Consider the following 144,179-nt stretch of genomic DNA (forward strand, 5'->3'; position numbering starts at 1 on the left):
AGAGGAGGGGACAATGTGTGGTTCCTGAGAGCAGAGGCCTGGGACCATACTGTGTCACCAGTGAGATTCCACTTGGAAGAAATGACCGTGTTGGGTGCTGTGCAGTCGGAACTTTAGACAGCGTTGTAAGTGACAAAACTGCCATATTTGGGGAAGAGAGTGGCAGGATGAGGGTACCACAGACGCAGCAGAGAGCTGTGCACACAGGGCCAGTGGGCCAGGCGTAGGACAGCTGGTGTTGATCGATGATGGAGAACCAAAGGGCCACCCCTCCCCTAATTGATAACTGCTTGCTTTGTCTTCCTCCAACCAAGAAAAATGGGTTGTAAAGCAGAGCATTGTTACAGAAAATGAGGAAAGTGCTATTTCTTGCACATTTGATGTTTTTTTTTAACTGAAGCATACTTAATATAGGGAGAGAATATTAAATGTGTCCTCAGAAGGCACACGTGTTGATCCTTGGTTGTTCTGTCCCAAATTCCTAGACAATTTATCTAATTTCCCTATGTCTGTTTCTTCATCTATAAAATAGGGGTTAAAAGTGATTGAGGGGAGGAGAAAAAGATTTTTTAAAGTGTAAGTTAAAACTCAGTGAAAGAGAACAAACACAATAAGCTAATTTTGTAGAACTCCTGTTTCATGTGCACTTAATTTTGACTTACATAAATTTTTTTTGGTGAATAACATACTGTAAACTTTTCACAGATTGATATTCATATACTTTTTCATTTCTTATGCTTACAATTAACGGATGTAAACACATTTTTCCTAGTTTAAAGCATTTCAGACAGGAACTATTACCTGTTGATAGGTTGCTGTTACTGCCTGTGAGTGTGATTGTCCGGAAGCTAAAAGCCAGGCTGTCATCAAAATGTTTCATGGACAATCTGTAGGTCCAATAATGCACAGGTAGGTATTTCGCTGGGTCTTTTCACTGAGCTGTCCCAAAATTGTAGCTGGAATTAGCTGGAGTGGGAAAAAAAATTCTAAAACAATTAGGCATTTGTTACTAATCTGTATAAGGATGATCAACAAGGTGTGTTAGAATCTTGCTCTCCAGGTTTGCTTTAAACCATATGGCTCTTCCAAGAAAAGGAATGTAAATGAAATATACTCGCAGCAATAAGAACTTTAGAAGTCCTTGTAAAAATGTGATTGGTGGGGAAATAAAAATTGGGATCATTTCATTCAGCAAAGATACATTAGTGCCTATGATGTGCCTGGCATTCCTTTCCATAATGAGGGTACCGCAGTAAACTCAACTACGAAACGCCTGCTCTTTTGGAGCTCACATTCTGCTGGAGGAGGGTGAAAACCAACCGAGAAAATACACTATGTTGTCAGACACAGTAAATGAAGAAACACCCCACAGGTGAAGGATGGGACTGTTGGAGGAGGGGGCCGGTGAGGATGTGGTCAGCCAAGCGTTCTCCAAGGAGACATAATGAATTGAGGAAGCCAGCCATGTACAGATCTGAAAAGAAGGCTTACTTGTGTTCACTTTCTCTCATTCTCTGGGAGCCTATGGTGTAAGGCTTTAAACACAGATGGTGAGCTTGTGGCAATAGGCACACATCAGCCCCCGGAACTTTGATTTTACCAACTGAATGCAAATCTGTTAGGTTATTTACACACAGAGATCCTATAAAATGCCAAGAAGAACCAGAATTCTTCACAGGATTAGACTGTTTGGCAGGCATAGTTCATCTAAGAAATGAAGGAAGAGACTTAGGTGGAAGTAAGTCGTTTCGTCTCTCATTGGCTTGTGACTGTCACTTACTCATCATATAAACCCAAGATGCCATCCCTGATGAGAGCATAGAAGATACTAGAGACTCCACGGAGACAGAGCCCAAGTAAGTGGTAAGATTGAACTCTACAAAGATAGGAAATGAGATCGTGTTCTTTCTTCATCTCAGTGTTTATTTTTATTACTGTGATATTCTGACTGAGCAAATGATACCTATTTTCACCGTGTTATTCATTCCGCTCTCATTCAGAGCCTCTCTGTTAGAGGTCAGGTCAAACAGTAGTTTCTTTTTTCTTTCTTCTTTTTGTTTTGTTTTGTTTTGTTTTTCTTTTTTGAGGGTAGGTGGAGGGGCAGAGGGAGAGGGAGACAGAGAATCTTAAGCAGGCTCCCTGCTGGGCCCAGTATAGGGCTCAGTCTCACAACCCTGAGATCATGACCTGAGCTGAAACCAAGAGTTGGACAATTAATTGACTGAGCCACCCAGGTGCCCCAAAATCAAACACTAGTTTCTTTCTTTCTTTCTTTCTTTCTTTCTTTCTTTCTTTCTTTCTTTCTTTCTTTCTTTCTTTCTTTCTTTTAATATTTTATTTAATTGTTTGACAGACAGAGATCACAAGGAGGCAGAGAGGCAGTCAGAGAGAGAGGAGGAAGCAGGCTCCCCGCTGAGCAGGGAGCCTGATGCGGGGCTTGATCCCAGGACCCTGAGATCATGACCTGAGCCGAAGGCAGCGGCTTAACCCACTGAGCCACCCAGGCGCCCCCTTCCTAGGTATTTTCTTTATAATATTTTCTATCACTTTAAGGCTCATTTTGTTGAAGTATCCATGTTTTGCCAAGAATGGCATTCTGTCATCATTTGATTTTATAGGTAATTTAAGGCATTTACCCCAGACTAGGAATTTGAGCTCTCAGCTCCCAAAGGATATTTCAGTTATCCCTCTTGCTTTGGCTTTAATGTGAGACAATCATTTAAAATGATATTTAGTTGGTCTTTGGTGAGAAAAGAAAAATCCTGGCTTGCCAATGCAAAATCACACATTCAGGATTTGACTGAAATCAATATTTTACTCAGTTAACAAAAATGTTTATATTTCTTCATTGTCCTACAATTTAACTCCAACCTGGCAAATTTTCCAGAATCAAACTAGACAGACTCAGGGACCCTGTGAAGGAGGGAAATCAACATTCTTTACCACCAACTGTTAGTGGGAAATGCAGAGCTGTTGTTTAACGTCATAATGTGCAAGAAGTTCTTATGTAGACAACAGTAGCTCATGTGATTGCTCTCTAAATCCACTTTTTGTATTTCAAAACACTACAGTCCATATGATGGGCTCACAGACATGGCACTCTATGCCAGTACCTTTTGAATGGGTTTAAATATGGGTCAGGTTGAGATCTAGCAAAGAACTGTTATCAAATTCACAAATAATCTTTGTTTTTATACTTCAGACTCGTAGGTTATTGGATTACTACTAGGCATATATAAAACCGTATCTGGAATTCTTGAATATGTTTGATGTTCCTTTTATTTAAGAGTAAGAGCTCATACAGATCAACACTTTGATAAGTAAAATAAAGATAAGTAGTATTTAGGTTTTTTTAAAATTTTTATTTATTTATTTGACAGACAGAGATTACAAGTAGGCAGAGAGGCACGCAGAGAGAGAGGGGGAAGCAGGCTCCCTGCTGAGCAGAGTGCCCAATGTGGGACTCCATCTCAGGACCCTAAGATCATGACCTGAGCTGAAGGCAGAGGCATAACCCACTGAGCCGCCCAGTATTTAGGTTTTGAAGTGACTTGTTAAACGGTTAATACTTAATTACTTATTTGTAAGTTTTTCTATCCATCAAAACTACCCCCAAAATTCAATTCCTTTTTTCGGTTGCTTGCTGAACTCTTGAAGGTATGTACCATAGTAAGTGAATATTGGCCTTCTTTGCCAGAGCTGATTTTGGATGCTTATCTCTTTTCTGGCACAGATATTAGCATTTTTTGATACTGTTTTACTGTGCGCCTGCAGCAACATACAGATTAGAACATCAGCTCAGTTAAAATGAAATGGTTTTATTAATACCTTGCATTTTATCAATGACTGTATTCAAATTGCCTCTGGGATTGAATGTTCCTGTGTTTTGTGGTTGTTAATCAGTTGAAATGTGCCAGTGTTACATTAAGGAAAAAGAACCACAAACCAGGAGAAAGAAAGGAGCTCCCCAAGATAGAATTTTCCAAAAAACCACTATTACTTTCCATGTAAATATTAATACTCAATTAAACAATTTGATTATTTATTAATTTATTAATAGTGAAGTAATTTAATTATTTAACTGGCTGTTTAACTAACATTAAATATTAACTATTAAAAACTAAATCTTTTTGCCTTTAGTGGCTCCATCTGTCTGAGTTCACAGGTGAAAATGTCTATGCAGGGGTTTTATGAGTCATCATTCATATCTTCCTTGAGAAACTGTATCTTATTTTCAAACACAATTCTAAGTGGGTTTTTAATTTATCTGATGAATCAGGAACTTTATTTTAAAGATTTTTATTTTATTTTATTTTATTTGAGGGAAAGAGAAAGGGCAAGAGCAGAAGGAGGGGCAGAGGGAGAGGGAGAAGCAGATTCTCCTGTTGAGCAGGGAGCCCAATGTGGGGCTCTAACCCAGGACTCCGAGACCAAAATCCGAGCCAAAGGCATTCGCTTGACTGACTAAGCCACCCAGGCCCCTTGAACCGGGAACTTTAAATGACTTTCTTCAGAGTGGAAAGAAGCCAGTGGTTAGTTTTAGTTGTAAAGGAAAGCATTAACCACAATCAGCTTACCTTTTTACTTCTTGTCCTATATCATTTCAGGAAACATTTTGCAGCATTCCCTACATGGGATTCTTAGCACAGAGTGACAGCGGAAGGGCTCAGAAATGAATTTCACAGTGACAGAATGACACTGGAATTTACCTCGGCCAGGCAAAGCATACTCCCCGGTCTGTCGTGCAGCCCGGAGTTAGTTCTATGTATTATGGGAAGCTGGGATCTAGTTCTGTATAGTTTTCTTCTTTGCCTCAGTCTGGTCCTGTTACATCCCCACCGAAATGGCATGTCCGTGGTATATCTGTGGTTCTGTTTCCTGTGGTTCATCTACACACCTCTAGATGTCTGGTCCTGGACGAAGATCCCATCACCCTCATCACAGGGTTTTTAATAGAAGTCTTGCCGTCTGGCAGGTCAAGTCCTCTCTTCCTCTTCTCTTAATTTGCCTTGGCTATTTTGGTCCCTAGCATTTCCATTTGAAATTTAGGCTCAGGGTTAGCCACATACTCTCTTGAATTTTAAATACAAATACAAACAATTTTAAATACAGACACAGACTTTGATTACAAATAAGGGCAGTTTCCATTTCATTTCTTACATATGTTGTTTATTGTTGTCTTAACTGAGTTAGCTGGGCCACCCAGGACTGTGTTGAACAGTAAGGCTAATACTGGGGTTCTCTTATTCCTGACGTTAAACAAAATACTTCTATTGGCTCCCCATGATGTGTGATGTTTGCTCTAGGTTTTTTTTTTGTAGAGGCTATTTTTGGGGGGGGCCTGGTGTCTTTCATGAATGTAACTACCTACCAATTCAGTTTCTTTGCTGGTTAGTGTTAAATGCAGGCCTTCAGGTTTTTTGTTTTGTTTTTAATTTGACTGTGTTCGTTTACATATTTCTCAAAATTTTTTCATTTTAAGTGTTCCGATTCAGGGACATAAAGTTATTTGCCAGTTAGCTTATGATTTTGAATGATCCATTTCATCTGTTGTTATGACTTCTTTTGTGTATAATATTTAATTTTTGTGACTTTTTGCATTTTCTTTATCAGTTTTACTAGAGGTTTATAATATGACCTTTTAAAGGTTGTATATAAAAGGGGGCAGGCCCTAGATTCAAGCAGTGCATCTCTACACAGTCTCCCACTTGTGAGGGGATTTTATTCTCCTTTTTTCTGAAGGAGCTACCCTCATGGATACCACTGCCTTTTCAGAATTCAGGGTGCTGTTTTACCCCTTTATAGGTGAGGAAACTAAAGCTAGGGACAGGTGACTTGCCCAAGGCCATTCAGATAGTGGCACAAGTGACACCAAAATCACACCTTCCCTTTGCCATCGACCTGCTCTGCCCTTGAGCCTGTTCCTCACAGCCTCTCTCGGTGGGAGCAGGATATGTCTTCCCTTCATCCTTTTAACCCATCATCCTCACAGAAAAAAAGGCTTTAACAAAGTGAAATTACTGTAACAGAAATATACTGCTGAATGCAGTAAGAGGGAAAGTGTTTTTAGACACTGTCCTCTTCAGTGATCATTAGCTGACATTGTAAATTTCCTTACCAATTTTCACCATACAAACATTTACGTGGAATTTCTTCTGCTAGTTTTTTATTTTAAGATTTGTGTTTATTTATTTGCGGGAGAGAGTGCTAGTGAGAGAGCTCAAGCAGGGGGAGAAGCAGACTTCCCACTGAGCAGGGAGCCTGATGTAGAGCTTGATCCTAGGACCCTGAGATCATGACCTGAGCTGAAGGCAGATGCTTAACTGACTGAGCCACCCAGGCTCCCCTCTTCTGCTAGTTTTTATGCAAAGGGTTTATAAAATGTAAGAAGGATTTGAAGAATCCATAACTGTTTCCATTGCATTTACATTTACTAATTTTTTATGTTATAAAAATGTGCACATTTACCCTAAAAAACAAAGAAACAAAAAGAACCCTAAAACGAAAAGTTCAGGGGCACCTGGTGGGTTGGGCCTCTGCCTTCAGCTTGGATCATGATCTCAGGGTCCTGGGATCGAGCCCTGAATGGGGCTCTCTGCTCAGCGGGGAGCCTGCTTCCCCCCTCTCTCTGCCCGTCTCTCTGCTTACTTGTGACGGCTTCCTCTGTGTCAAATAAATAAATAATCTAAAAAAAGTTTGTAGCTATATAAATCAAGAAACCAGATTTGAGCTCAGTAGAAAATATAATTATGCAAATAACTACAGGAATGTGTTGTGCAAGCACAGCTTCATTAATGAGTTATGTCTGTTGAAAGGATGTTCTGGAAGGAAAGATAAGCATTCATCAGATGGTCACGGACCTGTGCCAAATCTTAGATTTAAAGATATATTTGCAGAGAACTATAGATAGCTGCCAACTTACGCTAAGGATTTTTTAATGTCTTCTTTACTTGAGTGAAACACAATATAAAATAGCACATTTTTGCAAATGAACAACAACAAACAATCCCTGTGTTTTTTTTTTTTTTTTAAGATTTCATTTATTTATTTGACATAGAGAAATCACAAGCAGATGGAGAGGCAGGCAGAGAGAGAGCGAGGCAGGCTCCCTGCTGAGCAGAGAGGCAGCGGCTTAACCCACTGAGCCACCCAGGCACCCAATCCCTGTGTTTTCATGCAGAATTAGGAGGCCGACACATTCACATAGCATTTGACCAAATGAGAAAAAGTTATGTTTAATTTTTAATATTGATCATAATGGAGATAAATAAATCTATACATTCATATAATGTTTGTAAGGAAAATACATATCATTTCTTTGTTGCTGAGGAAAAATTGACCTATAACAGCAAAAATCAGTAAAGAAAGGCTTTGTAGAGTGCCAGGGTGGTTCAGTCATTGAGTGTCTGCCTTCGGCTCAGGACCTGATCCCAGAGTCCTGGGATTGAGCCTGGCATCTGGGGAGCCTGCTTCTTCCACTCATATTCCCCCTGCTGTGTTCCTCTCCCCATCAAATAAATAAATAAAATCTTAAAAAAAAAAAAAAAAAGAAAAGTTGTGTAAAATATTCTTCAAATAAAAACTGCAGGGGCGCCTGGGTGGCTCAGTGGGTTAAGCCTCTGCCTTCAGCTCAGATCATGATCCCAGGGAGCCTGCTTCCTCCTCTCTCTCTGCCTGCCTATCTGCCTACTTGAGATCTCTGTCTGTGAAGTAAATAAATAAAATCTTAAAAAAAAAAAAATAAAAACTGCAACCAAGAATGATACTTTTTCCACTGTGAAGGCCTTTTTTTGTTCTTTTGAGATTTATAACAGGTTGATCATGGAATTGTAACCACTATGCTCTTTATTTCCAAGATAAGAATGTTCCCTTAATTTGATTACATAAATATTTCCTTTTTTTTCTTTCAGAAGGAGCTTACTGCTTTACATTTTTTATTGGCTATTTTTGTACGCTCCTATTTTTCCCACTATTTCTAAGCTTTATTTGGTCCTAACCTCAAATTTGAACTCCTTCTGTGCATATTTCTCCCCCAAAGAGTTGGGGCTGTAAATCTTGGAATTTTTGTTAGCTCACTCCCGTGAATTCTTCCTTCTACAGAGAGCACTCCCTCACATAGTGATGTGGGTGGCAGGTGGCACGGGTCACTTGGGTGCAGACAGAGTGGCTAACAGGAGTGGGACGGGGCATGGGAAATTCAGAGTGACTCTGTTTCTAGCAAGGGGCACTACTTCTACCCACAACACCTAGACAGGGAAAACCAAGGCCCAGAGAAGTGTATTCCTCTGCAATCACCATCATCATTTCTTGGATCTTAAGGGTCTAGAGAGGCAACAAGACAGATCTTTGCAGTTATCCTACCGTAGATGAACACCGTGAATGCGCAAACTTGGCAATCTAGGTTTTTATGGTTTGTGTTTGACTTCTTATGTGATGTGCTTTCAAGTGTATTTTTTAAAGATTTTATTTAATAAGGGGCACCTGGGTGGCTCAGTGGGTTAAAGCCTCTGCCTTTGGCTCAGGTCATGATTCCAGGGTCCTGGGATCCAGTCCCGCATCCAGCTCTCTGCTTAGCCGGAAGCCTGCTTCCTCCTCTTTCTCTCTCTGCCTGCCTCTCTGCCTACTTGTGATCTTTGTTGTCAAATAAATTAAAAAAAAAAAGATTTTTATTTATTTATGTGAGAGAGAAAGTGAGAGTGCTCCAGCCAGGGGGTAGGAAGAGAAGCAGACTCCCTGCTGAGCAGGGAGCCTGATGGGGGGCTCGATCCCACGACCCTGGGATCATGACCTGAGCTGAAGGCAGAAGTTTAACTGACTGAGCCACCCAGGAATCCCTGTGATGTGCTTTCAGATAGAATTTTGAAATTTGAAATTTTGAAATTTCAGCTCAACTTTTCTTTCTAATCTTCCTTTCATATCTTTGAAAGACTTCCTTAGCAGAGAATGAACTATTTATACTTAACCACTTAAAAATAATGCCATAGGGGCGCCTGGGTGGCTCAGTGGGTTAAGCCACTGCCTTCAGCTCAGGTCATGATCTCAGGGTCCTGGGATCGAGTCCCGCATCGGGCTCTCTGCTCAGTGGGGAGCCTGCTTCCCTCTTTCTCTCTCTGCCTGCCTCTCTGCCTACTTGTGATCTCTCTCTGTCAAATAAATAAATTAAATCTTTAAAAAAAAATTATGCCGTATGACTTCTATTCATGTAATTACTACAATTATTTTTATTTGTGGTGTACTGTATTCACAGTGTTTATTCTTGGCCATAAAATGAATCCAAAGTTATTATTACCGATAGCTAATAATTATTAAGTGCTTAGCATTGTGTTAAATGCTTTACGTGTATTACCTCATTAAGTCTCCAAATCCATATTAGTATCTCTATTTACAAGAAGTGGACTTTGAAATTCAGAGAGATTTTGTTCATTAGCCCAATGATACATAGCAACTAAGTGGAAGAGCTCAATTTCAAATGAAAATGTTTCTTTCTCAGTTGCCGGATCATTATAAAATTACAATACATGCTACTACTATTGCTTAAAATCTTTAAGTGTTTATAAACTAGGAACATGAGATGAAACAAATCACAGAAAATTCAAAAGATTATAAACGACCTACAGCTGCCCAATGTAACCACTATTAGCAAACTCTTTGAAATTTAAGCGAAGTTGCTTTCTGTCTTCCTTGCTCCCCTACAGAAGAAATAGAGACATAGGCTCACCATTGCCCCTCCCAGCAAAGGTCACCCAGATGGGCTATGTTTGTATGGTGCTAGCAACCTGATAGAACCCAGCAGCATGGAGGCAGAGAGAGAGAGAGTAAGAGCAATGTTTCCCTAAGTCTTTGATTCCCAGAGGGAAATGCCAGGGATGAGAGAAGAGAGGCGACAGCCAGCTCGGGTTGGCAAAGCTGGCTCACATTCCCCTTGCACATACCCTGTTCTTGAAATCTTCATCCAGCTGTCCTCACAAACTCAGCTGTGTCACCAAAGCAAATAATAAGCCAAATGCCAAATTACAAGTGAGCAAAGGCAGGACAAAAACAGCTTAAAATGAAAGTTTTGGATGCTATCCTCTGACGGTTGGTGTATAGATAACCGCCCACTATGAATTCTTTCATAAGTAAAATTTGAGTATGGTTATTTCACTGGAATGTTCCAGATAGTTCTTTTTTTTTTTTTTTTTAAGATTTTATTAATTTATTTGAGAGAGAGAAAGAGCAGGACCTATGGAGGGAAGGCGCAGAGGGAGAAGCAGACTCCCCATTGAACAGGGAGCCTGATGTAGGACTTGACCCAGGACTCCAAGATCAAGACCTGAGCCAAAGGCAGACACAGATTGAGCCACCCAGGTACCCCATTCAGCTAGTTCTTAAAGAGAGAGTCATGATCTTATTTCTGTCAAGTTTTTCCCATATGTTATTAGGATTCAGGTCTTGAAATATTCTCTAATATTTCCAGTTACCTCAAAAGACGGCATGAATGGGGCACTTGAGTGTTTCAGTCAGTTAAGTGTCTGCCTTTGGCTCAGGTCATGATGCCAGGGTCCTGGGATTGAGCTCCTCATCAGGCTCCCTGGGAGCCTGGTTCTCCCTCTGCCTGCCGCTCCCCCTGCTTGTGCTCTTACTCTTTCTGTCAAATAAACAAAATCTTAAAAGAAAAAAAATATGCCATGAAGTTTTGAAAAAGTCCCCAAAGGAAAATGTTGATGAAACATCTCTAGAGGTCTGTTAAAATAATCTTCCAATTTTTCCTTTTCCAGAATCACACCATGCCAAACTACAAACTCATTTATTTTAATATGAGGGGGAGAGCGGAAATTATCCGTTACATATTTGCTTATTTGGACATAAAATATGAAGACCACAGAATAGAACAAGCTGATTGGCCGGAAGTCAAATCAAGTAAGTGTCACAAGTAACAGTTTATGAAAATGTAGGGAAAATATCTCTCCAAAACTTTCTGTTTTTCCTCAGGGAAATGAAAAAAATAGAGGTTTTAAATCTCATGTTGCTTTACATTGAGAAGCAGCAGTTCAGAAAAGTTAAATAAATGCTATGTGCCCCAAATTTTCCTGTTCAAGGTGAAAACACAAACCTCACAGAAGAAATATAGAGAGATAAACAATAAGTTTTGTCATAAGAGCTGAAAGAGAGAATACTGAAGTGAGTATTCTTTTTTTTAAACATCTTTTTTAGTTTTTATTTATTTATTTATTTGACAGACAGAGATCACAAGTAGGCAGAGAGGCAGGCAGAGAGAGAGGAAGGGAAGGAGGCTCCCCCTTGAGCAGAGAGCCCGATATGGGCCTCGATCCCAGGACCCTGGGATCATGACCTGAGCCGAAAGCAGAGGCTTTAACCCACTGAGCCACCCAGGTGCCCTGAAGTGAGTATTCTTGACAATTCAAACGAATGGGCTTATTACAGATATCTCCAGCCTTCTGACAAGGGATCAGATATGCTGTTCTAACAAGGGATCAGATATGCTGTTCTAACAGAAAACCAAACTCAAAGTGGCTTAAATAACAAGAAAATTGTATCACTTAACCGAAAATCCAGAAATAGAACAGATTTCAAGAGATGACTTTATTCATTTTTCCTCCTCTTTGTGTTGGCAGCATCATGAGACTAGTAGCAATAAGTTTGCAGCAATTTCTGCCCAACAGCCTTGAATAGTAACATCAAGAAGTATGTGAGAAAGAGAGAAAGAGCACTGTTTCCTTAAGTGTTCCCAGAAGAATGAAACAAACAAACAAACAAACAAACTCCCAGAAGACCTTGGCAAACTTGTCATGATTCACTGACTCAGACTGGGTCACATGTCCATTTCTGAACCAGTCACTGACCAAGCAAATAGGAAGAACCTTGAACCATCTAGTCTACCTCAGAAGTTGGGTTTGGAATCACTTTTCATAAAGGATATGACTGTTCAAAAGAAGGGTGAATATGTGAACAAAACTGGGATGTTTGATCCAATGGAAATATGCTAGTTAGCACTCAGGACAGAGGGGAAGGATCAGAAATATTATTATGTTAGAAAGCGTGTGGCTCTCAGTAAGTTGTAAGTCATCCTCCAGGTGTTAGTTTTTTTATCTTTTTTAGAATGAAGAAAGGATAGATGAGCTAATTCTTTGTCCATCATGTCTGCCTAGAAATACTAACTAAATATTAATTATTTGTCTAAAAGTCACATATTTGTGTTGGGATTATTACAGATTTGCATAAGATAAAGCTGAAGAAAACAACTTGAGTCTTTGAAGACCTTTGAACCCCTGGTGGGTTTCGTTTAATTTCTTCAGTACGGCTTCATGAATATATTATTTTATCTATTTTATAGTTGGATTAACTATAGCACACAGAATTTGTGTAATTTTTCCAGGCTTACAGTCCTAGCAAGGTAGAAATATTTTTCAAACACAGGTCAATTTCATACAGTTACCCACGTTATTTATACTAGATAATGCCAATAACACCATGATAAGTGGCATATTAACAATACATATGGCCACATGCCTTTTAGAAGAATGAGTTCCTTAAAAATCCACTCTTTTGCTTATTAGAAAACTCTTCCCTGGTGGGCTAGAATATCTTATTTCCTGTTCTCATGAAACTTTCTCTTTAATATCCAAACTTTCCAAACCCTGCTATCAGAATTTGTACATAGGATTTTAAATCCTGTCTGTATAAAGTAGGTCAAATTTAATTTTATCCATTAATTAAGATGGATAACAAGCTGCAAAGATGGTACATATAACAAATTCCACCTTCTCGTTTTCAGATATAAATTCTTGGAGTGCCTCATACCCTATTCTATCTTGACTTTTCATTATGTTATTGAAAATGAAATTACTGTATTTTCATAGATTCTTAGATCTTAAAGTTCACAATGGTTAGAAGATATATATAGAGAGAGAGATAAACAGTCACCCAACGTAAGTGGAATTTATGAAACAAAATGGACATTTGGGAGGGGATAAAAAAGAAAGAGAGGGAAACAAACCGTGAGAGCCTCTTAATGACAGAGAAGATTTGAGGGTTGATGGAGGGACGTGGGTGGGGGATGGGCTAGATGGGTAATGAGGGATTAAGGAGGCGCTTGTGATGATGAGCACTGGGTGCTGTATGTAAATGATGAACCATTGAACGCTACTCCTGAACCAATACTGAACTGTAGGTCAACTAACTAGAATTTAAATTAAAAACAAAACGAAACAAAAACCAAAACCAGACACCCAACACAAAAATGAACTAAAGAGGATAGAAATTTATTTCTTTTGCATATAATCGCAAGCCGATGTGGAAGTTCTGCTTCACGGGGTTGTCAAAGATTAGATTCCTTCTTTTCTGTTGATCCGACCCCCCGAGTTGGTTCTTATTTACATAGTGTAAGATGGTCCCGTCTCCTTCCACATTCCAGCTCACAGGAAGTGTGAGAGGGAAAGAGGCACATCTCTTTCTTGCAACCGCATGACCAGAGAGTTTTATACCTCACTTCTACTAGTCCCTTGGTAGGAATGTCTTCACACACTACTGCAAGGGAAGCGAGGAAGTGCTGACTTTATTGCTTTGAGAAAAAAGGAAAAAATAAATGTTAAAAACAGTTTATTACAAATTTTAGCTGGCCTCATCTCTTATCTGATTTAGGAGTGCTCTCTGGTATTTGAAACCCTCCATGACTTCCCCTCTGTGATAACCTAGAGTATCACTGGATATTTCTATTAAAAATTCTTCTAGGTTGGGGGACCTGGGTGGCTCAGTCTGTTAAGTATCTGCCTGTGGCTCAGGTCATGATCCCAGGGTTCTGGGATTGAGCCTCTCATCCCCTTGCTCAGCAGGGAGCCTGCTTCTCCCTCTCCCTCTGCCCCTCCCCCTGCTTGAGCATGCACATGCTTTCTCTCTCTCTGTCTCTCTCTCTCAAATAAATAAATAAAATCTTTTTTAAAAAAAGTTCTTCCAGGTCAAACCTGGTGGAATGTGCACAGGTATTAACATTTTTTTCTCTTTTCAAATAACATTAAAGTACTTCTTCTCAAAAAAAAAAAAAAAAAAAAAAATGGCAAAGCTCTACAAGGACAAAGACCTCAAGCTTGAATAAGCCCCAAATCCTCAAAGCTGGAAAACAGGTCCAAGAATGGTAAGGTGACGAAGTAGGCCAATGATGCCCAAATATAAACCTGGTAGAGTAGAAGTCAAGCTGAGTCACTCCAGGGAGTACCGACCAAGGCTCAGGAATTGGTAGTGACATTGAACTCTAAAAGCCAAACCCACAGAGGGCTGTTACCATGTGAAGCAGCAGCATGACTGCCCTGGGAGAAGTATGGAGATTACTCTCAACAAAGGATGGACCAGAGGACTGTAGGACAGCAGGCATTTCTGAGCACACGGTACTGTCTGTGGGACTCAGTGGAAGGCTGCAAACTAAAGCGTGAGACCCAGAGCCCTTATCCTCTGCTCCACAATCAGAATGCTACAACCAGACAAGTATCCCCTGCGCAGAAGGGTTCTCTCAGGGGAAGCTGATCAGTCCCAGAGGAATGTCTAACAGACACTAACCGGGAGGGAGTCTCTATGACATGGCCCAGGACACTGAGATTCCAATTAGCCTCTATTCCTTTTGCTTATTTAAAACAGGAAGGGTAAACCAAAAATTAATAGATATTTATGAGAAGGCCTCTAATGTGAAACAGACATAAACAAAGAAGCAGAGGGAGAAAAAAAACTCATCTGAGGGCAACAGGGTGATGTAGGAAGAAAAAAACTTCAAAAATATAAGACCCGCAGAGAGAAAAATTCTATACATTCTGAACTAGTATGCTGTAAAAAAAGAATGTTTAGAGACAAAAAGGTTTTGAAAATTAACAATTTGATACAGACAAAACAAATGAAATAAAAAAATGATAAAAAATAAGGCTCTCCTCCACAAAGTACAATAAGAAAAAGAAATAAAAAATAAGAGAAAAGGGATTAGAAAAATTGAGACTCAGTAAGCTTAGGATGTCCAATGTCTCAGCAAAATTCTGGGAAGAAAGGAAGAAAACTTTCAAAAGACTCTTCCTTACATAAAATTGAAATTTATCTCTTCAGTGACTTTCATATACTAGTCTTGGACATATCACTTTAATCCATAGGAAACAGATTATTCCTTCTTTCCATCCAATGCTTTGAAGCAATTTAGTATCTTTAAGACATAGAGAAAAAGCCACCGCTGTGTAGACAGTTCAATGATAATACCCTGTGGGAAGATAAAGGTCATGGGCTAAATACAGAACTGAGTCCCTATTAACTCATGCATTCATCCCTCTGGCTATCTGCTTGTTTCTCTGATGATCGTTGTGATTATCAACCCAAACTTCCCAGTCCTGGCTCTACTTCTTGATTTAGATACTGTTTCTCATGGACTATATCCGATCTGCAAGGTAGGTCCAAGGGACGACTCTCTTCTCTTCCTCGAGTGATCCATTTATATCCCTTGGTTTGGATTTCCTCATCATCCAAGAAGGACAAGCTCCTGTTCCACTTATGCCTGCCATGTAATGTGTGGTGTCAGGGGAATCGCAATGTTCCAGGCCTGGGAACAACGCAGGGCATGGTGGGAATACCACTCCTAGCACTGGTCCAGATACCATCCAAAGCCGTTTCACCAAGGTCACCGTGGTTATTTTGGCAGTTGCATCGCACAGCCTTACATTCGGCCTCACTAAATTCCTTAAAGCTGTTTGACAGAGGTTACATTTCCAACAACCCCAAAGTTACGTTTTCTGGAACAAAATGAAGGATTGGCATTTGTGTTCTTCAATTTCTTCTTGTTAGATGCCTAGTATTCCAGCTGTTGGCAATTATCCCAAGCTTGGTTTCAAATGCTGCCAGTAGCTGAAAGCTTACCATCTCAGAGAAAACACATTCTTGTCATTAATGGTTCCAACATTAAAAACTTATTCTTCATCTTGAGTTAATATCTGCCCCCTTTAAAGTATCTTTTAGTTATTGTTCTGCACTTTAGAGATAGTCAGAATAAGTCAAATTTTTCATCCATTTGACAGCTGTACCATATTTGAAGATGGGTATTACATTTGTTTTGTCTTTGTTTGTTTTGCCTCCCCCAGGAAAGAATGCCAAATTCTTCAGCCAATGCTTATAAAATGTGGTTTTCAGACCCTTCTCTAACTTGGATACTATCCTCTGGGTTTGCTCTATTTTTTTTTTTTAAGATTTTATTTATTCATTTGACAGAGACAGATCACAAGTAGGCAGAGAGGCAGGCAGAGAGAGAGGAGGAAGCAGGCTCCCTGCCGAGCAGAGAGCCCGATGCGGGACTTGATCCCAGGACCCTGAGAGCATGACCTGAGCCGAAGGCAGAGGCTTAACCTACTGAGCCACTCAGGCACCCTGCTCTGATTTTTAATGTATTTTTAAAACATGACTCTTAGATCTATCAAAACAGCTGAGCAAAATTTCCAACTGAACTCAGTTTGAGTCTAACCTCTACCAGGGATGTGACCTGGACTAGTTATGTAACCTCTCTTCACCTCACTTTCTCGTTTGTAAAATAAGATAAGGGTTGATGCCTACATCATAGAGTTGTTGTAAGTACTAGAAAACCTAATGGGTACTTTAAATATTTAGTACACTGCCTAGCATAAAGGAGGCCTCCCTCAAAATGTTAAATGTTAATTTCTAATCATGAGGCATCACAATTTGTGTCAGCTGTCTTTGGAGTTCTGTTTGCTCACTGCAATGTAGACTAGTACTCGGCATGCTGATTAGGTAAGTACTCAGAGATGGTTTTTTTCCTGATGTGAACTGTAGTTCATCTTGTACTTAGTTAACGTACATACGAAAGACACTTGGAGGTTGATTCTGGTAGTTGCTCTAGAGTAATAGGACTATGTAGTGGCACTTTGTTCTTTTCTCTCTTCCCAAAATAATTATATTTCCCAAAGTAAAGCACTGGTTGGAAAATTGTGATCAATACATATAACAAAATATAATGTAGTCATTAAAAAGGTGATACTTCACTGATTTGGAAAGATTTCAAAAAGATGTTATCAGATAAAAAAATGGTTTACAAATACTTCAGGATGCTGTTTTTAAATATATATGAGAAATCAATTAAAATATTCACATGGTTGTAATTATGTGGTAGAATTATTTTTATTTATCTTCAAGTTAGAATTTTTCTATAAAAACATATATTACCTTCTGACAAAAATGTGATAGGTTTAGATAAGAAAACAAAGTAGGGTCTATAGACAAAATATTATTACATCTGCAGCGAGGCTGCCCTGTATTGTACAAATTGCTTGCTGTCTTACTATATACTTCACATGGTCCCTCATCAAAATAACAATTTGGCTAAATTCCTTACCGTAGCTCAATATATAAATCAAACTCTCCATTTTCTCATTTTTTAAAAAATTGACATATAATGTATTATTTGCCCCAGGGTACAGGTCTGTTAGTCATCAGTCTTATATAATTCACAGCATTCATCATAGCACATATGCTCCCAATGTCCATAAACTAATCACCCCCTCTCTACTCCCCCCAACCCCCCAGCAACCCTCAGTTTGTTTTGTGAGATTATCTCTTATGGTTTGTCTCCCTCCCAATACCATCTTGTTTCATTTTTTTCCTTCCCTACCTCCCATGACCCCTTGCCCTGTCTCTCAAATTCCTCATATCAAGGAGATCATATGATAATTGTCTTTTTCTTTTTTTTTTTTTTTTTTTTTTTTTTTTATTTGTCAGAGAGAGAGCAAGCAAGAGGGAGCACAGGCAGACAGAATGGCAGGCAGAGTCAGAGGGAGAAGCAGGCTCCCTGCGGAGCAAGGAGCCCGATGTGGGACTCGATCCCAGGACGCTGGGATCATGACCTGAGCCGAAGGCAGCTGCTTAACCAACTGAGCCACCCAGGCGTCCCGATAATTGTCTTTTTCTGATTGACTTATTTCTCTCAGCATAATACCCTCTAGTTCCATCCATGTCATTGCAAATGGCAAGGTTTCATGTTTTGATGGCTGCATAGTATTCTATTGTATATTTACACCACATCTTCTTTATCCATTCATCTGTTGATGGACATCTAGGTTCTTTCCATAGTTGGCTATTGTGTCCATTTCTTCATCTTTAAAAAATTTATTTATTTTATTTCTTTTTTAATTTTTAATTTATTTTTAAGTTTTTTTATTATTAAAATTATTTATTTATTTGAGAGAGAGAGAGCGAGAGCGCGTGCACAAGTAGGGGGGAGGAGCAGAGAGTGAGGGAGAAGCAGGCTCCCTGTTGAGCAGGACTCAATCCCAGGACCCTGGGATCATGACCTGAGCTGAAGGCAGACGTTTAGCCCACTGAGCAACTCAGGCACCCTGGCCTATGGTTTTAAAGAACAATCAATGTTATAGTTGATTGAGACCACAAAAATTAATGAAGCTTTTAAAAAAAAGCTTTATTTAAAAGGTTAGTAGTGAGTATATGTAAGTCTATGAGGTAATACAATATGCAGTACAATATGCAGTATCATTAACAAACCCTTTTAGATGAACTCTGTACAAGGTCTTCTAACAACCCTTCTTCTAAAAGACCTCTAAAGATTCCAGTAGAGGGTGTCTATTGTCCGTTTTAGAACAAATATTCAGGAATACCATAACTTTAAAATCATGCTTTATTTCCATAATTATCAGTAAAAATGGGAAATAGTATTACTTGATTTTGTTATGGAAGTTGATTTTTTGCTTATTTTATTTTAAGCTCTTCCATTTGGTAAAATCCCCATTTTGGAAGTCGACGGATTTAACCTTCACCAGAGTCTAGCCATAGCACGATACTTGGCCAAAAACACAGGTAATGTGTTTATTGTGTTGAAGAGTTTTGATAACTGAGAAGAATACATAACTCACATTCACTATTTATTAAATAACTTTATTATTGAACAATATAGTATAAAGAATGAAACAAAAGATGCGAAAGAAACAAACCTAATCACCTGAGGCTAGCTAAACGGATTGTGGCGCTTCTTCTTACAGGAGTCCCATGTAGCTGAAAAAAGAGCAGAGATGCCCTTAACAAACTTGTAGGGAAAGATCTGTAGGATATATGGGGGATGCGTATATGGAATGGGAAATATAGCTTTATTTTCATAAAGAAATAATGGAAGACTACGAAAAAACTCTAATAGAGCGGTTACCGACATGGTAGGTAGATTAAGGAGCCCAATGAGACTGGTTGGGCAGGGATGGAAGTTGGTCTTCACTGGATACAGTTTTATATTCTTCTGAATTTTTGAACCGTAAGAATATATTGTCTTTTAAGAAGTAAACATTTTAATATAGTAAATTAAATCCAGTGTATGGGCATAAAATGGTCTCTATTTTATAGATCTGGCTGGAAAAACAGAATTGGAACAATGTCAAGTTGATGCAATTGTGGACACATTGGACGATTTCATGTCACGTTTTCCTTGGGCAGAGAAAAAACAAGATATCAAAGTAATGTAATCAGTTTGTTATTACTACTATTAATCATATCTACTTGTGGGGTGTTTTAAAGTTTCTTTTTATCGGGCGTCTGGGTGGCTCAGTCAGTTGAGCATCGGCCTTCAGCCCAGGGACCCAGCCCTGTGTTGGGCTCCCTGTTCACTGGGGAGTCTGCTTCTCCCTCTTTCTCTGTCCCTCCTCCCGTTTGTGTTTGCTTGCTCTCTCCAATAAAAAAAAATCTTTTACAGAAAAGGTTTCTTTTTACCAAAGTAAGACATACCTATAGTTTTAAAATATCCAATTATATTTAAAAATTTAGAAAAAAATAAGGTGATTCCCTGCTCTACCTCTTCACATTAACCCCTCCTCAGACACTTTTTAATACTTTTTTATTAACACTTTAAACTATTTCTTTAGGACATGTAAAACTGGTTTTCTTTGATTCACTAATTTTAGTTTCTCTGGACTTATTATTATAGTAATAAGAATTTTTCTCTTATATAGTCATTGTCTCTGCTCCCCTTCTCCCAAACTCTTAATATAATGATATGAAAAAGTTTTGGCCAAATTGATATAATGTTAGCTTAGTATGCTAGGCAAATATCATACAGAACTGTCAGTAGTAGTATACTTTGATTTCATTTCCTTGCTCACTCTATCTCCTCAAAATTAGTAATGGCCTTTCCTTCATTTGCTTGTTTTTACGTTTATTGCTGAACCCTCCCACACCATCCAGTAGACAGACGGCCAATACAGCTTTCCACAAGGTCAATGGTATCAGATTACCCATTACGTCCACTGTTTTCTTGGAGAGATCTGGCCAAGATCTCCTCTTTTTTGCAGAGCTGTCTGGGTTTTCTACGCTTGAAGGCGGCTGCCCAATGACTGAGCCACTCAGGTGCCTCTCATAGTTTTCCTCTTTGGTTTGGTCTCCGTCTTTCTCCAGCAGTAAAACCATCCTTTAGAATCCATGATAAAGAATAGGAAAATTAAGAAGCTTGCCCAAAGCTCTCAGCAGATGGACAGGGTATGTTGATTTTGAGCAGTGCTAGGCCATTTGTGGAGTGTTTTCCCATATCACTATCTTTACTAGACTCTTTACTAGAAAGAGTATCTAGAGAAGACTTCCAGCCTTTTGCCTGGAAAGAACGATGTGTCTGCCAGTGTACTGGGAAACGATCAGCAAAGAGAGAGCTACAAGTCTCAGAACTTAGTGCTCAGTATGCATATATTCATTTCATCCCCTATTTTGAAAACATTATGAATATCAGCTCCCAACACACAGACCACCAATTTCCCCTCTCCAGCCTCCTGGATGGGGAAGAGGCATGTGTCAAGCAGTGAAAAACGAAGAGAGAACTCTTATGCTAAAACGACCTCTTCCGCAGCCTTCCGCCAGTCCTCACGTTATCCTCTCCCTTACCTCCTTACTCCCAATTCGATCCATCCTGCCTTTTCCTGAAACATTTGAGGGTTTTATGGGGTAGACAGTGTTGGTTTTCAGCTTTCCCTTTGCAGATACCAGTCATCCATTTGCTTTATAACTTTGAATTTTGTTTTCTCTTGTCTCCTCTCCTGTTTTCCACCTCTTTGTGGGTTCTGTCTTTTCAAAAATATATATTTACTGTGGTTTGGGGATGAACAAATCACACATGTGTGCCAAATCCATCATCTTTATCCAGAATTCTAAATAGACCTTGTAGGTTATGCTCCATTACCACCCCCTAGTGGTGTCCTGGGGGCATGCATCACAATCTGTATTTTAAAATCCATTTACTTCTCCAGGAGAACCGTGTCGTGAGGGTAGTAATTATATCTGTACTGCTCACTCATGTCCCCACACCCACCCCTGTGCCTTTCACACCGCAGACACTACATACTTGTTGAACGACAGGCAGCAAGAGCTGATTTCTCCAACAGCATCTACAGATGCTGCTCTGGCCCCTTTACACCCGTGGCCTCAGCCAGTCCTCCCAATCCCTTCACTAGATACGCGCTTTCTATCATCATGCTTACTTTGCAGATGAAGAAACTGAGACTCAGAGTGGTTATGAAGTTGCCCAGACCCATGGCCTCATCACCTCTGCATACTTCCTTTTAAATTAGTGACTAATAACCAGAGCATGCCTTAAGGAGAAACTATTACCTTCCTTTTCCCAGATAAGGAAATTGAGGTTCATGTAGTAGAAGAAACCTGTCGAAGGTTATTTAGCTAGGAAGTGGTGCACAAGGAATCTGGATCTGAGCCACTCTGACTCAGTCTCCATGCTCTCAACCACTGGTTGTAAGGCCACAGTGCCAACAGCTGGTGAATACATATGTATGTGGTGTAGCTTAAGGCCGACAGCCGAAAGTTACAGCACAGAATGAATGGCAGTCTTATCAATTTGCTAAAATATATTTATGCTAAATACTAGTCATTTAATTAGGAACCTCTGATTTTAATAGAGATACTTGGAACAGAAAAGTAAGGTGTGTCACACACACACACACACACACACACACACACAAATATATGACTAACCAGAGCGAAGTCTAAGATAAAAGCTCAGCTTTGATATGGCAATATATTCGGGCTCTGGAGTCACACTGCCAAGCTTGAATTCTGATTCCCTTCTTACTAGTTGTCACATAACTACCCATCAATAGTTCAGATCCTTTGACTGTAAAGTAGAGATACCATAGAATCTACTTTGAAGTATGCTGGGAGGATTAAATGTTAGCATGAGTACCTATGACTAGGTTGAAAGTGTTCAACAAATATTAGATACTATAATTATATTGTCCAATATGTTAATAACTATTCATATATATAATTAATAGTGATTATATAGTTCACTGCTCATTGTTTTTCCTTTTGTCAGACATGGCATTTATTTTACACATCCTTATAAATGCAGAAACAAGTAGAGACATAATGTCCAATTTAGAAAACCGGATCTAAAGCTTTTTGTTTCACATGCTAAATGGCATGCTAAATGCCACCGATTGGCAGTCTATCAACTTATGGGATTGCGTTTTGCTATTTTGTACCCTTCTGTGGGTAAGCCTCCTATAATAGAGGCTACCTCCCAGAGGAAAATACTCTTTGAATGCTTATGATACCAGTAACACTCTACTTTTGTATTAGAGTAACACTGCTTTTACATGCCCATCTCGGAAAAAACAAAAACAACAACAACAAAAAAACAACACAGGACATAATCCAAGCTTATAAAAAAATCATATGAAGGGAGAACACGTTGCAGAAATAGTGCAGTTGGCTATATACTATCTGATTAATAAGGAGGACCTAGCTAGTATACAACTAGTAAACCCTCAATGGTTTTAGTACCTTTCTTCACCCAGCCTCCCTGTAGTGGGTCGCGTTGCTGCCACCTTGTGGTCAGATCAAATTTTTAAAAGCAGGATATTGGTAACAGTGAAGATGGATGGTGAACATACTCCTCTTATTATACGTGCCCTAAAAATCTATCACATACACATAATTATAAATTTTTCAGTATCGGTTGCTAGAAATTCCATTTCCAATTTAAAAAAATTAAAATTAATTTAGAGGCAAAAAAAAGAAGGCAAAATATGTTTGTGGACACGGGTCACCCTGATAATCCTTGAATTTACCACTAGCGTTTCTCTGGTTATTCAACCTCTCTGTTTCAGTTTCCCCATCTAAAGACTGGAGCAGGGAGGATGATGGATAAGCAGGACCAAAGAAACACCAGTGACACATTTTCAATACTAAACGATTTTGGTAGTATGAATTTTAAAATGGTGCTTTGGAGAAACAATTTCTCTGAAAGTCATTTGGTAGGATACTGTAGCAATGACTTCTCAGGTTGAAAAACCTCCTGACTTACAGCTCTCCGGAGGAAGAGGAAGGAAATTTCTGAGTCTACCGAGTGTAAGAGTGGCTAGCTAAGATTTATCAAGAAATGCAGGTTTTAAAAGTACATATCTGGAAAAAAGGATGTATAATCAAGTTTCATCTTCTTTATGTTATTTTGGTGAGTACTCTTTAATACTAATAATTACATAAATACTAATAATTACATTGGTTAGTAATTCATATATCATTAGATGAGATGAATCATTGGGATGATTCATCAAACATATAGAGAACCTGGGCTACAGAAGTCAATACAGAGAAAAGATTTTTATTTGGCATTGGGTATGCACAAGCATCTGTGTACGTGTACCTTAGGTGGTGGAAATGCACATTAGAAGAAGTAATAAAATATACAGGTGAGCACACAAATGTTTTGGGAATCTGTCTAGCAGCTACATCCTGTGCCATTCAACTCCATTCCATTTCTAGCTTGTCTAGGAGAGCCAAACTGGCCTTCACCTTCCCACCTGAGGCCGAGCTGAGCTGGGCTGTGGGAAGTACCACATGGATCCGGGCCCACTGCCTCTTTGCTCCCAAATGACGTGTAAGAACTCACACTGTTTTGTTTTAAACTATGAACATATTAAACATAGAAAAAGAACCTTATGAATGTAGGTTGTATAGAACAGTGGAAAGAATATAAATCAAAATAATAACAAGCTTCCCAAGTCTCAGTGTGTAAAATCAGGCAAATGTATGTAAATATGTAATGATTTTTTTGGTAAACTCTGTTCTATAAACCAGGCATTATGTGGCAGTAATCTCTATTACCTAGCTAGGATATAGTAATAACAGAAAGTAAATCAGCATATTGGTGAGGCAACTATCCACTACCCGACTTGCCTTAATAAAGGCTGGATTTTATTATAGGTCATTTCTCATTATTAATAAATAATATATATTCACATATTTTACAATATTTTTGAGTTTGGCTTACATTTCATATCCAAGACACACACCAGCCAGAATTTTCATATATAAATGACAGTTCTTACAAAGAAAGAGGTCATGAATAAATTGTCTTCCAGAGATTTGAGGAAGAACACAATTTTTAAAAATGGATATATCTATTAATTTTTCCCTTCTAAGGATATTTGGTTTATGTTACCTTATATAATATATCAAAAGAGGGCACCTAGTTGATGGTTTTTGTAGATGATACTCAAGGCAGACAAACCTCATATTAAGGCACAATGTCAAGCCAACAAGAAAAGATCCATAAAGCCTGAGAGCACAAGGAGTCATTACAGAGATGATTTCTGTTACGTGCGGTGGTGCGGTAAAAGACTGCCAAACTGAAGGAGCCTACCCTTACAAAGTAAAATTAATTTCTTTACCCTCAGTTATATTATTTCAATTCAAAGAGACTGAGGATAATTTTGGAAGTGTAAAAACATAATGGAATCATTTTTTCTTAATAAACATTAAGATAGAAATCATGAAAACACTTTGTGGGTGAAATATTTGGCCATTATATACAAAGAAACTGTAAGCAGTGGTCACAAAAGTATTTTTTAATCCATGAGCAACACACAGGTGACTAAGTATAAAGAATCAGACCTCATTCTCCATAATAACATACATTTGGGGAAAAAAAACAACCAACAGCCAAGAACACATAGCTACTTCTCTTTCTTTCTGAATTCATGTAGGAGAATAAAGATGGAAAAATCTACTGCCTTTTCGTTCATTTTTTTTTTAGTGAGAATTCTATTTTTTTTTTATTTTATTTATTTATTTGTCAGACAGAGAGAGAGCACAAGCAGGGACAGCAGCAGGTACAGGGAGAGGCAGGCTCCTGGTTTAGCAGGGAGCCGGATGTGGGGCTCAATCCCAGGACCTTGAAATCATGACCTGAACAGAAGGCAGACGCTTAGCCAACTGAGCCACACAGGCCTCCCTCTACTTCCTTTTCAAATCATCGTGTTATTTTTTTCCCCTAGTATCCTTAAAGTGATCTTTCTTCTTCCTCTCCTAGAATCAGATGTTTAATGAGCTACTTACATATGATGGACCTCATCTGCTGCAAGATTTGGATGCATACTTAGGGGAAAAGGAGTGGCTTGTTGGTAACTCTGTGAGTATGTTTTACAGTCTTAAAAAAATACAAGTATAGACACATACACATACATATAACCAAAAACTTAGAAAGACTCATGGAGGAAAAAAAAGTTACCCATAAGGAAGGATTAGATAGCAGGGATAAAATCTAAACCTCTTTGAATAAACCTGTTTTGGTGGACTTAATTTTGGAACTATGAACTAAAATAGTTTATATAATTACATAAAAGCAACAACAGAAGTATTTTGAAAAGCTAACACTGCAAAGTGAAGCAAATGAACCTATGCTAAAATTGATGCACGGAGTGTGTAGAGAAGTACCTATTACTCAATTAGTGAGGGGAACCGTTTCAAGAAAATCATCTTAAAACACAGTAATTTCACTATACATCTTATATTCTCTCAGAACCAAAAATATAGAAAACGTATACCATTTTTAGTAGAGGCATACATCGGAAAGAGATTATGGGTTCTGTTTCAGACCACACATGAAATGGATTTTTTTCTCAGTATATATAAAAGTTATGTTTACATGACACTGTGATCTGTTAAGTGTGCAATGGCACTATGTGTAAACAAATGTACATATCTTAATATAAAAATACTTTATTGCTAAAAAATGTTATCATCATCTGAGCTTTCAGAGTTGTAATCACTGATTACAGATTACCATAATGAAAGTTTGAAATATTCCAAGAATTGCAAAAATGTGACACAGAGACACAAAGTGAGCAAATGCGGTTGGAAAAATAGAGCCGACAGATTTGCTTAACACAGGGTGCCACAAGCATTTGTAAAAGATGCAGCATCAGCGACGTGCAATAAAGCAAAGTGGAATAAACAGGGTATTCTGGGAATTCTATTCTTGGTGGTACTAGGTACAGTCATATTGCTTTATTAGTATTTCTGATATTGGTATAATAGGGTAAATCAGTAAGAAAATATGTAGATGTCACTGAGAAGTAGGATCTTCAGAATGAGAGAAAGAATATAGATGTAAGGTCAGTGAGGTTAAGTAAACATCCTATTCCTGAACATGAACTCTCTCTCTCTCTATATATATATATAATTAAGGTCATGATGTACTGACTGTATCTTAAGATAAAGAAAAAAGCAACTTGTATCTCTTTTTCTTGAAACAATGACCAACCCTGTTGTCCTGGGCACCCCTAGGACTCAAAATCTGGCCTCTATTAAAAGGAACTGGGGCTTCTTGGAGAAATGTCTTGTTCTCAATTTGGGACAGGAAATCTAGGAGATGAGCTGGAAGTACCTTCTATCAAAGCAAATAAATTATCAAAGACAACTGAACTGGGGACTCAAAAGTTAACTTGAAGAGGCTTCCACTGGTTTAATATGGGACAATTCAAGTTTCGCTAAGAATACTAACAGCAGGGACGCCTGGGTGGCTCAGTTGGTTAAGCAGCTGCCTTTGGCTCAGGTCATGATCCCAGCGTCCTGGGATTGAGTCCCACATCGGGCTCCTTGCTCCGCAGGGAGCCTGCTTCTCCCTCTGACTCTGCCTTCCACTCTGTCTGCCTGTGCTCGCTTTCACTCGCTCTCTCTCTGATAAATAAATAAAATCTTAAAAAAAAAAAAAAAAAAAGAAAAGAAAAGAATACTAACAGCAGTGGATCGAGACAAATCAAAATGAATGAATCCATGAGTTGATGGTGTCCCCTCCTATCACCACAACCAAACACAAACACTTACATGCAAAACCCCAAACGAAACAGAACTTCATTGCTTACTTTTGGAAGATGACATGGAGCAACTTATTACTCTGAAAACTGTTTTTTAGAAAGTTGCGAGGTTGGAATGAAGAATTTATCTTGCCTTTCTGATTTATGCCCATTGTATCTCAAGATACAAACTGAAGGGCAAAGTTCCTCTTCATATAAGTATTCCAGTTAGTAAGTAAAAAGGGGACATTTAAATCAACTATCACCATTTTCCAATCCCTGATGGTTGGAACAGACTGAGGTATTGATTAATAATTGTTAATATCACAAAAAAAAAAACCAAAAAAAACAAACAAAAGAAAAAACAAGACAACCAGCTATTACAGCCCTGGTGCTGAGAGAGAGGAGCACACTTCCACCTATGGAGTCCTGACAAATACTCACATCTGAACATGACTCAGATGCTGTGGTAGGCTGGCGTCTGTGCCTTCAAGGACCTGCATTCTTGGGAGACAAGACACAGACTGCTTTGGGCAGCACTCTTGTGACTTATTCTCTTCATGGTCTGTTGAGTCCTTCTGGGTGACACAGATGCTTACTTATCACATCTCTATTCTCAACTTTCAATCTAATCACATGCCTCTTCATTTCCTCCCATTGATTCCCCAAAATAGACTTTCCTAAAAGGTTCCTCTCCCTTCCCTATTGAGTGGACAATTTCTAAGGACTTAAAAATTTCCCCCTTATTTTCCATAAAGATTCTTTTGTAAACTACCTCCTGACCCCATCTCTTAGCACTCTCTCCCTTCCTCAGTGTTTCACACACACTGGTGTTTTGTTTGTTCCTCCGACACACATCTTGCTCCCACTAAAGCGCCTTTTTACTCAATGTTCCCTCTGCCTAGGCGGCTTCATCTGCAGACCACTGCCTGTCTGGATCCTGTTCTCATTTAAGCCTTGGTTTAAATGTCACATGTTAGAGGTCTTCCCTCTATGACCACCTGAGTCCTTCCGATTACTTCACTTTTTTTTCATCATCCCTATCAGTTTACAAATGTTTGTCTCCTGCTTCTAAAACAAAGGTGCACCCAGCAAAGGGCCCGTGTCCCTTCTTGCTCTCCAGTCCAGCCCAGCACATAGACCTGCATATTGCACACTGCAGGTACACCCTAAATTTGTGCTGACTGTACTCTGAATCCTCGAACCCATAAATTCTGGTTGACAGGTGTTTAGTTGGCAGGTTCATAAATCACTAGCAATTAGCATTATTAAGTTCCATAAAATTACGGATAGCCCACATTTAAACTCCACACTTTGATGGGTATTCATCATCTGGAGTCAAAGTAATGTCAGCCAGATTAGTTTCTAGTCACAAAGGAAGAAAACAAGTGTACAAAGAAAAGCGTACAAGGGTAGGACCAGGCTGTCATCACACTGGGGATCCAAGAATGCTCAGACCCCATGTCTTCCGAGGTGATGCAATATAATGTGTTAGTCAAGAATATTTAACTTACAACTATCAACTCTCCCAGGATAACTTGCACTCTATCCCTTTATACTCTGCAAAAGAAAGGAACAAGGTAAATAATATGAAATACAAAAATCCTGAAGACAGGGCGTTCTTCAGGACTAGTGTGAGGTCTTTAGTAAAAGGGAGTTAAAAGGTGTAACCAGACAAAATGCATGTTCTGGAATGGATTCTGCTTTGTTCTCTAAAAGACATTTTTGGAACAGATGAAAAAGTATTGGCTAGGTATTAGATAACAATGTATTGTCATGGAGAGGCAGAGATTGAGTCAAGTTACATGAGTATGTAAGATCTCATTTTAGCATGCACGCACATGCGCGCACACACACGCGCACAGACATAAACACAATACCATTATACATAGGTGTTAATGTAGCAACCTCCAGGTATTGGGAGCATGGTGTGATCTGTAGTTTTCTATCATATATGCATTCCACTTTCGTATTATTGGGTAATTTTGAATTAAAAAGCAAGTATCCTTGATTTTAAAATTATGCTAGACTTTTATGTTCAAATGGTAATTTTTGTTTCCTTTCAACTAGGTAACTTGGGCAGATTTCTACTGGGAAATTTGCAGTACCACACTTTTGGTCTTTAAACCTGACTTGCTGGACATCCATCCCAGGTTGGTAACATTACGGAAGAAAGTTCAAGCCATTCCTGCCATTGCTGACTGGATACAACGAAGGCCGCAAACCAAACTCTAGGTGATCCGAGCTACCTCTAAGCTTTATTGTTCTTCGCAGCATGGCTTCCATCAGATGAGAAGCTACCTCAGCCTGCCATGTAATCTACACTCTCCCCTCCCCGGACTCACCAAGTCTCTCAATTTTGCCATATTCTGCTTTAAAAAAAAAAAAAAAAAGGAAAAAGAGGGGGGTGAAGGGCATTTACTTTCAAGCATCCTATTTTTCCCCTTTCCCTTAGAATAATTTCACATCATTTACAACTGAGGAAAAAGTTTACAATACAGGCAGGGCTCACATTTCATGGGCTTTGACATGCATGGATTTCAGTCACAATTGTTAAGGAACATACACATTTTCCCCCCCGAAATGGTTTGGACTTAAGCTAGAATTGCATGAAGTATTAACTTTGCTGCTAGCTCCGTGGTCCACAAGTCACTGTATAAATAATAGATGCCCGTCATGACCAGTGACCATCACATCACCTCTTTGAAAGTCTGTTAAGGATTGGTCACCACACACCTGTCACTCAGCAGCAGCAGTGTGTAGCTGCCTTGCCTGCTTGCTTCTCAGTGATAAACCCACTCAGAATTTTTTATAAAGTGGATCACTGAAAAAGGGAACTCATCAACAAAGAGGAAAGTACAATAAAGAAGTGAAAAGTGACCATGCTGGAGCCAAATTCAAACCACACAAAAATGGCAAGAGTGGACAGCTGCAGGTCAAGGGGCTCCAGAGATGCAGTGGAAGAACTTGGCAAGCTTATTGACAGAAATGAGGAAAATGGCTGTGACAGAAGTGATGTTCCAGAAGAAGTGAGACTGCCACAGAGTTTCATGTTAAGAGAACAGAGATCAAAAGAATGAGAAGCCAAGCCACAGAAAATATTTGCAAAGACGTATCTGATACAGGACTATACCCCAAATAGACAAAGAATCCAAAATGAACCCAGTTACAAAACAGACCAAGGATCTGAACAGACACCTCATTGAAGATATACACATGGTAAATAAGCATGAAAAGATGCTCAACATCGTGTTACCAGGGAAATGCAAATAAAAGTGAGTTACCATTACATACCTATAAAGAATAGCAAAATTTCAAAACACGGACACCACCAAATGCTGGTAAGGATGTGAAACAAAATGAACTTTTATTCACTGCTGACAGCAAAGACGCCTTGGAGAGTTTGGTAGCTTCTTATAAAACTAAACCCACTCTTGCGATATGATCCAGCAATTACGCTCTTTAGTACTTACCCAAAGGAGGTGAGAACTTAAAGCCACACAAAAATCTGCACATGGATGTTTGTGGCAACTTTATTGATAACTGCCAAAACTAAGAAGTAAGCAAGATGTCCTTCTACAGTGAGTTGGTTAAGCAAACTGTGGTGTTCCAAATAAGGAAATATTATTTAGCACTTAAAATAAATGAGCTATCAAGCCATGAAAAGACAGAGGAAACGCAAGTGCAGATTACTAAATGAAAGAAGTCAATCTGAAAAAGCTACAAACCGTGATTTCAGCTACAGAACACTCTGGAAAAGGCAAAACTATGGAAACAGTAAGACCAGAGGTTGTGAGGGGTGAATTGGGAAGGAGGGTTGAACAGGTTGAGTATAGATAATTTTTAGGCAGTATAACTATTTTGCATACTGTAATAGATTTGTTAAACCCACAGAATGTACAAGACAAATAGCAAACCCTAATGCAAACTATAGACTTTGGGTGATTATTACGTGTCAGTGCAGATTCACTGACTTTAACAAATGTACCATTCTGGAATGCAGTTGTTGATAGTGAGTGAGGATGAACTTGTGTGGTGGCAGGGACATATGGGAATTCACTTTCTGCTCAATTTTGCTGTGAACCCAAAACAACTCTAAAAAATAAAGCCTATTAAAAAAGAAAAAAGCAGGGATACTTCATGACACTGGAAATGCAACAAAGTGCTGGAAGGTGATCCAAGCTTAGAATGATGATGATTTGCCAAGGTATAAAAAGAATGCTCACTTGCAATCATACATGAAGGTATTATTAAAACCATTCTTAATACATTCTTTACCAAAGTAATACACATTATCAGTTTCTTTTACTAAAATTAGTTTTACTACTTTTTTCATTTACAACGAACAATGTTTTTAATGTGTTGAGAAAATAATTTAAACGTCATAGAACATCTTCTCCAATGATTAGGATTATTTTGCACAATTTCAACCTGCAGTCATTATTATGGTCCCACACTACCATGGAAAGCTAGAACTGCCCATATAAACAAACCATTTAAATAGAAATCTTCCAAGTAACTACAGATTATCCCTCAACCCGTTTTAAACCATAATTGTAGCACTGGAATATATTTTAGTTCAATGTGCATGTTAATATTAATACTGGATTGTCTAATCTTAGTAGGTCATGTTATATACAGAAACAGAAAAATGCAGTAGATGACATATACATGAAATGCAGGACAGAGGAAGGAGAACATGGTTAAGAAGCCAGAAATGGGGAGAGGGTATAGGGGAAGAAAGGAAAAAAAAAAAAAAAAGGAAAGCTGGACTAAGTATGATTTTGTTTAAGGTGCTTCTTTCATCTCACCGATGTTCTATGAAATAGGAGAAAAGATGATTATACATAAAAACATACTATAGGGACGCCGGTGGCTCAGTTGCTTCACCTGCTGCCTTCCGCTCAGTTCTTGATCCCAGCATCCTGGGATCGAGTCCCACATCAGGCTCTTTGATCAGCAGGGAGCCTGCTTCTCCCTCTGCCTCTGCCTGCCACTCTGCCTGCTTGTGCTCTCTCTCTCTCCCTCTCTCTGACAAATAAATAAATAAAATCTTTTAAAAAACAAACTATAGTTCCCAAATGACTTACTTCCTTGGATCACATTTTTGTATCGCTAGTGGAGGTTAATAAATGATAACAGGTTATAAGTGAATCTCACTGCAAAATACTGTATCATGTTATCAAGGCAATTTAAAGAAAAAAATTATCTTTCACAAAAGAAATTCAAATAATATTCCAGGTAATGTTCATTTTCTGCCATAAAATTACATTCTGACAAGTTTTAATGAAAATGGAATTTAGAGAAAGTGAGAACTACCATGCTTATCTAACATGAAAATTCACAACATCAGTCCTGGTTGTTTACACAAATCGTAATTCAAATATAAAATGCAATCACACAGCAGGTTTCCTAAGGAAGTATTTCATTTCAATCATAGCATCATCATCAACCTTTAGGTCATCTTTTTTTACTGAAGGGACAACACATTCCATTATCCCATCCTGTACCCCAAATAAACGGCTCCTTGCTGAGAGAGAACATGCATGAATCAGAGTTGCAGACTGTAATCAGAAAACACACAATCTGGGAAGAAAGAGTTAAAAGAATTGCTTAATTTTATGGACATTTAAGTGTCTTGCTTAGGGCCACACAAATGCAAACCAAATCCAATACTCCTATCTAACCCCTATACATTAACACCAACAGTCAGAAACAAGAGTAGTTAAAGTTGCAATATAAGTATCTACTGGTATAAAGCTACAAGTCTATGAGGTCAGAAATATAGTTATTTAATACATAAGGCAAATGTCTTCTACCTCTTTGTAAGTTATATTAAAAAATAGAAGTTGCTTCAGTTGGTCAAGATGAAATTCCAACTATGGCTTCACATGCTCTTTACCACTGGTAATGGATTATGATGTTCAACGAACATGAGTCCAGTGAAAAGACTAATGGGAATATTTCCTAAGTAATAAATTCCAGTTTATTGAGAAACAGACAATATTAAGCACAAACAATCTCATTTGAACTCAATATTGTGTTTAGGAGAGTTAGAAACTATTAAAAAGGGTGTGAAAATACAACTTATGATCACAAATATTTTTATTAAGCCCAAGACATAATAGAACATTACAGGGAGAACACAACCACATCTCAGTAAAGATAATATGGACTTAATAACATCAAAAGAACAGCCTATCCCTAAAGACACATTATTACAGAAAAGTTACGAGATTTTGAAAGGTAGTATATCCAAGAATCCAAAAGATTTGGGTCCTGCGATGTAGGAGGAGGTAGTAATATTTGTAGATTCCTTCTAGCCCCATTATACTAAAATATATCCATTATATCCAATATACCTTCAAGATTGGGTAAATCTACTGAATCATGTTCAGAGTTTATAGTATCTGAAGATTGCTGTGAGAGCTTCATTACTCTTCTAATTCCAGAGGATTATATGACCTTAGCATCTGAGCAAGTCAGGATGCCTTGAAAATACAATCTCCAAAATTAACAAGTCTATGATTTATAAATAAGTTTATTTATAATGATATTTACATAATAAAAACAAAACACATGAAACTCACAAGTTATACAAAGAAACTGATGTATAATAAAAACAGCAAGATAGACTGACAGGCAAAAATTTAAAGAAAGATTTAATAAAGAGTTAAATATCAAATAGACACTTTACTTCTTCTAAATTTCACTTTGTCACCCACACTGAATTGAATTGAACAATGGCTCTCTCTTCAGGAGGTCCTGTACTGGAAATTCTGGAAACTGTTAAATTATATTTTGAGAAGTGTTTAAAGTTAATGACCTATTTCCATGCAGTACCTAACGCTGCCTTAATACGAAGTCACATTCAGTCTGCTTTGACGTGAAATTGCCTGTTAACCTGTTCTGCCAGGCTAGACAAATGTTACCCACATTGTGCTGATACGTGGCAAGAATAAACTACTATTTAGAGAGTAAAGAGAACTGGAGCAGAAGTGACTGGGCAACAGTTTCAAGAGAAGCAAAAGCCAGGAGAGGGAAAGTAATGAAAACATGCACAGAATAGGCAGAGTAATAAGCACAATTAGTGCAGTGGGGAAATGAACAGAAGGAATTAATCCATGGAGCAAGATAAGGGCTTCTTCGTTACTATCACTGGAAAACAACTTAGTGCCTAGCCAAACAAATTTGTTTTAACAGAAGTACTTGGAAGGACCTGGGGGTGTTAGTAAATGGAATGCCACCTTTAAATTCAGGTTGAGTTCTTGTTGACAGTGGTGAACATCTGCTTCAAATAGCAATAAAATGAAAGCTATATAATCTATACAGCTGCATCCTTTAAACTAACAAAACAAGAATTTCAAATGAGACAAGGAAAAACAAGACATAAGCATTGTCAAATAAGGCACATGTAAAAATCTACACACATTATCCAGTGAAAGACAATATATATATATTTGGAGGTAGAAATAATTACAAAAATACTGACATTTCTAAAGCATTAGCATATTTGTTACAAACAATCACCAACTAATCCCCATTCAGAAAACTGTTTTGTAAAATGATTATTCAACATCTTCAGGACTACATATTTGTGTGGGTTTTTTTTTTTCTTTTTTTTTCTGTTTTGTTTTTTTTTGAAATTTCACATGTGAGCATCTGGAGAATTCAGTTAGTGGCAAAAAAGTTGTCCATACTATGAGAAATGTAATATGGAAATTATAAAAAGTTATAAATGTTCATAAACCCCATGGTCATCATAATGTAAATGTCCTTGAGTGCACCAAGTTGATATTTCCTCATCAATTAGGAATTCACAATTCTTAATTTCACAGGCCCATTGACGTTTTTAGTAATGTGGCTATATCTGCTGGCATACTCCCTTCGTCACCTGCAGGTCAGAAAGGGGCATTAAAAGTTTAATAAAAATATTTTATGAAATATATTTTCTCTAACTTCGGTGAATTCCTAAATCATCTTTCAAAGCCCAGTTTGCTTCAACATCACTTCTTGTTAAAAACCTTCATGAGGGGTGCCTGGGTGGTAATAGTTCGTTAAAGCCCTGACTCTGGGTTCTGCCTTAGGTCCAAATCTCAGGGTCTTGACACTGAGCCCTTTGAGGCACTCTGGCACTCAGATCGGAATCTGCTTAAGATTCCCTCTCTCTACCCCTCCCCACTGTGCATGCTCTCTCTCTCTCTAAATAAATCTAAAACAAAGCAAAACATAACAACCTTTGCAATTCCCTACAGATATTTAGGGCTATTTCCTCTGTGCTTATGTTCATATTGCCAGCACAGTACTCTAGAGGCTAGGTTTCTGAGCTGACAGAAATATATAAAGACAGGCACATATTAGTTTGGATCATATTCTATTCATATAGCACACAGTATTTACTACTCAGGTTTACTCGATAAAAACGTTTATGCAACAAATTGAATAGTGAAGACAAAGACAACCAAACAGAAATCATTCATCTACACCCTTACTTTCAATCCAAAGATACAATCACTTTATTAACTGGCACATCTAAACAAGATTATGAGTAAGGCATACCAGCGGAAGATTAAAGTGCCCACTGTAAATAACCTTCTCCCAAGGTTTGCCCCGTATTTCAATTAAATCAGACTCCAGTATCTAGACACTTATGAAAGAAGCATTCCGGATTTTTTTTTATTTTTTAAGATTTGTTCATCTGAGACAGAGAGCATGCACTCCCAAGTGAAGGGAGAGAGACTCTCAAGCAGACTCCCCACTGAGCATGCAGCCCAACATGGGGCTCAGTCCCACGACCCATGAGATCATGACCTGAGCTGAAACCAAGAGCCAGATGTTCAACCGACTGAGCCGCCCAGGTGCCCCCAGGCTTTTTCTAAAGTGAGAAAACTGAAATCTTGCGTCAGTTAATCACTCAAGACTATTTAGAGATGAGCTGATATATTAGTTTACAGTGACAATGGTATAGTTGACAATTCATAAATATTTGTACATTCATAGCAATGAGTAATTTCATAATTAGATGTGGCTAAATACAACCAAACTAACAACTTTTCCCTGCCATACATACACACCCCAATTATAATCTAAAATTATGAGTACTTTATCTACTCTTCTTTCATTTAAAAACATGTGCACAGAAACACAGACTATTCCATAAACCCTCAAGTTCACAGACACCCTTGTCTTGAGGTTCATCCACAGACTTAATAGCCCATGAAATTTAACTTGAAACTTGTCCTCCAGAAGACAGTAAGACAAGAAAGCAGAAAAGTAAGACAAGACTGTACAAGATTCAGTATTCTGGGAAGGGAGGGAGAGGTGGAAAGAAGGAAAAAGGGGTAAGGAGACTCAGATTCCAAGTTTGAAGATGCTAAAGATACAATGCAATAAAATGCAGTGTGTGAAATCTGGATTTTTTTTTTTTTTTGAAGCTATAAAAGACATTGGGGATAATTGGGAAAACGTAATATTTGGAAATTATTGTTAATTTTCTTGGATGTAATGATGGTATTGTAGCAAATTAAAGGCAATGATAAATATTTAGGATGACATGTCATGTCAATAACTGATTGAAATGGCTGAGAAAAAAAGGTAGATGAAGCAAAATGTTTAGAACTGCTAAATTCACTTATACTTTCAACATCTCTGCTAGAAAATTTCCATTATTAAAAGTTTTAAAAGGTAGAAAATCTATTAATATAATCACATTAAGAGATTAAAGAAAAATAACACATGCCCAAACCACAATCCTTATTCTTTTTTTTTTTTTTAAAGATTTTATTTCTTTATTTGACAGAGGGAGAGATCAAGTAGGCAGAGAGAGTAGGCCCCCTCTTGAGCAGAGAGCCCGATGTGGGGCTCGATCCCAGGACCCAGGGATCATGACCTGAGCTAAAGACAGAGGCTTTAATCCACTGCGCCACCCAGGTGCCCCAGTCCTTATTCTAAAGCAGTGGTTCTCTGACTTTAGCATGTATCAGAACCGCAGTAAGATTACCAAGTTCCATTCCCAATTTCTGACTCAACAGGGATGGAGTTGGGCTTGGGAATTTGCATCTCAAGGCAATTTCCCAGGTGATGTTGTTGCTGTTGGTCCAGGGACTGCACTTTGAGAACCACTAAGGCAAGCTCTAGAAACACAAAAATCTGAGAAGCGTTTCTGAGAGAAATCATGGCACTTTTCTTTCATAGTTTCATGGAGCGGGGGGGCAAGATTGTTAACATAAAGCACAGATATACTCAATTACAAATATACTTTTCGTTTACAGTGGAAAAGATCTTCGCTGTGAGAGATGAAAAGGGTACATGCACGCTCATTAGGTCAGTGCCTAATCATTTAAATGAAACCAAAAGCAAAGATGACAAAATCATTATAATTAAAAAATAAGGACATTATTGTACTCTTAGCCTACCAAAAAAAAAAACACCAGAAAAAACTGATAAAAATAGCTTTAACAAGACAGAGGGAAATTTCCTACAGAAAAAAAAAGCGTATTAAATGGGAGAATGATTCTTTATAACTAAACACTTTAGAGGTAAGAGTCTAAAAGCATAGCTGAAATAAACTGCTATTTTAAAGGATACTTGATGTGAACATAACAGGTTAAAATTTTAGACCAAACAACTTTACATAAATACAAATAATTTACGTGAATTATGACTAGATACAGACATACACTGGGCTTATCTGAAATACCATTAAAATGCCATGGAAAAAAGAAATTAGGGGCACTATACAAAAGAGAAAGAAGAAAAAGACAATAGTGAAGAGAGAGCTGTCAACAAATTTGGGGAGATGAAAGGCAAAAAGAATGGAAGCTGACTTATGCAGAATAGACAAAGCAAAAACTTAAGTGAACAAAAGGTAGAAAATGGAAGGAGGTTACTTCATACTATGAATCTAAACCAACCCTCCTGCCCCCCCCAGCACAAACTCAAGGCACGGAGGTAATACACGGCTCCCAAAGGATGAGGAATATACAGAGTTAAAACAGAAGAGTAGAACATCTAAAGCCTGCCCAACAGAGCCAGCCATTTACCCTGGATAAACAAATGAAAGTTTACTGGGGCGCCTGGGTGGCTTATTCGGTTAACCATCTGCCTTCAGCTCAGGGCATGATGCTGGGGTCCTGGGTTCGAGCCCACATCAGATCCCACTCAGCAGGAAACCTGCTTCTCCCTCTCACTCCCCTAGCTTATGTCCCCTCTCTCTCTGTCTATTTCTGTCAAATACATAATTAAATCTTTAAAAAAAAAAAAAAGATTTATTCTTTGAAAAGCTTTAATCAGAGGACACTGAATATGGGCATAGTAGAAGATAGTGAAGCTCTGTTAGAACAGGAAAATTAACTATATAAATATGACAACAGCCCTCTCTCCTCTCCTGCTTTTCTTTAGCTCGAGTAATGCATTCAATAGGTTTATACTCTATCTCCCACCACCCTCATTTCACAAAAGATTGGGTGAATATGTTCTCAGGGAAATGAACCAGTCCATAAGAAGCAGCCTATATAAACACGGTGGGGAGTCCAAAAATCAAACTGCTAAAACCCCAATTAACTAGTAACTATGATGGTTCTATGGAAAGACTTACTGTTAGAATAAAATCTATATACCTGGGTGGGTGGCAGCAGTGCTAAAGGAGAACAGGTTTTGGTGTCATGAGATAAGGGATAGGAGAGACAGAATTAACCAAAATCAAGTGTTTGTATCAATTCTGGCTAAATAATCTTAGTTACTGTAGTACTTTTGAAATGAACATGCTTTTCCTATACTGGATGCCAGTGAAGGATTTGGGCAATTTTTGTTAATCCCTTGCTAGTGCTACTTTGATGTCTTTTCAGATAAATAAATATTGATGTTTCTGTTTACAAACAACTTACCTTCATCGACTGTAGTCATATCTTGTTCAAGTTTCAATTTCTGTTGGTTAATTTTTAGCATGGATTCTTCAATTGTCCCTTGGCTTATTAATTTTATAACTAGTACTTCCCTAAAGTAAATAGAAGATATGTCCATTGGTTACTTAATATAAAATTATTTGGATACATATAAGCTATACAAAACATCTCAGAGTTCAATAAAAATAATTTGAAAACTGTATAACAAATGTATCCTTAACTTTAAATTCCCTTTTATTCAAACTTGGGATTGATGTTTTCTGCGCATGTAACTTTTACATGACCTTTCTTATTAATCCAAGATATCTGTAATCCAAAAATTACTGGTAAAATTTACTACAACAAACAGTCTGGGTTCAGTTAGGTATTCATCTTAAAATGGAACATGTTAAACAAAAACAAAAACAAAGATAAATAAATAAAAATAAAAAGAACATGCTTTACTTGTCAGGTTCCACTAAATAGTTCAGTATAAAAAGTAAGAAAGTATAGTGAAGTACAAAGATTACACAGGCAGTTTTAGTCCCATAATACGTAGAGATAAATATGTGGTTCATAAATGAACTTATCAAGACCTTTTGGAAATATAGTAACACACTCCAAATAGAAAACATTGATTATTCACTACTTATATGTGAAAGTAGAGTTGAATTATAGGTACTGGCACCTCTTTAAGATCCAATGTCAAAATGACCCTTCACCTAAAATATCTACAACTCAATAATGTATTTCCTAAAGGATTACAGGGTAACAATAGTATATATATTACTCTCTATCTGGCTTTTCAGTGGTTTAACAAGCCTTTTTAACTACTAATATTTTTCAAAAGAGCTGAACCATTGGTATATTTTGTTTTCATCAGCTGCAGAACTAATTGGGGTGATGTTGGAGGTTGTTTTCCTTTAACTACTAGAAAATGAATATGTTACATAGGAACACTGATGGTATGAAATCTATCAGCAGCCAAGCTCTGCTGAAAATACAAAAATGAAGCAGGACACTGACAGACCATATTCTACTATTCTATACAAATTAAATTGGCATTTGGTTAAAAATCAATTTCAACTCAAAACACTTACTTAGTCTGGCCTACTCTGTGGCATCTGTCTTCTGCTTGTTTGTCATTATAGGGGTTACAGTCAATATCATGAAGTATAACAACATTCGCTGAAGTGAGGTTTATTCCTAAGCCACCAGCTTTTGTTGACAGCAGAAACACAAAGATATCCATATCGGTATTAAACTCGTCAATTAGGTGAATCCTATAAGATAAATATATCAGGCTAAATTTCACTAGAATGTATATAGCTAAAACTGAAAACAATCAAACTACATTGAAGAACAAAACAAAACAAAAAAACCCCAAAGATGTAAACACATGCTCTTGGTAATATAATTACCTTTCCTACAGTTACTTTACTGGAAGACCTTCCCAATTCACCAACTTCTTTCCTTTTTTTTTTTTTTTTAAAGATTTTATTTATTTATTTGACAGACAGAGATCACAAGTAGGCAGAGAGTCAGGCGGGGCGGGGTGGGGTGGGGAGAAGGCTCCCTGCTGAGCAGAGAGCCCGATGCAGGGCTTGATCCCAGGACCCTGAGATCATGACCTGAGCTGAAGGCAGCGGCTTAACCCACTGAGCCATCCAGGCACCCTACCAACTTCTTTTCTGTAACATTTCTCTTTTATACCATTTCTCTTTCTACTAGTTCTCACTTTAATTCAACTATTCAGGTTTGAGTAATGCCAAAGAGTTACTTTCTCCTTTGTTTAATGACTTCTGGCTTATCTAAATTTTGGATATCACTTTTCAATCTTTAGCATTCTCAGAAGCCTAATAGCAGCTGCTCTTGATACCAGATGAACTAAAGATCTTAAGATCAAACTAGAGCAGTGTGTTCTCTTTTAGCATATCTTCTATCTTTAATGCAGGAAAAAAAAATGCATTTTGGCTGATAAAAAATAAACCAAAAGAGATAATGCAGTTTAAACACACTAGAGAAAGTATTCCTTTTTTTTTTTTAAGACAATCTTTTAATATTTGGGAATTAAAAAAATAAACAAACCAAACTTATTTAATCACTCTTAAAATATAAAAAGCCCAAGATTTTAAAACAATCTTGGTTTTTGCTTTTTAAACAATCTTGGTAAGGTGCTTCAAGGGTCTGAATGAGTCTTAAAGGAGAAAACATTCTAATTAAATACAGGAACAGATTTCTATGCAATTCAGATCTAAAACTTAGAAAATTTTCCATATCTTAGGACAATCAATGATTTGAAATAACCACATAGAAGACTCAAAAGTAATAAAATTCAATCAAATGCCTGGTACATATTTAAAATTCCAACATTTACTCTTATTTGGAGGTGAGGTGGAGATTTTCTGAAATTGAAGTGAAGTATACTAACCTTTCAGAAATCTGAGTCTTCCCATCTAATCTGAGGTACCTATGCTGATGATGTTTTAAGAGAACCTCTAAAATATCCAGCATCATGGTAAATTGGCTAAATAATACAACTCTATCACCCTGTGAAAATACATATATGGATTAGATACACGGAAAAATAAAATCATAAGTATCTAATGATCAACTGCTTCTTTAATAAAAATCAAGTGACCACAGCAAAGGTAAATTTCTTGTTATAGATGTAACAAAGTTGTATATAAATAAAACTACCTTAATTTCTAAACTTCAGACCTAAAATTTAATTCTGTTTTGATTTTCAAGGACAGTTAATGAAAATAGCTATACAAAAGTACTATTTGGATTATGATCTTACAAATTTAAGCTGTTTCACATATAAATAGTAGTAGTATTTAAATAACATGGTATCCTCAAAATACTAATTTTGAGGCAATCTATGAGTGACATAGATTGTCACTCATGAAGTAAGGACATTTAAGATTATTTTTTAAAAACATCAATATAAATGTATTCTACTAACTTCTATTTTCTTTTTCAGACTCAAAAGAGGAAAAATAATCAGGAAAACATATCCCCAAATATATCCCCTAAATGCTCAAAGCATTAATTTCTAGAAATACGTATAACAGATATAGGCTAAAGCTTCAAGAAAGTCAAATCATGCCACCATTATTTTAAAGAAGTTTAACTAACTGGAAAAATACAAGAGTAGCATTCTTCTTTATTACCTTCTGTTTCAATTCAGACAAGATGCATCCTAAAACTCGGAATTTTCCAGAATCTAAAATCAAGTCCATGTCTAACTGGAAGTTATTAATATGTCGATATTGTTTACAAAGTACATGTAATTCAAAGTCTGTCATAACTTCCATATCTTCAAAGATCAAGTCAGGATTAGCCTCACAATGTGTAGGTTCCTTAAAACAGAACAATACACAACATCAAAATGAAGATAATTTATAATATGACCAGAATGATTGAAAAAAACTGTTCACATCTGATAAAATATTAAGTAGCTAAACAGCACATTTTACATGGTACAACTTAACAAAGGAAAGTAATTTTCATTATTTTAGGTACAATAAAGGGGGAAAAGTCCTTATTGTTTTAGACAACATCCTGAAATATTCATAGATGAAGTAATATCTAGAATTTGGCTCACAATAATCCTGGGGAAGGGTCTAGATGAAACAAAAGTAGTGTCATTCTAGATAATAACTGTAAAAAAAAATGGGTAAAGCTTACATGGGCAGGATTTCATTATACAATTCTCTCTCTACTTACACGTTTGAAATTTTCCATAATAAATTTAAAATAATACAAAAACATTTTAAAAGCAAATAGTTGCTTTTAACATGAAGATCTGTAAGGGAGAACTAAGGGTGGGTGTTACAGAGAACGAAACAAAAATAAAGATTAATAAAACTATAGAGAAAATATAATAAAAACATGAAGAAAACAAATGGAGGAAACACTGCCCTGGACATAAAATCTAAGTGATCTTTTTGGTAAAATAAAGAAGTGCATTATGGCAATCTTAATCAGGAATTGGCAAACTTTCTGTAAAGAGCCACACAGTAAATATCTTGGGTAGGTTCTGTAGGCACAATGATCTATTTTGCAACTCCTCAACTCTACCCTTATAGAGGCATACCTTGTTTCACCTTTTTTGTGTATGGGTTTCACAGATAATGTGCTTTTTGCAAATTGAAGGTCTGTGGCAACCTGTGTTGACCAAGTCAACTGGTGTCATTTTGCCAACAATATTGCTCATTTTGTGTCTGGTAAATCTTAAAATATTTCAAGCTTTATCATTACTACTGTATTTGTTATGGTGATCGGTAATTACAACTTGCTGAAAACTCAGATGACAGCAGCATTTTTTTTTAGCATTTTAAAATATAAGTATGTACACTTTTTTAGACATAATCCTACTGCACACTTAATTGATTACAGTACAGTGTAAACGTAACTTTTATATATGCACAGGGAAACAAAAAATTCATTTGACTCTCCTGCAGTGGTCTGGAGCCAAACCTGCAATATCTCCCAGGTATGTCTGTAATGAGAAAGAGGTCACAAAAAACAGAAAACAGAAAGATGTGGCTGTGTTAAAATAAAACTTTATAAAAACAGCCACTGTCATAGTTGGCCCTAAGGCCATAGTTTGCTGACTCCTAATACAGATTGTTAGCCTTCTCAAATCTTTATGTTCCCTTTAAATTATCTAGAACTTTGTCTTAAAAATGTTTTTGGGGGAGCCTGGTGGCTTAGTCATTAAGCGTCTGCCTTTGGCTCAGGTCATGATCCCAGGATCCTGGGATCAAGCCCCACATCTGGCTCCCTGTTCAGTGGGAAGTCTGCTTCTTCCTCTCCCACTTCCCCTGCTTGTGTTCCCTCTCTCTCTGTGTCTCTGTCAATAAATATGTAAAATCTTTAACAAAAAATGCTTTTCTTAAATACAAGGTTAATGGATCAATACGCTTATGAGGCTTGACTCATCTTTAGGTAGCCTGACAATTTAACCTTATGTTTAACAGTGTTAATAAAGGTCAATGTTAACATAATATGAAATCCTTACCTTTAGCATAAGCTGAGACATTTCCTTGAGCTTTTCAGCTGTGTAATATTGGCGATGTAATAAAGGATGATTGGCCATTTTTCTTAATTGCATCATGACATTGCACATTTCTGTGCTTTTTTCTGTGATCCAAAGAGCACACATTAAAAACAAAAAAACAAAACCAAGTTTACAGCTGTCTGCTGAAATACATCTCAGTGCAAACAAAAAGTTTAAAATTATTTCTTCAAATTCTAAGTAGTTTTTAAAAATAAGCAAATCCCACTGTAACAGGACTAAACAAAATGTAGGACCAATACAGGATTACTTTTTACATGCAATTGTGAAAATCAGATTATACCCATGTTATTGATAGATTTTTTCAATCTGTTGAAAAGACCCAAATAGAGCTGCTCCTGTTTCTCTGACATTGCACACAATTCAATTCGATCTTTCTTGGGGGGTAGCTGCTTGAGAACCTGAGAAAGGAAAACAGTTTAAGCAGATCTTTCAAATAAAGAAGAAAACAGATTTCTAAAAAACAATCATCACAATAAATATGCAGGTAAGTTACCTCTTCTTTTACCCTTCTGAGAATAAATGGTTTTATAATTTGTTTCGCATGTGCTATTCTCTCCTTTTCATATATACTTTGCTCATCTGCTGATTTCTAAATAAAAAAACAAAAGAACACATCCATTTAGAAATGATTTATTTACTTATTTACTTTGTTTTACTTATTTATTTCAGAGAGAGGGAGAGAGAACATGAGAGGGAGAAGCAGACTTCCCACTGAGCAGAGAGCCCAATGTGGGACTCCATCCTGGGACTCCAGGATCATGACCTGAGCTGAAGGCAGTTGCTTAACTAAGTGAGCCGCACAGGCATCCCTAGAAATTACTCATTTAAATGACCACAGTTAGCAAGATTACAAAATGTGAAAATCAGCCTCACCACAATCTGAGTTATTTTCCAAAAGAAACTCACTTCATTCTTGATGGAATTCCACATTTTAACTCTGGGCTATTAACCTACTTCTTCAAGCTCCATACGTACTTTGAGGTTTCCTGTACTCTGCTGAGCTAATAAAATTGAACTACGATGGTGTTCAGAAGTTTAAGTCATAACTAATGAGCCATAACTAAATTACCAGATAGCTCTCATAAAAGTGTCTGTGTGTGTTTAAGGGGTGGGGAGAAGAGAAGAGAAAGAGAGATAAGTAAAAAATTTGTACTTATATCTAGAAAAATGACCCCAAAAGAAAGCTAGTACAGGTGATGTGCACCATGTGTTCTAAAAGACATGGATGGTTCCTAGTTAAGCCCTGTTAATTTTGAAGAATTAAAGAAGTGGAATTCTAAGATGTGAGGAAGTCCTCCATATTTTATAGTCTATTAGACCCTCAAGTGGGAGTGAATATATTACTGAAAGTTTAGAAGGCAGTTAATTTTCAGTGGAAGAATATCATAGAAAATTTTTGCAAAATATATGTAACGGGAAAGAATTAAGAAGCTATATAAACTCTGCTGTACTGGAGAGCTTAGTAAGAGTTCCTGAAAACCATACTGTACTTTTCTTTATTAAAAGATGTTTTTTTGGGTGGCTCAGTGGGTTAAGCTTCTGCCTTCGGCTCAGGTCGTGATCCCAGGGTCCTGGGATGGAGCTCCGCATCGGGCTCTCTGCTTGGCAGGGAGCCTGCTTCCCCCTCTCTCTGCCGGACTCTCTGCCTACTTGTGATCTCCGTCTATCAAATAAATAAAATCTTTTAAAAAAAAAAAAAGGTATTTTTTCCTTTCTTTTTCCTGCCTTCCTTTCTTTCTTTGAGCGAGAGCATGTGCGGGTATGTGAGCAGAGGGAGGGGCAGAAGGAGAGGGAGAGAAACAATCTCAAGCAGATTCAGATTCCAAACTGAGTGTGGAGCCTGACGTGGGGCTTGATCTCACGACTCCGAGATCATGACCTAAGCTGAAATCAAAAGTTAGACACTTAACCAGCTGAGCCATCCAGGCATCCCTATACTGTACTTTTTCTAAGTAACCTGGAGAAAATTAACCAGATTTTCTTGTATATAGAATTTCTTTGTGTAATGTAAGAAATTACTACTTTGGGGTACCTGGATGGCACAGTAGATTGAGCACCTGTCTCTAGGTTTTGACTCAGGTTCTGGCTTTCTGGGTCATGGGCTCAGCTAGGAGTCTGCCTGAGATCCTACCTCTCCCTCTCCATGCCTCACCTTTCCACCCCCACCTCTCTCTCTCTCCAAAATAATTGAAAATTTTTAAAAAACTGTTACTTCTGAATTTATGGACTTTTATTTCAAAACATTTTTTCCCAGTATAGGAGTGTTCTGGATAATCTACTTTTGTCCAGTCCTACAGTTTACCTATAAAGAAATGGTACTAATTTACCATATTTTAGTAAGGTAAATGCAATGACAAAACCTTCCCCACATATTCTATATCTGAACACTCCACTAATTTAGAATTGTCATTTCAGAATATTAGGATATTAAAACTACAACTTTTGGGTATCAATTACATATGTCACCAATTTATTTCCTATAGCATTTTGGCAGACTTTCCAAGTCATATAGGGGTAGCACTTCTTAAACTTAGTATCATGTATACACTATGAGAACAAGAAAAAAAGACAGAAGAGTTACCTATATAAAACACAAAGTGGGGCACCTGGGTGGCTCAGTGGGTTAAGCCTCTGCCTTCAGCTCAGGTCATGATCTCAGGGTCCTGGGATAGCCCCATATCAGGCTCTCTGCTCCGCAGGGAGCCTGCCACCCCCCCAACCCCGCCTGCCTCTCTGCCTGCTTGTGTTCTCTCTGTCAAATAAATGAATAAATACAAATCTTAAAAAAAAAAAAAAAAAAGCCCAAAACACAAAGTAATATATTTGGGAGAAAATATAAATTTATGCTTACTGTTTTAGAAGAAAACATTCTTCGTATTTCACTGGTGCTACTACTAAACATGTGTGGCATAACAAAATTCAACAGTGACATGAGTTCTAACAGATTATTCTGTACAGGTGTGCCTGTGAGCAGCAAACGGTTATTTGCCTGTGAAAGTAAAATTTAGATTAGCTTTTCTTTTTTAAAGAGCCAAATCCTTCCTCTCTATACCCTTCAGTAGGGGAGAAAAAAAAATTAAAATCTTTATTAATAATAATGTAACATTCTGAGATGAAGACTAGTAATTTAGAAAAATTATCATCTATTATATTTTAAGGTAAGAAGTATAAAACTAATGGTTTCATTTTATAAGTAGGTAAAACTTGATTGTATTTGATATTCATAAAGTTTATCACATAGAATAGGGGTTGGTAAATTGAGGCTCATGAGCTAATAAAAATGGGTTTTATATTTTTAAAGGATTATGAAAAACAAAACAGAAGTAAAGAACAAGTCACAGAGGATGGCCCACAAGGCATGAAATACTTATTACCTGGATCTTTACAGAGAAAGTTCGCTGACCCCTGATATAAAATACTAAATACATTAAAACATTAAAACAATACATAACTTCATTATCATTGGAAACATTCACAAAATACTCTTACATTAATTGTCATAAGGTGCTGGTAGCGGATGGAGCCCATATTCTTTAGCATATGGCCCTCATCAAAAATCGCATAATTAAGTTTCAGCCGTCGAAAAAGACTACGATCATCAGAACTGCTGATTGCACAATTATACCTGTCACGAAAAAAAAAATTCTCTAAGGTTATACCTTTAAAAGCCTGGACCATAGTGAGACTTTATGCTTTCTAAAATTACTTTTATTTATACATTTCTAGTAGCCAGTATCTGAAAGATACCTTTGGACATAGTTGGTGTTCAAATAAATACTGACCCACTTGTATACAATAACTATTTATGTACATGTAACCAAGTTATAAAAGCTGCAATATGTAGGTAAAGGAAAATTTTAATGTTATAATTAGACAACTTCTACAGAACTAAGAAGAAACCAATTTGGGTAAAATTTGTATGTTATCTGCAACACTTCGGGAACTGTTACATTTTCAGAACAAAAGCAGGAGGAAAAAAAGAACATAAAATGAAGACATTTGTTAAGAACATAATAATACTGTATTAAACTAGTAGAGTACATCCAAGAAAAAACGGTTAATAGTAGCTAGCAGTACTGGACTATATATAAAAATGGAGTCCATTTTATGTAGGAAAGATGAATTTTGGATTCATCTTTTAATTATGGCCTCCTACAGAAGTCAGTAGTTGATGGAAATAGTAACTAAATACTGACAGTTAATATGAACTTGACATAACCTACATTTAAAAGTGCAACATGACACGGGGTGCCTGGGTGGCTGAGTGGGTTAAAGCCTCTGCCTTTGGCTCAGGTCATGATCCCAGGGTCCTGGGATCGAGCCCCACACTGGGCTCTCTGCTCAGCAGGGAGCCTGCTTCCCCTTTCTGTCTACCTCTCTGCCTACTTGTGATCTCTGTCTGTCAAATAAATAAATAAAATCTTTAAATAAAATAATAAAAAAAACTTTAAAAGTGCAACATGACAGCATTAAGTTCTCTGTTGGATATTTATGCTAAACGGTTATACCAAGTAATGACTAACTTATTCAAAGTTCTATTTTTCATCCTTCTATTTTAATTCAATTTTTTCATTTAGAGTGAGATTCCAATGTATTTAATACTTAATTACTAATAATTAACATTTTTAAGTTACAAATATTATAAATCATTTTGGTGGCATTTCTTCAGTTTCACTTGAAGTTTAACTGAAACAATTCTATAAAACTATGCTTTCAATCACGTGGACAAAACCTTTCTATAACCAGTACCAGTCATCTGTTGTACTAGTAAAAAATTGAAACATGCCTGAATATTCAACATAAGTCATTCCATACTTTTGTTGCATGGTCCTTAGCCTGTACTTTCTTTCCTGTTACTATTAACATATTTTAATTATATATATATATATATATATATTTTTTTTTTTTTAAGATTTTATTTATTAATTTGACAGAGAGAAATCACAAGTAGACAGAGAGGCAGCCAGAGAGAGAGAGAGAGAGAAGCAGGCTCCCTGCTGAGCAGAGAGCCCGATGCGGGACTCGATCCCAGGACCCTGAGATCACGACCTGAGCCGAAGGCAGCGGCTTAACCCACTGAGCCACTCAGGCGCCCCTTAAATATATTTTTTTTAAATATAGGGTTACACAATATCTCCCCCACAATATTTTTTTCTCAATACTTACGTGGTCACAATTACATTATATTCTTCATATTTACTATGGATGTTATATCTAATCTGCTTACGTTCTTCTTGAGAGCCTGTAATTTAAAAACAACACACACGTTGATTTATTTAATGTACTTTGCGATATGTTAGGATTTTAAATAAAATTTCCAATTAAAGCAAAATGACATTCTTACCATAGTAACAGAGCACCTTTAATGTGGGGCACCATAAATTAACTTCTCTTAACCAGTTATCTAGGTAACAAGAGAGGTATTACTTGCATCTGCTAAATAGGTTAGGTATATACAGTGAAATGAGTTCTATCCAGAAAGTTTTCTTTTGCAAAATAATACAAGATCTTTAAAAAACAAAGACCCTTAACAATTTTACTCCTGATGTTTAAAATAATTTTGAAATATAAAACAAAAGGCAGAGGACCAATCATTATATTTATAGGATGATTAAATTCCAATTTAAAGAGGTTGTTTTTGGATTACGTTCATACGTACATTCACTTGTTCTAGTCTACATCCAATCAATTAAGTACTTTCAGTGGGGATTAACTGTATACTTTCTGATTCAATAAATACTTAATTATAAATTTAAAAGCACTTGTTTCTCTTAAATTAGGTACTCATTAAAGCAATTTTTTTCATTACAACAATTTTTTAAAAGTATCACCAAAACAAATGATCTGATCGATGGTCCTTGAGGCATAATAATTTGAAAGCTGAATAACTGACTTGTATTTGAGATATTTTCTTTTAAAAGATGTCCAGTACAATCAAATACAAATACGTACACAAAGGGGGGAAAAGTATAAGGGAACCACAGAATCAATATTCACCTCCACAAACTAAGAAATCACACATAAACAGTTTTTCTTCTCCCTGTATAAAACACTAAACAGTCAAGTATGGTTGTTCACAGTATTACAAACCTATAGTTGACGCTGGAACAACGATCAAATGAGGACCTTTATTACCCTCCTGATAGAGGTATGCCAGGAATGCAATGGCTTGAATAGTTTTTCCTAGGCCCTAAAATTGAATGTTTAAAAGACAATATATGAAATTTTAAAATAAACAAAAAATACTAGAAAACAAAAAAGGAAAAATAATATTTCTGGTTTTATTTTTGATTCCCTAAAATGCAACCCTATGAGAATTCTATCATGTTCTTAGTTCTCAGTGACAGATAAAACAGATCATAATCTCCAAATGATACTATAATTTGGTTTAATGAGTTAAACTATACATCCTATGTACTATACTAGTTATACATACTAGTTATATACTGTATAGTTATATACATTAACTTATATATAGTTATATATAGTTACATATATTAACTAGTTGTATACTAGTTATATATAGTTATATATAACTTAGTTTAATGAGCAGGATGTATCCTAACTTCTAGTTAAAATGGGACACATAATATGGAAGAGCTTTGCAATGTATACAAAGGACATAATCTTGGTCACTGTTTTATATAACAGATATTTTATACATACTGGATAGATTAAGAACCATGTTCCAATGACTAATTGGATTTGAACATATATCTATCCTATCCTCCACCAAATTTCACTTCTCAGAGTATATTTTCAAGAGATATAAGAACATTATGTCCATGAAGAGACCCGAGTAAGAATGCTGACAGTAGTTTTATCTACTGTCAGTAGCTAGCCAAACACTGCAAATAACTTAAATCTTCAACAGGAGAATGGATAAATTAAGTTGTAGCATATTTATACTACGGACTACTGCATGTCAATAAAACACCAAACTACTGATACATTTAAGAACACAGATGAAACTCAGTAACTTTATCATGCACCAAATGAACCAGAAACAAACAGTATATACTATATGGCACTATTAATATAAAGTTCAAAATTTGAAAAAAAAATCTATAGTTATAGGTGTCCAAAGAGTGGTAGTGGCAATGACTGAAAAGGAGCATGAGGGAATGTTCTGGGATGACAGAAATGTTGATCTGGAGAGGGTGGTCACACAGGTGCACATATATGTAAAAAAATCACCAAGCTAACATTTGTGCATTTACTACAAGTAAATTATACATCAATGAAGGCTTTTTTTCTGTCTTGTTCTTTTGTTTTTAAAGGGTATTGGGGAGGAACCAAACATTACCAACTGTTAAGAACTGAACTGCCCTCACTACCCAATGCATGTGTTGAAGCTCTATCCCACAATGTGACTGTATTTGGAGACAGGACCTTTAAGAAGGTAATTAAGGTTAAATGAGATCACAAGAATGGGGATCCAATCCCCATCTTAAGAGAAAAAGACATCAGGGATGTGTGTGCACAAAGAGAAAGACATATGATACATGGGGAGGAGGTGGCCATCTGCAAATGACAAGACATTTGGTGTCTTCCTTGGGAGACACCAAACTGGCCAACCCCTTGTCTTAGACTTTCAGGCTCCAAAGCTATGAGAAATAAATTTCTGTTGTTTAAGTCACCCAGTCTTTAGTCTTTCATTATGCAAGTCCTAGTAGACCAAGCAAGTAGACCAAGCAAGACACTAACTTATAGTGCTTTACAGGTCACAAAGAGTTTTATATATCATACCTCACTTGGTAAGGATTAGCACACAAAAGACAAAGTTGGGGCCCCAAACCCAGATATGAATCTCAAGTCCAGTTTTCTACAACTGTAATATTCTGTATCTAATTCTATAACTATTTTGAAATCCTGCACATATTATTTAGCTTTGTATTAGATAAACAGCATCTCTGTTATGATGATAGTATGATGTATGTGCGGGAGTAGTCTTAAATACAAAACACTACTGGAAGGTAACTACAGAATAAAGATCACTATGTAATTTTTATTTTAATAATGTAATATACAATGTAATGTATGTGTATTTAATAAACATTTTCTCCACTAAACAGAACTTATTTTTAATAAACTTTTAAAAGAGGAAGGATTATTAGGTTAGATGAAAGGTCAGTGTCTATGTGACAATACCTGAACTAGGTTGTAATGAATTTCCTAAGCTTAGTGTCAAGCAAATGTGATTTGGGAAGAAACACAAACTCGGAGACATCTAACAAAAGCAAAATGGCTGAACTGATGCTGCTAATAAATGTGTAGATTTATTTATATATATCTATAAAATTTGCTGATCAATGTGTAGATTTATGTTCTCTATAAAATTTAAAAGCTGTAAGTACAGAAAACATAGAACAAAATCTCATATATACATATGTATATATGTATATGTACATACACAAACACCTGCAGAAGAAAACAATCTGAAAAGATACACATCAAATAATACTTTCAAAGCAGTAGGAATATGAGTGATCTTGAATTTTTTTGTACTTTTATATAATCTAATTTTTTAAACACATGTATTTATGAATTTGATAATCAGAAAGAAAACAAGTCCATTTTCATTTTGGGGTACAATGAGGAGGCTAGAGCTAAGAGAAGCAATAAAAATTAAAAGGGGTGATTGGGGTATTAAAATACTAAAGTAAGAGCTGTAAACTGCTCTATTTTTTAAATGAGAGCAAGAACACCTTTTAATGACAAATCCTAGAAACAGAGTACTACTTACCATTTCATCTGCCAAAATGCCATTAAGTCCATGTTTATGTACCAATGCCAGCCAATTCAAACCAACCTTCTGATAGGGCTTGAGTGATAAACTGGTAAAGAGAGTTATAAAATATTATGGATTTGCACTTCTATTAGTTTTCTTTACTAATTTTCCGACATGAAGGTTAAGTTTACAGTGCACACAAAACCTGAAATACCTATGTCTAGTCTTACCTTTTACCTTATGTTATACAAGCTATTTATACTTAGTTAAGAAAATCAGCCCAAAACACAATACATTTTTTTTTTCAATTTTCTCAAATTTTATTTTGTATTGATTTATTTTTTCTGGCTATAAGAATTACAAAAAAAATTTCTATACTCAGTCAAAATGTAATGCCACCAAATTAATTCCATAAATGATCAAATTATTATATTAATATGACATATTACTAACCTAATATTTATACTAGAAAATGGTATTGTATGGATTTGAATTTTACCACATTAAGGAACTTCAAATATTAGGACAACAAACACAAGCTTAATTTGCCTTTGCCGGGATGACTAAATGAATGTCAATCACCTCTAGTATCAGTGGAATGTGCACTTCTAGAAGGCGTACATATGTGTATATTTGTGTTTGAACTATGTACAAATGAAAACTTGCTAGACATCAATGAACATCAGTGAGTAGAAAGTAGCAAGCCAGTGTCAAAATCTCATTTAATCTGTAAACACATAATTTGGAAATAACTTGTCTAGAAGGTAACATGGAAGGTTAATAGATGAAAACAGTATTTTTTCCCCTAAAAGTTCAAGTGGTTAAAAAGTAGTAACAGTTATTACCAAACATACATATAAAGACAGACACAAACATCATTTTCAAGCCCGGCCTCATTTAATCTTTTAATACCCTGTAAAGATTGCCTATTACCATTATTTTAAACAGATGAAAATTTTGCCTGAGGCTATTTGCCTGAGGTTGAATAGCTACAAAGTGTTTTCTGGAAGGCTAAGATTTAAATAAGGAAGTCTATTTCATTTGGAAATTTAGTCCCATGCGCCCTACATAAACATATAGCCCATATTAAGATGGAAAGCTAGTGGCGAGGATACAGAGAAAGGGGAACCCTCCTACACTGTTGGTGGGAATGCAAGCTGGTGCACCCACTCTGGAAAACAGCATGAGGTTCCTCAAAAATTTGAAAATAGAGCTACTCTATGACCCAGCAATTGCACTACTGGGTATTTACCCTGAAGATACAAACATAGTGATCTAAAGGGGCACATGCACCTGAATGTTTATAGCAGCAATGTCTACAATAGCCAAACTATGGAAAGAACCTAGATATCCATCAACAGATGAATGGATAAAGAAGATGTGGTATATATATACAGTGGAATACTATGCAGCCATCCAAAAAATGAAATCTTGCCATTTGGGACAACATGAATGGAACCAGAGGGTACTATGCTTAGGGAAGTAAGTCAATTGGAGAAAGACAACTATCATATGATCTCCCTGATATGAGGAAGTTGAGAAGTAACATGGGGGGCTTGGGGGATGGGAAAGGAATAAATGAAACAAGATGGGATTGGGAGGGAGACAAACCATAAGAGACTCTTAATCTCACAAAACAAACTAAGAGTTGCTGGGGGGGGGTGGTGGGTAGTAGGGAGACGGTGGTTGGGTTATGGATATTGGGGAGGGTATGTGCTATGGTGAGTGCTGTGAAGTGTGTAAACCCCGCGATTCACAGACCTGTACCCCTGGGGCTAATAATACATTATATGCTAATTAAAAAAAAAAAAAAGAAGTGAGGGGGGAAAAAAAAACAACATGAAAGGAGAAAAAAAAAGATGGAAAGCTAGGATAGGCCATGTGTCCTCATTCTTCAGCTTTGATCTTGCCCCCTTAATTTCCTATTACACACATCCTATCTGCACAGAGGGACAGAGTCTGGACATAACTATGGTATAAGAAAACAGTTAACGGGCCAAATTTTAAAATCAATATACCTTAATTAAAACAGAGGTGAAAGAGCTGGGGTATAAAGATTTCCATCTTAAATCAGAATCTATGCTTCAACTGATGAGGTAAGCAATCTACACATTTCTCATGAAAAAAAAAAAAAAAATTAGAGGCGCCTGGGTGGCTCAGTGGGTTAAAGCCTCTGCCTTCAGCTCAGGTTAGGTCATGATCTCAGAGTCCTGGGATAGAGCCCGGGATTGAGCAGAGAGCCCGCTTCTCCCTCTCTCTGCCTGCCTCTCTGCCTACTTATAATCTCTGTCAAATAAATAAATAAATAAAATCTTAAAAAAAAAAAAAATCAGCAGTGGGCGCCTGGGTGGCTCAGTTAAGCCACTGCCTTCAGCTCGGGTCATGGTCTCAGGGTCCTGGGATCGAGTCCTGCATCGGGCTCTCTGCTCGGCAGGGAGCCTGCTTCCTCCTCTCTCTCTCTCTCTCTCTCTGCCTACTTGTGATCTATGTCCAATAAATAAATAAAATCTTTAAAAAAAATAAAACTAAAAAAAATAAAAAATCAGCAGTATTGAAGTCTTTGTAGTTCATTTTTAAAAATGTCTTTGCCTTCTTGGCCAATATAATTTCTACTACCACTATGAAAGTAATAGTAAATAAAATATATTCTCACAGATATTTTAATTTCCAGATCCAAGTAAATCTCCTACAATAATGGTGAAAGAAAATGCTAATACTGGAATACTATTACCGACCAGACACAATGCTATGGGCTTGACATGCATTATTTCTTCATTTAGTCTACATTATCAAGCAAGTAGGACTATTATCCCCATTTTACAGATGAGACTGTGGAACTTAGAGAAGGTAAGTAATTTGTCCAATGTCACATAACTATCCAAGTCCATGTCTGCAGTGGCAGAGACAGTATCCAATCCAACTCTGATCCAGAGTTCATCCCTTAAACAGCAAAACATGAAAAGTTCTCTCTCTCTCTGACCCACCCACACTCTATGGTCAAAACTGAGTTATTATTTTTGAGTCCTTCTCAAGGCCTCATTCATCCCACACACATAAATTCCCATTTCATGACAAGGATAAAAACTGGTAAGGTAGGCATAGCACACCATTTACTAATGCATCGAGGGCCAGTATGCTATCCCGACATCAATCTTTCACAAGCAGCCAAATAATATTGAAAAGCTAGTATAATTGTTAGTATATTCTTCAGTATGCACACAACTTTAAAAGTGATGAAGGAATTTTGAGAAGCATGTACTATACAGAATTTTTTGATTAAATAAAACTGTTTCATTCATAATCACAAAACAGCTCTGGTGGCTGTTATTGATCCGGACATTAAATAGCTTTGCTATATTGTAATTTAAAAAAAAAAAAAAAAACACAAGTATTTATGTGTGTATATGCTTGTTTACATCTATATACGTATATATATTTGTGTGTGTATGTCCTCTCTACTGGATTTATCTAAGCTACAAGTAACTTTTTGTAGCTTAGTATCCCAACATGGTGCTGTCCATCAACAGATCTTTTCTTCAGAATGCAAAAGATCAATGAAAACGCAATTTTGACAAAGATGTTTTAAATCCGATTCACTTGTTGTAACAAATTTTTAAAACAGGGCAGTAGTATTCTTTTTCTAGCAGGGTCTAATATTTAGATGTTGTACAGACGTATCTACCATTTATTCAATTTATTTTGACATTCTATAGTTCTCTAATTTTTTTCATGACTACATATGAACCCCAACCACCAGTTTACAGGTAAGAATGTTCAGGGTTACCCAAATGGCAAGAAGGCCCAGGCCTTCTGAATTAGTTAAGTGCTCTATTCTCATTAACAGACTATAAATACCTTTAAACTGAAGGTTTTCTTACCACTAACTAAGGAAAAAATGATTTTTTTTATTTTAAGTTTTCTGAGATCATGAAAGAAAATGAGGCAGCACGTTATTTTGAAGATACTTGTTTTGTTAGGAGAAAAAAAAAATCCTTTCAGACAGTTATAATTTCTTTTCAGAGTGAAAATTAAAGTGGGTTTAAATCTCCTGCCATAGAAACTAGCTAAAGTGGGTTTAAATCTCCTGCCATAGAAACTAGCATCAAAATTATTTTGAAAGGTGAGAAAGCCTGAAATAGAAACAACACGAGTCCATACAATATGCTAACTCTGAGTTTAAAATGCAGAAATAGTCTAGGGAGACTTGTTTCAAGTAGTTATATGAAACAAGTTTAGGGATACCAGCTGACCAAAAGTTGTACGTCCCATAAGTCTAACACAGTTGCTGAAAATACTATCATAATATTAGTTTGTACTAACAATACTATAACAACATTAGTTTATACTAACAGTAATATCCAAACTACTGAAGTATTTTCATCATAGTACTTTGAGTTAGTCAAATCGCACTTGCAGTATTGATGTGCAATCACATCACTGTCAAACAGCTTCATAGCAACTGTTTACAACAGGACAGAAAACCATCCCGTCAAGTTGAGGACAGAAAAACCTCAAGTAGATTTAGCCCAGAAAAGACAGGACACATATAATTAAATATACTTTATAATGAACATCTGAGAAATCTTTTCAGTTAAGACAATTTAAACCCAATAAATTTTAGATAAAAAGCTAAAGTTTGAGAGAGATGGCTACATTAATGGTAGGAAAAGCGAGAAATAATGATTTTTTTCTTTTCCCTTTTCCCTCGCTATACTATATTTTAACGTTAGGCATCTTTAGTTTTGACATTTTAAAATAAAAATGATGAATGTAATGGTTTTGAGACTAAGAGACATTTTATTTTCCTCTGCAAAAACTTTATTAAGGATGTTGGTATGTCTGTATGTCCTTAACCACTAATAGGCATTTTTTTTTCTGTTATAATTCATATAAATTTGTAATAAGAAAATGAATAGTTAACATAGTTTTGCTAGAAAGAACTGGTTCTGTTAAGAAAAGCAGGATAGCTTAGTCATCAGGATAGTTCAAAATTTTCCTCCGTGCTAATAAATGCTTTCCCAAGGCAAGGCAACTACTTTGCATATCTCTTAAGTTAAGCAGCGACGATGCTTGGTCAGTATACCAAGTATAACAGCTTGTAACTCTTACCTTGGCTAAAAATAAAAACCAAGACAACAAATTTCACCCCCTAAAAGTGCATTTAAATAAACTCTAAGTAAGTTAAATTTACTCTAAGTAAATTACACAGGTAATTAGAAGTTATATTTTGGGCTAAAGCACTTTGAAAAAAAGAGCTATTTTTCTCATTATATATTTCATCAAAAAATTCCTCAGCCTAATGGAAAGGATAATTTATTACCTGATCATACTATTTACAAGTAACAGGCCTTTGTGGATGTGGGTTTAAGAGAGAAATTTTTTAAGTGATGCAATAAAGCACTTGATTTTTTAAAATCCAAATTATTATAAAGTAGACTCAACTGGGTAAGTCTTGTAGAGTGAAGAACTCCCCATATCCAATGCTGTAGAACAAGAAGGAGCAGCTCCAACTACACTTTTAGGAGATGAATTTGCTGACATGGCCATAGTTCTTTCTATGCAACAGAGAAAAGAGCTTCTTTGTGGGAACTGCATGACGTTTCCCTACACCATCCCATAGCACCCTAGAAGGGCACAGAAAAGATTGTAGCTTACTATTAAAGGCCAGTAATCATACCTTGACTTTTAATTAACCAATGATCAGCAAATATGCTTTGATCATTAACTAGAAAAATGCTAAAAGAAGTAAATAAAATCACCAGCTAAGATAATTAATTTTAATGAGGCCCTAGTGCTCATCTTATTAAATACCTATTAGAAATATTCTGAACAGATGTAGCTCATTTTTAACGTTGCATAACACTATACAGCATGGATATACCATAACTCATTCTAACTATTCTGATTTTAAGAAATTGGATTGTTTCCAAGTTTTTGTAACTTTAAATATCACCACAATAAACAATTTTATACATTTCTTAAGAAAAGGTATTCTAAATAGTTCTGAGTCCCCAAACCACTTAAAAATAAACTTAAAGGAAGTTCAAAATCTCCCCATCCCAATATCCCAACACCATGCAAAATGGGGGTGTTCACAATTATAAAATGCCATTTTCATATGTACTGGCTGTTGTATGAGTTTATTATTAAAAATAACTTAGTGTCTATTTTTTGTAAGGATTCCGACAAGGCATTTTACTGACAGTAGCAGTTCTGGGAAATACACTTTTAAAAATTTTTCCTTATGTAAACTATTTAATAAGTGTCCTTTTCATTTTTGATCTGTTTCTACTCCAAAAATAGATTTAAGAATATGGGCTCTTTAAAGCATTTAAAACATTAAATTACAGATACAGGATATTTCATTCATTTCATCTTACTTATGACTAAAAAGAAATCGAGCTTAAGACAAATTTTTTTCATTGATGCAATTTAAGCTGCTGACTTTCTGCAGCACTGTACAGTGTAAAGGGGTAGCTAAAACCAGCTTTTCCATTTTTGTGATTATACATGAGATTATCTGTCATCGGACAAGGAAAACACAGTTATATAAGATCACAACATTTGCTCCCTCTAATTTATAATGATAAAAGGGGAGTAAAATACCCTTGGCAGGGTAGGGGGTATTGGTTAAAAAAAAAAAAAAAAAAAAAAAAAATCCTGTATCACTTCTGTGTCATTACAGGAAACCCTGGGGTTCCCTTCTAACGTAAGCTCTCATTAAGACTTCCACATTTAAGTTCCCTAGGCATAGTAAAGAAATAAGTTCATAATTTTTATATGGCTAAGATAAAGTAAGAAATAGATAAGTACAATAAATATTACCTCTGGTTCAGAATGGAGGGCTGCTCTATGTTCCATCCACCTCCATTTCCAGTAAGCATGGTAACTTGTTTTGTCAATTTATTTGAAATGTCTTCACATTTGTTCATAAGTCTTATAACTACATCCCTTTCTTGGATCAGTGTTTTACAATGCCATATCAAATCTTCTGATAAGCCATTAGTTTTGGACATCTTTGTGAACTATGACATAAGAAGAAAAATAATAGGTCAGATCTAGTAAATAAAAATCTAGTATCAATTTTTTTGAGGGGAAAAAATTTAATTATACTTTTACTAATGACCTTAAATCAACTGCTAAGAACACCTGTTTCTTCATGTCTATACCTGAATTTCCATGTTTCTCTTGATAAATCCAATTCCCCATATTGAAATAAAACATATCTTTCTCACCAAAATGCACAATCTCAATCTCAAGCTAGTTACTTTGCCCCTAGTAGCTGTTCTCTTATCGGAGATACTCTCAAATGATCATTAATGTCTTCTATGAAGTTTTATTTTCCAAAATCTGATTCACCTTTATCACCAAAGGAATGGTACCAAATATACTAATTGTATACCTGAAATCTTGCTCCATTTTCATTACTTCCCATGACTATGACATATTACTATATGATTACTTTTTTGAAACATAAAGGACCACCCCTTGAGTTTTCAAACCCTCAATTATTATTTGCCACTTAAATTTTGCTCTTAAACTAAGACCATTATTTGGAAAGATACTGCATGAATCAAAACTTAACTACGACCAATTAAATAACTTGATAAAAGTTTTATAAAAAGTCAATTTCAATACACTTGTATAAATGGTTTTTTTGTGAAAGCTCAGAGAATATTTTTCAAAAACATATCTGTATTTAAGACACTGAGAAGCAAATGGATGGCTCAGTTGGTTGAGTGTCCGACTATTGGTTTCGGCTTGGGTCATGATCTTGGGGTCGTGGGATCGAGCTCCAGTCAGTTCCATGCTCAGCATAGAAGCTGCTTGAGATTCTCTCTCTCCTTCTACCTCTGTTCCTTCCCCCCACTCTTGTGCACTCTTTAAAATAAATAACCTTTAAAAAAAAAGACGCTGAAGGGGCGTCTGGGTGACTCAGTCATTAAGCATCTGCCTTTGGCTCGGGTCATTATCCCAGGGTCCTGGGATTGAGCCCCACATTGGGCTTCCTGCTTGGCAGGGAGCCTGCTTCTCTCCCTCTCCCACTGCGTGTGTTCCCTCTCTCACTGTATCTCTCTGTCAAATAAATAAATAAAATTTAAAAAAAAAAAAAAGACATGAATACTTACTCATATAAAAGCTATAAAAAATTAGAATTTTTACATACAGATAGATGGAAAAAAAAATCCTGAAGAACCTTATTAAAAAATACTTTTCATGAAGAGGCCGTATCTGTCTGAAAGCCCATTAACTGTGTGAAAACTTTAAACCTTGCTGGGCAGAAAGCGAGATCCCATAATCCAAAAATGAACAAAAGAAACTAGAGTAAAATCACCTGTTAAGATAAAACTACACGATTCCAATTCATTATCTTATTTAGCATATTCTTTCAAGTTACAACAGGAATCACATTAAAAACTCTAAATAATCTTTGTGATCACAGTCTATCTAAATTCACAGAGTTCAAACAATACAAATTCAACACTTACGGGATATATAATTTCATCAAAAATGCATTTATAATAATATACTTTTTTCATACTTGATCTAGAAAAAGTTAGAAAACAATAAAATTTCCAATCTATTACAAAGCCATGTTATTATTAAATTGCAGGATTAAAAAATGAATTAGCACTTTACAAAATGACACTGTGAAATATTGAGTTATTTGCACATGACTTTACATCTTCACAAGGGCAACATTAACGGTCACAGTGTGACCTCCCACTTTGTGCTTTCTAGGGGAAAGATGTATACACCAGAATATGTAAGAATCAGTGCCTTGAAGATTTTCAGGTTATGTTAGAACTTTTAAAAAAAGACTTATTTTGAGAGACAGAACATGAGAAAGGAGGATGAGCAGAGGGATAGGGAGAAGTAGACTCCCCACTGAATAGGGAGTCCCATGCCGGGCTGATGCTGGGACTTGATCCCAGGAACCTGGGATCATAACCTGAGCCTAAGGCAGATATATGTATTTAAATTTTCATGGATAAGATGAACTCTGAGATTTGCTTCAAAATAATATGAGAAGGAAGAAAGTAGATGAGGATAAAGATAAAACAAGATCAGACATCAGCCAGGAACTGAAGCTGCTGAAGACATGGCGTTTCACTATACTATTCTAATTTTATGTTTGAAATTCTTGTAGGGGAAATAAAGGAGAATACAAAAGGTAACTCTTATTTCAGGATACTGCATTAGTTTTAGCTAAGATTTTTTTTTTTAAGATTTTTATTTATTTATTTGACAGACAGAGATCACAAGTAGGCAGAGAGGCAGGCAGAGAGGGAGAGAGAGGGAGGAGAGGAAGCAGGCTCCCTGCTGAGCAGAAAGCCGGATGTGGGGCTCCATCCCAGGACCCTGAGATCATGACCTGAGCTGAAGGCAGAAGCTTTAACCCACTGAGCCACCCAGGCGCCCCTTAGCTAAGATTTTTAAACAAACCTGACATTTTGGTTATTTCCTAAGACAGAATTTATCTCCCTGCGGCTTCCTATTGTCCCTATCCTTCCTCCCATAAAAGCCAAATGACATTAGAGATGATCCAATTTATTGTTGCTAGTTTAGAATTTGTATTTGTCTAGTAGTAATACAGTGTCCATGAATGTACAACACAGATTTTCAAGGATAAAGTTTCACTGCAAGACAAAATTGTTAGGATTAGGTTCAGTTAAGAGTAACAGTAAACACAAATAAGGGGTTTAAATAAAACGTAAGATTTTTTCTCTCCCATGTAAGCGAAGAGTTGCAGAAGCACCTAAGATTTGATGTGATGGTTCCCAAGTCAAGGAGTTTTCTACCTTGTTGCTTCGTATCCTCCATATATCCTCCTGCTACCATAATGACCTCTCAATCAACAGGAAAAAGTGAGCCTATTAAGGACAGTTTCCGAAAGTCCTAATATACTTCTGCTTACATCCCACTGGACAGAACTGTGCCAAATTACCTAACAAGGAAGGTTGAAAAATGTTGTCTTAATGTACTGTGGGTAATGTAACAAGCCATAAATCTATTTAAAAGTCCAGAAGGCGTTTTAAGATAGAGGAAAAACTTATCCAAAGAAGTTCCACTCAATATGGCTATAACTGAAAGGGGGATAAGCAGAAAACAACAGTTTCTTAGCATTTCACCAGTAACATATACAGCACTTCCAATACAAAATATTGTGGACATCTATAGCCAAGAACTGGGCAACTAAATAGACGTTTACTTTATTTAATACTTAGAAGTCCCAACAGTCAGTATCGTAACTACACCCTACTTATAGATGAAGAAATGGAGAATAAGAACTTGCTGAAAGTCAGATAAACTGCTGGAAATGTCAGAACTGGGGTTCAAAGCCAGATCATCTGGTTCCACTGTATAATTCACCCACCTCCGCCTCTTAGTATGTACTCATATGACCAAGGGAATAAATAGGCATGCATGAAGTTCAGAAAGAAGAGATCCTACACAAGAGAGACAACAAGGATTCCTGAGAATGTCGGGGAAGTGAGAGCCCAAGGTCACAGATGAATAGCAGGCCATAATCCAACCAGTATAAACCAGAGCAGGTCATTAAGATTTACTCAAAGAGACTTTCTTAGGATGGAATACCTGAAGTTTTTTAAAACTGAGAGGAAATCTAGACAACTAAGGAAAATTTTAGAGTTGAACTAATAAATATATAGAAAACTAAGCAAACAGAAAAACCAAGGCAACTAATACCTAGAGAAACAAAATGCTAAGCAATATTACACTATCAATATGGCTAAGCTAGCAAAGGCATTTATATAGTGACAATAATGCAGATAACTAAAAAATGATCTTCAAAATTATCCTATTAACTTCAATCAGTACGACTGAGGAATAGGATATGGATATGGGATATAAGACTGACAATGGGAGTTAATCTCACCATAGTGTTATAATGTCATGTCAACAAGTAAGACCTAAAGCAAAAATAAAGAATAGCTTTATGTCTATATTACTTAGAGATATGCAAGTGATAAGAATCAGACCAAAAAAATGAGAGCAGTTATTGGCAGTGTGGGAAACAGGCTGGAGAAGGGGTTGAATATAGATTTTTGGAGAGAACAAGCATGTAGAATTTTTAACTTGTTAATCTAAATATATGAATAAAAATAAAAACTCAGATAAATCTCAATATGTAATTCTACAGTATCTTCATTAGTGGTGTGTGTGTTTCTGTGTATGTAAAAGAGAGAGAGACAGGCCAGCACTTAAAGAAATATGTAAGAACACTCTATTGTTGTTACTGTTTTCTGAAGACAAAACGGATGGAGGAATCCTATAAATTACTTAGCCTCACCAAAAAAGGATTTAAGAAATGCAGGATATGCTAATAAATCTAAAGTTACTGATGAGCTAGAAAATATGGTCCTACTTATATAATAAGAAATGTACAAATGGATGCTCGATACAGCCTTAGGTGGTGGGTATCTGGAAGAATTTTCACTTTCTTGTTATTGCAGGTACTGTTTTATTTTAGACAAAGAAAATTCATTCCTCAAAAAAGTGATAAAGCTATTTTTTTTCGGGTGGAAGGAAAAAAAGCAATTTTTACTTGTTGGATAACTGCATGGGGGAAAAAAAAGACTAAGTATGGCCCTGATTATGATCACTCTGATTAAAAACTGAAGTATCACTGTTTTAGAGTCACAAATTGAAGTACCTCTCTCCCACCACAGTGTGTCACTCTTACAAGTATTTTTTATTTTAACAGAAGTGGGGGGGATTGTTTAAAACCAGATTTAACCCCACCTAACAAAGTAACATTTTTGAGGACCTAGTCCTAAGAAGACATAAATACCTGGCAGCAGCTGACGAAGTGCTCAGAATACATTTATAACTTTCTTATAAATGTTTATCAAATTTATACAAATTAAAATAAAATGCTGAATTTACTGAAAATCATCCTATCAGGAAGGAAGTTAACAGGCATCACAATGCTTTAAGTGACAAGCTTAAATTAAGCAGACATTTTACAATAACAATTGGGAAAACCAAGCCAAAAAAAAAAAACAAAAAAAAAAAAAAAAAAAAACAACCCTGTGGTCTGAGTTACTAGTTAGTACAGGGGAACAGCACAATGAGGGGCAGAGAGTGCTTTGGCATAAACAAAAACCTGGACTGCATGGTTAACAATCAAGGAAAACTACACCTACACTGACCTGAATGTTAAAAAAGTAGATGCATATATGACAAGTTTTTAAGTTGAGTTATATCCATGAACAAGTAACTCTTGCTTTGGTCAGCAGACATTACATCCTGATTAAAGTATAAAGATGCAACATCATAAGATTATCACAGATGTAACAGCATCCCCACCCTAATTTGCACAAGGCTAGACAAATACTCAGTAAGTGGTTGGTCAACTGATGCCATCAAATGCGTGAAATTTGGCAATTAAAATCTTAATTTTACCACATTAATAATACATGTTAAACTGACATTATTGGCTTGCTGTATTTCCAAAGTCTACGGGATTTGAAGTTGTGGTTTCTTACAGAAGATACAGACGTCACTACTATTAAGCAGAAAAATAAGATGTAAAAATTATGAAAAAAATTTCACGAACAGTATTTAAGTTCTGATTCAAAGAAAACAATAGGTGTAAAGCTGCAAACATAAACACTCTCATGCACTTATGTTAAATAAACAAATTTTACTCATGTAAAATAAAGGTGACTAGAATATCAGTATCTTACAGCATTTAATGTTTAAAAAGTGTAATTCTCTGACAATGAAAGGCATAATTGAGGTACTTTTCAAATTGTTTTAAAAGGTACTGCAAACATAATTTTCACAAGCTGTTTTTATAAGACAATGAAATAATGACATTTAACCTACCAATTTTATTAAAATGTATGTGGACTTGATTTGTTGGCTCAGTATGCATTTTTAAATGAATTATAAATGACTTTTAAACTTCTGACAAATTCCCCAATCCTTTTTTTTTTAAATTCCCCAATCCTTAAGACAAATATGCTTCAACAATTTAACACTTTACTAGACTGTTACATGCTGTTCTTAATGTATAATGCCATGTAATTTTCATTAAAGGATCACTGAATATTATAATTAAAATTTCAACTAATTTTCAAAGGAATTTCTAAAAACAGCAGCTATGAAAACAAAACTAAATGTTTTTTTCTTTTGTTTCTTTCTGAAGTTGTTTATAGGTACATTATTAAACCTTCTGAATAACAGGAAAAGAGTATGTCATATACAGCCATTTACTAGAATGTACATAATATTAACTTTACCTTTGATGATTTGAAGATGAAATTGCTCTCTAAATCAGCCACACTGAAAATTCTAAAGTGATTGAAAGTAGAAGCTTAAAGTTCTACACAAATTAAAATTCAAAGCTTATATACACAGACGTGCCAATGTTAACTTCATTTTCAAAAACTGTTCATTTACCTCCATTTTACTAAAAACCCTGTTTTTGCTTAAGTAGCAAGTTTACTTTTTAACTTTTACATAAAATAACCAACATTTAAATAAATAGCAAGCAAAAAATACCACCTTTGTGTTCAATTTTTAGAGAGGGGGCAAGAAACAATAGGGGATTTACGCAGGTAATACATAATCTAAAAAAATTTCATGTCGAGACTACACTATGCCAATTAATTAGTAGGGAAAATATGATTTCTACATGTTAAGTTGAATATTTTTAAAAACATCTGGCACATATAAGTCTGGTATAATTTACTTTTACTATAAGATATTTGGGCAAGTAGTTACAGTTACTAAATACAGTGGTGTAGATAATTGCATTCCTTATTAAATAAATTAGAATCCCAACAAGCCTGAGCAACCGACTCTGCAATAATACAGGAGACCATTAAAGATTAAAAGAAAGAAGAAAAGGAAGAAAAGAAGAACAAGAAAGCCCTTCAGCAAATACTTTAACAAATAAATCACTCAGGCAAAGCCAAACACGTTTTGAAAGGACCTGCTGTGACAGATGTTCTCTAGAAAAGCAAAGGCTTTAGGCAAAACGAATGGCTTTATTTATTTTATTTTTTTAAGCTACAAAATACTAGTAATGTTGTTTCTTTATTTTTCAAATATCTTAATTTTTTGAAAAATGCTTTTTAAAACACTGTTCAGGGACCCTATGATCCTGCCACTTTAAAGACACTTATTAAGGGAACTTATGCTCTTACAGATTTGTCACAAGTATAAAATTAACCACAAAACAACTTTACTCCCTAAGATACGGAATAAAACTTCCTTAAAATTTCTAAAGCTTCAAGAGGCACTTCATCTTCTAAAGCTGTAAAAAAAAAAAAAATCCACATTGCTTTCACAGCGGGGCCTGTATATAATTCATGCTATAAAAGCCCACATTCTCACAAAAGTCAAGGCAAAATTTAGAAGACAGAGTTCTTATATTTTTCTGTATGAATACAATTTGCTCACTGCTGACATTTATAAAATTCAAAATACAAGTATTTTGGATAACACTTGTTTGTAGGAAATCCAATTCCATAAAATGATCATGCAAAGTGTACTTACCAGTTACTTATGCATTCCCTTCACCTAACGCTTGAATTCTAGGCTTCAAACATTTTTCTATCCTTTCCAATTAAAAACGCTGCAGCCTGCTACACTCCATAAAATGGCCGTGTTGTTTAACCAAGAAAAACATGTTAGAGATTGAGCTGTCATTTTTAAAAGAAAAAGAAAATAAACACTTGCTTCTTTTGTGGTGAAGCATAAAACACTTAGGCTGGCATTTTGAATCATGGAGCTCCCCTGGACGTTGCTATTGCTCTTCAAGTAAGTTGTAGTAAAATTTCTGCCACATTCTTGCTTTTTGCATGGTGTCTCAGCAGTAACAGATCAGAACAGGCTAGCAAACAACTCCTTCCTAAATGTAAGCTCTAATTTCTTCTTCTGCAGTGAAATGAACCAAGTTTCTATGCAAAAGAATGAGTGACAGTATACCCAGCCAATCAGCTTGGGTTTTTTCAGGAAAATCACCCCTTAATTCATTCAAAATTAGGTCATATGACACTATTTGAAATACTATTGGCTTACAATGAAAGTAATGTTTGCCTCTACACAGGATAAGGCCACCCATCTATGCTTCCCTGGGCTGAAGACACCTTGACTATAAACGGTACTGTGAGTTAAACACACACACACACACACACACACACACACACATAAATACACACACACAGGGGAAAAAAAAATAATGTAGCCTTACCAGAGCTTCCCAACTATTAAAGGGCCGGAGTTCTGTAATCTTCTGAGCCTTCTTCTGAGAACACTGAGGAATCAAAGTAAGTTCACCAATTGAAGCATCTTGAAGAAAGTGAAGAATTTTACCCTTATAGCCATCCTCCATCACTTCTTCACCACTACTATAGTCCTCATCTAGTGAACTACCCACATCAGAGCCTGAATCATATTCAGAGTCTTCAATAACTCTCTTAGGATTAAATACATTTTTTTTACGTTTCTTGTTAAAACCATTTTGTGGTTTCATGGAACATTTCTGTTTTAGTTTTGTTTTAGCTGCATTTTTAGGGTAATTCTGACTTCTTGAAGAAGCTTCTTTTCCATTTGGAAATTCACTTTGTGAAGCATATTGCATATCTGTGTAAAAAAAAAGACAAAAATAACTAAGTTAAAAAAATATAAATTAAATATAAAGATATAGGCCCTCAAATAAGATAAAAAAAAAATTACCTAAATGTGTTATTTTCCTACTGAATACAGAATTCAACTATAATTTGTTAAATCTTGATATGCTTTAAAGAGAAATACTAAAATAGAATTTGAAGTTGTATAGGAGTTGAGAAAGTTTCAAAAACAGGTGATAACTTTAAAAAAAATGAATAAAAACCCCCATTTTCTAACAAAGGTCCTGAGATTCTAAATGGCAGCTGCATTTCTGTAAGATACCCTAGATGCTACTGAGCAGCCCCACCTCCATGACAACACTGACAGGTACAGCAAAAACATGTTCACCCTAAATTAAAACCATTCCTATTATACTAATTTTCCATCACCATGTACATCTGTTGAAATATACTATTACTAAAAAAACATTGCTACTTTATCACTGGTTAGCCTATCAGACTCCACAGATTTCTAAGATGCCTATGATTGAAGATAATTCTGTTATTTCTTACCAGTTAATCTATAACACCATACTTTACTATTTAGTATGTTTGTTTTGCTTATTCAAAGAGCTTTTAGACTTACACACTGATTACCATACATTTATTCTTGTGCATATATGGAAGAGAAAAACAAATTGGATAAAGTAGTCCTCAAATTCTTCACATTTATAATCTATCTCTTTTGAATCATTTTTTCAGACGCAGAACTGATGATATTGGTGGCTCTTTTTTCCACACAGTATCATTCTCTGTGCCATCAAGAGCACTAGTATGAAGGTATTTCTTAAAAGAATTTATTAAAAAACAAAACAAAAAAACTAAAACCACTGTATTGGGCTTTTTAAGCTGGTTTTGCAATCAAGCAGGCATCAATTAGATCAGCTCTTCATAAGGATGTCACTAAACATGTATGATTCAACTCTTCTCCACTACTTCTCTAACATTTGGTTCTGAAAGTTAAAAGAACTCCAATACAAGTTTAGGGAACTTCTTTCATGCCAGTGATATTCATCTTAAAGGACTCTGATACTGGTACTTCTGATATTCATGTAAGAGCAGGCTAGGACACCTACACTGCAGTGATTATAAACCACCAGCCATCCTAAGATCCATCCTGTGAGCTGTTAAAATATAAAAAATGTTGCTTTTATATTCAATAAAACAATGATAATTTAAAAGCAGCCTTAACTATAAAAAGAAAAAGGCTAGCCAATTGGAAAAATGTATTTACTATTTCATATTACACTGCCATTAAAGAACAGGCCAAAACATTTGAAACTGCTCATTTAAATTTTTTTTACATCATTATTTACAAGATCTTTTGCAATCCCATTCTCTAATAGGTTTAGATTTTCTTATATACCAAAATAAGAACATAATGGGAAGTATGTGTTTTCTAGGACAGAAGAGCTAATTACCTTGGTCTTCTGCAAACACTTTTAAAGATTCTAATGCTTCTGTGTACATCCATTCATGTTCCTTCAGTACTTCCCTTAGTTCCTAGAAATAAGTCATTGATCTTTGTTAAAAATCTAAAATAAGCAACTTGCAATAAACTTTTATGCTCTTTTAAAAGTAAGTAAATCATCTGAAAATTCATATCTGATTATTTCACATTTGTTTATATGCTGCTTTACAAGTGGTTTCTGTGTACACGAAATTTCACCTCCATGAATTTTAAGTCTCAAAAGGAAAGGAAGCTAGACTTTCTCTCCATTTCTACTCTCCCTATAATGTGCTCTGAATAAATAGAATAAAAAATGTTTGTTCAATTAAACTTCATCAGGTAGCTAGGCTTTTACAAACTGCCAATTTCAAAACAAAGAGTTTCAACACATATAAAGAACCAACATAACAACAAGATTTTGCATTTACCTTGTAAGAATTCAGCAGATGTACTACCTGTGCATATACCTGAATAAATCAATACACGTGAGAATGTATTCTAAATGTTAAATAATGTGCTTCTACATATAATCAAGTGATAGAAGAGAAGCAAGCTTGGCATGAATATACAGACAGTATTCTTACTACTTACCAAGTAGAACAAACCTTATGGAATACTAAAATACTGAAATGCAGTATTATACTTCAAGATTCTTTTTTTCTTTAAAGTTTATTATTTATTTTTTAGTAATCTTGACACCCAATGTGAGGCCTGAACCCATGATCCTGACATCAAGAGTCATGCTTTTCTGACTGAGTCAACCAGGTACACCCCTAACACTTTAAAATTCTTAATGAAAAATTTAAAGGACAAGAATATAAAAAAAGCTAAAACAGCTGATTTGGCTTTCTACATACTCACATTTCATAAATGAGTTCCAATTGTTATGTTTGTTATGATTATGGTCATTATGTTGATATAGTTAGCAATTAAAGTAAGTAAACAATGTAAAGAATTAACAAGCAGTATAAAGGTATTTTATAATATTAATAAGAGTATATTTAATTAGAAAAATGCAAAACACACCCTAAGCTTTTCCAGTTTATCTCAAACACTATTTTGTTCCAAATATTTAGCACACACTGATTAAATTTCTGTCCATGATCACCTACCTGCTTATCAAAATTGGGAAATTCCTTTTGCAATTTCAATACAATACTTTCTTGCTTTTCCCAATTATTACTAGATTCTGCAGACTCATTGGATTCTTCTCCCTAAAGGAAAGAAAAAAGAACCAATTAAGGAGATCATCTATAATGCTAACAGTCTTAAGACAATTACATTTATATTTGACTCGATTTGGAAGTTAGCACATTAAGAATCCAAAAATGTTTCTTGTGAAAACTGACAAATTTTATCTTTAAGGATAAAAAATATTGCTGCTTTACGATCACAAAAAGACCCTGACTGCCTATCCAGTAACTCACACTTCATTCATAAAGCACTCAACATAAAATAAATCTACTAAAAGACTAGCATGTTCCTCGAATTACTCTAAATAAATCAGGTATATTTAAGTATATTTACTAATGGCAAATAAAAAAAAAAGATTCAAATATCTCATCTATGCTCACAATTTTATATCTCCCTACAAATTTCAAATACTGAGAGAAAAAAGTTTACTTTTTGTTTGGTGCTGATTTACAGAATGGCTTAAGTATTAATTGTTCAGCCACACCATAAAAGTAACACAATAATAAAGAATTTATGTGAAACCAAAACATTAATCTGCAAATAATTATAGCTACTTAGACAATCTCTTTCTTCTTTGTCACTTGATTTAAAAAAACTGATTAGAATTCCATATTTAAGGGGTGTCTGGGTGGCTCAGTCAGTTAAGTGCCCAACTTTGGTTATTGCTCAGGTTACGATGCCAGGGTCACAGGATCATGCTTTGCAATAGGCTCAGAGGGGAATCTGCTTGAGATTCTCTTTCTCCCTCTCAAAATAAATGAATATATCTTAAAAAAAATTCTTGGGTTCATGCATAAAAAAAATTTTTGCATTTAGATCAAAAAACATTTATTTAACTCTGCTTAGAACTATACCACATACCATACAATTAAGATATAGAAAAATACAGCCTCGTGTTTTCTTTTCTACCTCCTTTCTTATCCAACAACTACATGTTATTTTTCTTTCCCTACCAAAGTAGCAATATTAAATTGAGTGAAACCTCTGCTGCACAAAGGTATAAAATGGTGTTCCACAAAACAAATGTAAATAAAATACTATGGAAGTTTGGAATTGAAGAAGAAAGCTGCATGTGTTTTTATAACAGTGAATGGCCCATCTGGGTTGAAGCACAGAGACCATGGGTAGACTGCAAGGCTGAAAAGTTGTATCAGAGCTAATACTGCATTTGGCCTGGAGTGTTAAATTGAGGTCAGCCTTTTTTAAGAAAGCAAAGGATTTTGAGCTGGGGAATAAAACACTAATATGTGAAGAAAGCATTTCAAAGCCCTCAGAAATTCATACTGCCACCCCCCCTTAAAAGCTGAAGACACTGAAACTCCAAGAACAAACCTTTTAGAGGTCATAAATAATAACTATCTGAGGCAAGAAGAGAAACTTGGGTGTCTAACTATACATTGGTATTTTTCTACTATGTAAATGTTTGCTAAACCCTAGTCATTCAGGTAGCACATTCCTGGTTTTAAATATATTAAATGTCCATCAAAGAATGAATGGGTAAACAAACTGTAGCATATACATAAAATGATGTATTATTCAGCTTTAAAAAAAGAAGTGCTGATACTGGCTACAATGTGGAAGAACCTCCTAAAACATTATGCTAAGTGAAAGCTAGACACAAAAGGTAACATACTGTATTACTTCTATTTACATGAAATAGCCAGAATAGGTACATCCACAGACAGAAAGCAGACTGGTGGCTGCCCCAGGGCTGGGAGAGGTAGAGAATGGAGAGAAATGATTTAAACGGGATGACATGCTATTATGGGATGATAAAAAGATTTTGAAACTAGACAGGGGTGGTAGACTGGCAATGAACTGTTCATTCTAAAATGGTTAATTTTATGCTATGTGAATTTTACCTTAATAAAAAAAGTTTGACATTTGGAAAGCAGTAAAATATCTTTTGGGAATCAAATATATGATAGCACTAATTAAACATTCAGTAGATAATATACCTCTCATTTGCTGTCTGCTCTCAGATTTAATAGTTCTGTCAGCTCTGCTAATCCCTGGTGACTTAAAATACCTATGCAATCCAGTGGTTACACTAGAGCTTTACAGAAGACAGGAGATACACAGAGTTCAGGCCTAGATCTGTCTTCAGTGGGCTGTAAGGTTATGAATTAATCTTGTGGTTATTTTTCCCATTCCAGAATGCAGAGCTGGACCAGACATATTTAGGACTGGCAGCAATCCCATATTAGCTCCTTGGCCCATGAAGTAAGAACCATTATTGGAGAAAAAAAAAAAAATTCAAGTTCCTAAAACTGAGGAGGGGACAGAGGGGGGAGGAAGGGGAAGAGAAGTACAAGTAGTAGCAGCAGTAGCAATACCATATCCTTGAAGGAATGGAGAGATGGAGATCACCATCCCATCCCAATGTAATGGGGACTCCTTGGCCTATCCAAAAGCTGGATGATGGGTTTTGGGGGATTATTTCAGGTTTCATCAACAAATAGGTGATGACCCCAATTTTAACTACTATATCAGATGTGGTTATTTTTACTGGAGCAAATCAATAAAACTATGCAGTTATCAGTCTGCCGGATGCTTCTTCCCCCACTGCCTCCATCCCAATTAGAAAGGACAAGTCAAAGCAATTTGTTTTCATCTGGGCAGGGTCAGTGATGGACACACCTTTGCTGTCTTTAAGACTATGGTAATTCTCCCACTCTTTCCTCATGTAGTAGTCTAGGACTGATAGTTTCGCACAATCCACAGAATTCACTTTAATCACCTACTCTGAAGACATCACACTGACTGAACTTGGTAGGCAGAAGTAGTACTTTATGTCAGTAAGATACATGCATGCCAAAGAGTGGGAAATAGCCACCCCACCAACTTCTGGGGACCACCACTTTCATAAATTTTATGGGGGATCCAAATTGGGCATGTTGCAAATGCCATTCCAAAAAAAAAAAAAAAAAGGAAAGAAAAGGGTGTACATAGTTTAATTCTACAAAAGAAGCACAACATCTGGTTGCCTCCTTCGACACTAGATGCAAAGTGGTGGGTGCTACTTAATTAGTTTACAAACTAACTCTTTACACTGTCACAGTTATAAATGTGTCCACATTAAGAGAAGGCTCTGTAGCAGGTCCAGAATACAGTGCTCTGCCACTTGGGCTTCACAACCAAAAAGCAGAAGCAATGTTCTCAAAGAATCTGTTGCTAACAAGGATGCTGTATATGGTGTCTCTAGGAAGCCCTAATAGGAAATAACTGCAGAGACCCATAAGTTTTTGAAGCAAGGTCTGGTGTCCTTCTGCTGAAAACTACAGTCTATTCTGCTACAACACGATATATGCACTTCCAAAATTACCGCACTGTGCAAAATCATGAAAATAATAATCTATAACAGTATTTAAGAAAAACTATATTAGAGGCACAACTTTCAATAACTCCATCAGTGACACATTAAAAAAAAGAGAAAGGATTCTCGAAATAGGGTAGCACAATTTCACGTAAATTAAATGGTTAAGAAATACACAAATACTATAAAAAATATGAACTGAAGGCTGCTTGGGGAGTGTTAGCACTAGAAGGATGGCAGCTTATGAGTTACTGCAAAGTAGTAGAAGCGTTTATCTAAATGAACAGATTTGTTAACTTCAGCTATGGAATGGCATGGCTCACTGTCCTTGTGTTATCACTGCTGTACTGGCTGAAAATATAAATAAGAAATTATAAAATAAGCAAATATATATTTCTGCTCCTTTGCTAGCCCCTCCTTTCATACTAATACTGTCTATATATTTTTAACTTATTTATTTGAGCGAGATATAGAGAGCATGGTTGCGAGCCAGAAAGGAGCAGAGGGAGAGGGAGAGGCAGAGAATCTTAAGCTAACTCTGCACTAAGTGTGGAGCCCAATGTGGGCCTTGAACTCACAACCCTGAGATCATGACCTGAACTGAAATTAAGAGTTGGATGCTTATCTAACTGAGCCACCCAAGAGCCCCTGTCTGTATGGTTCTAAATTCAACTGAATCTATGCGTGACTCCTACTACATTCAGGATTAAAGCCACTATTTTCCAACCAGTACAACTGTTTCAGTAACACTTAGAGCACCTGCTAACGTGATGTGTTAAGCTGTCATGGTGTAGCCTTCTAGTCTTCACCATCATTGTTATCATCACCTTCTGCATACACATGGCCAGCAGCAGCAAATTACTGCAAGAGTTCTGTGATTAGATCATCAGAGTGGAACCCTAGCTCTTCAACATCTCCAATTTCTATTTCTTCAAATCTAACCTGCTTTCTTAAATCAACACAGCTTGTTCTAAATTTTAGAAACTTCTTTAGAGAATCAAAATCTTCCATAATCACAATTAAGTCAAGGAGAGTTTCCCACCACATATAATGCAAACACTCTTTTATGACTCCAGACTTTTACATTGGTAGCAATGAACATTCTGATGTTAAATCTGTTCCCAAATTCTATAATCACATCTGCATTTTTTCCGTAATAACAATTAGCATCTTAAATGCTCACTTTAAATAGTAAGCCATAAATGCTTTTTAACACCGGGCTATCTCAGAAAGGTGATTTTCTGAAGCAAAAAGAAGGGAAAAAAATGTGATTAAGTTAAGTTTTTGTAAATAGGCAAGCTGATGCATTTTAAGAGTTTTTAATTAAATTTTTTCATTTGTTTTTATTTTTACAATAATTCTCTTATAACAGACAAGAATTAAGTAAAAGTATCAATGCAGATTTGAGCAATCCATCCATTTTTCCTATACCTGTAGTGAACCATAAGTCTGACTTTCTTTTAAAAGGCTCAGCTCAGTTTGGTTAGTAATAAACTACTAATGGTTTTAGCTCTAAGTTTCCACCTGGCACTAGGACTGAACATCACAGTAATGCTATCTTGCAAAGCCCTAATTCCTGTTTTCTGTCTTTCAGATTTGGGACCTGTAAGGCAGGTGCTGGAACAGATACCTGTTTTACCAAAACTGAGACTTTAATTTAATGTACAGTTGCTTCCTTTAGTTTACTTCTGTAACTACCTGGAAAATTCTTTTGCAGCTTTCCCATCTGCACTCATCGCTTTGTGTGACAGTTGATGGGCACAGGAATTTGCAGCACTGTTTGAAACCACTAAAGAACCACTAGTGAAACCATGTTCCTCAACACTTAGAAGCAGCAGGCTTATAGAACAGTGGTACCACTTAGTGAAAATTCAGCAAATGAAACACCCAAGTCTGATGTGTTACTCAACAGAATGTACAAAGAAAGTAAATGCTTTACATCAGCAATCAATATGATGCTATTTTTCCCACAGCCATTACACAGAGATCTGTGAACTAAAATGTGGGCCTAGTCTCTTATACTACAACTGTTCCTTATGCCTAAAAAACCCAGTCACAAAATTTTTACTTCCCATCAGTATTAGTTCTTAAGGAAAAAATGCTTCCACATAGGGACATAACAAATATCTCATTAAGTTAGGGTAGAGATTGCCACCTGGCTACTCTGAGCTTCTTATACCATCAAACCACAGATTTAAAAAAAAGGTTACTATACTAGTTGGGATATCTGATTTTGGTTTTGATTACCAAGAAGAAAATATGTTGTCTTGAATGCAGGCAGGGAGGACTATGTCTGGTTTCACTGGGAGGCCTCTCGGTAGTTTGAGACATAAAGTGGAACTTTATGAACATGTAACTTTAGAAACTTTAGAAAACATATAGTTTTCTAATGGAAAACTATAGAGTAATCCAATAAAAGCATAACTGTAATTATTTTTAGATAAGCAGTTAAATATCAAATATGTCATCTAGAAGGATTATAAGTAGCTGCACTGAGGAGGAAATGGTGCTTGTGGTGTTAACAGCTGTTTTTCCTAAGTGTTCAACTATATATTAAAAGTGTATTTTCCCAAAGTTACTTTATCATGCCACTAGAATATTTTTAATAATTCATTTTATAACTCAGAGATAAGCAATTAATACCAGATAAATTAAAAAGAAAGCAAAACGTCATAAATGAAATGCAAACACATTCTGATTTGGCTGTGAAAAAAGGAGTGATTCATTTAGGTCTAATATCCACAGATTCAAGATATTCTATGCCTAACAGCTGATTTTGATATTGCAATTCAAATGTAACTTACATGATCCAATCTTTTCTTTTTTATAGACTGATCATCATTAAATTCATCTTCCTCATATGGCTCTGAAGAAGAAGATAATTTTCTTTTCCTGGGTCCACCACCTTCTAAAACAGAGAAGAACAATCAAAGTCTGCACAGTCATTATAAGCAGCATTAATGCAAAATGAAGGCAAAAATGTTATTATAATGAATACTTATGCAGACAGTTCTCTTGACATCAGGCCCAATGTTATTTTTTCTACATATCACTTATACTCAGTAAATGTCAACTGAATTAAAGGAAAAACAGAAACACTTACCAGTCTTTCAAAAGTTTTAGAAATCACTATAATCGTGTTATTTGTAAACCATCATGTTATTTAATTATAACATATATCACTAAACTGACAGGTAATTCCACAGAGCAATACTGAAAGGAAAGGGTGACTCTCCCTGGTGACTGACTACTCAGCACTGAAGAAAAGTTGAGCCCTACCAGTGTAGCTTATTTGAATACCATCACTGATAACAGTAATTGTTTATTATGTACCAGGCTATGCAAAGGGCTTTTACTAACTCTTGTTTCATTTACTTTTCACAATAACCTTACAAAGTAGTTAACAGTCTCTCTCATAAAACAAATAAGGAGCATGTGAAATACAGACAGCTCAAGCAATTAATGCTCTAAACCTAAAACCAAAAGAGTATAACATACAGGCTCTAACGGTGATAGAAAATTTACATATTCTGTCATAACTGAAAGAAAAACTCAATCTACATGATCTTAAGAAGCTGTATTACAGGGGTACATAGCTGGCTCAGTAGATAGACCACATGACTCAATCTCAGGGTTGTTAATTCAACCCCACATTGGGTGTAGAGGTTACTTAAAAATAAGATCTTAAAAAACAAAAAAGGGAAGCTATATTACATATTTGTACTTCGAATACATTTATCTATTTCTTATATATCAGAGAGAAAATTCCTCAGACATACTGCTGTGCTAATATGAAAACATCTGCTAAAGCTCACAAAAGTGCAGTAGTAATTAAATCAGTACCGACTATGCTGTTAGAAATTAAAACCTGTAGAAGTACAATATTCAAACTAAACATTAACATGACAGCTTTTAAGCTGAAAGCCTACAAATTTTATAATATAGTTGTAACAAAGTGTTATTAACGTTTTAAAGTATAATTTCATGTAAGTATGGTTAGTATCTTCTAATTTATTTCACAAAGTAAATGTGCATTCTGCAGATAGCAACGAATTCCCATTATTTACTTTAAAAAGAATTATTACCCATATATTTACTGGGGTAGGGTGAGCATGGTTAGTCAATAGTCTAAGTCTGAAAAAAACTTCAAATCTGATGATTTATGCCATGTGACCTAGACATGTTTCTTTCCTTAAAGAACAAGAACTTTGTTTTGTCAATAAAGGATTCTTCAACCTTAATTATCTGTTTAAACATCTTCCCTTTTTGTTAATATTATGACATCAAATATTTACATGTATTTAAAGTGGCTATAGGCAAAAAATTTGCAAAATATGGGAGAGAAAATGCAAATCTAAAATTTTAGTATGAGGTTACATAACAGCACAGAATGCTGCCTACATCTAAATCTACTCTATTTACAATAAATTAAAAATTCTGTATGTATCTATGTTATGTTGTACTCACCTCAAGTGTATCTACCGTTTGTCACCATACAATGCTATTACAGTATCACTGACTATATTCCCTGTGCTGTGAGATGTGCTCATGTGTGATGAGTACAGCATAAGGTATAATTATTGAATCACTGTTGTATATCAGAAACTCATGAAACACTGTGTTAGCTATACTTCAATAAAAGAATTTTTTTATATATCCAAAAGAAAACAAATTAGTATTTTATACTAAAAAGAACTTCCAAATTGTGTTTCATAAATTTCCATCTTTAATTGGAAGCATCCATCAATTTCAGGGGAAAAAAAAAAGTTAAAATTTTACCTCATACCCCAGATAAAAATAAATTTCATCTAAGTTCAGTATTAAACCAAAAAAATAAATAAATAAAACATGAAACTGTAAAAAGAAACAGACAAAAAACACATAGAGGCAGTTCAACAGGAAAAAAAATGAAAAGATGCTTACCTTCCTTAGTAATTAAAAACAGGTAAAATTAAAAAATAAAGTAAAACAATTTTTCATCCATTAAAAAATAGTAGACAGTCCTAGCAGACCACAGGAAAAGGCACTTTTAAACATTATGCACTGTTATACCTTTTTTGGAAGGCAATGTAAATAATACATCTTAGAATTTCAGACATCTTTTAGTCCAACAATTCCTTTTCTAAGAATTTATTCAACAGAACTGATGGAAATGTGTGCTTAAGTATACATACAAGAATTCTGTCTAAATGCCCAAGATATTAAACAAATTAGAATATACACATAAATTCTACTGTTGTAAATCAGGTAGACTTTCAAAGATATACATGGAAAGATGTCTCTATAATAAATAAATTTTATTATAAATAATAAAAGCAGAAACATAAAAGGGACACAATCACCTAAAAATGCTTTGCTTATTTTTATACAAACACAGAGAAGTGGAAGAAATAGCTAGAGACTCCTGACAACATCAGTAAACTTGTATTATTACTTTTTAAAACAGGGTAAAAACTTCGGACACATACACATTATCTTTGTTTTTGTAACCTAGTATTTTTTTTTTCTTGTAACTTAGTATTCTTAAAAGAAAACTTTCAGAAAGCAATGCATAAAAGGTACCCCTATTGTTTAACATGTGAAATATTATCTATAAGAAATTACAATTTGTGCTAAAACCAATCCAACATCATGATGTGTAGAATTGTCCAAAATAACTTATAGATACTTAGAAAGGCCTTTTTGGGGAAAACTATCCTAATATATCCAAAATAGTTTCTTATCCTAATGATACTACATATTGAAAGCTATCTTATGTTGGTGAGGCAAAGCTGTCTTTCTTCTAATCTATATATCACCTCAGAAGTGTAATGTACTAAAGATGAAGATGACTAATATGACGGTCTAGTTTATTCTAGAATGAAGCATGGAAGTCTACTTTAAAAACAAGAAAACCCTGATTTCTTGTTTCCTTATAACTTTCCACTAGAAAATATTTATTATTATTATTAATACTGCCATGGAGCCTAATAGAGGGCTTGAATTCACAACCCTGAGGTCAAGACTGAGCTGAAATCAAGAGTCGACAATTAACCAACTGAGCTACCCAGGTGCCCCCAAAACACTTTTTTTTAATAAGAAACAGTATCAGTGTACAGTGCAAGAATGAAAAGAAGAAAAAAAACTCAGATGAAGTACAAATTTTTTTGAGGATTGTGAACTCCATGAAGGCAAAGGTTTTGTCCATTTTGTTTCCTTATGTATCCTCAATACCTAAAATAGTATCTGGCACCTAGTAGTAGATGCACAATAAAGATTTGTTAAATTAATATATAAAGCTGAATGATGTAAGTTGCTCAAGAGAAAAAAAAATTACACACTATTATAAAGCTTTTTCTACAAATCTGGAAAGATTATGGAATATTGCGATATTGTAAGAACAAGAAAATATATGTAAAATTTCCCAAACCATTTTGCAACTCAACAAATGTTCAATGAGTCTACCATTTTTCAGGAACTTTTACAGTAAGTGCTAGGGCTATGGTAATGAGGGAAATATAGTCAACCTTCTCCTATAGCATTTTCTATCATCAGAGAGCCTGTAAGAACAAATGACTGCTAACATTTACTATGTTAGCATACTTAATATGTACCACACACTACAGTAAGAAATTTATATTAACTTTAATCACTTCTTCACAACAACCTATGAGTTCAATACTATTATTATACTATTTTACTGCTAAGGAAACAGACACATGGAGAGTTAGGCAACACTGCCCAAGGTTACACAGCCAGTAAGTCGAAGAGGAAGAAGCTTAACATTCTGTATAGGTAGCACCCACACAACATAATACTATTCCCTAACTCAAACTGAAGAAATGAAAGATATAAAATATTTCATAGGGATGAAACAATTTCATCTTTGGAATGCACTCCATTAGAATCTACTTGGTTAGAGGTACAAGTGAGATAGGTAATTGTTGAAGAGAGATGATAGGCCCGTGGGAACATACTACACTATCTTATATTTTTCCCTACGTATTTTAATGTTTCAAAAAATTTTTAAAAGCTAAAAAGATCCACTTAGGGAAATAGGCATTTATTCACACAATGTTGATGAAAAAATAAATCAGTACAACCTTTAAAAAGGTAACATGGAAGTACATATTAAACTTTTAAATATGTATATCCTTTGATTCAGCATCCTAGTTTGAAATTTAGCCTGCAGGGATAATAATATAAAGCTTTCCTTATAAGGTTATTTACTTTTGTATTACAGTAACAAAATAATGGAAATAAAAAGGCTAATTAACAAAGAAATAGTTAATAAATGAACCATACAGGTAGTTACAGAGGAATGTTATGGGCAATATTTCAAAATTGGATAAATCTGATTGTTCTGATGAGTTATCTATCATAAATCATCATGTGATTTTTTTTTAAAAATGCAAACCAGTATGACTATTGCATATCCTAATTAAATGTGTGTGTATGTGCTGTGTAATGGTAGGTTTGAGCACAGGAAAAGTTGAAAATGATACAAAACAAATTTAAGAGTGGTTAATGGAGTGTGAGTTTGTTTTCATTCCTTAAATGCTTTTTTGATTATAGGTTATTTTTACTTGTTTGGTATATACAAGTTGGGGGGGGGGGGAGACCAAGAGAGTATCTGCTAAGGAAAAAAAAAAAAAATGGAGGTGCTTTTAGCTTTTATATTGCAAGGTCCTTCAAATGCATTTATTTTTGTATCCCAAGTCTGAAACATAGCATAAATATTTACTAAATGAAGGAATCCTGATTACCAGCTAGGACTTTCCACAAGACATTATGTTCCTACTGACTCAGATTTGTAGACCTGTAAATAAAACCACAATGCAATTAGAAAGGACACTTAAGAAAGAAAATACACCTTCCAAAACTTCACTGTTACGAGACCTGATCTGTAGAAAACAAGCAAAATTACCAATGAAAACCTGCCCCCTCCCTAGGGGGAGAAAAAGAAAATCAGTCTAGAAAATTTGGTTCCCAAACAGCTGCATGACCTCAGGTACGTCACTTAAACTTCTTAAGCTTCAGTTTCTTCATTTAAAAAAACTGAAGCCATTAAAAACTCATAAGGTTCCTGCAAGAATTCATGAAGGTGCTTAGTAAACTGTAGAGCAACTACTAAAAATGTGAAGATATTTATTATTATAAAACTAATAATCAAATGGCTAGAAACAAAGTCAGGCCTACCTGCATCACCAAACATCAGCAAGGCGGCAGCAATTGCTCCATCCATAGTGCTTGTTGATTCAATCAACTAACAGAATGAGAAGAGATTGTTTTAAAAATAACACTTTAAGAAATATTTAACAAAAGTCTGCACATCTTAAAAAGTAAGCACATCTTAAAGTAAGCACATCTTAAAACGTTATTGGACTTACTTGTGCTCGCTTTGGCAGCACATATACTAAAATTGGACTTACTCATCATCCCTATGTACTGAAATATATATAGTATATTCAAGGTTTTGTTATTTTAATTTTTTAATTACAAAGTTCTGCATTAAAGCCTTAAAAACTCCCTACTTATGTGCTTATGTGTCCAGGCAGTGTGTGTTGAGAGAGAGAGAGAGAGACAAACAGAGAAGGAAGGAGAAGGGACACTAGTAGACATTTGTACTATTCTTCTTAGAATATGAAAAAATAAACCACAATTCTGCAATCATTTTCTTAAATCTAATACTTCTTAAGATGAGTGGGACAAAAAGTTCTTTTTGATTTTTCTTCTATCTCTGAGTTGCCTGAATTTATTCAAGAACATATTCAGATACTATTTATATAATTAATAACTTCAATATAAAATTTTTATACTGATTTATAACATTCTGCATTTCAAAAGAAGCTAAACATCCCATAATTTTCCCTTGCTATAGTAAGAATGGTCTCTTCTACTAGTCTTCCTAATCTTGGATCCTTTAATATCTTGTAAGCCCCTCTTCATTTTCAAAATAGTCAAAGCATATTCTTATCAAGTCCAGGACTAAATTTGCATTTTACAACTTCTTGAATTCTTCTATATGGGTGTTGTATGGGTGTAAGAGCCTTTGTGGAGTATATTATAAATGTCACCTTCAAATCTCTTGAAATGATAGGGATCAGCTGAAATGCTCTGCTTTGGACTGAAACACTAAATTCCCTAAATTTCAAATACTGACTAATGAAATATGCCTACAAATTCTGTGTATCGGGACGCCTGAGTGGCTCAGTTGGTTAAGCAGCTGCCTTCGGCTCAGGTCATGATCCCAGCGTCCTGGGATCGAGTCCCACATCGGGCTCCTTGCTTGGCAGGGAGTCTGCTTCTCCCTCTGCCTGCCATTCTGTCTGCCTGTGTTCACGCGCTCTCTCTGACAAACAAATAAAAAAAATCTTAAAAAAAAAAAAATTCTGCGTATCGATCCTATTTTCCCATTGTAATTACAAAATTAGAGATAAATATTCTTACAGAAGAAAAATAATGTGAACAATTAGCAATCAGACTAAAGTATTTTTAAACTGAGAATTGTTCCTCTGAATATTTAATACTCCATCATGTTTATTCTGTTGGAAGCTATTTCCAACACTGTAAGCAGCCCCTGTAGCTATTAGTTGCTACATTTATTGTCTTCTTATTCTAGAAAGAATTACATCCAGAGGAAAATAACACTGCTAGTAGGGTGCAGACTCAAGATCCACTGAAGCTTCAGTCAGCTAACAGCAAGAAGGTATCAAAATGATTTGGGAGAAAAAAGATTCATGTTGTAAGTAATGGAGAATAATAATAATTTATTCTACTGAGTTTAAACGAGCAGGCCCAGGACAGCCTTCAGTTCAGACACTCTTTTGGGGTTAAATAGTACTTCTTTCTTTAGTTACCACAGGGGCACCTGGGTGGCTCAGCTGGTTAAGTTTAAGTATCTGCTTTGGGCTCAGATCATGATCCTAGAGTCCTGGGACTGAGCCCTTCTCCTCAGCAGGGTGCCTGCTTTTCCCTCAGCTTCCCTCTCCCCTTATCATGTTCTCTCTCAAACAAATAAATAAAATCTTTAAAAAATTTAGCTAACCATAAAAGTTAATGAAGTACTGATGTAACATGGATGAACCTGACACCCTTTTGCTAAATGATGCCAATTCACAAGCCAGATCATAAAAGACCACATATTATATCCTACCATTTATATAAAATGTGAACAGACAAATCTATAAAGACAGAGATTGGTGGCTGCCTAGAGCAAGGGGAGGGAAATGCAGAATGACTGTTAATGAATACAAAGTTTCTTTCTAGGGATGCCTGGATAACTCAGTCAGTTAAGCCTCTGCCTTTGGTTCAGGTCATGATTGATCCTAGGATCCTGGGATCCCTCCCACATAGGGCTCCTTACTCAGCAGGGAGCCTGCTTCTCCCTCTGCTTGCGCATGCACTGTCTCACTCTCTGACAAACAAAATTAATACATCTTTTTTTTAAAAAAAAAGTTTCTTTTTGGAAAGATTAAAATGTTCTAAAATTAGATTATGGGAATAACTGCACAACTCTGTAAATATATTAAAAACCACTAAATTACATACTTCAAGTAGGTAAGGAAGCTTAAACGATCAACAGTAAATAGCCATCTTTTCACTTTATTTGGAAATTCAAACCTAACAAAAACAGGTTACCATTGATAGGACATGGCCATATCCTACTGGCACTAGGGAGCAGCTACCCATTTCAGAAAGAACATACACTCCACAATATGCCAGTGTCCATCACTCCAAAGTTACCTGCCTACCCTATATAGATATGGTACCTCCTAAGGTTCAAATTGGAGATAGTGGTAGTCATGACAGATATAAAGGTAAAAAACAAACCTGCAATTAAATGATCCTCCTAGAGTCATTCAACTAATAAATGACAGAGCTAGAAATAACCTATTTATTAGTAATCTTCAGAGATTTATTCTCTACCTGAAATTTAACTGAATGGTCATTTTTATGTGCTCCTATAGAGATAACTATTACAGTCCAAATACAGTCACTTACTTTGTTTCTACATAGTTCAATCAATGGTTCTCAGCAAGAGTGCTATTGACAGAATAATTCTTTGTTATGCAAGACCACCCCCAGTCCTGCAGGGCTTTTAGAGTCCCTGGCCCCTTGGTATTAAATATCAATAGCAATGCTTTATCATTATGAAAACCAAAGGGGAAAAAAGAAAAGCCTTGTGACATTTCTGAGTTTCTAGTGAGAAACCAGAAAGTCTCTATTTTCAAACTATTTGAGCACAAAAAATTTTTCACAACCTATGTGAGCTGTTAAGGGTAATATTATGTATTATTATATTATTTATAGGCAAATAACCATACCTATTTAAAAAGTTAAGACTCCCAACAGTAAATCTCTGGCATTTACTTGTATTATTATGTAAAGTCAGTCAGTCACCTCAAAGCATAAGGTATCTTTAGAAAAATGACTATCCCTAAATATAGTACTAGATACAAGGGAAATTTTAAACACCATTACAGCTATAATAACCAATTACTAAAAGAGTATAACCTTAAGTAAATCACTGTCACTTCTCTGTGGGAAAAGTTCCTTCAAGGTCTGAAGTTTAGCATCTTTAAGGTCTTCCAATTCCGAAAGGTCCTCCAATTCCGAAATATCATCAGTATTTCTACCTGTCATTGTAGGAAGGCCCTGGGACTCTTCATCTTCAGATGGCTCAGAACTAAAAATATTTTTGGAGGAAAAAAACAGTATTTTATGTATTACTGTTATTTTATTAGAATAATATACATACGTAATATAGCAGTTCTTTTCAATAAAAACATGACCTATCTTTGTCAAAGATTAAGACAATTTTTTTCACTTCAGTATGGTTATATATATAAATCTACATTCCCAGAGGCAGCACACTTTGAAAATGACTCATATTATCTGGGCTGGGATGGAGAAGAACAATAAAATACCTGGCATTTATTTTAAGATACACACATATACTGCATGCCCACTTTCTCTCTCCTTTTCCTTTCTCACCTATACTCTATATATCAGAAGAGCATTGCCAGGTTGCTCTTGAGAAATTATAAAGCCTACACTAATACAAATATAAAAGAATTTTCATGGCCTACCTAGATGATCAGAATCTAAATGTTAAAATCAGAATGGTTCCAGTGAGTACCAGAATCTCTGCCAAGAAACAAACACTCTTCAGCAAAGAGTACTGATTCCATATGAGCTTTTATCCTATAACTAACTTTAATCTCGTCCATCTCAATTTATATGTTAATCCTATAAAAGACATTGGGGCCAAATTTTAATCATCTCCCAAACAAACAAAAATCTCATTTTGAAATTTTGGTTTTCAACCATGGTAGCCATTCTAGAGATCAAAAAACAGAAGTAGATTCACAGACCTGTACACCTGGGGATAAAAATATATGTTTATAAAAAATAAAAAATTTTAAAAAAAGAAAAGAAAAGAAAACAGAAGTATAACAAAATGGATAGACGTTACAAAGATTAGAGAAAGAAAGGTGGGAATTTAATTAAGTATGTTCCATGCAGACTTTGCTACACAGCTAATTCTATTTTGGGAAACATACCCAGAATCTGTATTTTAGTAAATTCATTCTAGCTATTCATGTTAGTTCAGTTGTACTGGTCAGGGCATTAGTTTTACCTGAGAATCTCCCAAAATACTTAAAAGCAGACAGATCCCCAAGGACCAGGAATATATATTTTAACAGACTTCTAGATTGAATTCTTGAACCCTGCTTTGAGAAAATGTTCTAAAATAACGAGGTAAATCGCTTCCTTTGTAAAAGGAATGTCCTTCAATATATGAAGGTGATTACATGCATCTTCCTTTCCATTACACCTAGGCCTCTCATACTTCATGTCCTTAACTCTGAATTCTCACTCCATTTCACTCCGGTTACATTTCCGATTTTGCACCAAGTTCACTGAGAAAATGAAAGCATTCAGGTTGGAATCTTCTCACAATCTCTGCCCTAGAAAACCACTTCCAAAGGTTCTTTACTCTGCTAGCCATCACCTTAACCTAACCATCAGATTCATGACCATCTGGCGGGACAAACTCCTAGGCCTCATGCTGTAGTACTTATACTGACTACCAGTCTTACCATGGCTTGGATTAACTGTCCAGTCTGCAGGAAATACAAGTGAGAGAGGAATAAATTCAATACCATCATGAGGAAACAATAAGAAAAAACTATTTTCATGAAGAAAAGATTCTACTTCTTCAGTAAGTTAAAATCCTTTAAAAAAAAAAAAAAGGAGAGGAAAGGACTCTATAAAAAGATCAAAAGAAGTTAGAAGCTTTGACATGTGAATGCAGAGGACACTTCTTGTTTGGATCTTGGTTTGAAAAAGCAGCTATAAAACACATGAATGCAGTAGCACGTGGGTGGCTTAGTCAATTAAACATCCAATTCTTTGGTTTCGGCTCAGGTCATGATCTCAGGGTCATAGGATCAAGCCCCAAGTCAGGCTCCACAGGGCCAAGACTGCCTGTCTCTCTCCCTCTGTTCCTTCCCCCTAATTGTGCCCATTCTCTTTCTAATAAATAAAATCTATTTTTAAAAAAATGAATATAAAAGGGTAATTAGATGACATTAGAGAGCTGTTCATTGAGTGGTACTGGGTTCTGGGGAAGAGAAAGACATATCACCAAGTATTACGGGCAGAAATGTTGGAATGTCCATAATTTAAAGTACTCCAGGCCAATAATAATAATAATAGATGAAACAATGAAACAAACAAGGAAAAATATTAACATGTTAAGTCTAGGTGGTACGTAAATGGATGTTCATTGCCTATTATCTTATTTTCTTGTATGCCTGTAGATTTAAAAATAAAAGAAAAAATCTACAAAAACAAAAGTTGACTACTTTGTGTTCTTTTATCTGGTCTCAGATAAAGTTCTTCCCTTTTGTTGAAGATAAAGTCCCCTTTTACTGCTAAGGGATTCCAGCCCTTTCTGGTTCTTACAGGACCCTGTTTCAACTATCTACTATGTTCTCTCCCCAGTCTCCTCTCTCTCCCTGAGCTCTTCTTTCTAAGCCTACAATGGGCTCAAGACTGCATTAACAAGTTCAATGTGCCAGGAACTCTAGGAACTGTGGAAACAAGCACTGAAATAAGCAAATCCTCCTCTCCTTCACAAATTTTATAAAACCAGTTATCTACTTGCTCATTTCCTGTACAGTTCTCCTCTCAACGTTTTATTACCTTTTGCCCCACCCATTTCAGTGAAATTGTTCTTACCCAGGCAATAATCTCTTCTAAAATGTCAAATAAAATAAAAACCTTTCATTGGTTATCTACTCTTCCATAGTGCCATACACTGCTACAAATCTCTGAAAATCTGGCCCCACACCTATCCTCACCCCATGAGTTCTGCAACATTAGTACCTCAAATTTTCCTTTACCTCTCCACCTGCCTGTCCTTAATGTCTAAAGAAGGCTTTTCTTCCTTGTTCACATTTGTGAATTGCTGGTGCTTCCTAGGATTCTACCTTCAGCTCCTTCTTGTCTATTAGTAATTCTTAAGAGATTTCATCAACTGCCAGTTTCTATTATTGACAAAAGGGGGGTGATTTTGCCCCAAGAGAACACCTGGCAACGCCTGGGGACATTTTTGCTTGTTCTGACTAAGGAGGTACTACTAGCATCTAGTGAGTAGGGATCTGAGATTCTGCAAAACATTCTGCAATGCACAGGAAAGAAGCCCGTCAAAGAATTATCTGCCGTTGTCAACCTCAAGATTAAGAAATGATGATAACCAAAATGGCCCCATTCATGAGTACTGATTATAACCATGGAACATTCACACAGTGCATTACTACAGAGTATGAAAAAGAATATAGGTTCCTATAAACTGATACTATTTCTAGGATATATACCTAAGTGAATAAAACAAAGATCAAATGAGAGTGTGTGTATATATACATATATATATATATGTATATATACATATATATGCATTTATGTAGTGTGCTATCTTTTGTGTAAGAAACAAGAAAAAGAGGGGCACCTGGGGGCTCAATCAGTTAAGTGCGCAACACTCCGACTACTGATTTCAGCTCAGGTCATGATCTCAGGGTCAATATGAGTCCCGAGTCAGGCTCTGCACTGAGCATGGAGCCTGCTTAAGATTCTTTTTCTCTACCTCTGTCCCTCCTCTGCCCCACGTGGATGTGCACTCTTTCTTAAAAAAAAAAAAAAAAAAAAGGAAGGAAAGGGAAGGGAAGAGGAGGGGAAAGAAAGTAAGAAAGAAAGAAGAAAAAATATACATGAAAGAAAAAGTATGATGAAGAAGTAAACTGGTTAATTCTGAGGTAGAAAGACAGTAGGTATTACAAGAAAAGGGAGAGACATAATAATTTTCTAAGCACATTCTATTTAGAGTTTTGATTTCTGAAACCTTCTTAATATTTTAAATATTCCAAAGTAAAATTTAAAAGAGGGATAAGGAAAAAACCTTAAAAGGAATACAAACAGAAATTAATGAACTGAACTGTATTTCAAACAACAGAGAAGACATTAAATAATCCAAATACTTTGACCAAATACCTTCAGTCTAAAGACAAAAAAAAACCTATAAACGAATTCTCAACTCTATTTAGTACGCTTAGTGGTCAAATGGTATGATCACAGCAATTCTGAAACTATTTTATCAATACTGGATAACTGAACAAGTTAAGAAACTAATGTTGCAAGAAGCCAGAGTTCTCAATGCCAGAAAAGGAGATATAGAAGAAGAGTCAAGGAAAAGCCCTGTAGGGGTAGATTAGAATTAAAGGTTATCATTAAAAACTCGTGATTTAAAAACACACAAAAAAACAACACACACACATTCCCCTCATATTTCCTAGTCTGTACAGCTGAAAAGGGCAATGACATAACCCCTACCTCACCCAACATCAAAGAAAGAACACTCCTAGTTCCAAGATTTCCAAATACCATTCTCTATTAAAAGGAACCAGTGTAAAAAATAAAAAATAAAAAAATATAAAAGGAACCAGTGTTTCTTGGAGAAATGGCTAATTCTAAATTCAGGCCTATGATAGGAATAGTGTTAAGTAAGTCTGGACCATCTTTTGCTAGAAGGGAAAAGCTCAAAAAATTATAGGAACCTCTCAAAGTCAGAGCCTGCCTAAAAGGACCCTAAACTGTTAAAATTTAGCCATTTTAGCACTAAAATGAATAATGACAGTAAATGAATTAAAACCCACTGAAAGTATAAATAAAAGAAAAAAAAGATTCCACTTTGATATTTTCTTATACGATATAAATACTATATAAATAAATGGGGAGAAACAGAAAACACTTCTTTACATTAGAATACCAAATAATTAAAGTATAAGATCTGAAATGCTAGTTAAAATACGAGCAATTCACAACCCTCATTTAGGTAACTGATTCAGGTATGAATCATCAATAGATACTAAAACTACTAGAGTGAAAGTCGGCTAAGGAATAAGATCATTACTTGGTCTCAAAGTATCTGCCAATAGATTAATCACTACAGAGGGGTATAAAATAGTAACTCTATAGGAGAAAGCAGGCAAGTTTCTGAGTGATCCAAGTTCATTTCACCAATAGAGACAAATTGCTATCAGTGTGCCTTATAACATGACACACCGAGGACACAAAATCATTTATATACCATTCCTACCACTTAACCGAAATTTAATCATGAAGAAAATCAATTAAGTACAATTGAGAAACCTCCTTAAAAAAATGGCCTCTAAGAATTTGAGAGGCACAGTGGGGGGTTTGGGAGGTAGGGAAAGAAGAAATGAAATGAGATGGGATCTGGACGGAGACAAACCATAAGACTCTTAATCTCACAGAACAAACTGAAGGTTGGGGGAGGAGGGAGGTAGAGAAAGGGTGGTTGGGTTATGGACACTGGGGAGGGTATGTGCTATGGTGAGTGCTATGAAGTTTGTAAGCCTGATGATTCACAGACCTGTACCACTGGAGCTAATAATTCATTATATGTTGTTAAAAATTTTTAAAAATGGCCTCTTAATCTTCAAAGGCCAATGATATGAGAAACAAAAAGAGGCTGAGACTCCCGGTGGTGATCTCAGGGTCCTGGGATGGAGCTCCGCATGGGGCTCTCTGCTCAGCAGGGAGCCTGCTTCCCCTCCTCTCTCTCTCTCTGCCTGCCTCTCTGCCTACTTGTGATTTCTGTCTGTCAAATAAATAAATAAAATCTTAAAAAAAAACAAAAAAAAACCAAAAGAGGCTGAGAAACTTTTAAACATGTGAGTGAAATAATTTATTCCTCATTTATTCCTCTGTTCAATACACTCCATTCATTAGCTTTCTATCTCATTCACAGATTAAATGAAACTAAAGACACATGATACTATTAAAAAAAAAAATCCAACATGATACTGAGGAAAAATTATCATAAAGTAATTACTTAAAATATGGTCTAAGGACTGACTCCTAGTTATTAAACTCACACTGCTGTCCATCAATGACAAGATAAGGAATATACATACACCAGAAGGTAAAACAATTACATTACTAAGCAAATCCCTTAGTTGAACTGATTTTTCCTTATAATATACTTCACTAGCGAAGAAACTGGTACACTGATTTGTATTCTAGAGCATATCCCTTATTTACAAACCAGTATTTCTGAACGGCACTACCATAAAGTGCATTAACAGGATTAACTGGAAATATTTAAATATGTACTGTACATTTGATACCTGTACTGTGTCAACATTTACTGGTATTTCTGAATTTGAAATGCTTCTTTTGTAATTTAAGAGAATGACCTTATTCTTAGCAGGTAAATGTGAATCCAATGTATTTAACCTTGCAGGATCTTCACTATTTTTTATTTCAGAGTGAATTTCAGGAGAAAGGCATGTTCACTATGGCTTACTTACATGAAGTTCACTTTAAGAGGAATTCTCATCATCATCGGACATTCTCAATCTCTTGGCTCCTTCTTGCAGCATTTTCTTCGCTTAGCTTCTGAGCACACAACCTTTTGACTTTTCTCTTACCTCAACAACTATTCCTTCTTAGAACTTCCACAGATTTCTCCTCTTCTCCCTGTTCTAAAATCCCAAGTTCCCCTGGACTGAGTCCTTCAACCAGGAGATCATCTCTTGTCAAGGTATACCAGTATCTCTTAGTGATTTCACTTTATCCTAGGACTTTAAATATCAAATCTATACTGTGACAATTCCTAAATTTAGACGTTACCCAGACCTCCCCAACTCAAATGTCACAAATCCAATTGCCTACTTGACATCTCCTGCCTAGATGTCTTGCATAGCATGTTCAAGACTAAACTGCCTATCTTTCCTTCAAAAGGAGGTCCCCTACCACACCCAAACAGTCTTCCTTACCTCAGTTAATGTTAACTCCATCCTCCAGTGACTCAGGCCAATCTTAAGATTATCCTTGACTCCTTTCTCTCCCACCCAAAATCCAACAATAAAACTTCTCCGCTCTACCTTCAAAGTATATATAGAATCTAACTCCTTCCAACCATCTCCACAAGTAGTAGCCTTGTCTAAGGGTCCATCATTTCTTGCCTGGGTTATTACAACAGTATCCGTGCTTCTAGTACTGCTCCCCTATAGTCTCAAAGACCTTTAAAACATATGAGTGAAATAATTTATTCCTCTGCTCAATACACTCCCTTCATTAGCTTTCTATCTCATTCACAGTAAAAGCCAAATAGCCTATGGGCTTATAATTAAATCCCTCTTCTACCCCACTGGTTACCTTGTGACCTTAGGTGTTTCTCTCTGATTTCATCTGTGCCCTACTTTCCTTAGAAACATCAGGTATAATAACCATTTCTGGTCACTGAACAAGTTATTTGCAATGACCAGAATACTCCACTCCTGTCCCACAACCTCATATCCATATGGTTCACACTTTCTTACCCCTTCAGATCTGTATTCAAGCATCATCTTCTCAATAAAGCTTTTTTCCAACTGTGCTCTTTAGAAAGCACACCCTCTACCCCTGGCCCTGAACTCCATTATTTTCCTTCCCTTTTGGTCATAATACTTATTATTTGGCATACTAGATTGTTTACTGCCTTTCTACCTATAATACAAACTCCGTGCTACTTCACAGAATGTGTCCAAAAAATGATTTGACTCTGGGACTCAAGAATAGATTGTAAAGCAATTCCAGGTGATCAAAGAAAAGTACACGTTAAAATAACTTTCCTGTTGATGGATGGTTAAAAAATTAAATTATCTGTTCTCATTAACTTTTTATTGAAAATCAGTGTTATCCAGAAATGCGCACATGCACACACACAATACCTCTCTACAGTTGTTAAGTCAGGGAAAAAAATAACCAAGATGCAATAGGAAAAAGGCAGAAATGAAAGAAAAAAAGGGAGAAGTCACCAAACTATTTTTCCAATTAAGTAACTTTCTTGAAAAACCTCTTATATAGGCAAATATAATGAATAAATCTATTAAGCTGCTTACACTATAATCACCGTGTCTTTGTTGAATTTTTTCTCTTGAACTGTACTGGAGCAATTTGGGGAAACGATATCTTCACTATCAGAAGACAAATCAATATACTGTATTCCTCTTTGATTCTTGAAATATGATATACTAGCTTTTCTTTCATTTTCTGTAGTTTCTGGAACACTAGAATCTTCTGCAAAAGAAAAAGGAGGAGAAAGGCATTTTCAGCAACTTGGAAATAAATCTGTTTTCGATAATTACAATCATGTGCTAAAAATCTCTAATTTGCTCAGTTTCCATTCTAAAACCAAAAATTCTCACCAGTTTTTAAAGAAAAAATTAATAGTCAAACCAGGGCTGATGTTAAATATCTTCCACTTTAATTTACTTTCAAGACCCTAATAGAAAATGTAAAAGAGAAGTTGTGGTCATTTTTTTCTCTCTGTGCTATTATTTCCTAGTACTCAATTCTGGCCTAAAAGAACATGGACACTACAGCCCAAAAAAAGACTTGTATTCCAATCCTGTCTCTTAGCCAAGCTAATCACTCTAAACCTCAATGTCCTCACGCGTAAAATAGAGATGTTAATCACAGAGCTCATGTGAACATAAAATCAGAAGACATATATTAAGCATTTAGTTCAGACACTGGAACATAGCCCATATTCAATACACATTACCTCTTACACAAATGTGAGTGTCGTGGGCTGAATTATATCCCTCCAAACTTCTTGAGTTTCAACCTCCAGGACCTTAGAATTTAACATATTTAGAGATAAGGTCTTCAAAGAGGAGACTGCTTTGGTGGAGGTCCTAATCCAGTATGAGTGATGTCATAAGACCAGAGACGAAAGATGTGCGCATAAAGGGAAGGCCATGTGAAGACACAGTGAGAAGGTGGCCATCTGCAAGCTATGGAGGAAGTCCTCAGAAACAATCGATCCTGGGTTTCCAGCCTCCAGAAGTTAACAAAATAAAGGTGTGTTTAAGCCACCCACTACTGTGGCTTATGGCAGTCCTCACAAGCTAAAAATTTGGGCTCATTCAAAACAGGTAAATAAGATAATCTTACCAAGGTCTCTTCTCCTCAGTAGTGGAGTTCCAAAATTATTATCCCAGCAAAACCACTATTCTCCCTTACATACGTGAGAACGAAAAGATCACATTAAGAAATTCATATTAAAGTAGTCAATGCCTTGGTTTAATGAATATATTTTAAAGAGCAATGACCAGAGGCATCTGGGTGGCTCAGTGGGTTAAAGCCTCTGCCTTCCGCTGGGGTCATGATCCCAGAGTCCTGGGATCGAGCCCCACATCGGGCTCTCTGCTCAGCAGGGAGCCTCCTTCTGCCCTCTCTCTCTGCTTGCCTCTCTGCCTACTTGTGATCTCTATCTGCCAAATAAATAAATAAAATCTTTAACAATAAATAAATAAAAAGCAATGACCAAATGAATCTTTAGTTCAAAGGTGTCAGTGTAAAAAATTATCACTTCCATTAACTACTTTCAAAGTCAGAATCAAGTCCTCACGTGATGCACATTTTTAATCCTCATAATAATCCTGAGGGTACACATTATATGGCCAGTTTATAGATAAACTAGGTTTAGAGAAAGCAACTTGTCCAAAGTTATGTGGGACAGGGGGTAACGAATTTGAAATCCATGTGTAAAGGTCTAAATCCTCATACTCTAAAACTCTTAGATCATCCCCAATACCTGTCACAAAATGATAGCAATCACTATAATGAAGCTCTTGAGCCATATTTGTAATTAAGATTAACCATGGCCTACACAACTACTATTCACCTGGAGGGCACTAAAACTGTATTTCTTCCTACAAACAAGTCCTATCAGTACTACCTAAACACTACCAAAAAAAAAAAAAAAAAATTCACATTTTTTCCAAAAGAAAATTTTATAATGTTTAGTGAAGAACCTGGATGAAGAACTCTGCACTGGAACAAATCACAGCTCTATTAACTGCCATAAACAAGACGATACTTACAAATTCTGGATAGTTATGTGAACAACAAGACTACAGTCCAACTCCTATAAAGTAAGTATGAAGGTAATATGGTTTTTGCTTTTACAAAGTGCTCCTGATACATCACAAAGCATACATAAAATTCAAAACTAGATGTTCACTGTAGCAAAAATCTCACCTAAAGCTACTGTGTGTCAGTTAAACATGTTAACTAATGTCCTATTTTCTTATATTTTCAAAGGGCTAAGGCAAAATGATTTGGACTGTCTGCTTTTCTTCAAAGTCTCCTTATTCAAAATGAACAATAAACTTGTATTCTTATTTATTTATTTATTTTTGAACAATAATCTTTTTAAAGTTAGCTACTTAAACGCCTAAATGCCTGGAGGAGTCCTAAAAGATGAGTTAATGAACATTAGGAGAACTAGAATTTCTTGAACTTGATTACCTATTCATCTTTGATTTTCTCTCATTTTTTTCCTCTTACTTTACACAGGTCATACAAAATACACAATGAAGACATACCAATTCTTAAAACGCATACTTAATATGCTTAGGTAATGAGACAGGAAAAAAAGAAGTTTGGCATACTCTCCATCATGTACTCAATTACTCAGAGCTTTTACTGGTAATATACACCATCAAAATATATACATTACATATACATATACTGTATGCACTTAATGTATTATTTTGTATATTATATATGTTTTGTATTATATATTATACATATATTTTATATAATATACATTATGTCTATATATCTCTACCTAAAATATACCTTAACATGTACACAACTATGAACCAAGTGACATCCCCATAGCCCAACTGGTAAGTGACTAACAGAGGAAGTAGTTTGTAGGATAAAGGAAGGTTACAATACAACAGCATTTCTCAAACTCAGAACCCTCTGCATTCTTAAAAAATGAACACCCTAAAAAGCTTTTGCTTATGTTGCTTATGTTGGCTATATCTATAATATCATCGTATTATAAAGCAGAAACTGAGAAACTTTATAAAACTGTTTACATAGTAACAAATATTTTTATGAAAACTACATCCTCTCATTCCATTCCTCTCCTCTGAATCTAATGAGAAGAGTGGCACTGTTTTATATTTGTAAAAATCTTTGGTTTAATATAAGACAGCTAAATTCTCCTGCTTCTGCAATTCATCTATTGTAATATACTGTTTTTGTTTAGGTTTATGAAGAAAATCATGCCTCACACAGTTATACAGTTAGGAAGAGTATTTTCCTAATTTTTTTTTACAATACTATGGATATTCTTCTTTGATACTAAACCCAAATTTGACAGGTGGTAGTTTTTTTTAAAGGTCAGTTGCAATGTGGAATCTGGAACCATATGAATAAACTTCTGCATTCTATTACATTTAAACCCACTGGTCTATCTTGCACTTTAATGGACCTTTAAACGATGCATTATTTTGTAACACGGTGTGCACTGGTCATTTGAAAAATACCGGTTCACTTGCTGATTAATGTAGATCTTCCAAATGCTGACATATTTCATGGTATTTTATTTAAAAAATCAGACTTAGTAATATCACCACTGATCTTGAAATATCCGAGACTGTCAAACTCACAGTCCAAAATCTGAACTTTCCTTTGAAAACAGGATAAATGCTGCCAATTATTTCCTTGGTATCACTGTCCATTTTTAAGAAAATGTCCACACCTAAGTCTGCTTAACTACAGTTTGTCAGTCATTCTTTTAAGTAAAAATGGTGTTTGGTGAAAAAATGCCAAGTTCAAATTAGAAAGGAAACCCAACTGTTCAAATGCTTTCCCTTGAAATAACCACTGTACACAGTTCAGTATACAACAAAGGCTGGTTCACATTTTGTTTCACAAGAATATTAAAAAGACACCTACTGCTTAGTTGAGATTTACCCAAATTAATAATTTTTACTGCCTTATCGAAAACATTCTTGGGGTGCCTGGCTGGCTCAGTGGGTTAAAGCTTCTGCCTTGGGCTCAGGTCGTGATCCCAGCGTCCTGGGATCGAGCCCCATATTGGGCTCTCTGCTCAGCTGGGAGCCTGCTTCCCCCCCCTCTCTCTCTGCCTACCTCTCTGCCCACTTGTGATCTCTGTCAAGTAAATAAATAAAATCTTAAAAAAAAAATTCTTAAGTGAAACTGACAATGACTACTAGAACAGTCTGGAGTCTTGGCCATGATTTGTGCTAAGACACTAGCAGTTTTTTTTTTTTTTTTAAGATTTTATTTATTTATTTATTTGACAGAGTGAGTGAGTGAGAGAGAGAGAGAGAGACAGAGAGCAAGCACAAGCATGGGGTATGTCAGGCAGAGAAGCAGGCTGCCTGCTAAGCAAGGAGCCTGATGTGGGGCTTGATCCCAAGACAGTGGAATCAATAGTGACCTGACCCTAAGGCAGCCGCTTATCTGACTGAGCCACCCAGGTGCCTGGTACCAGCAGTTTTACCTACCACTGCCTTTGTACCATCAACATAGTAAAAAGGCAAGTACTACCTTAGCATTATTATGAAAGTAGTTTATCTTTAGGGATCCTAAAGGTTCACATACCACACTTTGGAAACTGATGGGATACAGTAAGAGTTTATTTATATAAAAATAGCAACTTTCCAATATAGTCAATAATTTAGAATTAGAATACTGCTTAATGCTTAGATTTGCTTATATGGACTACTTCTGAAAGTAAGCAAAAGCAAAAATAGCTAAGAGGCAATGGCCGTAACGATGCAGAGATGGTTTCTGACCCAAGCCAAATAAGCACTTTGAAGCAGCAGCACAAAAAAGACAGGAAACAGAAAAATACAAATGAAAGAATGGTGAAACACTGAAACAATCATGAAGGCATCAGCTAACATTAAACTCTGACATTTGCTGACTGCCTTCTGCGCATAAGGCACTGTACCAGGAGGTAGGGAATATTAAGTTCAACTTGCCCTAAGGAAACAAGTAAGAGCTAAGTAGCCATGCACTCAAGTAACTGTTATGAAATATGATTTGTGCCATGAGAAAGGAATAAAAAAAATGCTACAGGAACAGGAGTGAAAACAGCCTATCTTTTCATACACAGATCATAAAGAAATCTATTGTATTTTAGAGACAGAAGATGAATATTTTCTCATTACCAAAAGGTAATGGGAACCTACATCATTACCATATGCAAGAACACTCCAAGGTTCCAAGGAGTTTTTCCAAACTAAATTCCACACCAACGGTATACTCAAGAGAAGGCAATCTTACACCCCAAATTTTTCCAGTGTGCTTGTACCCATTCTCATATCTAAGTCTACCATAAAACAAAAGAAGCATTTAAGTCTGACACTGGTTTCACCTTTCCAAAAGGTCCAAGATCAAGGGCCACTCAAAAACAAACAAAAAATCACTACTAGGAGACTGAATTCACACTAAAGTAGTCCAAATTAATTTGATAACCCATAAATAGAAGTTGTCTTCCAAAGCAGAATGAAAAATACATAAACCTTTATATCTGTCCTGAAGATTTAGAAAACTGTGCCACTTCTGATCGTTTAGTTGTGTTGCTCTACATGGTTCAATTCTTCAACATGGCAACTAACTTTCAAGGCAATTCCTTTGAATACCAAGTAAAACATATAACTGATTTACCATTTTATTTTTTTTAATCTTTTTTTTTTAAGATTTTATTTATTTATTTGACAGACAGACAGTACAAGTAGGCAGAGAAGCAGGCAGAGAGAGAGGAGGAAGCAGGCTCCCTGCTGAGCAGAGAGCCCAATGCGGGGCTCGATCCCAGGACCCTGGGATCATGACCTGAGCCGAAGGCAGAGGCTTTAACCCACTGAGCCACCCAGGCGCCCCTGATTTACCATTTTATAATGTAACCAAAATAATAGATGGTAAAATCTGAGCAGCCTTAATTTAAGTGTCATAATGAAAGATAAATACCATAAACTATTCCTAAAAGATAGATCAAACTATTTCTCTGATGCAAGCTCTAAAATAAAGACAAAATACATTAATAAATACAAGACTGAAGAGTAGTTCCTGACATCATTCTAAGATGAAATAAGAAAAGAAACATCTCAGGCATAAGCCAAAAGAAAAGATAAATGGGGAAAATGTAAAGAAAAACAAAGCCATGCTATTGTTACCGGACAAACAGAAGCATCTAACTTGAGAAACTTTTTTTTAATAAGAGAATTTAGATCTACAACAAAAACCATAACTAACATATATCTTAACTGCATACTATGATGAAAGACGTAAATGCTGCAGGATACATAAGACAAAAAGTCAAGAGACAAATATAAGGCTTTAACTCTCTTCTCCAAGCTCTTAATAGACTGCACAAAAATAAATCTTACAATAATGCTTTCCAAACATTTTTGATTAGGATCCACTGTAAGAGACTCATTTTAGATTGTGACCCAAAACATGATTATTAAACTTATATAACTGAAATAAAAGTTTCAGAGGCTATCGGTGATATTTGATAATTTTCTATTTATTCTACTCCACTAAAAAACAGTTGCATGTAATTAGTCAAGATCCAAGAAATTAACTTTGACTTAGTATTTGTCATCTACAGTTTGGATAAAATTATATAAATAAAATTCATCTGTTATTTGGTATATAATTAATCTATACTTAGATTAGGTCATCTTTTCAAGTACTCTTAGTACTTTTGCAAAATTAATGGCAAATTAGGCCACAAAGAAAATTTAAGTAGATCAACCAAAACAAAAATACTGTAGACCACATTCTCCAGTTGTAAAAGAGTATAATTAGGAGCAAATGTTAATAAAAACACTGAAGCAAAATTTCAGCCACTTGGAAATTCAAGAAAAAAAAAGCCATAGAAACCACTTCTTTGAACTTTCCAGTCAAAGAAGAAGAAAAAAAAAAAACACCTTAAAACTACAAGAGTTAAAGTGATGGGTAAACAAATACAAAACTAAAAAAGTAGATTAATGGCCTGTAAGATGCAAATATACATGAGAATTTAGACTACATTGATGTCTGTACCATCCTTTCTTTAGTTTTTATAATATGAATTCTAGATGAGATTTAAGAGTAAAATAAAAATCAACACAAAACCTAACTCATATCCATTAGTTTGGCTATTAACACAAAACCTGACTCAAATCCATTAGTTTGGCTATCAAAACAAACAAACAAAAAAACAAAAAAGAAGGTAACAAGTGTTAGCAAGGATATGGAGAAACTGGAACCCTCGTGCACTGCTTGCAGAAAAGTAAAATGGTTCAGGTATTAATGGAAAACACGAGATGACTTCTTATATGATCTATCAATTCCATTTTCAGGTATATACCCTAAGAAAGCGACAAGGTCCCAAAAAGGTATTTGTACACACATTTCATGGGAGTAACAGCCATAATAACCAAAAGGTAGAAGCAACCCAAGTATCCATCCACAGATGAATGGATAAACAAAATGCAGTATATACATACAACAGAATACTTTTAGCCTTAAAAAGGAAATTCTGATACATGCTACAACATGAATGAATCTTAAAGACCTTATGCAAAGGGAAATCCGTTACAGAGACAAATCCTGTATGACTCCACTTTTATGATGTACCTAGAGTCATCAAATTCAGAGACAGAAAGTACAAGGGTGGTTACAGTTACTACAGGCTAGGGATAGGAGGGAAGTGTTTAATGGGTAGTTTCATTCCTGCAAGATAAAAGGAGTTCTGAAGATCAACTGAACAATAATGTGAATGTACCTAACACTGTCATGATTTGTTTACTTAATAGGATGGTAAATTTTATGTTATGTGTATTTTACAATTAAAAATAAAATTAACATAGATGTGCTAGAATGAAATACACATGAAAATATTTATAATGAATTTATAAGGAATGCCTGTCTGATCAAGACCTAAACCCTAGAAGCCATCAAAGAAATGAATGGAACAAACTGACCACATGAAAATGTGAAATTTCTCAGTGAAAAACAAGCAATAAAAAGAATAAAAAACTTACAAATCATTTATCACAAAAAAAGAAAATGGAACACAGAAAAAGTCCAGAAGATGAATACCTTTCTGAAAACACAATTAACCTTAAAGAATAAAAGTAAAGTGATTAAATTCCCTGGTAAAGATAAAAAAGGTTTGTAATATTTTAGCCTAGTATGAAAAAGTAGACATCTAAAAACCAAGCTGTAGTCTGGCGCAAAGTGGTAAAACTATGTATGGTAACTTGGCAATTACTAAAATAGTACTAATATTCGATCTAATCTGACAATTCCATTTCCAAGAATTTTTCTTCAGATTGTACACAAGCTAAAAAAAAAATCTGTGGACCATCTATAGGATGGTCACTATAGCCTTCTTTTGACAGCAAAAAGAAAAAAAAATGAAGAAAAAACCCAACCAAAAGATGTACATTAAAGAAACTACACGAATTATATCTATATAAGACACTGTAGTCATTAAAAAAAAAAAGAGGTAAGCATAAGTAAATATTATACATATAATATAAATAAAAACAAAAACCTGGAATAGATTCAGGCAGAAAAAAATACGACTATAAACACTGAAAATAAAGCCTATAGAATATTCTTATTATACAATACTGCATATTTTACATGTAACATTTTATTTTGAAAAAAATATCTAAACATGGAGAGTAAAAAGGTAGAGAAGGGAAAACACAGATAAAAGTATGCACTTCAGGGGTGCCTGGTTGGCTCAGTGGGTTAAACCTCCATCTTTGGTTCAGGTCATCAGCTCAGGGTCCTGGGATAGACCCCATCTTGGGCTCTCTGCTCAGCAAGGAGCCTGCTTCTCCCTCTCTCTCTACCTGCCTCTCTGCCTACTTGTGATTTGTTTGTAAAATAATAAAAGCTTTAAAAAAAAAGTATACACTTCAAATGTACTGAAGATTTTTACTAAAGTGTAAGTACTCATTTTACTTTCTTCTATTAGAATTATTTAGCACTTAGCCTTCTACCAAGTACTGCTTGTCAACTAACACTCGCAGACATTAAGAAACCACAGTAACTATCCAAAGATACAGGGATGATTTGCATTTTGGCCACACACACTTAAAAAAAAAAACCTGAGTATCACCCAATGGTTACAGAATCATGATGCTAAAATGATACATCTGGCTCCATTATTCAAAGGATCATACCCATTTTACTGCTTTCAGGGACTTCAGAGAACATCTAGGCAAAGTAAATGAAGTCCGAAAATGTTAATGTCTTACCTGAGATCTCATAACCTGTATGACAGAGCAGTGCTCTCTGGAAAGCATTTTTTTTTTTAATTAACTGGAATAATCTTTTTGATTAACGGGAATAATTTTAAAATTTTCTTACTAACAACTGTTATTTTCCACATGACCACCACACTGAAATGGTGATCATTTTAGAATACTGAATGTATTTCACTAGGAAAAGAAATTAATCAAGAATTTACTAAAACTTTCCTCCATTCCAACCACAAAATAACTGATTAACCCATTAACTTTTATCAGTTTTTCTCCCCAGGTAAAATGTCTCTATTTCTTTGCAACATTAAATAGTCTAGCTGTGCATCTGTTCCCATGCCCTAGATAGCCTGTCTTCAGATACCTCCCCTCCCTTCATCCTTTCCCTTTCCACTGGGCCAAAAATATGCTGAGTTTTCAATACTCCTGAAACATCTTTTGACACTACTGTACTGTCAAGCTGTTTTTCTCTTTTCCTTCTTTAAAGACTAGCCTTCACTTCACCACCTTTCTATTGAAACTATCTGTTAAAGGTCAACAATAACATTTAATTTCTAAGGAAAGTGGTCTCTCAGTCCACATCCAAGTTGACTTGTCTACAGTATCTGATAGTGTTCACTACACACAAAATTAGAAACTTGCCTTTCTTTAGCTTTCAGAGTACTATCATTTTCTATGACTATTCAAGTTATCCTTTATTATCTTCATTGGTCTGTCTTCATTTGTTCACCACTAAATGTTGAAATTTTTCTCTATATGCCTTGATTGGGGATATTTTTTGTTAACTGCCACAATGACGACTCTTCCAAAGTCGATTTGGAAGGCTCCAACCATCTTTAAGCTACAAACCTAATGTTTCCTCCACTAGACCTCATTTCTGAAACAGGTGACCTGAACTCAACACGTTTAAGTATCTTTCTCCAAAATGCACTGCCTAATTCAGTTAATAGTGCCCATCACCCAGCTGTCTAAGCAAGAAATATGAGTTACTTTAAACCCTCTATATTTAACTGATCACCAAATACCATCAAATACTGAATTATAAAACTTCTCTAAAAAGCCTCTTGTATCCTACTATCATTTTCCTACATTTAGGCTTCAATTAATTCATCAGCTTCATCAACGGTCTTCCCATGCTGAAATGCTCTCTGGTGTATATCCAAAAAAGTCCGTCCTTCTTGGCATAGCATATAAAGGCCCCTTACAACCCAGCAGTTTACAGTCTATCTTCTCAGTTTCATCTATACCTCCCTAAACCGCCTCTTCCACAGATAACCTCCCTTCTTAGAGTCGTATCACTCTCCTAAACAATGTATATTTTCTTCACCTGTGCACAAAAAAAGCACTGATTCATTGCTTAGGATTCACTCAAAGTTACCTCTCTGTGACTTTTCCTGATCCTCTCCAGGAAAAGATAATCATTTCTGAGTTAGATTGTGATTCTTCACTTCTTAATATTTTCCCGAGTTATTACACTGTACTACTTTACTATATATACTTATATGTCCCTTCCTCCTGGTGTTCCTTGAGGATCAAGCTTTGGTCTTATTTTTACTCTTTATGCATAAAACACAGGAAGTTCTCTCCTCTCTCACCCATGTACCTTTATTTTATTCCCTTGAAATCCACAGTGCTCTCAAAAAGGCCAAAAGAAAAAAAATGTGTAAGCAAGCAATAACCATTAATAACGTGACACCATGAGGGCAAAATAAACACAGGAGGGAGAGGTGCCCACAAGTTAAGTGTATGCCCTCATATCCAAAGGCTGGGTAAAGGAAGACTATCCTGCATCAAAAGCAGTTTCAAGTTAGCAAGGGTGAAGAAGCCTGATGGCTATGGGGCTGTTTCAAGATCATAAAGAGGAAGGATACTTCTAAAAATTTGTACAAAGTACTAGTATTGCCCACTTATCACCCAATACTCACTCCTTCAATACATATTTACTAAGAGCTTACTATGCATTGCTCTAAGCAACGATGAACAGGAAAAAGTCTCTGCTCACATGCATCTTTTATTTTAATAAAGGAGACACAAATATATAGAATTATGTTAGGTAGAAATAAATACTACACAGAAAAACACAGAAGAGTAAAGCTGAGGGCAGAGGGAGGGGTGTTGCTATTTCAGAGAGTTTGATTAGGGGAAGGGCTTCTAAAGACAGTGAATACATCACTAAGCCCAGAGTCATATGCACTTATCAGCAGGCATGGTCTTGGATGAAGAAGAGCAAAGAGGAAGAAGGAAAGACTGCACTATCCTTTGCATATTTAAGAAAAAGTATGGCTGTGGCATAGTAACTGAGAGAGAGTGATAGGAAATAAAATCTAATTCATATTGCTAAAATTAAGAGTTAGCTAAAAATGTCATGAATTTCCACTCTATTTAAGAAATAGGTGATTTAGGGACGCCTGGGTGGCTCAGTTGGTTAAGCAGCTGCCTTCGGCTCAGGTCATGATCCCAGCGTCCTGGGATCGAGTCCCACATTGGGCTCCTTGCTCCGCAGGGAGCCTGCTTCTCCCTCTGACTCTGCCTTCCACTCTGTCTGCCTGTGCTTGCTCTCACTCTCTCTCTCTCTTACAAATAAATAAATAAAATCTTTGAAAAAAAAAAGAAATAGGTGATTTAGACCTAACACTCTATTGTAAATAAGCAAATAAAGCATTACACACAACAGCAAAATAAGAAGTTAGCATATGATGATAAAGGAAATAAGGTCAAAAACCATATCCCACCAATGATTCCCTAATCTCTAGTCAGGAGCCTAAACCAGCTTCAGTATTTCATCCTGTATACAGGCTCAAGCTCCAACACTCAATTGAGAATTCCCCACCTCTATGTTAAATTGCTTTAGGTCTCGTCCAACATGCTAAACCAGGGACAGGACATTTTTTATTTGAATTTTTAAAGGCATGCCCAATGGGTTAGAATGGGTACTTTATACCTATACTGATGTACAAATCTACCATTTTCTTAATTACATTTTTTAAAGATTTTATTTATTTGACAGAGAGAAAGAGCGAGAGTGCACATACACACGCACAAGCAGGGGCAGTGGGAGAGGGAGAAGCAGGCTTCTTGCTGAGCAGGGAACCCAACGTGGGAATAGATCCCAAGACCCTGGGATCATGACCTGAGCAGAAGGCTGATCTTTAACCGACTGAGCCACCCAGGTGACCCTGAACTTAATTTCTTATTTATCTCATTCTTCCCACAGATTTGGTTCTAAAACTTGGCCCTTTCTTTCTTTGAAATCTCTCATCTCTCTTTCTTCTCTACTCCTACTGTTATTTCTACTTCCAAAATGAATTATCTCCCTTCAAAACTTACCTTCTAACAAAGTACGGTACTCAGGACTGCTAAACTGATTTTTTTTAACAAAACAACTTCTCATCATTTTACCCTTCTATCTGTGAAGGCTTTAATGGATCTCTTGTAATCACAATGTAAAACCAAAACCTAGCCTTCGTTTTCAAGATTCTCTCAATTTTACAATACCAACTACAATCATCTTTTCTTAGAGCTCTCTATCCCTAGTAGGATGAATTCTAACCATTTCCAGAACAAACTTAATTTTCGTATTTCCCAATGCTATTAAGACTAATCATGTGAGTCCCAAAGGTAACCTCAGTTTATAAGAGAAATTTACACATGCGGGGAAAAAAAAAAATCACAATAAAGATGAGTGAAATCTCCTTAAACAGGGAAAAAAAGTACAGCAGCATCTTCTGATTAGAAGAGACAATTATTAAGAATTTCACATTTATAAAGATAAATAAAATATTCCACTGTGTTCCAGTTTACAAAGTGCTTTTTATCCTAAAGAGGAAAAATGTTAATCTTAGATTTTAAGTAATTTGTCCAATATCCCATTTAACTGAAATGAAGCAGTAGAGATTCCTAAGGATTCAAAATCCCATGCCTACATGCGGGCCTTCCCAGCCCTCTCTAACTACATAAGACACAGATTCATATATTTATTATTAGAATACTAAAGTACCTGGATATCTACACATTAACTACAGCATGTTATAAAAGTAAACACCTATTGAAAGAATGAACAAAGAGACAGCACTCCTAAGGTTCAGTGGTTCCCCACAGAATTTGGATGAATTTAGAACCTTTCATACAACAAAGCCTTTCAAAATTATGACTCCCCATTACCACACAATTCAACCTACCAAATCATTCCAGCATGTTTTAGTTACACCCAAAGATTTTTAAATGTCATTCAAATGATAATGTGTAGGGAGTCTGCCATCACTGGTACAATTAAACAGAAGACTAGCAAATAAAATAAGACACCAACAATAACAGCATACTTATTACTAATCTTGTCAGGGCCACATCAGCATAAAAGCTACTTGGGAAATATTGAGTTTTGCATTAAAAAAGGTATCACTAAAATAAACATTAAGAGAAAACTTCTAATATTTCTTCCACCCTTCATAAGAAACTGCACAGTGTAAACAATTAAAAGTTTATGCTCAGAAACTAGACTGACTGGATTTGAGTTCCAGGTTTATCAAATTCCTAACAACTTAACCTCTCTGGGTTTCATTTCTGCAAAATGTGGGTATCATCTTGTAGGCCTGCCGTACAAATCAGATAAGAGAATGTGAAACACAGCACAGTGCCTAAAACATAACAGTTCAAATTTGTCCTGTTCACTGTTCAAAGAACACAGACTAAGATGGAAATGCTTATTTTTGGCTTCCTCTCAAATCCCATTGTCTGGGACAAACTGCTGAAGAGGTTAGAAATGGTTCTTTCACCTTGAAGAATACCAATTACTCATTCGCACCCTGGAGATCTCCAGAATATCAAATAGTGGCAAAAATCTGAATGGGATCTGCTCTTCATTCGTCCAGAGGTTGTCTTCAAGCACCTTGAGTCTAAGTCTGGTTCATAGTAAGTGAGCAGTGTTTCTTGGAAAAATACTGAGATGTAAATACCTGGCCAAATAACAGACTCAAAGTCTACATCATGAGTCTGAATCACCTAGTTTCTCTTCCAGAAGCAACTACTCTGACCTAAGGATGACCTAAATTCAGATACCAACTTCCATCACTGGGTCATATTCTAAAGAACTTCATATAAAACTGAAGAAGCCCATAGATGTTCAGTTCATGGGAGGTATATGGTGCCTCTAGCAGCAAAGCGGTATTTTAAAGGGCAAGGCAGAGGACAATGTATTATTATGTATTACATCAAGAATATTAGAATTTCTTTCTCTCAAAAAATACCTCTTGATGCTACATCATTTTGCAACATTGTAACTCACCTGTTTTTTCAGTTATATCTGAATCAGGTGTGCCTGCCCTGCTAACTTCCCCTTCAGCATTCTCCTCTTCAGCACTAAGAGAAATTGGTGAAGAAGGGCCAGGCTGGGTGGGTTGAGGGGTTGCTTCGGGCACTTCCTCAATCTTACTCCTTTTCTCAAAGCGAAAACGGTCCAAGTTGAAAAGATTCATATTGGCAGAAACCACCACCCTGTGAAATTAAGAGCTTTAAATGAACTATCTGCAGGAAGAAAATAAAAAGAGAAAAAGAGGCCATGAAAACAATATAAAATACAAAGCCTTAGCAGTTCATTCCCAAGGCAATTAAGAGCACGAAAACATGGCACAGGATGACTATTATGGCTGCGCCTCATTGTTAGGCCACAATAATCAGAAGGTGGACAGGAGTATCTTTTTAAAAATTTCCATTGCTCTTTCTACTCCCCTTCGTCTCCCCCCTCCCCGCCCCGCCCCTCCTTCCTCGAACCACACGCTGACCCTCGTGCAACCTCCTCTTACCCCAGCACGCGCAGGCACGTTCCCCACTCCAACCCCCCTGCGGGCCGCGCGCCCGCCCACAGTGAGAGGCTCCCTGCACTACGGTGCTCCCTGCCTCGAGAAAGGACGTGCCAGGGCCCGCGCCTCGATACTGCGGGGACACAAAGGGGCCAAAGAAGGGGAGCGGCGGAGGCCGTGCTGGCGGGCACCCGCCCGGAAGTTGACGCGGCGCGATCCCAGCTGAGAGGAAGCTGATAGGATCAAGAAAACATAGGGAGGGTTCAGAGGTGGGGAGTGTGCGGCGGCATCACTTTTTTAATGCTCCCTCGCTCGCCCTCTTTCTTTCTTTAGTACTTACAGTCTTGCAGGCTCGATGCGATGTAACAAAGGTTGAAAGAAAAAATAATTCCTGGCGGGGGGGGGGGGCGGCGACGGTAGCCGGGCCGGGACCTTCCAAAACGGAGAGCCCGAACGAGCGCGCGGTGATGACGCAACACGCAGCTCGGGCTTTTTTTCTTTTCCAGCGACGCGCGAGCGGAAGATGTCTAGGCGCGCGCTGTTGCCATGGTAACTCGTACCCGCCTCTACGCCTGGGAAGCGCGCTTATGGCCTGTTTCTCCAGGTTAGCAAGAGTTGTTAAACAGAACAATGATAAATTGCACAATAGCAATAACATAATAATAAATAATACGACATTTGATATAATGCATAATATTTTGTATAATGTATACATAGTATGATGGCAATAGTGTGCTAGACGTTTTACATGAATAATCTCAACCCTTACAAGAAGCCTTTTTTACGTAACAAGAAAACTGAGGCCTGCAAATGTTCAACAGTAAGAAGTAAAAACCCGGTGTGTTGTGCTTCAGAGCATATGAACTGCCTCCCCACTGTGGACTGGATTATTCTCCGAGTGGAATATGACAATTCACCTATCTTGACGAAAATACTACCTTAAGGATATTTACCCTTTTTGTTCTAACATTAGGCTGTACAGGTAGTTTTCTGTTTTAATTTGATCCTCTGGTTGGCATTTCCTTTAAAGAGAAATTACTACAAATCATTATTCTACCAAAAACACTGGTCATTGTAACTTAAATTGGCATTCTATTTTATAAATCAGTGTTTTGAACTGTATAATTATAACATGAACCCACAGTTTTATCAAATGCGGGTACACTTACACAATTGAGTGTAAGTGTAAGACCCATAAATTCAGGATCAAAGCCTGAACAAGTGTGATTTCATTATATCTACTTTTAAAAAAAAATTATTTATTTATTTGGCAGAGAGAGATCACAAGCAGGGCGGGCGGGGGGGGGGGGGGCAGGGGAAAGGCTCCCTGCTGAGCAGAGAGCCAGATGGGGGGCTCCATCCCAGGACCCTGGGATCATGACCTGAGCCGAAGGCAGAGGCTTATAACCCACTGAGCTACCCAGGTGCCCCTTGTTATACCTATTTTTGATAGCCCATAAAATTCACCAGCTTTATGCCTCCAGGTATACTGATGGTATCAAAGGGTATGTCAATTTATACATAGTAAATTATTGTTGGTGATAAAGAATATTTCCTCTCAGATCTACTTGTTGCAGCTTTCAAATATACAATACTGTATTAAATGTAGTCACCACTCACTACATGTAATTTTTTTTTTAAAGATTTTACTTATTTGCCAGAGATAGAGAGAGAGAGTACACACAAGCAGGCAGAGAGGCAGGCAGAGGCAGCGAGAGAAGCAGGCTCCCTGCCGAGCAAGGAGCCTTATGCAGGACTCCATCCCAGGAACCTGGGTTCATGACCTGAGCCGAAGACAGCGGCTCAACCAACTGAGCCACCCAGGCGTCCCTCACTACATGTAATTTTAAAAAAGAATATTTGCTTTATATTCAGACAGATCTAACATTGAAAATGGATTCCACTAGCTCAATGACTGTGGACAAACTATATTTAACATCTTTAAGCCTTAGCTTCCTCATCTTTTAAATGTGGTTGATGATACCATTGACCTCTTAAGGCAATTTTCTGCAACACAGTATTAACCCCTTGACATTTGTACAGTTGGAGAAAGAGTGAAAATCGAGACCCAAACATCATATGCCTGCATATTTAAACATAAATACAGTTAACAAAATGTAAAAATAAATTTCGTTTTATTGTCCTATTTTGAAAATGACCTGGAAAGCCAGGTTCAATTTAGAATTCTTGTGTTGGACAGAATGGATAATTGAAGGAGAACTGGTTGGCGCATGTATCCTGCCTTCCCTGTATCATGTCCTCTCACTCAGTTTGATACAATTAGGAGTGTTGTGCTCATGCATACGGACACCCAGCTCAAATGCCCAACTATGACTCCACCTAGGGTTCCTATATTGCTAAAAATTTAAAAAAAAAAAAGAGGCTATTTTGTTAAATTTGGATTTTATATAAACAATACCTTTTAGAGTGAGTATGTACCATGTGATATTTGGAACTTGCTTGTACTAAAAACTTACTTGTCCATTTGAAATACAGATTTAATAAGGTATACTGTATTTTACTTGGCAAGCCTACTCCCACACCACTGCTAAGGCACCTCTTAGGGCTGGGAGCTTTTTTACTACATGTTTGGTCTAAGGATTTAGATACTAGAAGCACTGTTGGCCCTTAGCACGGAGGACCTGGGGAAAGGTCACTCCTTGCTTTTTTGGAGCTGTGTGAGCAAAGATTTTAAAGACCAGCTGCTACTCAAAAGCATTGTCTAAAATTGAAGATATAGGTTCTGAGTGAACCTGTCTTTTTGGCCCCACAGATTCCTTGCTCTTTAGGGTTCGGTATAGCAGGAAAAGGGCCAACTTGTGTTCTGTAAATCAATACATGCAGTACAAGCAAGGCTCTTGCCCAGTTCCAAGGGTGGGATGTCTGTAGCATTCACTGACCTGGGAGAATTAGAATTTCCCATGAGTGGGATTTTGCTTGATTGTGGATCAAAAGGTTAAGAGAAGGTATAGCGAAGTACACAGACTGCCATTACAAAGTACTGCAGATTGGATAGCTTACAAAACAGAAATTTAATTTTCTCATGGCTTTGAAGGCTGGAAGTCTGATATCAAGGTCTTGGTAGGGTTGGTTTCTGAGGACCACGAGGGAAGGATCTGCTTCAAGCCTCTCACACTGGCCATCTTCTCCCTGTGTCTTTACGAAATCTTCCCTCTATACTTGTGAATAAATTTCACAATTTAAAAAATCACATTTTAATTTAACTACATTTCTGAAGGTCCTGTTTCTAAGTGTAGTCACATTCTGAGATACTGGGCGATAGGACTTCAGCATATGAATTTGGGGGAACACTATTCAGCACATAACAGGGGGCAAAAGGGTGGAAGGATTCTTTTTTTTTTTTAACATTATATTTATTTATTTGACAGAGATCACAAGTAGGCAGAGAAGCAAGGAGAGAGAGGAGGAAGCAGGTTCCCCGCTGAGCAGAGAGCCTGATGTGTGGCTCAATCCCAGAACCCTGGGATCATGACCTGAGCTGAAGGCAGAGGCTTTAGCCTACTGAGCCACCCAGGCACCCCGGGTGGAAGGATTCTTGATATGAATGTAAAATCTTCTGGGATGATAGCAGGAATTGGGGTTAAAAATTAGTCCTCTGATTTTTCTTCCCTCTGACCATAAATATGATCATTTTCCAAAATTCAGTCCTTGGTGTCCTGCTTATCTCATTCTCCTCTTGCCCAGAGTGCACTGATTATAGTAGTGACTAAATATATTTGTGAAATCTTATTCTCAACTATAGACATAAAAAGCTTAATCTTACTGCTTGTAAGTTATAACTCAATAAACCTAACATTTTTTAAAAAGTGACTAAAAACACTTAATTGTTGATAAAAGGAAGAAAGTTTCAAAACCACCTCTCCTCCTAGAATGAAGAGGTGAACCAATGAGATTTTAGGAGATGATAAATATAGGATTCAGAGGACTGAGAAGCAAACTTTGATGAATTAATATCAAAGAACAAAATACACACAAAATGAGCAGAATAAATAATTAAAATATAAGGTATAAAATTTCTTGAGCTCTCATTAGTCTGCAATTGAAAATGCTCATGGTATTAAAGACAAAAACAATTAAGGAAAAGTAGACACTAAAAATGTCCTAAAGAATGTTTTTTAATTTCAAGAATTTAAAAAAAATGTATAGCAATTTTTTTTTTCAGAGAAAACAGCCTACAAAAAGACAAAAAAAAAAATAAAAATCAGTCAAAATAGTTGCTTAAGAGGGATGCCTGGGTGGCTCAGTTGGTTAAGCATCTGTCTTCAGCTCAGGTCGTGATTCCAGGGTCATAGGATCAAGCCCCATGTTCGGCTCCCTACTTGGTAGGGCACCTGCTTCTCCCTCTTCCTCTTCTGCTCAACGTGCTTGTGCTTATTCTCTTTCTGTCAAATAAATAAAATCTTAAAAAAAAAAAAACCAAAAAACTTGTTCAATTAGTTAAATACTGGAAGGTAATGATGAAACAACTACAAAGATCTAGAGGGAAAAGATTGTAACTCAGTCATTTTTTAGATCATGTATACATTATTCATTATGGATTTTAAAAAATGCAAACTTTTAATTCCTTGAAATACATCTTTGTTAAACTGTTCCTGAAAACATAAATTTGGGTGACAGAGTCAAGAATGCAGAATTCATGGTATAGAAGTAATCTGTTGAAACTAAATAAAGTTAGGACTTAATAATTATAAATATGGTATATTCATCAACATTTCATTGCATAACAACCACAAAATTTTAGTTGTATAAAACAATAATGTTGATCAGCTGGGATGATTCAACTTTGGGCTACAATGCCTGTCTGCACATAGTACATGCTCAATAAATATGTGTTGATGGAATGGATGATATTAATAACTACATAAGATGCCTAAGCATACAGATAACCACAAATAAATTTTATTTTATTTTATTTTATTTTTTTTTATTTTATTTTATTTATTTATTTGACAGAGAGAGATCACAAGTAGGCAGAGAGGCAGGCAGAGAGAGAGAGGAGGAAACAGGCTCCCTGCTGAGCAGAGAGCCCGATGTGGGACTCGATCCCAGGACCCTGAGATCATGACCTGAGCCGAAGGCAGCGGCTTAACCCACCGAGCCACCCAGGCGCCCTAGATAACCACAAATAAATTTTAAAATAAGCTGATTATGGGACGCCTGGGTGGCTCAGTTGGTTAAGCAGCTGCCTTCGGCTCAGGTCATGATCCCAGCGTCCTGGGATCGAGTCCCACATCGGGCTACTTGCTCCGCAGGGAGCCTGCTTCTCCCTCTGACTCTGCCTTCCACTCTGTCTGCCTGTGCTCGCTCTCACTCTCTCTCTCTCTTACAAATAAATAAATAAAATCTTTAAAAATAAAATAAAATAAAATAAAATAAGCTGATTATCTTCAAAATATTACATCATGGAAGAACAACATGAACCAAAATATTTTTAAAATATGTTTTGTTTGTTTTATTTTATTCTTTATTTTTTTTAAAGATTTTATTTATTTAATTGACAGACAGAGATCACAAGTAGGCAGAGAGGCAGGCAGAGAGAAAGGGGGAAGCAGGCTCCCTGCTGAGCAGAGAGCCTGATGCGGAGCTCGATCCCAGGACCCTGGGATCATCACCCAAGCCAAAGGCAGAGGCTTTAACCCACTGAGCCACCCAGGCACCCCTGGTTTTTTTTTTTTTTTTTTTTTTTTAAATGTAAGCTCTACACCCAATCTTGGGCTTGAAATCACAAGATCAAGAGTTGCAGGTTCCACCAACTGAGTCATCCAGGCACCCCTTGAATTAGAATTAACAACAACAACCACAAAAACAACTCGGGAAAGAGATGATACCACTCAAGAAGGGAAGAAAAGTAAAAGAAAAAAATATTTCAGAGATGAAAATTAAACTAGATGTAACATCTAGTTAAATAAACATAACAGATAATGCCTAAAGAGAAAGGGTGAAAAGGGAAGAAAAAAAAAACATAAAAATGGGAAGGTAAATAGATTTCAAGAGAAAATAATAAATATTGAAGATAAGCAAAGAAGATCCAACATAATTATAATAGGAATCATTACAGAAGCAAAACTGTGGAGAAGTAACTAAAAACTATAATTCAAAAATCATTCCCTGAAAATATCAAAGATTTGAAACCATATATTGGAAGAGCACATCATTTACTCCAAAATATCAACCAAGATGGTGAGTACCAAGCCCTGTTCTAGTAAAATTTAGACTTAAATTTTTTAAATTCCCTCAACATTTAGACAAAAATAAGAGAAAAAAATTATATTATTATTATAGTTTTAATGGCAAGCTTTTATGCTGAAAGAAAATGGAATATTGTATATAGGAGGCTCAAAGAAATAAAATGTGATCCAAAGATTTTATATTGAGCAAAAGCGCTTTTCAAATATAAAGACACAAACGGACTCTTAGCATCATGCAAGATCTCTGTGGATATTATTCTCATGAGCACTTCTACAGAATTTATTAGAGAATGAACTTCATAAAACCAAAATATCTGTACTAACAACACAAAAGGACATATATTGAACATTAGATATATGGTTATTTGTAGAACAAAGACAGTAAGAGGTTTAAAAGGAAAAGAATAGCATATAATGGTTATATGACCTGTCGGTGCACCCCTTTTAAAATTGGAAGTGAATGGTAGGAACATATGAATTTTTTTTTTTTAATTTTCAGTGATTGTATTGGAATAAGTATATTAGTATTGTTATTCTGAGACTTTTCTGTGTACATTTTTGAATAAAGCAAATAAATAACTTCATTATATCCTATTTCTTTGGAAGCCAGGATTTTCAAGTAGAAGAAAGGAGGTACAGATGTGATAGAAAGATGTTAGAGTGTGGGGCATCTGGGTGGCTCAATCAGTTAAGCATCTGCCCTCAGCTCAGGTCATGTGTCCCACATTGGGCTCCCTGCTCAGTGGGGAATCTGCTTCTCTCTCTACCTTCTCCCCCTGCTTGTGAGCTCTCTCTCACTCAATCTCTCTCTCAAATACGTAAATAAAATTAAAAAAAAAAAAAGAAAGAAAGAAACAAAGAGGTTAGAGTGCAAATCCTAGAATGCAGAGTGGTCTTTTATTTGAATTGGAAATATCTGCAGGAACCTAGGAAGTTTGATACACACACACACACCCATCCTTCCTGGAAAAAGAACAGACACCATTCTAGGATAGGAAATGTACAGGATGAGCCTGGAATATCTTCCCATACCATAAGCAAAAAAGTTATCAAAGACCACTAACATCATGTCAAAAAGATTCAGGAGCCAACTCAAAGAGCCTCCTACTACTGGCCATTGATGGAGAAGTTTGAAATTGAATAAGGTTAAAAATTTTAGTTATTTGAAAGCGATCAAATGTGTTTAAATTTATGAGTTCTTTATGGTATTTTTTAAAGCCTCATTGTTTTTGGAGAGTGAAAGGAGAAGATAATTCATTATTATGAAAACTGGTAAGTGTGGGAAAAGAATCAAGCTTTTATATTGCCTTTACTTTTCTACTAGGTAATCAAAGAATAGATGAAGGAAATGTTTCTTTATAAAAGTATTCCAACTAGGGGCACCTGGGTGGCTCAGTGGGTTGAGCCTCTGCCTTGGCTCTGGTTGTGGTCTCAGGTCCTGGGATCCAGCCCCACATGGGACTCTCTGCTTAGCAGGAAGCCTGCTTTCCCCTACCCCTCTTCCTGCCTCTCTGCCTACTTATGATCTCTCTCTCTGTGTCACATATATAAAATTTTCTCAAAAATTATTTTGTAAAAGTACTCCAACTAGTAAGTAGAACGAAATGATAAAATTGGAATCACTTAGCAAGCGTGGCCCAAATTTCTGACCCACAGAATCTTAAGATATAATAAAGTGTCTATTATTTTAAACCAGGAAATTCGGGGGTTATTTTGTTGTGCAGTAATAGATAATAATTAGAACATATACAAATATTTTCCTACATTTTGTTTCAAGTATACTGATTCTTCCAGTTAGAAGTAAAATGTTACTTATTTTTTTGTCTCTAAATACCTAGACTCAGAGACTGTCTGGAAATCTTGGGCTCATTTCCTGTTCCCCTCAATTTTGAAGTGGCTGAGTCCAGAAATCAACATTCAATACTTAGTGTGTCTTCATACTTTCTTTCTATCTTCCTTTCCAAAAGAATTATTTCCCAAAATAGTACCTAATTTCTCTTTCTCAGTAGTAAAAATTAAAGTCACCTCTTTTTAGAAATATATACTTGGTCACAAAAAAGCATATTTCTAATTTGTAGAAGGTGATTCAATTGGTAATTAAGATAAAGTTTCTAGAATAACAGATTTTAAAGTAGAATTTTGTCAGCAGGACTACTCAGATGTGGTGACTAAGATTTCAGAAACAAATGGTTGCTTCAAGAGTCCCTATGGGGATAGAATTTACTTTTTAAGTTAAAATAAATATTTATGTACAGCTGCTGTGATGTTAGTTTTAGGTATCGATTTCTGGTAAAACACATTTCTAAATGGGTCCACTGAGAGTGTTTTTGGAAGAGTTGAGCCTTTGAATTGGTAGACTGACTAAAGAAGATTGCCCTCCCAATGAGGTGGACGACACCTCATTCTTTAAGGCGTGAATAGAAGAAAAAGGTAGAAGAAGGGCAAATTCGCTTTCTCTGCTTGACCCGGGACATCCATCTTCTCTTGCCTTTGAGCTTGTTCTCAGGCCTTCAGATTTGGGTCTTGGACGGGAGGTACACCACTGGCTTCCCTGGATCTCCAGCTTGTAGAGGGAATTCTTAGCCTCTAAGTTGAGTAAGTAAATTCCTCATAATAAATCGCTTTCTATACAGAAAGCATATCCTACCAGTTCTGTTTCTCCATAAACTCCTGACTAAGACAGCTGCCAGAATCTTGTTAATTACTTGTTAGCTTTGAAATAGGCCCAGTGAAAATGTTTTATAGAAGCCTCAAATTTCCTCATTAAACAGGAGGAAAGACTTTGTGGAAATTTTATTTTTATTTCTTTTTGCTTTATCTTTACCAAAATAAAATCATGAACCAATTCAAGGAAATTCCTTCCAAATTTGAATTAAATAAAAAGCCAAACAAAATAATAAACAGCAACAGAGATTAAAAATGGGATTTGCAGACCTGGATCCCTTCTTAACTTGATACCTTAAAAATGTGAACCACACCTAGTTGGTAATGGAAACTTGTGTAAACTAATCTTACCTCCCACACACAAATATGAAATGGAAAAGACAAGATACCAAGTCATAAAACTAAGTAGATCTTCCTTCCTTAGTAACATGACTGAGACAAATATTACCAGTTTATAAGCAAATACTTCTTTCCCAGAGTAGTAATTCCTGATTTCTTGAGGTAGAGGGGATGGCCATGAAACTCTTTTGAGAATCTGATCTTTAAAAAGTCATGGAGGGGCACCTGGGTGGCTTAGTTGGTTAAGCATCTGACTCTTGATTTCGGTTCAGGTCGTGATCTCAAAGCCTTGAGAGCAAGCCCTGCGTGGGGCTCTGTGCTGGGCAGAGAGCCTGCTTAAGATTGTCTCTTTCCTTCTTCTATCCCCTCCATGCTTGCACACACATGCTTTCTCTCTCTCTCTCTCTCTCTCTCTCTCTCAAACAAATAAATAAATAGCCATGGAATGCCTTCCAAAACCTCCATATGCATGTGATTGACTATACATAATTTCAGGACTTTCATGGAGCTCCTAGTGCTCTGTGAAATTCACATTGAGGATTTTTTTTTTTTTTTTTTTACATTGAGAAATTATGACAAAGAGGTCCTCAATCCTTAAAACTGGTGGAATTCATGATTATTCCATGCTTGTATGGGCCTTTTATTTTTTAAGTTTTTATTTAAATTCCAGTTATTTAACAGAGTGTAATATTAGTTTCAGGTATAACGATGTAGTGATTCAACACTGCCATACAATATCTGATGCTCATCCTGACAAGTGCCCTCCTTAATCCCCATCACCTATTTAACCCATCCACCCACCCACCCACTTCCCCTCTGTTAACCATCAGCTGGTTCTCAATAGTTCTCAAGTCTATTTCTTGGTTTGCCTCTCTCTCTCTCTCTTTTCCCTTTGTTTATTTGTTTTGTTCCATAAATTCCACATATGAGTGAAATCGTATGGTATTTGTCTTTCTCTGACTTATTTTATTTAGCATAATATTCTGTAGCTCTATCCATATTTTTGCAAATGGCAAGATTTTATTCTTGTTTATGGCTGAGTAATATTTGTGTGTGGTGTGTGTGTTTGTGTGTGTGTGTGTGCGTGTGCCTCTTCTTTATTCATTTATCAGTTGATGGACATTTGGAGTCTTTCCATAATTTGGCTATTGTAAATAATTTTGCTGTAAATAGTATGTTTGAATTAGTACTTTTGTATTCTTTGAGTAAATACTTAGTAGTGCAATTGCTGGATCATAAGGTGGTTCTATTTTTAACTTTTAAGGAACCTTCATACTGTTTCCACAGTGACTGTACCCATTTGCAATTCCACCAGCAGTGCGAGAGGGTTCCTTTTTCTCCACATCCTTACCAATAATTGTTGTTTGAGTTTTTTTATTTCAGCCATTCTGACAGATGTGAGGTGATATCTCATTATAGTTTTGATTTGTATTTCCCTAATGATCAATGACATTGAGCATCTTTTCACATATCTGTGCCATTTGTATGTCTCCTTTGGGAACATGTCTATTCATATCTTTTGTCCATTTCTTAATTGGATTATACATCTTTTAGGTGTTGAGTTTTATAAGTTCTTTATTTACTTTGGATACTAACCGTTTATCACATATATATCATTTGCAAATATCTTCTCCCATTCCAAAAGTCACCTTTTCATTTTGTTGATTGTTTCCTTCCTGTGTGGAAGTTTTTTATTTTGATGAGGTTCCAGTAAGTTCATTTTTGCTTTTGTTTCCCTTGCCTCAGGAGACATATCTGGAAAGAATTTGCTGTGGCCGATGTCAAAGGGTTTACTGCCTATGTGTGTTCTCCTCTAGGATTTGAATGGTTTCATGTCTCCAATTTGGTCTTTAATTGATTTTGAATTTATTTTTGTGTATGGTGTAAGAAAGTAGCCCAGTTTCATTCTTTTGCATTTTGCTGTCCAATTTTCACAAGTTAAAGATACTATCTTTTTCCTATTGTGTGTTCTTTCCTGCTTTGGAAATTAATCTTTGTTAAAGATTAATTGGCTGTATAGTTGTGGATCCATTTCTGGGTTTTCTGTTCTGTTCTACTGACCTTCGTGGGTTTTTTTTGTGCCAGTACCATACTGTCTTGATCACTACAGCTTTGTAATGTAACTTGAAGGCTTGAAATTGTGATGCTTCCAGTTTTGCTCCCCCACCCCCCAAGTCTCCTTTGACTATTCAGGTCTTTTGTGGTTCCATACAAATTTTAAGACTGTTTGTTTTAGCTCTGTAAAAAATGCTGTGGGGATTACATTAAATGTGTGGATTGTTTTGGGTTTAGACATTTTAACAATATTTGTTCTTGCAATCCATGGCATTGGAATGTTTTCCTGTTTCTTTGTGACATCTTCAATTTCTTTAATCAGTGTTTTGTAGTTTTCAGAGCAGTCTTTTATCTCTTTTATCTTTTTGGTTTTTATCTTTTATCTTTTTGGTCTTTTATCTCTTTGGTTTAGTTTATTCCTGGATATCTTATTGTTTTGGGGGCAATTGTAAATGGGATTGATTCCTTAATTCTCTGCTGCTTCATTACTGGTATATAGAAATGCAACAGACTTATGTATATTGATTTTGTATCCTGCGACTTTACTGAATATGTTTATCAGTTCTAACAGTTTTGTTTGTTTGTTTGTTTGGTGGAGTCATTCAGGTTTTCTGCATGAAGTATCATGTCATCTGCAAATAATAAAAATTTTATTTCTTTCTTGCCTGTTTGGATGCCTTTTGTTGTTGTTATCTGTTGTGCCTAGGAGTTTCAGTACTATATTAAATAACAATGATGACAGTGGACATTCCTGTCTTGTTACTGACTATAGAGGAAAAGCTCTCAGTTTTTGAGAACTGAAATTGAAATCAATAATAGAAAATAAACTCAAGTTTGATGGAAGGAGAGGGTAGGGGATGGGCTAAATGGGCGATAGTTATTAAAGAGGTCACTTGTTATGATGAGCACTGAGTGTTATATATAAGTGACAAATCACTAAATTCTACTCCTGAAACCAATATTACACTACATGTTAACTAACTAGAATTTAAATAAAAATTTGGAAGAAAAAAAAGAAAGGCCTGTGGAAAACTGATTAAACTTTCAAATATTAATTTTTGGAATTAAAAGAAAGACTCTGACTTTTATAGATCCTGCTATAAAAGTCAAACATGCAGCAAAGTAGTTTAGTTAGAAAATTTTTATTCTCAAATCTAGAATGGAATTTTATTTTATTAAATCTTAAAATTAATTTCATTAAAAATATATAATGCTTGATATTCAATAACTTCCCATTAAAGAAAAAAATCCTATGTTGTATCTTTTCCTTATTTGATTTTTTTATCCTAATTTTTTTCTCTTTTTCTTTTTCTAGTTAATTATGTTTTAAAATTGTCAGAATACTTTCAACCAGAAACTTGAGTTCACACACACAAATACACAAGACTTCACACAGTTTCCTCATGATACTGTGTGGTCATCATTTTGTCATTTTCTACACCCACAATGTCAGGATGGTGCTTGATACTTTGAAACATTCAATTCACACATCCAGTCAAAACTTTCCACATCTGTACTTGTGGCATCTCATTTTCTTGTAGTAATGCTTGCTTTGAAATTATCCTTTTACATCTGCCATTGTGCAAATATCATTTTTCACCATATATTTAACTCAAACTGTATCATTCTAATCAGTTCTTTATATAAATTTTTTCTTTTTGAATTGGTCTTTACCAAGACTTTCCAAAATAAAATAAGTTATTCTTTTCCTTCAGCCATTCTTACTGCCATATCTATTTAGACTTAGTCAAAACACAATTCTGGGGATAAATTCAATTTTCACATTTTACATTTTTGTGCAATATATGTTGTTTGTGGATTGTTCCTACTTAGTTATTTGATAATATTATAAATGCTTTACATTATTCATGTCTGTATTCTTTTTTTTTAGATTTATTTATTTATTTATTTGACAGAGAGAGATCACAAGTAGACAGAGAGGCAGGCAGAGAGAGAGAGAGGGAAGCAGGCTCCCTCATGTCTGTATTCTTGAAAGTAGAAGCATTACTGAACCAAAGACATAGGCTTCAATAAAGAGTCATGGATGACATACTTCTAGTTATCTATAAGGAGTACAACGAATTGGGGTACCTGAGTGGCTCAGTCGTTAAGCATCTATCTTTGGCTCAGGTTATGATCCCAGCATCCTGGGATCAAGTCCTGCATTGGGCTCCCTGCTCTGCAGGAAGCCTGCTTCTCCCTCTGCTGCTTCCCCCTGCTTGTATTCTCTCTCTCACTCTTTCTCTCTCTCTCTCTGTCAAATAAATAAATAAAATATTTTTTTCAAGAAAGAGTACAATGAATTCTTTTTTTTTTAAAAGATTTTATTTATTTATTTGACAGACAGAGATCACAAGTAGGCAGAGAGGCAGGCAGAGAGAGGAGGAAGCAGGCTCCCTGCAGAGCAGAGAGCCTGATGTGGGGCTCGATCCCAGGACCCTGAGACCATGACCTGAGTGGAAGGCAGAGGCTTAATCCACTGAGCCACCCAGGCGAATTCTGTACCTGTGCTGTGCCAAGGACTATGAGAAGGGATGAGATATAGAAAAATGAACAAGGCTGATGTGATTCCTTTCTTCAGAGGACTTAATTTCTATTAGGAAGACAATTAATCATAAATTACCAAATAGTACAAATTATGCTTTAATAGTGAAAGTATAGGGTGCTAGAGGGGCTCTTGTGATTTTGGTGGAAGAAGCCAGGGAGAATGTGAAAGCTGAGTTCTGAAGGAAGGAATAGAAGTTAACCAACAGAGAGGTAAATTTATGACAAGGATAGAAATGGCTGAAGTCCTATGGAGGCCATGTAAGGGAGTTTGTTCTTAACCCTCATGGCAGAGGATAGGATTAAAGGTTCTTAAGCAGTTATAGATTTTGTTGTTATATAAACACTGAATTGGCATACAGTAAGACTAAAGATCTATCTTTACAAAAGAATGTAATAAATTCATCCTAATGAATTTATTAATTCTTCAACAGAGGGAGAAGCAGGCTTCCCGCGGAGCAGGGAGTCCAATGTGGGACTTGATCTCAGGACACTGGGATCATGACCTGTGCCGAAGACAGATGCTTAAGGACTGAGCCACCTGAGATAAAGATAGATGCTTAACGACTGAGCCACTCAGGTACCCCAATTCGTTGTACTCCTTATAGATAACTATAAATATGTCATCCATGACTCTTTATTGAAGCCTATGTCTTTGGTTCAGTAATGCTTCTTTCAAGCTAATAAATTCAGAGGAAAGAAATTAGAAAAATCACTATTATGCATTCTTCAAATAATAATTTAGGGAAGAATCATTAATGGCTGATGGTAAAACAAATGGGTGAAAAGATGGCAAGGAACAGGATAATCATAGGATATTTAAGTTTTCATCCCACAGATGATTTACTAATTACGAAGCAAAACATGCATCCTTAGAATAGAGAGATCTTGTGAACTTGATCTTATGTGCCTCTTGATGTAATACAATAAGAAGTTGTTATGGGCTTGATTGTATCTCTCCAAAATTCATATGTTGACATCCTAACCCCCAGTATCTCAGAATGTGACTGTTTTGGAGATAGTATTTTTAAAGAAGTAATCAAGATAAAATGAGGTCACATGGGAAAAAAAGAAAAAATGAAGTCATGGGTGGACTTAATCTAATACAACTCTTGTTCTTATAAGAAGTGGAGATGAGGACACAGATTCACTCAGAGGAAAGATCATGAAAAGACAGGAAAAAGATGGACATATACAAGTCCAGGAAAGATGCCTGCAGAAGAAACCAACCTTGACAGGGTAGGAAAACCCAAGTCCCAACTTGTCCTATGGATACAACTAAATAATACTCACATCAGTGTAAATAACCCCGAAAATGATCCAAAAACTGGCAGAACAAACTTTAGAACTAAATGTGGAGAAGAGGTCACACTGAAGAGGATAGGAAGAGCAGAGACATGGTTGGGAACTAAATAGACAATGGGACTGTATGCTGGAGGGAGGGACACGACACCAGGGGTGTAGTGAGGAGAGAAAAACAGACCCTCACACCAGGGAACTGACATGGGGGAGATGAATCTACATAATATTTGGCTTTGAAGACCAAAAGGGCAAAATTTTATGAGTTCACACAACGAGTAGGACTTACAACTCAATACTTTAAAAATCAGCAGGCTCTGAAAGATAAAAACAAACAAACAATCAAACTGAAAAGAGCAAAAATTAAATAAAATCAGAGGGCGTGGCCCTGGAAGAACTGGGAGGGCAAGAGAAAACTGAGTCCTCACCCTTAAGGGACAGCACAACTAAAAGCAAGCAGAGATATAACATAGAAATGGCAGTCTGAGAAATACTTGGAGAATACCAGAAGATTTCTTTACTAATCTCAAAAGATATGCTGGCGGGGCAGAGATTAATGGAGTATTTGTCCTGGAACAAAGGAGAGGGCAGGTGCCGTTTTCCTTCCCCATTCCCCAAGCATAAATACATAGCCACCTGAGGGAACAAAAAGGTGTTGACACTCATTACCTAACTTACTCACCACCCTCTGCACTTCTGTGGATCTACCCTTTCCAACCAGGATAGCCTCAGTCCACATGGCTATAGGTCCCCTCTTGGAGAGGATGGGCATGCAAACCTCGCTCACACTGCATGTCCTGCCCCTGTGCACTTTGCAGATCTGTCACGCCCAATAAACTCTTGGCCAGAGCCCATCCAAAGCAGTGACTACAAGTCTAGCAGTGTACAAGCAGCCCTGACAGAAGCTGTACTACTCCAGAGTGACTCCTATCTAAGGCAGAAGAAATGACAACCACACTAGTTTGACTGTGCCCCCAGCAGTGGTCTGGGGCAGACAGCTGGTCTGACTGCAGGCCCTTCCCACCAATGAAAGCTTCTCCAGAGAAAACACAGGTAAAGTGCCCTGCATTTTGGTGCTACTGCAACTCTGAAAAATGTCTGGTCTCACTAACTCAAGTCCCAGACTGGTCCATTAACACTGCATGGACCAAATACTGCCCACAACAGTTAAAGAAAACCACCACAGATGACTAGACTGATGAAAAAATTGGTAAATACAATAACTGTGTGCAGCAACACACATAGGAAACACCCCTGAAGCACCAGGTTCTAGTGACAGTCTTTAGTCCTGCACTGCAGGACACCAGAGGACCTCTTTTTCATAAGACCACTACTTTATAGAGTAGGATACATAGCTGACTTTTCTAACACACAGAAACCAAAACAGAGAGGTAGACTAAATGCAGAGAGAGAGGAATATGTCCCAAATGAAAGAACAGGACAAAATTACAGCAAGAGACCTAAGTGGAACAGAGATAAGTGATGTGCCAGATAGAGAGTTTGAAGTAATGATCATAAAGATACTCACTGGACTTGAGAAAAGAGTAGAAGACATCAGTGAGATCTCTAACAAAGAGATAAAAAAACATAAAAAAGAACCAGCCAGAGATAAAGAACTCAATAAATGAAAATAAATATACAGTAGATGGAATAGATAGAAGACTAGAGGAAACAGAAGAATGGATCAGTGACCTGGAGGACAGAGCAATGGACAGCAATCAATCTGAACAGGTGAGAGAAAAAATAATAAAAATTGAGAATAGCCTAAGGGAACTCAGCGACACCAGAGCATTATAACATTCTCATTATAGTGATCTCAGAAGTAGAAGAGTGAGAAAAGGAGACAGAATATTTATTTGAAGAAATAATAGCTGAAACTTCCTGAACCTGGAGATGGAAACAGAAATCCAAATCCAGGAGACAGAAGATTCCCTCAACAAAATCAACACAAGGAAGTCTACACTAAGACAGTGATTAAAATGGCAAAAGTAGTGTTAAAAAGAGAATGTTAAAAGAAGCCTGAGAAAAGAACACTGTTACATACAAAGGCACACTCCCCCCAACTCCTGCCACTTCCTCATTAGGCTGTCAGCTGATTTTTCAACAGAAACTTTGCAAGCCAGAAGAGAGTGGCACAATATATTAAAAGTGCTTGAAAAGAGGGGCACCTGGGTGGCTCAGTGGGTTAAAGCCTCTGCCTTTGACCCAGGTCATGATCTCAGGGTCCTGGGATCAAGCTTCACATCGGGCTCTCTGCTTGGTGGAGGGGCTGCTTCCTCCTCTCTCTCTCTCTCTCTCCCTCTGCCTGCCTCTCTGCCTACTTATGATCTCTCTGTCAAATAAATAAATAAAATCTTAAAAAAAAAGGGGGGGAGATGAAAAGAAAAAAAAATTTGCAAGAATACTTCATCCAGCAAGATTATCATTCAAAATAGAGGGAGAAGGGACGCCTGGGTGGCGCAGTGGGTTAAGCCTCTGCCTTCAGCTCAGGTCATGATATCAGGGTTCTGGGATCGATTCCCACATCGGGCTCTCTGCTCAGCAGGGAGCCTGCTTCCTCCTCTCTCTCTCTCTGCTTGCCTCTCTACCTACTTGTGATCTCTCTCCGTCAAATAAATAAAATCTTAAAAAACAAAACAAAACAAAATAGAGGGAGAAATAAAGAGTTTCCTAGACAAACAGAAGTTAAAGGAGTTCATGACCACTAAGCCAGCCCTGCAAGATATATTTAAAGGGAACTCTTCCTACTTGAGAAAAGTAGGAAGCTCAAGAGCTGTAAACATAAGTAGATCTATAAAAATCAGTCAAGGGAGTTATAAAATAAAAAGACATTAAGTATGGCATCTTATACTTAAAATGTCAGGGGGAGAGGAGTAAAGAATTCGTTGAAGCTTACATGACCATTGGGCACCTGGGTGGCTCAGTTGGTTAAGTGTCTGCCTTCAGTCAGGTCATGGCCCCAGGGTCCTGGGATTAAGTCCCATATGGGGCTCCTTGCTCAGCAGGGACCCTGCTTCTCCCTCTCCCTCTGCTGTTCCTCCTGCTTGCTCACTCTCTCTCTGTCAAATAAATAAATAAAATCTTAAATAAAAAAGAAACTTACATGACCTTCAACTTAATATATACTTCTGTATGCAGAAGATGTTATATACAAACCAAACAATAACATAAATCAAAAACCAATAACACCTATGCAAAAAATACAGAGAAAGGAATCCAAGTATACCATTAAAGAAAGACAGAGAAGAACTATAATGACAACAACCATAAAACAAGTAATTGGCAATGATTATATATCTTTTTTTTTTTTTTTAAGATTTTATTTATTTGACAGAGATCACAAGTAGGCAGAGAGGCAGGCAGAGAGAGACGGAGAAGCAGGTTCCCTGCCGAGCAGAGAGCCTGATGTGGGGCTCAATCCCAGGACCCTGGGATCATAACCTGAGCCGAAGACAGAGACTTTAACCCACTGAGCCACCCAGGTGCCCCTGGCAATGAGTATATATCTACCTATACTTTGAATGTAAATGGACTAAACACTCCAATCAAAAAACGTAGGGGGACAGAATGGCTTTTTAAAAAGGCAAGAGCTCTCTATATGCTACCTACAAGAGACTCATTTCAGACCTAAAACTCATGCACCTTGAAAGTGAAGGTGTAGATAAGCATTTATCATGCAAATGGATATGAAAAAGAAAGCCAAGTCAGCAGTATTGGACAAAATAGACTTTATAATTTTTAATTAAAAAAATTTTTTTGGGGGGCGCCTGGGTGGCTCAGTGGGTTGGGCCGCTGCCTTCGGCTCAGGTCATGATCTCGGGGTCCTGGGATCGAGTCCCGCGTCGGGCTCTCTGCTCAGCGGGGAGCCTGCTTCCCTCTCTCTCTCTGCCTGCCTCTCCATCTACTTGTGATTTCCCTCTGTCAAATAAATAAATAAAATCTTTAAAAAAAAATTAAAAAAAAAATTTTTTTTTGGAGGGGGTGTGGAAAGAGAGAGGAAGAGAGCGAATCTTAAGTAGGCTCTGCAGGACTTTATCTCACAACCCTAAGATCATGACCTGAGCTGAAACTGAGTCAGCCACTTAACTGACTGAGTCACCCAGGATCCCAAGCAAAAAAGATTTTAAAATAAAGACTTCCAAGAGAGACAAAGAAGGACACTACATAATAATAAAGGGGATAATCTAACAAAAAGATAAAATAATTATAAATATTTATGCACCCAGCATGGGAGTAGCCAAATAATATAAAGCAGTTAATAACAAACATAAGGGAACTAATGAATAGTAATATAATAGTAGAGGACTTTAACACCCCACTCACATCAATGGAGAGATCATCCAAACAGAAAATTAATAAGAAATAGTTGCTCTGAGTGGACCAGAAGGATTTAACAGATATATTCAGAACATTCTATCCTAAAGCAGCAGAATACACATTCTTTTCAAGCACACATGGAATGTTCTCCAGAATAGATCACATATTATGCCACAAAACAAGTCTCAACAAATTCAAAAAGATCTAAGTCCTACCGTGCATCTTTTCTGACCGCAATGCTATGAAACTAGAAATCAACCACAAGCAAAAATCTGGAAAAAAAGCACAAATACATGGAGGCTAAACAACATGCTACTAAGCAATGAATGCTACTAAGCAACTAAGAAATCAAAAAATAAGTAAGAAAATACATGGAGACAAATGAAAATACAGAAGTCCAAAAGCTTCTGGATGCAGCAAAAGTGGATCTAAGAGAGAAGTTTATACAGGCCTACTTCAAGAAGCAAGAAAAAATCGCAAACAACCTAACCTTACAGCTAAAGAGCTAGAAAAAGAGCAAACAAAACCCTAAACCAGTAGAGGGAAGGAAATAATAAAGAGTATAGCAGAAATAAATGATTTAGAAATTTAAAAAACAGTAGAATAGAGCAATGAAACCAGAAGCTGGAGGACTCACATAAACAAAATCAGAAATGAAAGAAGAGACATAACATCCAATAGCACAGAAATACAAAAGATTGTCAGAGAATATTATGAAAAATTTTATGCCAGAGAATTTAACAACATAGAAAAAAGAGATAAATTCCTAGACCTCTTTAACTTACCAAAACTGAATCAGGAACAGATACAAAAATTTGAGCAGACCAGCTACCAGCACGGGGAGAGGAGTAAAGAACTTACATAACCATCAGGTGCCTGGGGGGCTCAGTTGGTTAAGTGTCATTGAATCAGTGAAATTGAATTAGTAGTCAAAAGACTGCCAACAAACAAAAGTTCAAGACCAGATGACCTCACAGGGGAATTCTACCAGATACTTACTTATTTATTTGTTTACTTATTTATTTTAAAGATTTTATTTATTTGCCAGAGAGAGGGGGAGTGGCAGGCAGAGGGAGAAGCAGGCTCCCCACTGAGCAGGGTGCAGATGTGGGGCTTGATCCCAAGACCCTGGGATCATGATCTAAGCAGAAGGAAGACACTTAACCAACTGACCCACCCAAGCATACCATCCACTGGACATTTAAAGGAGACATAATACCTATTCTTCTCAAACTATTCCCAAAAAGTGGAAGAAGAAGGAAAACCTCTAAATTCATTCTCTGAGGCCAGCATTACCCTGATACTAGAACCAGATGAAGACACTACGAAAAAGAGAACTACAGGCCGATTCTTTGATGAAAATAGATACAAATCCTCAAAAAACTATTAGCGGACCAAGCCTAACAATACATTAAAAAAATCATTCACTACTATCAAGTGGGATATATTCTTGGAATGCGAGGGTGGTTCAATATTCACAAATCAATCGATGGAATATATTACATCAATAAGAGAAAGGATAAAAACCATATAATCATTTTAATAGATGCAGAAAAAACATTTGGTAGAGTACAACATCCATTCATAATAAAAACCCTCAACAAAGTTGGTTTAGAGGGAACTACCTCAACATAATAAAAGCCATATGTGAAAAGCCCACAGCTAACCTCATACTCAGTGGTGAAAAAGTGAGCTTATTTTTCCCCTCTAAGGTCAGGAACAAGACAAAGATTTCCAGTCTCACTACTTTTATTCAAAATAGTACTCATAGTCCTTGCAACAGCAATCAGATAAGTAAACAGAAAAAAAGACATCCAAATTGGTAAGAAAGAAGTAAAACTTATACTATTTCAGGTGACATGCTATATATAGAAAACCCTAAAGACTTCACCAAGATACTACTAGAACTCATAAATGAATTCAGTAAGGCTGCAGGATACAAAATCAATGTAAAGAAATCTGGTGCATTTCTATACACAAATCTTCACTTATGCCAAAAAAAAAAGAGAGACTTAGTCATATTATAATGAACTTCAGGAAAGTATTGTGTCCCAGGTGTCTACTATAATACCTATGTGTATAATGAGTGCTTAATAAATACATGTTGAATTAAATGCAACATCTCTGAAATTTTCCCATGTTTACTTATTTTTTTAAGGTTTTTAAAATTTGTCAGATTGCAGCGCAGAAGGAGCAGCAGGCAGACACAGAGAAAGAAGCAGACTCCCCATTGAGGAAGGAGCCCAATGCAGTACTCAATCCCAGGACCCTGGGATCATGACCTAAGCAGAAGGTAGACTTTTAACCAACTGAACCACCCCACTCCAGCCCCCATGTTCACTTTTCATTCTACCAATAAACAAGCTTGTATTATGACTAGTTACAAAAAAACAAAGTTATTGATTTGTCCATGTCCTAAGATAGGAATCCAAAATAAAAGTAGTAGAAGATATTATGTTTATAAAAGGCATATATCATTTCATTCAATCTTCATGATTATAATCATGAAGATGTTGTGTTTACATATTATAAATGAAGAGATGGACTCTTGGAAAGATTAAATGGTCATAACTCAGCCCATGTTTTAGAAGGTAAGAAGCAGAACTGGAAAACAGACATAGGCCAAACCTACCCCCACAGGTGCTGTAGAAAATGCTGAGTTTAAAAAATTGAGCAAGAAGTAATGAAACAACTGAACTTTATGTGATCTCAGACATTGCTCCAGGTCATGTACAACAACATTCTACACAGGTCTAAAGTTTCACTTTTAATTTTAGGATTATGCCTTTTCTGAGGAGAGACTGAAATTCGTGAGGGGTGGGATGGGTGCCGTGTATACATACCTGTATAGACATACACCACCTTTCTCTGGTGATTAGAAGTAGTAGTAAACATATAAAATTATGTCCTAAGAGAAACTAGGCTTAAGTCTTTATAAAGGAAAGGTAGGTCCGTAATTTCTAAAAAAATTTTTTTATTTATTTGAGAGAGAGAACAAGCACAAGCTGGGGGAAGAGGATAGAGGGAAAGGGAGAAACGGACTTCCCACTGAGCAGGGAGCCCTATGCATGGCTCCATCCTAGGACAGCTAGACCATGACCTGAGCCCAAGGCAGACACTTAACCAACTGAGCCGCCCAGGTGCCCCAGTAGGTTAGTGATCTATTATAACTCTAATTCAACAGCAGTTTAATTTGCTGTCAGATTACCTTCATGTTAAAAGTGTGTAAGGGTAACTCTCTAGACCATGGATAATCTTAAAACATACGTGAGAAGAGGAAATCTAATGTGATAAAATACAGTGTAGACAAAATATTTTGTAAGTTTTACATGTCCAGATATTGACTTCATTTGAAATTTCTATAGTATACTTGCTCTCTCCTCTTAATATCAACATAAGCTACTTCCAAGACTGACTGCAAAGTTACATTTGAGTTAGTGTACTAGAAAGGATTACTTTGTACTATGTTAGAATCAATACTAAAGTTTTCTCTAAACTGGACCTATTGACCAGTCACTTTTCTCCTTAGACAAATTATATAGAATAATTTAAGACTTCCTAGAAGTACTTCTGTTCAGAAATCTTACTGGCTTATCTAAAATGCCCACCATTCAAGTTGTATTTGTGCTAAGCATTGCCTTGGCTTTAGATGATGCTTAAAAAAACTAAGCATAGAAAAATCTCAGGTAAATATATCAGTGTTTTTGCATTCATTCATGTTTATTTCCTTATTCTTACATACTCTTTTACAATACATGTTTATATTGACATATAGTTTATACACAATATAATATACAGTTTGATGATTTTTGACAAATATATGTGGTTATTTACACACCACAACTAAGATATAGAACATTTGTATCTCCCCAGGAAGTTCCGTCTTCTCTCTTTAGTACCAGTTTTCTCCCCACTTCCCCAGTTCCTGCCATCTCAGTGATGTGATTTCTGTCCCAATCATTTTATGTCTTATATGCTAGTTGCAATGCTTGATGCTAGGGACACAAAGATAATAAAATCTAGTCCCTGAAAGGAAAAATCTTATCATCAAATGGTAGAGACAAGTTGTCAATAGAATATTACCACAGGGTAAGTGCTATTACAAAGATAAAAGTGACATACTTTGATGGCACAGAAAACAAACAACTAGCTTTGTGGATATTGGGAGATACCCCACGTTAAGATTATGGTTATTGAGTTGGGTCCTGAAAGGAAGAGTTGAAAAAAGACAAAGAGATGAGATAAATCTTTCTGGTTGAAAGCTATGTCTGTACATAGGCACTGAGTTATGAATGTTTCTGTGTCTTCTGCAAAGAGGGGGTAAAGATAAGTGTGGATAAAATCTATCTGTTCTAGGTATATGTAATAAAGGGTCAACATTCCAGTCCTCATGCATCTGCTCCCCAACCTCAGGCTTGTAAAAATCATTTTCTGGGTGTCTCAACTAATGAAATAATATAGCAACACTGTCTCTCAGTGGCTATTTCTGCCACATATCTTTGCAGTTTAAATTTGATCTTTAATTACATAATAAAAGGAAACTAATTGAATTTGAAGCATCAAAAATAGATGAGAAAATAGTTCTGGAATTAGAGAACATTTCTTCATTCTACAGAATCACACCTATGGCCACTTCTGTGTGACACAGAAGTCTTAGTTTGGTATCAGTTTATTCCTTCCTGTCTTTCCTCCCTCAACTAATTTCCTGTTTCGGTTTCCTATTCAGAAATGCTTTTCCTGAAAGAAACAGAAAAACTAACAGTGGTTTAAACCATAAGGCCATATCTTGTTTTCTTTACAAGGCTACCAGTTGTTGGTCTCAGAATTGGTCAGACTTTCATCAAGGATCCAGAATTTTTTAGCGTCTTCTCCAGTATCCTTGGCCTTTCATCCACATATTTTTTGTCTTACGTCGTTTGACAGAGGGATGCACAATTGTAAACATCACATTCACATCAAGGCAAAGAGAGAGAAGGAGCAGTGCAGTGATCTGTCTTTTTCCATTCCCCTCATGCGTTATGAGAAAGCCACGCAGAAGATTCCTGCTATCAGTTCATCAGAACCGGGTCATGTGTCTACCCCCAAGATCAAAGGGAGGCCCGGAAAATGAGAACCTGGTTTTCCTGGATTTATTGTAGAAAGTGCTAAAGAGAAAGAGGGATTAAGAATGCTTTTATGTTGCCAATCAATAGTGTTTGCCATTTATCCCAACAGTCTTTTGATTCCTATTTAGTAAAGGAAGTAAAGGCCACTAGCCTTAAATTAAAACATTCCAAATGTTCTCTCTGTCTGCAATATCTCTTCTACTTCCACCTCTTCCTAGCAAAACCATTAGAGTCTTCAACACCACTCCAAATGCCACACTTATTCTTCTCAATTGGATAATAGCCTTTATATCTTCAACTCTTTCCTTGGGTTTAACCTCCACAAGCTGGTCTGCAAATCTCTAATCCGCTCTGTAAAGATACCACATCAACTTTACTCCCTTATGTGACTCTCTATAGCTCTAGGATTCGGTACAAAATCTTTAGCCTGGTTCATAGGATTCTAGGTGTTCTGGTCCTTGATCTCTGGGTTCCTCTCCAGTCTCATCTTGAAGCATGACCTTTGTAACGCTACTTCAGTCACACTGAACTTTCAGTTCCTCCAGTGCACGGTTTTCGCTCTCCCTTCCTAGCCTTTACACAAACTGTTCTCTTGCCCTGAAAAACTGTTCCTTGCATTCTGGTGATGTCTTAACCCACTTCATTTAGTTGACTATCTTCTATGTTCTCCCTCAGTTATTGTCAGTGTGTCAGTGTTCTTAGATCATACAGGTCTTCCCTTCCTGATGTCATTATCATATTGCTTTTATAATTCTCTGTCACCCCTCATGGAATCTAAGCTGCATGACAGAGCCTACTGAAGTGCCTTTTTTTTTTTTTTTTTTAGATTTATTTATTTATTTGACAGAGAGAGAGACAGTGAGAGAGGAAACATAAGCTGGGGGAGCAAGAAAGGGAGAAGGCGGCTTCCCACTGGGTTCCATACCAGGACTCTGGGATCATGACCTGAGCCAAAGGCAAGCACTTAATGACTGAGCCACCCAGGTGCCCCTATTGAAGTGCTTTTTAAAATAGGTGCTCTATAAATATTTTGGGAATGAAGGAATCGATGACTTGAGCTCAGACTAAGACTCATCAAGTTTAACTGGATTAAATAAGACGTGATTAAGAAATATATAAATGTACTTTAACACTTTGGTATAGAAACACCTTTGATATTTAGGATTGAATTTTAAGATTAAATTATGGGGAAAAATAAGTATCAAATGTAGTTGGTTAAATGTGAGCTCTTAGTGAAAACTATGGGAAAGGTGTGTTAACGACATAATCCCAAATCTGTTTTTGCTTTTTTAGCCTACCAAAGTTAAACTATTTAAGTATACTTATTCATTTGATGAAGGATTTCAAAATGAAGAGAAAAAAAAATCATTATTCTAGCAATGATTTGTCATTACAGGTCTGAACTGCCAGAGGCATCAAGCCACCCAAAATCTATATACCATGAGTCACAAACCAAACAGGTCTTCACTGTGCCTGAATTCCAGTTCCTAATCACAAAGTAAACTATAAACGTGACAACATTTTAAGATAAAAGAACTGATACTGTAAGGACATTTCATTACATTATACTTAGGAAAGAGAGTCAGAATAAAAGATGTATTCAAGTTACAAAATAGTTCACAATATGCATTCATATTCTAAATAAGCTCTCAGGCAATAAAAAACTTTCCGAATCATTTTGAAAACATTTTTATTTTCTAAAAAAAGTATATTCCCTAAAGTATAAAAAAATATATATTCCCTAAAAAGTAAGGAGCAATTTGACCTGTTGGATGGCTTCTATTATGCATGATAGGCTCTCAAATATTTGTTTACTGGATTGACTCAAGTGAAGATGAGAAAATCCAAATTCTAATCCCAACTCAAGATGTATGAAAGTAGGTAAATCACTTAACCTAACACTAGTCTAATATATATGTAAATTATGTGGTATATTAGAAAGTGATAATTGCTTTTGGGAAGAAAAGGGTATAATAAGGTTGAGAAAATCAGAAGTAGGAATGGGTGATTTGGTGGGTGCATATGTTTGACATATATGAGCCTCCAGTAAAATACTATCTACCATTATTATTACTTGGGCTCACATCTGTAAATAAAAATATTAGGTTGAATGACTCCTACTGCTTGAAAGGATTTGTGTTCCCTTTTAGGATTTTGAGGCTAATGAGCTCTCTTGTAAACTCCTTGTTCTTTAGGTTTCATAAAGTTATTGTAGTTCTATTTGTAGCTGAAGAACTTTTTGTTTTTGTGTTCCCTGTGGCATCTACAATGTTGTCTAACTTTAATAATGTGGGGATTACCAAATTAATTTTTAAAATATATTGATTTGTATAAAACAACATAATCTCAAAATCCTAGCATGTATAAGAAAAAATGTGTAATAATATAAGATAATAGTTTTCTGTCAGACCAGTTTTCTTTAAATCTTATTTTTTTGGTCATTGATTCATGATTGTTTTAAGGTTTTCAACAAATACTGGCACACAGCCCCATTCTAACACATTCCTATTTGAAATTGACATGGTTATCATTGTCTTGGAAACAAACATTTGCAGCACATGTGTTAGGACCTGTCCCCAAAGATTGTTCAGCATCATTAAAAGTAAGTGTTCTGCATTGCTATAAATTGTAAACTAGAATCCAGACTGTCAGCCCCAGATGAGTTTCTACATGAATATTAATTTGGAAAAAATAAGAAAGAAAAGATGTTCTGAAATGTTTAAACCAGCATAACCATATTTGTTGAGGACACAAAAAAAGAATATATATAATGAATATTGTTTCTATAGCAATCATATTATTCCTTTGCTTGTATAAGTATCTAGATTCCAACATAGTAAAACATACAATATTCCTAAATGTTCTAATATTCTAATAATCTTCCACTCTTCATTCTCTTCTAAGTAGATTGGTATAAATTATACTTTCTTAAGTCCCAGAAAGTTTGGTAGAAAAACTATAATAATTTTAAAAATATGTGTATTAGTTATCTGTTGCTACATAACAAATAATCCTCCAAAACATAGTAGGTTAAAACAACAAACATTTATTATTTCACACCATTTATGAGGATTAGGAATCTGGGAATGACTTAGGTCAGTGACTCTGGCTCAGGGTCTCTCAAGATAGCAATCAAGTTTTTAGCTGAGGCTACAATTATCTCAATACTCAAGTAGGGCTGAAGAATCCACTTCCAAATTCACGCATGTAGTTATATGCAGGCTTTGGTTCCTCACAGGTGGGCCTGGCCATGGCAGCTAGCATCTCCCAGATTAAGTGACTTAAAAAGAGAGTGATGGAAGTACCTTTTATAACCTTATCTTATTGCTGACATGCCATTAATTCTGCTGTATTCCATTGGTCACACAAACTAATCCTAGTTCAATGTGGGAGAGAACTATACATGAATATGCAAACCAAGAGGCAGGGATCATTGGGGACCATCCTGGATCATTGGCAACCACAATATATTTAACTACTAGTAAAGCTACATACTGATATAGACTCAAATCTGACTACATCAGATTTGACTCTAGTGACCTTATACCAAATGATTTTTTGTGTTTTTAGGCAAATACTTCTGTTTTTACCCAGGGACTATCTTTGAATTGGCTTTCCCTTATAGAAAGATTGTAATACAGCTCCGACATGCTCAGCATTACATTTTCTGAAAAAAAATTTTTTTTTGGATTTTTAAAAATTTGCGAGAGTGAGAAAGCACAAGCAGGGGAACAGCAGACAGAGGGAGAAGCAGACCTGAGAAAGGAGCCCAATGTGGTACTTGATCCCAGGACTCGGGGATCATGACCTAAGCCAAAGGCAGATCCTTAACCAACTGAGCCACCTAGGTGACTCCTGAAAAAACTTTTAAAAATAATCCTAAAGATTAGAAATAAAGGAATTTTATAATCTTCTGAAGAAATAAACAAAAAAATTAAACAAACAAAAGGCTGAAATTAAAGAAATAGTAACAAAACATATTTGGTAGGAGGGAAAAAAATCCAACATTTTTTCTTTCATAAAGCATTCAACTAGAATCTGACTAGGAGAAAATGAAAGAGAGCAAAGGTACACAAGGTTTGACATGATCAAGGAGATACTACCACTGATTAAGAGGTAGAAAAGGAATTATGAGACTATTATGTGAAACTTCTTGGCTACAAATTTGAAAACCTAGGGAAAAAAAAGTTTATTTATGGAGACAAATATTTCTTAGGGTGTGGTCCCTCAAGTAGCAGTATTAGCATTGTCAGGAACATGTTGGAAGTAAAATTCTCAGACCCACTAAATCAGAAACTCTGTGAATGGAGCTTATTAATACATACAAGCATGCTAAGGTATGAGAACCACGGAAATAGTACAATTATCATAAAGATGATTAGAAAGGTGATTTTAAACTCCAGCATTAAAAAAGTCACCTAGGTCAAGTGAGTTCACAGCTGTGTTATATCTAAACTTTATAGGATACACCAGTTTTTTTTTTAATTTAAAAATTTTTAGGCATTAGAATATATTGGAGGCAAGGGTATACAATGGGGGAAAAGACAGTCTCTTCAATAAATGATGCTAACAAAACTGGACAGCTACATACAAAAGAATAAAACTGAACCACTTTGTTACGCCACAGACAAAAATAAACTCAGAATGGATTAAAGACCGAAATGTGAGAACTGAAACCATAAAACTCCTGGAAGAAAGCTCCTAGCTTTGGTATTGGCTTTAGCAACGTATTTCTGGGTATGTCTCATAAAGCAAGGCAAACAGAAGCAAAAATAAACTATTGGAACTACATCAAAATAAAAAGCTTCTGCACAGCAAAAGAAACAATCAATAAAACTAAAGGACGACCTACTGAATGGGAGAAGATGCTTGCAAATGACATATCTGATAAAGGACTAGAATCCAAAATATATAAAGAAATTATGCAACTAAACACCAAAGAAACAATAATCTGATTAAAAATGAGCAAAGAATTTGAATAAACATTTTTTCCAAAGAAGGCATACAGTTGGCCAACAGACACATGAAAATATACTCAACATCACTAATCACCAGGGAAATGTAAGCGAAAACCATAACGAGATATCTATCACCTCACATTAGTCAGAATGGCTAAAATCAAAAAGATTAAAAATAAGTGTTGGAAAGGATTTCCACCACACTGTTGGTGGGAATGTAAATTGGTGCAGTCACCATGGAAAACAGTATGAATGTCCCTCCAAGAATTAAAAATAGAAATACCATATGATCTATAAATTCCACTACTGAGTATTTACCCAAGAAAAAGAAAACACTAATTTGAAAGATACGGGCACCCTGAGGTTTACTGCAACATTATTTACAATGGTCGAAACATGGAAGCAATTCGAGTGTCCATTGACTGGTGAATGGATAAAGACATGGCATATATATACAATGGAATATTACTCAGCTATTAAATGGAATGAGATCTTGCCATTTGTAACAAGGGGTGGATGTAGAGGAATTTATGCTAAGCAAAATAAAATAGAGAAAGACAAATACCATATGATTTCACTTGCATGTAGAATCTAAAAAAACACAATAAACAAACTCAAAAAGCAGGAACAGACTTATAAATACAGAACAAACTGATGGCTACCAGAGGACAGGTGGGTGAAGGGATGGGCAAAATGGGTGAAGGGGAGTAGGAGATGAAGTTTTCCAGTTATGAAATAAATAAGTCATGGGAACAAAAGGTTCAGCATAAGGAACCTAGTCAATGATATTATAATAGTGTTTGTTCTATGGTGACAGATGGTAGCTATACTTGTGATGGGGATCGCATAACATATAAACTTGTATCTTGTATACCTGAAACTAATGTAGTGTTGTCTATCAACAAAAGTTAACGTAAAAGATGAAAACATTATTAAATTACTTTTACCTAAAAAAAGGAGTGCATGGAAGGAAAAAAGGTAAGAAGGAAATAAGGTGAAGAATGATGACAGAGAAGAATGTGACTGGGGTGGCCATATAAAGAATTTTTAAAAGTGCTGGTAATGCCTTATTTCTTGACCAGAAGGATTTGTATTGCTTGCTTTTTAATTATTTTTAAACTAGATATATGTAAGTAGTTAGATAGATAATTGATTCTCACTTTTGTATGTTTATTCAATCCATATTTATTTAGTGCCTTTCATGTGGCAGACACCATTGTAGGCAGTTGGGATACTTCAATAAATAAAGCAATGTTCTCTGTCCTCATGGAGCTTACATTATAGTGGGCAAGGTCAATAATAATAAATACAATGAATTATGTCTTAGAAGGTGATATGTTCATGGGAAAAAATAGAGTAGAGTAGTTAAGGGGGACAAAGAGTGCCAGGATGAAGGTCTCATTGTAAAAGAATGTTGCAGTAATAAAAGTAACATGACTGTATGCAAGAAATACAAAATATAGGAAACTGTCTCCATACTCCTGTTTTTGCAAAACCATACATTCTTGTTCATATATGTGTATGTATGTAAGTATATGTATGTACATGTTTAAATATGTTTCCATGTGATGACAGGAGCATGGAGACAAAACTGGGCTATGTTAATTTGAGGGTGGGGCGGTTAGAATAGTGGTTAGAGCTTGGTCTCTGGAGCATGAACTATGAGTTTGAAAGTGTCCCTGTCAACTACCACCTATGTGACCTAGGCCAAATTACTTTATCTTTCAGTGCCCGAGTTTCCTCATTTATTACTTGTAGACAATAGGATCTACCAACTGGGATTGTTGTAAAGGTCAAATAAGGTAATATGCATAAAGCACTCTAAACAGTTCTGGTAATGGTAAGTTATTATTTGCAGTTATTATTCTATAACCTTGATTGCTGCTGTAAAATGGAGGAGGGATGTAGTGAGGACAACAAAAACAAAAATAAAGCAGTAAACGTTAAGGGGAAAAGTGAGTTTGTGATTCAATGAAGGCATTTCTAAAACATTATATACATATATATGGATATATACTTAAAAATGATTGGCATTTTCTCTAATAAACAGGATTTATAAGTATAACAAAAAATAATTCTTATAAATAATTAAAATATATTAAAATATATAGCAAATGTAGAAGGAGAGAAATGTGTCACAAACATTCATTTGATTTTGACAGAAGTCAAAATTCTGGACTGTATGGGCAAACTGAAATACCTTAGAACCTTACTTTTAGTAATTAGGTGACCAGAATTGTAAAGAATGCAATAAATAAGGCACTAGAGTCATTTGATAATTTAAAGGGGATATACACGTATATATAAATACACATATACATATTTGTTAAAAAATTGGGACTAACCTGTGGCGCCTGGGTGGCTCAGTTAGTTGAGTGTTGGACTCTTGATTTTTGACTCAGGTCTGATCTCAGGGTCTTAAGATCAAGCCCAGCATGGGGCTCTGTGCTCAGTGGGGAGTGTGCGCGCTCTCTCTCTCTCTCTCTCTCTCTCCCCCTCTGCCCCTCCACCGGCTCCTATGTGCTCACTCCCTCTGTAAAATAAATAAATAAATCTTTAAAAAAAAAATCAGGACTATGGGGCGCCTGGGTGGCTCAGTGGGTTAAGCTGCTGCCTTCGGCTAGGGTCATGATCTCAGCGTCCTGGGATCGAGTCCCATATCGGGCTCTCTGCTCAGCGGGGAGCCTGCTTCCTCCTCTCTCTCTCTGCCTGCCTCTCTGCCTACTTGTAATCTCTGTCTGTCAAGTAAAATAAATAAAATCTTTAAAAATAAAATCAGGACTAATCTGAGATTCCTGGTGGGAATTGCTTGGTGAGGTTCTTTTTACTTGATTCTTTTTGTTTGTTTTGTGTATTCAAATGTATACTTACATAAAAATATAACAAAAGGAAATGGCAACTCATTTGTTTGTGGAAGTGAACTTACTTAGTTCAGATACTGTGATGAAGACTCATGTCATCATATTCAAACATATATAAACATATACATACATATCTTAATATACACATACATATATGATGGGATGTCATAGTTTTACAAAAATGGATTTTGCATTTTGCATTTCTTACCAGAATTATTTCTGGAATCCTTCCCATGTCAATACTTCTCATTCATTATTTTTAATGATTGCGTAATATTCCATGGTGCAAATGCACCATTATTTCTTTAAGGCTTTATTTTAAAATAAAATCCCCATTTTTTTGTTTGTTTTTTAAGATTTCATTTATATATTTGACAGACAGAGATCACAAGTAGGCAGAGAGGCAGGCAGAGATTGAGAAAGGGAAGCAGGCTCCCTGCTGAGCAGAAAGCCGGATGCAGGGTTCAATCCAGGACCCTGGGATCATGACCTGAACCAAAGGCAGAGGTTTTAACCCACTGAACCACCCAGGCGCCCCACCATTATTTCTTTAAAGGGGAACATTCCACAAAGTGGAGAGTTCTAGAATCAGTTGTTGTTACTCATGGTCCTTGTCCCAGTGCTTCTAGAAACTCCTGGCCAAGAGAGGTCCCCATGCATATTGATTGCTTAATAGCAGATGAGACTGATTATTGCATTGGGATAGCTCTTTTTCAAGTGGAAGAAAAGGTCAAATATTTAAAATTAATTGCTGAAATTTATAGGAATCATGATTATAAGGATTTTGGAGGTTGCCTCATTTTGAGAAGTACCTTAAAGGGGAAAAAATACCTACCAAATCTTTCTAAAAACACAGGTCTTATCTTGTTGTTTTAAAGCTTAAAACTCTTCAAAGACTTCCACTGCCCTTAGAAGATCCAAATTCTCATTAATGATCATTAAGCATTTCAAAACCTGTTCAGTTCTCTCCAACCACATTTCCTCCTTGCACTCAATTCTTAAGCCATTCGAACTGTGGAAAAGTTACCTTGGAAGCTTGATGATGTCACTCTTTTCTCAATTATTTCAAATATATTTTTTCCTTTGAACTACTCTGATTGTTGCTTTTCTTTTCTTTCTTTCTTTCTTTCTTTCTTTTTTTTTTTTTTAAGATTTTATTTATTTATTTGACAGAGAGAGATCACAAGTAGGCAGAGAGGCAGGCAGAGAGAGAGGAGGAAGCAGGCTCCCTGCTGAGCAGAGAGCCCTATGTGGGGCTCCATCCCAGGACTCTGGGACCATGACCTGAGCCGAAGGCAGAGGCTTTAACCCACTGAGCCACCCAGGTGCCCCTAATTGTTGCTTTTCTAATTCCTGTTCATTTTTCAAGTCTCAACATTGTCATCATCTTCTTTGAAATGTCTTGGTTTAACACCTATACCTGTTGATGTTTCAATGCTTTGTGCTCCCACAATGCCTACACTATTGCAATTACTTATTCAATTATATATTTTTCCTAGACTCTTACCTTCTAGAGATAGCATATTTGTTGCTTATTCCCCATACCTGGTACATAAGAGTTGCCCTGGTACATAAGAGGTGCTCAGTAAAAATTTGTTGAATGAATGAATACATAAAAAGCAAAGGCTGCTGAGAAGAATTAAGTGAGGCTGATTTGGAAACCTGATTTTTGGCCCCAGGGTGTGGCGGTAAAAGTCCTGGGGAGATGAGGAGATAATCTGTCTAAATGGCTAGGAGACATCTTGAAATTAATGTGTAGCAATCCTTGTTGAAGATATTTGTTAATCTTTGATGAAATCATTCAGCAGTATTTTGTAATTAAAATAATCAATAGCTGCAAAATGTTATAATTATGGCCCAAGCAGAGGCAAAAGCATTAAAATATTAGTATAGAGTAAAATTTAGTTCAACTTGTTTTAAATCACTTAAATTATGGCAGTAGGAGTACCATGAAAATTATAAGGTAGTCTCTACGATAACATGCTTTCAAGAAAAAAAGAACCAGCCAGTATTATATCAAAATATCATACTATTTTTTAAATAAATAATCTTCCTAAATCAATAAGGTAAATAATCAATTTACTATTTCCTCATGGCATACTAATTTTTAATAGATGATATAGGTTATGAAATATTTCATTGCATATATTAAGTCGTTAATAACGATCATGTTTTTGAAATGTCAGTACATTTTAGTGATCTTAAACATTGAATGAATAACATTTTAAAAAAGCTTTATTGATATAAATTCACATGCCATATAATTTATACATTTAAAGTGTGCAATTCAGTATTTTTTAGTATATTCACAAGGTTGTGTAACCATTATCACAATCTAATTTTACAATATTTTCTTCTCCCCTAAAAGACACCCTGTAACCTCTCATTTCTTATTGCCCTTCCTCTTTTCTCCACCTGAAGGCTACCACTAATTTATTTTGTGTAAATAACCTATTCTGAATATTTCGTGTAAATGGAACTATACAATATATTGCTTTTTGTGTCTGGCTTTTTTCATTTAGCAAACTGTTTTTTGTGTTTTTTTTTTTTTTTTTAACATTTATCCACATGGTAGTATATCAACACTCATCCCTAGTATCAAAATAATACTTATTGTTTGTTTAGACTGCACTTTATTTTGCCATCAGTTGCTGGATTGATTAAACTTGTTTAAGTGTTAAAGTAAAGTACCCTAATCCTTAGGGTTAAAGGAGTTTACTGTGGGAATAAAATAAAAGCAATTGATTACCAAAATAGCCTCTGGGTTGGTTGAATCCTTGGTTTGGGTAATAAAATTTTCTAAGAAGAATATTTTCTCTACAAGATGTGGGATTCTTTGGTTTCTAAAATATGTCACTTGACCTCACAAGCTTGATGTGAAGATTAAGTAGTTTAATACAACAACCTATTTATAATAGTTTAGTTTCAGATGAAGGGCTGGAGTAGTCCTATCCTTTAAACTATTTCAGTC

At 36.1% G+C, this 144,179-nt stretch overlaps 2 protein-coding genes across 11 annotated transcripts; one reads left to right on the plus strand and one right to left on the minus strand.

Annotated features, from left to right (window-relative positions):
- The first annotated feature begins 1,558 nt into the window (after window positions 1-1,558).
- HPGDS (hematopoietic prostaglandin D synthase) lies at window positions 1,559-32,162 on the plus strand. 3 transcript variants are annotated; one of them, XM_059172658.1, is made up of 6 exons: window positions 1,734-1,856; window positions 10,758-10,899; window positions 18,745-18,837; window positions 19,372-19,481; window positions 25,334-25,432; window positions 29,169-32,162. In XM_059172658.1, the coding sequence occupies exons 2-6, from the start codon at window positions 10,767-10,769 to the stop codon at window positions 29,331-29,333; spliced, it is 600 nt and encodes a 199-aa protein (XP_059028641.1). In that variant the 5' UTR covers window positions 1,734-1,856; window positions 10,758-10,766; the 3' UTR covers window positions 29,334-32,162. The 3 variants fall into 3 exon arrangements, with proteins under 3 accessions (XP_059028649.1, XP_059028641.1, XP_059028645.1); XM_059172662.1 differs by having other exon boundaries at window positions 1,798-1,863; XM_059172666.1 differs by lacking the exon at window positions 18,745-18,837 and having other exon boundaries at window positions 1,559-1,856.
- Window positions 32,163-34,537: 2,375 nt separating this feature from the next.
- On the minus strand, window positions 34,538-109,356 carry SMARCAD1 (SWI/SNF-related, matrix-associated actin-dependent regulator of chromatin, subfamily a, containing DEAD/H box 1). 8 transcript variants are annotated; one of them, XM_059172681.1, is made up of 24 exons: window positions 109,198-109,356; window positions 108,344-108,582; window positions 93,862-94,039; window positions 85,904-86,075; window positions 82,586-82,652; window positions 77,212-77,312; window positions 71,010-71,111; window positions 69,869-69,950; window positions 68,030-68,421; window positions 59,626-59,825; window positions 52,816-52,906; window positions 50,160-50,259; window positions 49,414-49,473; window positions 49,236-49,311; window positions 47,559-47,694; window positions 46,921-47,058; window positions 44,563-44,658; window positions 44,350-44,467; window positions 44,010-44,131; window positions 42,157-42,345; window positions 41,412-41,530; window positions 40,081-40,263; window positions 38,984-39,093; window positions 34,538-34,992 (listed from the first exon to the last, which is right to left on the minus strand). In XM_059172681.1, exons 2-24 carry the CDS (start codon window positions 108,531-108,533, stop codon window positions 34,931-34,933), a joined length of 3,084 nt encoding a protein of 1,027 aa, XP_059028664.1. In that variant the 5' UTR covers window positions 108,534-108,582; window positions 109,198-109,356; the 3' UTR covers window positions 34,538-34,930. The 8 variants fall into 8 exon arrangements, with proteins under 8 accessions (XP_059028664.1, XP_059028651.1, XP_059028658.1 ...); XM_059172668.1 differs by having other exon boundaries at window positions 77,212-77,315; XM_059172675.1 differs by having other exon boundaries at window positions 77,212-77,315; window positions 108,344-108,552; window positions 109,198-109,325.
- Between the last annotated feature and the right edge of the window lie 34,823 nt (window positions 109,357-144,179).

Source organism: Mustela lutreola, chromosome 1, assembly GCF_030435805.1.
Source record: "Mustela lutreola isolate mMusLut2 chromosome 1, mMusLut2.pri, whole genome shotgun sequence".
Classification (NCBI taxonomy): domain Eukaryota; kingdom Metazoa; phylum Chordata; class Mammalia; order Carnivora; family Mustelidae; genus Mustela; species Mustela lutreola.

Excerpts from the sequence above, each read along its gene's own strand:
- HPGDS (XM_059172658.1), top strand. The coding sequence starts at position 10,767 with ATGCCAAACTACAAACTCATTTATTTTAATATGAGGGGGAGAGCGGAA. Across the intron at positions 18,838-19,371 it reads ATACTTGGCCAAAAACACAG|ATCTGGCTGGAAAAACAGAA; the intron begins GTAATGTGTTTA and ends TCTATTTTATAG. Across the intron at positions 19,482-25,333 it reads AGAAAAAACAAGATATCAAA|AATCAGATGTTTAATGAGCT; the intron begins GTAATGTAATCA and ends TTCCTCTCCTAG.
- SMARCAD1 (XM_059172668.1), bottom strand. The coding sequence starts at position 108,533 with ATGAATCTTTTCAACTTGGACCGTTTTCGCTTTGAGAAAAGGAGTAAG. Across the intron at positions 47,059-47,558 it reads AGCACCTTATGACAATTAAT|GCAAATAACCGTTTGCTGCT; the intron begins GTAAGAGTATTT and ends TTACTTTCACAG. Across the intron at positions 42,346-44,009 it reads TGTCTCAGCTTATGCTAAAG|GAACCTACACATTGTGAGGC; the intron begins GTAAGGATTTCA and ends TTCTGTTTTAAG.